This window comes from Fistularia commersonii, chromosome 30 (genome assembly GCF_037954325.1).
Source record: "Fistularia commersonii isolate RoL2024-O1a breed Wild chromosome 30, RoL_Fcom_v1.0, whole genome shotgun sequence".
Taxonomy (NCBI): Eukaryota; Metazoa; Chordata; class Actinopteri; order Syngnathiformes; family Fistulariidae; genus Fistularia; species Fistularia commersonii.
The window spans coordinates 3,369,173-3,490,000 of NC_141313.1; the positions used below are offsets into that span (position 1 = coordinate 3,369,173).

The 120,828-nt window shown below is 48.2% G+C and overlaps 10 protein-coding genes, 1 long non-coding RNA gene and 1 pseudogene across 22 annotated transcripts; 9 read left to right on the forward strand and 3 right to left on the reverse strand.

Annotated features, from left to right (window-relative positions):
* Window positions 1–4,221: 4,221 nt before the first annotated feature.
* Window positions 4,222–4,911, forward strand: LOC147216133 (protein rapunzel-like). The gene has a single exon (XM_086177584.1). It carries the CDS (start codon window positions 4,222–4,224, stop codon window positions 4,909–4,911), a length of 690 nt encoding a protein of 229 aa, XP_086033710.1.
* Window positions 4,912–6,808: 1,897 nt separating this feature from the next.
* On the forward strand, window positions 6,809–8,519 carry LOC147216134 (protein rapunzel pseudogene; annotated as a pseudogene). Its single transcript, XR_015109144.1, has 2 exons — window positions 6,809–6,944; window positions 7,581–8,519. The product of XR_015109144.1 is annotated as a protein rapunzel pseudogene (transcript).
* Window positions 8,520–9,093: 574 nt separating this feature from the next.
* Window positions 9,094–16,028, forward strand: krit1 (KRIT1 ankyrin repeat containing). The gene is made up of 17 exons (XM_086178462.1): window positions 9,094–9,319; window positions 10,311–10,490; window positions 10,641–10,797; window positions 10,891–10,983; window positions 11,050–11,179; window positions 11,257–11,500; window positions 11,578–11,687; window positions 11,767–11,910; window positions 11,994–12,150; window positions 12,242–12,349; window positions 13,640–13,796; window positions 14,351–14,502; window positions 14,605–14,771; window positions 14,882–14,969; window positions 15,042–15,248; window positions 15,539–15,655; window positions 15,751–16,028. Exons 2-17 carry the CDS (start codon window positions 10,389–10,391, stop codon window positions 15,838–15,840), a joined length of 2,223 nt encoding a protein of 740 aa, XP_086034588.1. The 5' UTR covers window positions 9,094–9,319; window positions 10,311–10,388; the 3' UTR covers window positions 15,841–16,028.
* A 583-nt stretch (window positions 16,029–16,611) lies between these two features.
* On the forward strand, window positions 16,612–21,022 carry cyp51a1 (cytochrome P450 family 51 subfamily A member 1). Its single transcript, XM_086177822.1, has 10 exons — window positions 16,612–16,925; window positions 17,003–17,101; window positions 17,798–17,974; window positions 18,042–18,168; window positions 18,351–18,525; window positions 18,705–18,824; window positions 18,904–19,099; window positions 19,178–19,273; window positions 19,626–19,794; window positions 20,175–21,022. The coding sequence occupies exons 1-10, from the start codon at window positions 16,785–16,787 to the stop codon at window positions 20,351–20,353; spliced, it is 1,479 nt and encodes a 492-aa protein (XP_086033948.1). The 5' UTR covers window positions 16,612–16,784; the 3' UTR covers window positions 20,354–21,022.
* A 122-nt stretch (window positions 21,023–21,144) lies between these two features.
* On the reverse strand, window positions 21,145–75,324 carry akap9 (A kinase (PRKA) anchor protein 9). Of its 5 annotated transcripts, XR_015109187.1 has the most exons (55): window positions 75,098–75,324; window positions 68,699–68,959; window positions 65,824–65,868; window positions 64,804–64,863; window positions 63,603–63,752; window positions 62,889–63,044; window positions 62,559–62,756; window positions 59,678–62,443; window positions 57,774–57,900; window positions 57,520–57,590; window positions 57,303–57,423; window positions 55,945–56,042; window positions 55,462–55,567; window positions 55,129–55,363; window positions 53,952–54,003; window positions 52,878–53,150; window positions 52,474–52,734; window positions 51,213–51,349; window positions 50,499–50,695; window positions 48,941–49,167; window positions 43,757–43,919; window positions 41,687–41,781; window positions 40,425–40,542; window positions 39,297–39,335; window positions 38,084–38,316; window positions 37,319–37,438; window positions 35,557–35,733; window positions 35,085–35,189; window positions 34,818–34,970; window positions 34,313–34,399; window positions 32,979–33,884; window positions 31,900–32,037; window positions 31,781–31,825; window positions 31,554–31,691; window positions 31,436–31,480; window positions 30,548–31,339; window positions 30,378–30,429; window positions 30,164–30,285; window positions 28,696–28,884; window positions 28,448–28,615; window positions 28,014–28,119; window positions 27,715–27,910; window positions 27,484–27,634; window positions 26,542–26,883; window positions 25,292–25,582; window positions 25,037–25,215; window positions 24,833–24,938; window positions 24,550–24,753; window positions 24,271–24,474; window positions 23,507–23,739; window positions 23,314–23,411; window positions 22,441–22,576; window positions 22,219–22,349; window positions 21,374–22,128; window positions 21,145–21,304 (listed from the first exon to the last, which is right to left on the reverse strand). XR_015109187.1 is itself a non-coding variant. In XM_086178463.1 (54 exons), the coding sequence occupies exons 1-54, from the start codon at window positions 75,143–75,145 to the stop codon at window positions 22,082–22,084; spliced, it is 11,898 nt and encodes a 3,965-aa protein (XP_086034589.1). In that variant the 5' UTR covers window positions 75,146–75,324; the 3' UTR covers window positions 21,145–22,081. The 5 variants fall into 5 exon arrangements, 4 of the variants coding, with proteins under 4 accessions (XP_086034589.1, XP_086034592.1, XP_086034591.1 ...); XM_086178463.1 differs by having other exon boundaries at window positions 21,145–22,128; XM_086178466.1 differs by lacking the exon at window positions 64,804–64,863 and having other exon boundaries at window positions 21,145–22,128.
* A 2,580-nt stretch (window positions 75,325–77,904) lies between these two features.
* mterf1 (mitochondrial transcription termination factor 1) lies at window positions 77,905–80,404 on the forward strand. Of its 2 annotated transcripts, none has more exons than XM_086177770.1 (2): window positions 77,905–77,965; window positions 79,000–80,404. In XM_086177770.1, exon 2 carries the CDS (start codon window positions 79,034–79,036, stop codon window positions 80,198–80,200), a length of 1,167 nt encoding a protein of 388 aa, XP_086033896.1. In that variant the 5' UTR covers window positions 77,905–77,965; window positions 79,000–79,033; the 3' UTR covers window positions 80,201–80,404. The 2 variants fall into 2 exon arrangements, with proteins under 2 accessions (XP_086033896.1, XP_086033897.1); XM_086177771.1 differs by having other exon boundaries at window positions 77,921–77,978.
* Window positions 80,405–81,271: 867 nt separating this feature from the next.
* On the forward strand, window positions 81,272–86,520 carry dus3l (dihydrouridine synthase 3-like (S. cerevisiae)). The gene is made up of 16 exons (XM_086177778.1): window positions 81,272–81,507; window positions 81,679–81,775; window positions 82,417–82,687; window positions 82,759–83,110; window positions 83,241–83,308; window positions 83,418–83,507; window positions 83,701–83,742; window positions 84,004–84,156; window positions 84,752–84,868; window positions 84,952–85,017; window positions 85,096–85,206; window positions 85,278–85,374; window positions 85,461–85,536; window positions 85,625–85,813; window positions 85,911–86,039; window positions 86,120–86,520. The coding sequence occupies exons 2-16, from the start codon at window positions 81,699–81,701 to the stop codon at window positions 86,190–86,192; spliced, it is 1,911 nt and encodes a 636-aa protein (XP_086033904.1). The 5' UTR covers window positions 81,272–81,507; window positions 81,679–81,698; the 3' UTR covers window positions 86,193–86,520.
* A 1,209-nt stretch (window positions 86,521–87,729) lies between these two features.
* On the forward strand, window positions 87,730–89,423 carry LOC147216140 (zona pellucida sperm-binding protein 4-like). Its single transcript, XM_086177585.1, has 8 exons — window positions 87,730–87,853; window positions 87,931–88,173; window positions 88,248–88,357; window positions 88,445–88,610; window positions 88,686–88,808; window positions 88,872–89,041; window positions 89,111–89,208; window positions 89,279–89,423. Exons 1-8 carry the CDS (start codon window positions 87,730–87,732, stop codon window positions 89,421–89,423), a joined length of 1,179 nt encoding a protein of 392 aa, XP_086033711.1.
* A 1,546-nt stretch (window positions 89,424–90,969) lies between these two features.
* Window positions 90,970–97,812, forward strand: cndp2 (carnosine dipeptidase 2). Of its 2 annotated transcripts, none has more exons than XM_086178250.1 (12): window positions 90,970–91,189; window positions 91,577–91,736; window positions 91,827–91,970; window positions 92,049–92,211; window positions 92,972–93,060; window positions 94,969–95,169; window positions 95,254–95,338; window positions 95,456–95,616; window positions 95,693–95,857; window positions 95,987–96,128; window positions 97,272–97,419; window positions 97,568–97,812. In XM_086178250.1, the coding sequence occupies exons 2-12, from the start codon at window positions 91,677–91,679 to the stop codon at window positions 97,629–97,631; spliced, it is 1,422 nt and encodes a 473-aa protein (XP_086034376.1). In that variant the 5' UTR covers window positions 90,970–91,189; window positions 91,577–91,676; the 3' UTR covers window positions 97,632–97,812. The 2 variants fall into 2 exon arrangements, with proteins under 2 accessions (XP_086034376.1, XP_086034375.1); XM_086178249.1 differs by having other exon boundaries at window positions 91,658–91,736.
* On the reverse strand, window positions 92,391–101,517 carry LOC147216142 (uncharacterized). Its single transcript, XR_015109163.1, has 4 exons — window positions 101,442–101,517; window positions 97,251–97,454; window positions 92,953–93,041; window positions 92,391–92,865 (listed from the first exon to the last, which is right to left on the reverse strand). It is a non-coding gene; the product is annotated as an uncharacterized LOC147216142 (long non-coding RNA).
* On the forward strand, window positions 98,045–106,905 carry recql4 (RecQ helicase-like 4). Of its 5 annotated transcripts, XM_086178247.1 has the most exons (27): window positions 98,045–99,029; window positions 99,131–99,164; window positions 99,272–99,372; window positions 99,876–100,022; window positions 100,102–100,232; window positions 100,342–101,308; window positions 101,385–101,464; window positions 101,552–101,651; window positions 101,729–101,894; window positions 102,038–102,133; window positions 102,225–102,389; window positions 102,519–102,611; window positions 102,682–102,818; window positions 102,890–102,973; window positions 103,048–103,236; window positions 103,355–103,537; window positions 103,663–103,861; window positions 103,953–104,146; window positions 104,229–104,312; window positions 104,395–104,532; window positions 104,605–104,815; window positions 104,895–105,024; window positions 105,124–105,290; window positions 105,361–105,538; window positions 105,656–105,809; window positions 105,882–105,990; window positions 106,667–106,905. In XM_086178247.1, exons 1-27 carry the CDS (start codon window positions 98,946–98,948, stop codon window positions 106,786–106,788), a joined length of 4,443 nt encoding a protein of 1,480 aa, XP_086034373.1. In that variant the 5' UTR covers window positions 98,045–98,945; the 3' UTR covers window positions 106,789–106,905. The 5 variants fall into 5 exon arrangements, with proteins under 5 accessions (XP_086034373.1, XP_086034370.1, XP_086034372.1 ...); XM_086178244.1 differs by having other exon boundaries at window positions 102,225–102,611; XM_086178246.1 differs by having other exon boundaries at window positions 105,656–105,990.
* Window positions 106,906–110,058: 3,153 nt separating this feature from the next.
* On the reverse strand, window positions 110,059–119,410 carry slc39a4 (solute carrier family 39 member 4). The gene is made up of 12 exons (XM_086178468.1): window positions 118,886–119,410; window positions 115,911–116,270; window positions 115,628–115,811; window positions 115,381–115,544; window positions 115,124–115,304; window positions 114,825–114,997; window positions 114,183–114,371; window positions 113,979–114,083; window positions 112,126–112,171; window positions 111,893–112,045; window positions 111,613–111,800; window positions 110,059–110,980 (listed from the first exon to the last, which is right to left on the reverse strand). The coding sequence occupies exons 1-12, from the start codon at window positions 119,183–119,185 to the stop codon at window positions 110,852–110,854; spliced, it is 2,172 nt and encodes a 723-aa protein (XP_086034594.1). The 5' UTR covers window positions 119,186–119,410; the 3' UTR covers window positions 110,059–110,851.
* Window positions 119,411–120,828: the final 1,418 nt, after the last annotated feature.

Consider the following 120,828-nt stretch of genomic DNA (forward strand, 5'->3'; position numbering starts at 1 on the left):
AACCATTAGTGTCCGTTTTTGCGGCCTCCGCCACGGGACCGGACTTTATTGTCCCGGTGTGATCCAAGAAAAACATCAGAGCTGTCAGGAACTGTTTAAGCAATGAGTGGTTTATCAGAGGTCAAGAAATACACTTACGAGAATTCCCGGGCCGAAATGAATGTCACCCCGAGGGGATCGTTCGCCCTCTCTTGACGTCCGCTGAGGCGCGTCCAGTCGGATGTGCAGATGAGGAGGTTTCAGCCCGGCTCTCAGGGAGTGGCAGTGATTTATACCACTATCTCGATGGTCAAGGTTACTTCCTAATATGGAGTTGTTTTTCATAATTTTTAGAAGAGGGCAGCTAGTTACCAGGCTGTGTCTTGGACCGGGCCTTCGGGATACGTCATCGCTAGTGCATTGGGGGTGTTAGTGGAAAAATACAAAGTTGGGTGTACTTTTGCCATCACGTGATGCGTTCCCGCGCGTGAATCTTGCGCAAATTTTAACATTAGCGACTCACACCTCCACCCTTAGCCTTACCGGCGCTGAGGTCCGGTGTCCTCGGTGTGTGGAGTGGCTCCTCAAGCAGGAGTTTAGGGATTTGTCCGAGAGACAGAATTCAGTGGAAAAAAAGTCACATCTGGACTTCACGCTGGGTTGTGACCCGGGTTCTCAGCTCCAGTTTGTTCTCCAGATACCAGATATTAGCTGGCAGGAATCTAGCTAGCCGGAGGCTTTTAGCCTAGCATGTAGCCCTGGCCGCCTTACCGCGCTTGCGTCGCCGGCTCCGAGGCGCTGTCCTCGGGTCGGGTGACTCACTCGGGCTCGGTGCTTCAGGGCCTTCCTGGGGGTGGAAGCTCGTTCGACTCGTATTTCCAACGGAGTGCAAGGTGACCCCGTTTGCAGCCGGGAAGCGTGAAATAGGTGAATTTAGCCTGGTGTTATATTTGAACGGAAATGCAGGGGAAATTAGTTCTGTCTGTTTCGCACAGGTATTTTATCATCCTTTGCTTGAACTGGCCGGAGGTAACAACATCATCCTTCGGCTCACACAAATCAACCATGTGTGGGTCACTGAGTCGCTGCCTGATGACTGGAAGCGGGGCATTATACTTCCCTTCTGGAAGCATAAGGGCGATCAGCTGACCTGCAGCAACCACAGAGGAATCACCCTCCTCTCCATCCCCGGAAAACTATTCACCCGCGTCCTACTAACCCGTGCTCTACCTGCAACCCGAAGCAGACGCCGCCAACAGCAAGCCGGCTTCATGACCAATCGGTCCACCACAGATCACATCTCTGCCCTCCGGCTCATAATTAAAAAGGCCCGGGAGTTCAGGAAGGATCGGCACCTCTACATCGCCTTCATCGACCTGAAAGCTGCCTTCGACACGGTGGACCACGGCTCTCTCTGGAACATCCTGACATCCCTCGGAGTCCCGGCCAAAATAATCACACTCTTTAGGCAGCTTACCAAGGAGCCGAAAGCTGTGTGCGCGTGAATGGCCGGGACTCTGAGTGGTTCCCCATCAACAGCGGGGTGAGGCAGGGCTGTGTCGCTCAAGAACTTTCAAAATTGTGTCATTGACCATTTGATGACAAAAGTCTCTGAGCGGATCCCTGGGGTCCCCATAGGCAGCTACACCCTCAGGGATCTCGAGTACGCAGACGACACCACGCTGTTCAGCAAGACCGCTGACCAGCTTTGTGAAGCCCTCCATGTTTTTGATGAGGAGTCCAGGAAACTCGGCCTGAAGATAAGCTGGCCAAAAACCGAGCTTATGCATATAGGAGAGGGACCTGATCCACCACCACTTCTACTCTTTGACGGCACCCCTGTCCACTTTGTCGCTACCTTCAAGTACCTCGGCTCAACCCTATCAAACACCGGAGATTTCAAAGTTGAGATTGACCGGCACCGTGCCCTTGCGGCGTCAGTCATGCAGTCCCTGTGGAGACCATTGTGGCGCCACCGGCACATATCCGGGGGGACAAAGCTCCAGGTCTACAATGGCTCAGTCATTTCTGTCCTACTCTATGGCTCCGAAACCTGGCCGCCGAACAACACGCTGGCAGCCTGTCACGGGATCGCAGGGGACTCGGGCAGGGAACCACACCTCAGAGCAGGGATCTGGATCGAAAGCGCTTTATTGAGTTGAAACGGCAGGTGGGGTGTCGTTGGTAAGCCCCTGGCCCCGAGACAGAGGTACACAGGGCTGGGTGTCACCGGGACGGGTTGCAGGCGGGACGGGCCTCAGGCAGGACGGGTTCAGAGGTTACTCCAGCCGACTGGGTCCGGTCGTAACGAGGGAGGGGACAAATGTTACGGATGGGGTCCGGTCGTGGCAGGGATGGGGTCCGGGCGTGGCAGGGCTCCGCAGTGGTATGAGAGCCACAATCCCCCGGCGCCAGGCAGTGTGTGCCGCTGCCCTTTATAGGGATCTTGATTAGCGGCATCTGCTGCAGCTGGCGCCGATTACAATTGGGATCAGGTGTGAAACCCTGACACAGCCAGGCTTGATGGATTTGACTCCAGGGCCCTGAGGACATTAGAGGGCATTAGCTGGACCCATCATGTCACCAACAAGACCCTAAGGGATCAAACCCAGCAGCCCCCTGCATCTGGCCTCGCAGCAATGCGGCGAGTTCGATGGTATGGCCACATCATCCGCTTGCCTGCCGAACATCCCACAAGCTCCATCTTGGCCTTTAATCCTCAGCTAGTCGGATGGAGAAGACCCAGAGGTGCCCCCCGCACCCGCTGGCTTGATGTTGTGGCCCAAGACCTCAGGGCCTGCGGTGTGAGCCTGGCACAGGCACGACAACTTGCCAACGACAGACCCCAATGGAGAAACCTGGTAGCCACGGTTGGCTCTACACATCTCGTGCAAGAGGACTAACTAACTTCCTTGAACTCACTTTTCCTGTGCTCTTGCTTCCTTCCCCCAGACTGACCTCTCTCAAGAGACCCTTCAGCGATGGCAGACGCGGCACAGATCAAGAAAACTGCCGTAAAGGTCTTGTGCTGTGTGGAAAAAGTGTCCTCTTTCGCCTCCTCCATCGATCCCATTTTTGGCGTCGCCTCTGGTCGGGGTGGCACGCAAGGGTTTGACTGAAGAGGGTCACACCCTGCACAAGGATTTCCAGGCTATCCGCACCCAACTGGAGAACATCTCCCAGAAGAGCCGTGAGTGCCTGAGGCAGAATATGGTAGCATATTTTGACTCATAATTAAAACCAGGAATAGGTCATCCAAACTGCATTTTCATCTTCTGTCCCACCACGGGGAGCAGATAGGGGTTCAGTGTCTTCCTCGACAACACGCCGGAAAGAGCCGGGGAGCGAATCAGGAATGTTGGGTTTTAAGGACGATCGCTTCAACCCCCTGCGCCGCGACGCCCCAGCTGGCCTCTTCTCCGTCCTTCAGCAGCTCGATGCGGTAGTGCCTGGGAGGGGACGCCCGGCCATCGGCATCCGTTTGGTGAACAAATCTGTTTTTGGTTTAAAAGCAACACACAAAGAGTTTGAATTACGTGTGGCGATAGCTTATACAAATATTGAAATACTCACACCGAAACAGTCATTTTGAACTGTAACATGGAGCTTAACAGGTACAGTATCTGAACTGCCCCAATTGTTCTGACATAAGCAGTTTACAAGGTCATAATCCCACCTACTGAGATTTTACAATGTCTTTCAAGCTTTGCCAGAGTCAGTGAGTTTATGAAGTCGGAAAGATATGAGATGGGATAGGATATTATTTTATTAACCCCCAATTGAGGAAATTGGAAAAAGATTAAAAGGGCCTTTTTCTTGATGCCCCTTGGCTGGGAGAATTGTTTACCATCTTATTTTGCTCAAAGGTATTTCCGTATGAAACACCCCAGAGGCAAACTCTATATAACCTAAAGGCTGTACAACCCGGTGGCGTACTAAGATCGGGAGGGACACGGTGCCTGTTTGAGAAAAGAGCAGATCTCCGCCCTTTGCTAAACGAAACCGGAGAGACAGAAACACGTGTACCTGGTGTTTCCATCAAAGTACAAGGTGACACGGCCCGCAGCCAGAAAAAGCGGGCGAGTTTAGCCTGGTTAAATTTTGTTAAATTTAAATGGAAATGCAGGAGAAATGAGCTCCATCTGCTTCGCACAGGTATTTTATCATCCTTTCCTTGAACTCACTTTTCCTGTGCTTTGTTTCCTCCCCCCAGACCGACCTCGCCAAAGAGACACTGCTGCCATGGCGGACACCACACAGATCAAGGAAACTGTAGAGCTGGCCTTACGCTACATGGAGAACGTGTTCTCCTTTGCCTCCTCCTTCAGTCCCATCTTTGACGTTGTCACCTCTGTGATCAGAGTGGCCCGCAAGGGCTTGACCGCTGAGGAGGGTCACGCCCTGGACAAGGAATTCCAGCGTATCAGCACCAAACTGGAGAACATCTCCCAGAAGAACCGTGAGTGCCTGAGGCAGATCCACATCCAAGAGGTGAACGAGACCTACGGCAAACACGAGGAGTACATCAAGCACCAGTACGGTGCCTTCAACAACATGATGATGCAGGTGAAGGAGGATCCGGACAACTCCAAGAACCACATGGAGACCTTTACGGATATCTACGAGAAGGACAAGGCAGAGGATAGCCTAAATGTGTACTACCGCGGTGTGATGGACACTGGCACAGTGTTCGGAAGATCGCTGCTCAAGGTGTACCTTGAAAACTGCAACTCCGACTTGGAGATCATGGAGCACCACTGCTCCAAAGTTGCTCACCTGTTCCACATGGGCCTCATCACCCTCATGGCGTACACGGCGGTCACCGGGGACGACGAGGATGGGGAGCGGGAGAAGTGGGGCAAGAAGATGAAAGACATCCAGACCAAGATGCAGGAGGTGCTCAGTCAGTGCAAAGGCAAAGACGCCCCTTGACCTGGTTGGAGTTGATGTCCTCCAAGCTTGCTGGCTACAACACAGGGAACAGCACTGCAATGTGACCACTGGGCTCAGACAAATCATGTTATTGCTGAATTATAAATGTATAAAGCATGACTTATGACATTTTCCTCTGTATGACACTTTAACAACACTATCCCACCGCAAGTTTGACAATAAAAAAAAAAATTGAATTGAAAAAATATATCGTAGTGTCCGAGTTGATGTCTTCTACAATTACGAGTGGCTGGTAAACAAACCTTTCTTTTATTAGCAGAGTTACGTCAAAAAACCGACAACGAAAGCTGCTCAAAATCCTGTTACCTTTGCTCCTCTCGAACACTCTTGTGTGTGCAAACCCAGTCCCCTCACGCTCTCGTTCAAAACACATTCACAGCTAATAGGAAATAACAGAACTCTCAACAGAACTGCAAGGTTTCTACATAATATGTAGGGCGACTGAACTGCAAAATCTGAAAAAAAAGGAAAAAGGCAGGGTTCACCTTGGACCGGTCGCCAGCCAATCACAGGGACACAAATACAAACATACAACCATTCATTCTTCCATTCACACATCAAGAGCTATTCACACGTGGTCTGCAAGGGTAGCAGAGGAACACACACATGCAAACAGATAAACCTCCTCTGGATTGAAAGTGAAGGCCAACACGGGGCCTCAGGGTCTGCGGTCGGTCAAGAGGTTGGACGGACGCTAGAACCGGCAGACGGTTTCCAGTCCGGTTTCAAATCCGCAGTTTCTATATCCAACACGGCTATGAGGAATACGAGCGGCAGCCGAAAGCACCAAGCCCTTTTTCTTGATGCCCCTCGGCTGGGAGAATCGATAACCATCTAAGTGAGCTCAAAGGTGTTTTTGTTAGAAACCCCCCCCAGAGGAAGACTGCTTGTGTTTAAAACCTGCCGGGGTACAAAGTTTGGGAGAGACTCTAACATTGACCGAACGCTCTCAAAGCAGGCCACGGTGCCTGTTTGATGCCACACTTATTTTCAAATAAAACTTTTTCAAACAATCAATGATGTCCCCTGTGAGCCTGAGTACAGGATAAGCAGTAGAAGGAGGATGGATGGAGGGCGGTGTCAACACAGTCCCTGTCCCTGGATCATTTGGAACCAGTCTGCAAAGAAAAATTATAGTTTTTTTCATTAGACCCTCAGGATCTTATTTTGAAAAACAAGTATTCCTGCATTTAATTCTGTCGCGCCATTTGACACATCAGCTACCACAAGCCAGCCTTGAAAAAAAACAGCCAGAAACAAGATTCGCTGGAGAGCTTTTTCGGGAGCAAAGATGGAGCTGGCTAAAGCATGGCAGACTGACGGCAAAAAAAGAAAGCTTCATTTAAGAGAGAAAATACCAACATTCTTGAGTTACAGGTTCATTGCAACAAGTGATAAACAAGCTCCGCTATGCATTATTCGTGGTGAACAGCGAGCTAATGAATGGTGAATTGACACTATGGTGCAAAATTATTGCAATTTCCAAATTAAAAGTGTAATCGTTGCATTCAGATTAAATACTGACAAAAGGTTTTTTTATTATTTGAACCTCTAACCAGTCTCCAGAAACATGCATAAAACTGGTCCCTGGTACAAAAAATGTTGAAGACTGCTGTGTTCATGCATAATATTCCTCTTGTTAATGTAATATTCCTCTGGTTTAATTTGAATAATTTGATTGTGAAAGAAGAGTGAGAGCAAATGTTGCCTTTCTCTCCTGAATAATCCCAAATATAAAAACCACTGTGCAAAAATACAATAAACTAACTAACAACGCAGTATTTGAACCTCCTTATCTGTCGAATACAAAACTGAACTGAGTTGGTAGAGAAAAGGGACTATGACTCACGAGTTTTTGAACGATTCGTTCCGGACTCGCACATCTGTGATCCGGTCCGTTGGTTGCACTTGTTCAAGCCGCCTGAAACGCACCGATGACGCCGTGGAGCTTCCTCAGCGGTGCCGTGGAGTTTGTCCGAGGCGGGATGTAAAAAGCGGCTGAAAACACGGCAGTGAGTTCCCATTTTATTAAACAGCGATGGTTTTTCAGCAGCAAAAGCCTGCAAACAGTGTTTGCTAACAGTTTGTACGTCTCCATACAACGATTAGCGACTCACACCTCCACCCTTAGCCTTACCGGCGCTGAGGTCCGGTGTCCTCGGTGTGTGGAGTGGCTCCTCAAGCAGGAGTTTAGGGATTTGTCCGAGAGACAGAATTCAGTGGAAAAAAAGTTACATCTGGACTTCACGCTTGGTTGTGACCCGGGTTCTCAGCTCCAGTTTGTTCTCCAGAGACCGGACATTAGCTGGCAGGAAGCTAGCTAGCCGGAGGCTTTTAGCCTAGCATGTAGCCCTGGCCGCCTTACCGCGCTTGCGTCGCCGGCTCCGAGGCGCTGTCCTCGGGTCGGGTGACTCACTCGGGCTCGGTGCTTCAGGGCCTTCCTTGGGTTGGAAGCTCGTTCGACTCGTATTTCCAACGGAGTGCAAGGTGACCCCGTTTGCACCCGAGAAGCGTGAAATAGGTGAATTTAGCCTGGTGTTATATTTGAACGGAAATGCGGGGGAAATTAGTTCTGTCTGTTTTGCACAGGTCTTTTATCATCCTTTCCTTGAACTCACTTTTCCTGTGCTCTTGTTTCCTTCCCCCAGACCGACCTCTCTCAAGAGACCCTTCAGCGATGGCAGACGCAGCACAGATCAAGAAAACTGCCGTAAAGGTCTTGTGCTGTGTGGAAAAAGTGTCCTCTTTCGCCTCCTCCATCGATCCCATCTTTGGCGTTGTCTCGTCTCTGGTCGGGGTGGCACGCAAGGGTTTGACTGAGGAGGGTCACGCCCTGGACAAGGATTTCCAGGCTATCCGCACCCAACTGGAGAACATCTCCCAGAAGAACCGTGAGTGCCTGAGGCAGATCCACATCCAAGAGGTGAACGAGACCTTTGGCAAATATGAGGAGTACATCAAGCATCAGTACAGTGCCTTCAACAACATGGTGGCGCAGGTGAAGAAGGACCCGGACAACTCCAAGAACCACATGGAGACCTTTGAGAAGATCTACGAGAAGGACGAGGCCGACCTGAGCCTAGATGTGTACTACCGTGGTGTGATGGGCTCCGGCGCGCTGTTCGGAAGACCGCTGCTCAAGGTGTACCTTGAAAACTGCAACTACGACTTTGAGATCATGGAGCACCGCTGCTCCGAAGTCGCTCACCTGTTCCACATGGGCCTCATCGCCCTCATGGCGTACACGGCGGTCACCGAGGACGATGAGGATGAGGTGCGGGAGAAGTGGGCCAGGAGGGTGCTGGAAATCCAGACCAAGATGCAGGAGGTGCTCAGTCAGTGCAAGGACAAAGACGCCCCTTGAGCTCGTCAGAGTTGATGTCCTCTAAGCTTGCTAGCTACAACACAGGGAACAGCACTGCAATGTGACCACTGGGCTCAGACAAATCATGTTATTGCTGAATTATAAATGTATAAATTATGTCTTGACACATTTTCCTTGGTTTGACGCTTTAACGATATTATCCTGTCAATGTTGTGTGTACAGACTTGAGTTTGATAATAAAATATATGTATATATAGGGTGAGTGAACTGCAGGTTTGTGAAATTTGTATCACACGTTTATGTTTTACGCATGCACGCGCACACACACACACACAGACACACATATATTTCTCCCTGAACACAAGCATTATCCTGCCCTCAAATCATTTATTTACTCACGTGTGTCATATAGATATACAACCATTTGCTCTCATTCACATGTCCTCAGCCATTCACACATAGCCTGCAAGGTTAGCAGAGGAGCACACACTGGAGACGCAATTTCTTTTCCCAGACTTGTAAACTCCCGTGTTTTACAGGGGGAAGTTACGAGTTGGCCTCAAAGATGCGTTTATCTTGATCTCCTGTAGGGGGCGCTGTTTCACAGGGACGTAAAAATCATAATAATACTAATTACAATGCATTTCATTTGAAGGCGCGTCCTTAAAAGTTTGTCGTTTAAATCCTCGGCTCGCCGAAAAGTGAGCGAAGAATGTTCTCAAATCACCAAAGGAAGTTTAAATCATTATTTAGAGGTTACGATCCATTTTCGTCCTCCAAGGGCGCACTGAGTCCCCCGCACCGCCAGAGTTCTCTAGTTTCCGACCGGGGCGCAAAGACGTGAACGCAGCGTGACTCCCCTGTTGTCTGGCTGAAATTACAAGGCCTTGCAACTACCTGGAACACACACACACACATATATATACATAAACACACACACACAGTATCTGCGCTGGAAGTTCTTCCGAAGACCGTCACGGTTCACCGGGCGGACAAACTTCGACGCCGGAGAGGAGCTGTTGTTGTGGGGCGTTTGCGGGAGAAAACCCCGCTTCGTTCTCGGTGAGTTTTGACTTTTCTTTCCGTGCGGGACGACGACAGGCAGCGTAGCATCCCGGCTAACGTCCCCCTCATCTCTCCCTTTGAGGAAGAAGAAGACTAATTTAGATCGTAAAGCACTCGATAGGGAGACTTTTAAGGGGCATTTTCTGTTTTAACCAACGCAAACAAGAGAAGAGCGTCCGGTTTCCGGGGCGTGACCCGCACCCGAACGCAACAAGTTGACTTCTGTTTTCAACACAGCGATTTTGCACCTCGCACCTACCCCGCAACACACCCGCAAAAAACAAAAACAACCGAACCTAGATCTATGCTGCAGATAGAAAACCCCACTGGTAATAACGCCGTTTATTACGCGCGTCCACGATCGTAATAAGGTTTGCGGAGAGTCGGCTATAATGATACCATGGTGTTGCTCATTTCCTTGTTCATCTGATGAATTTTGAATTGTTCATTGTAGAAGTGACCACGCTCTGACTGAGCTGAGAAGAAGCTGCTTTAAAAAAAAGACAACATTGCACATACATTAGGAACATGCAACGTCAGAAATCCTCTTTGGGAAGGAGTCCATCACTAGGGACAGCTCATGGGAGATGTTTTGGAGAGAAGGTCATAAAAACCAGACTGAGATGGTCCAGTCGTGTGCGGAGGATGGATCGTAAGTGGATTTGTAGAGGGATTCTGGAGGACAACCAGAGAGATGTACGGATGGAATGAAAGAGGACATGAAGTTAGTTGGCGTGAGAGAAGAGGATGTAGAGAGCGGGGTTCGACGGGGGAGGTCCAGAGTAGCCGAGAGGGAAAAGAAGGAGAAGACGCAAAGAAATTAATGAATAAATGCAGGGATCCAAACGGCGGAGTCACTTTTAGGTCATTTGATCAAAAGAAAAAAAACAAAACCAGAAGGAAATTTGGAACCGATGGTGGAACCGTTGGTTCTTATTCTTATGGAAATTCATCGGGGAACATCACCATCTCCCCCTCTGTGCTCCAGGCATGCCTCTCCACGGCATCTGGCCGACGTGCAGGAGGTTTCATCTGGACTAAAGGAAGTGGAGGTGGTGTCGGCGACATGGGCAGCGAGGACAGACTGGAGGACGCCTTCGTGGCCGTCCTCCGGCCGAAGAGTCAAGTGAGCCTGAGCTCCAAGGAGTACAGAGCTAAAGCCTACGAGGTGCAATCCAAATACATCCACTCTCTGTCTCAATATTTAAATAGTTCAAGAAAAGTACTGCAAAGCGCTGCATTGATTGTCCCGTCCTGCGGGTTCATCTGGATTACGAGCTCCTCGGATTAGCGTCCGTGTTTCCGTGTCTCTGTGAAGATCCTGCTGGCCGAGGTGCCTCCAGAGGGGAAGGAGAAGAAGAGGAAGAAAGTCCTCCTGGCCACCAAGATCCCGACGGGGGCGGACAGATCCAAGGCCGTGTTGGATTACGTCGACGAGGCCGTCAGACCCATATCGAATAACCAAGGCTTTGCGGGTGAGGACGCCGCGTTTCCCGGCCCGTCCGAATAGAAGCTAGTTTTCTTGCTTGCTAGAAATGTCGTGACATCAACTCCGTTTTGTGTTTCAGGGAAACGGGTGGTGCACATGAGGAGATTCCATCTGGACGGCGTCAATGAAGGAGGGGAGGCTTCTCTTTTCGTGGTCCCGGTCGGCGTTAAAGGTGAGGGATGGGAAGCCCCGCTAGAAACCGCGGTTGCGGCGAATATTAACGTTTGGCTCCACGCAGACAACAGCAAGTCGGTGCACGTCGCCGGCGGCCCGAACTTCTGCTGCTTCCAGGACATCATGCGTGTCTGCAGCGAGACCAGCACCCACTTCTGCCCCGTCACCTCCAGGATGCTCCTGGCGTTAGACAGGTGAGGATCCGGGGTGGAACCCCCTTCCCGGCTCGCGGCGTTCTCGCCTCACGGTCTCTTCCTTCTTGCCTCCGCAGGTGGCTTGCAGAGCAGCACGCCGTGCCCCACGCCATCCCCGCACTGTTCCGGCCGGCGCCCGTCGAACGGGTGAAGACCAACGTCAGCAACCCGGCGTACGGCGGCGAGGGGAAACTGAGCGACGAGGGCCTGCACATGGGCTACACCGCCCTGGAGATCAAGAGCAAGATGATGTCGCTGGAGAAAGCAGACATGTGCGTCCTGAACCCGCTCTACGGCTCCGACCTGCAGTACACCAACCGGGTACGAGCGCCGCGTCCGCCGAACGTCTATCGCGCTGGAGCCGAGAACAACTTGTTCCACGGGTTTCTGTTTCGCAGGTGGACAAAGTGATCATCAACCCGTACTTTGGGCTCGGGGCGCCCGACTACTCCAAGATCCAGATCCCCACCAGGGAGAAGTGGCAACCGAACTGCGCTACAGAGGACAAGTGAGACACGCACGTCACTGCGGTACGATAGCACCGCCGTCGCAAACTGACTTATAACGTCTCCTCTGGGTGGCTGCAGGGAGCGCCAGTGGGTGGACGACTTCCCGCTCCACCGCAGCGCCTTTGAGGGAGACACCGAACTGCTCTCCAAGCTTCTGGACAGCGGCTTCTCGGTCAAGCAGCTAGACAGCGACCACTGGGCTCCCATTCATTACGCCTGCTGGTGAGTCTCTGGTGAGCTGGTGAGGTAACCTGGAATCGGGACTAGCGGTGACGGGGCGCCACCTTTGTGTGTTTCCTCCCCAGGCACGGCAAGGTGGAGGCGACCAAGCTGCTGCTGGAAAAGGGCAAATGCAATCCCAACCTGCTGAACGGGCAGCTCAGCTCCCCGCTGCACTTCGCGGCCAGAGGCGGCCACGGAGAGATTGTGCAGCTGCTGCTGCAGCACCCCGAGATCGACCGGGTAGGACGGGATTCCAACGCGTGCGAGACGTGATCGTAACCGTAAACAACAAGGCGGGATTTTTTTTTCTTTTTTTTTTCACCCCCAACAGCACATAGAGGACCAGCAGAAGAGGTCGCCGCTGCAGGTGTGCGAGGAGAACAAGCAGAACGAGTGGGAGGAGACTGTGAAACTGCTGCAACAGGCGGCGAGCAAACCCGTGAGTGACCCGTCCAACGCCGGTCGGCTCCTCGTGGAACGCGGATGCATTGGTGTGCAGAGGTCCGGAGCTGCCCAAAATACTGACGTATAAGGCCTAATATACTGAGAAATTATATAAGAAAGGAAAACATTTTGAATGTAGAAAAACATGAACTCAACGCTTTATCCGATTTTAACGTACCGTAATTTCCGGACGATAAGCCGCGACTTTTTTCACGTAAACTACGATGCGGCTAATGTATGGACTTTTTTGGGTGGGGGACGCTAACGAGCTTCACGCCGCTAAAACGTTTATCCTCGTCACATCGGACCGATGAAATGACCAGTAAATTCTGAGTCCGTTCAACTCCGACACCGAAGAAGACGACTTTGACGGTTTTGGTGCGCAGGAGGAAGCCAGAGATAGCGGTCGGCTAGCCGGTACGGCTTATATTGAGGTGCGCTCAATAGTCTGGAAATTATGGTATATCAGTCAGCTTTATTCGGTTATTTTACCCAAATGATACAAAACAACTGCACTTTTTTACATCAAATTCTTCTTAAAGCTACGTTTGTCAGTCGTTCCTGTGACAAAGAAAACCTCGGATAGGTTGTTATTCGCTTCATTTATCTGAAAAGACTTTGCAGCTTGTAACTGACTGTAAAAAGTAATGTGTGAAACACACTGCATCAGAAATATTTCATCCGACATCGGCAAAAAAAAAGTCTATTCACTGACCTGGGTAGATAAAGGAGGTAATTTAGACACACAAAAATATGAAGACGAGTTATGCGAGAGGGGAGAAGTACCATTTACTCAAGATGGAAAAGGAAGAGCAGGTTAAAGGACTAAAAGGCAAACAACTGCCTCTGCAGCGCATTGAGCCTTCAAAAACTGATTTATCGCGACTGAAATTCTAAAATTACGATCTAATTTCCTTTTCTGATTGAATGCCCCTCATATTTCCATCTGCTCTATTGTGCTGAACTGTATGTTAGCAGATAGCAGAGTAGGTGAGCACACACACGATGCACACACTGCGGTTGCATTTACACACTTCTCGGTCTTGATGCCTCTTCTTGTCTTTTTCCCTGCATATGCTTTTCATTTCTTCTCTCCTGCCGGCTCACATCTCGCCGTCAAAGAATACTTAGAATTTGCACGTGCTAACCAGCTAACCAGCCGGGAGTGTGCCGAGTATTGCTACGCAGACCTCGGTGGTCGTCGGCAGAAGTGACGCATCACGTCTTTAAAAACGACCTCCTTCTCGGCGAGGTGACGCTGCTGTGTGTGATTCTCATCTCACAGTATGAGAAGGTGCGAATCTACCGCATGGACGGCTCATATCGTTCCGTGGAGCTGAAACACGGCAACAACACGACGGTGCAGCAGATCATGGAGGGGATGCGCCTCTCCCACGACACCCAGCAGTACTTCACCATCTGGATCTGCTCGGAGAACCTCCGTGAGTTCTCCGCCCCATTTCCTGCAGCTTTGGTGAAAACGCCGATAATACAAGGTTTCTGCTGGTCATTCCAAAAGCATTAAAAATCATTCAATAGATTTTGGAAAAATTAAGGCCTTAAATTGCATTAAAAAGCATTCAATTCAACATCTAGAGGAGTTAAAAATTCAGATACACTTCATGGAGAAAAACATTGTTATTCGTAATTTATTTTGATGAGGGTTTATCAACATTTAATAATTTTGATCAGAATAGTGTAATAATGGATGATGATTGTCAGGAGGAACCCTTTAGTTGGCGTCTGTTTACGCCCGCTGTTCTGATGGTGCACGGAGTTACAACACCGAATGTTGAGCATGGAGAAGCGGTATCGTGTCGGGGAAAACGGGAAAGTCTCATTTTCAACACAAGCTGCAATTAGACATGGGCATTCAATTTGTTTACAGTGGAATTAATTAGCATTATATTTGATTTGTAGATACCTGCAAAAAACCTGTGATTGCTTAGCGATGCACTAGCCGCCGCGCATGTGTGTGTGTGTGTGTGTGTCACAGACCTGCAGCTCAAGCCGTATCACAAGCCCCTGCAGCATCTCCGCATCTGGACCGAGATCGTGACGGACTTGACGGTGCTGGACCCTCAGAGAGAGACGCCTCAGCTCTTCCTGCGCAGGGACGTCCGCCTGCCGCTGGACGTGGAGAAAAAGGTGGCCGGCCTTTTCAGGGACACCGTCTGCACGAGTTATATCCGTGAAAATGGAGGGTTAAAATTAAAAGGACAGAGTCCCTTAGTGGCTGTTAATTTCCAGGTGGAGGATCCGCTGGCCATCCTCATCCTGTTCGACGAGGCTCGCCACTGCCTGCTGAAAGGCTTCTTCCCCGCCCTGGACAGCAAGCTGATCACCCTGGCCAGCCTCCTGCTGCAGATCATCTACGGCAACTACGAGAGCAAGAAGCACAAGCAAGGCTTCTTGAAGTAAATCAGAAGGACCCCTCGTTGGGTTTCCTCACCGGCCTCAGTCGTGTTGTTCACAGGAAGTTCACGTATTTTCTTGTGTTACCGTCTTGTTGTTGTTTTCCCACTAGTGAGGAGAACTTGAAGTCCATCGTGCCGATTTTAAAGGTGAAGAGCAAAGCGTACCACTGGACCAACAGGATTCTCCACGAGTACAAAGTGCGCTGAAATCTCACGGCCATCGCCGGTTCTGGTTATCGCTCCCCGGCTAACGCTGCCTCTGTCCGCCAGGCGCTGAGCACCAGCGAAGGGGTCAGCAAAGAGATGCACCACCTGCAGCGCCTCTTCCTGCAGAACTGCTGGGACATCCCCACCTACGGAGCCGCCTTCTTCACCGGCCAGGTCTACACCAAGGCCAGCGCCAGCAACCACAAAGTCATCCGCGTTTTCGTCGGCGTCAACACCAAGGGTCTGCACCTCATGAACATGGAGACCAAGGTATGAGATGTTGCGACGGGTCGGGTTAATTGTGTCCCGAAATGTGGAGTGGAATGTCAGGGGTCAGAGGTCACCGCTGTGGCTTCACAGCAACAAGGTTCCTGGTTTGATACTGGTTCTGTATCTGGGTTCTCCTGCCCTTTTTTGAGACGTAATTGTCCGTCGGCGTGGATCAGAGGGTGAATGGTTGGACGTATTAATGTGACGCCCTGTAATTGACAGTCTCATCATAAATATTTATGAACGACGGCGATTGTTTACGGTGTAACGGGAAACCGTCGCACCTCCAGGTCCTCCTCATCAGTCTGGAGTACGGCACCTTCATGTGGCAGCTGGGACACGCCGACCAGTACTTCCAGATACACAGCGGCGAAAACAAGATGAACTTCATCGTGCACACAAAACAGGTCACTGCGGCGTAACCTCACCGCGCATCCTCTGTTGTTTCTACCGCTTTGGGATGAGGAACCACGTGACGATTGCGTCTGATGTTTCCTCGCAGGCCGGCCTCATCGTCAAGCTGCTGATGAAGCTGAGCGGACAGATCACGCCCAACGATAAAGGCGTCGCAGACAAATACGCTTACGGCTGAAAGAGATCGCAAACACAAAAAGAAACTCGAAGATGAAACAGCGGCCAAAGAGCTTTGGCCCTGGAAGGGTCGACTCTGCATCTTCGTCGGATCGCTTCCCCTTCACCGCTTGGATGAGCCCTATATTGTCACGGCATGTAAATACGTTTATTTAATGTTTTGTTGTAATAAACCTGACGTATGAATCGGGGTTTGATTGACCTGTTGTTGTTTTTTTTAATGTTTGAACCGATTGTGTGTTTGTGTTGTTGCAAAACATATAGAATACCATACAGTTCATATATGTATCTATAATTTATATTGATTAGGCTTCCCTTGGATGGATGGATGGATGGATATTGATTGAAGTCACAGAGATACGAATATGGTAGTGCAAAATGAAGCAAAAGGCATATTTAATCGAAATTAAAAAAATATATATATAAATATATGTATAAAAAATATATTATCAATTATGAAATTATTTTAAATAAATGTGAGCAAAGAGGGTTTGATGGAAAAAGTCAATTTGCCTGAGAGGAAAAGCCGAAAGGAAAAGATTTTAAATACATAACAGTAAGCTAGCAGTTATTAATTAAACCCCTTTTTCGTGTTTTCTGGGCAAAAATTAAAGAAAACGTTTCTAAAAGTCAAATAAAGTCATCAACCTTCGATTTGTCGTTTCGCTCGGCGGGAGTGACGTCATATAGGCAGACATGGGTTCAGTCGGCGTCAGCCAATCAGAGCCGCAGCTGTTTGACTGACACCAGACCGGCAGCCAATGGGGGAACTCGCCGGGTCAGGCGGGGGCCGGACCGGCGCCGGCGGAGCCGGGAGATGCGGAGCGGCGGGGCCGAATATCAGCAGGTGGGACGGACGGGGATGCCCGCCGCCTTCACGACAACTCTTCGCGGGGTCCCACGTCTGCTTTTACCCGCAAAAAAACGCGCCGGGGAAACGACAAGATGTCCACCCACCTGTACCAGGTGAGCAGCAAACTGCTGGCCGAGAACCTGACCTCCGTGGCGCTGGCGGCCTCCGTCCTCACCCTCACCCTGGGCTACCTCTCCAAGGTGCTGCTGCGACACGCCGCCGACAAGGAGCTGGTAGGAGAAACGCGAAATATTTATCTCGTCCGGGTCCAAAAACCAGTAATAAACTTTTTTTTTCTCGCTCCTGGCAGAAATACCCCCCGTACATCCCCTCCAGCATCCCCTTCCTCGGGCACGCCATCCCCTTCGGGAAGAGTCCCATCGAGTTCCTGGAGAACGCCTATGAGAAAGTGGGTGAGACAGAAGTCCCCAGAAAAAACAAACAAACGAGAAAAAAATTAAGTAAATCGAATTATAATTTATACATGCATGAAAATTACCTAAGGTTTAAAGCGTTGCTGTGGGTTATTCCTGCTAAAAATGTCATAAGATTGTTTTTTTGTGCAGCATTTTTTTTTTTAGATTTAAAACTCACAAATGGACCACTTTTGAAAAAATGATATATTATTCTTAAAATTTGAAGAATCTGTTACTGTCATTTAATTGTTTCTATTTTAATTTTGTCTTATTTAGATTTTTTTTGCACACCTTCAGCCGGGAGTCTACACAACTTAGTTATGCTTGCATAAAAACAATTAAAAAAAAGTTGCGTTTTGAGAATACTTTAAAAAAAAAAAAAAGCAGTTGCAAGGTGCTTCCTCAAAGTCTGAAAATAGAGAGGAAACATCCCATAATGAGCAGGATACCACTGTGCTCCTGGGGTGTTCTGCGCACACACACATGCTACCACACAATACTGACTAGTTTAGTGACTATGCAGCTACTGACCATATTCATTTTGACATAATAAGCTGTGTACTTCCTGTTGATATGTTTAACATCTGCTGCTCTTTTGCACTTCTGGATAAATGCTGATCTGTATTTCGTTGCTTTGTGCTTGCACGTGTAGTGACAGTAACGCCCCTCTCCTGTGCCTGCCTCCACAGTACGGCCCCGTGTTCAGCTTCACCATGGTGGGGAAGACGTTCACCTACCTGCTGGGCAGCGAGGCGGCCACGCTGCTCTTCAACAGCAAGAACGAAGACCTGAACGCAGAGGACGTCTACTCCCGGCTCACCACTCCCGTGTTCGGCAAGGGGGTCGCCTACGACGTCCCCAACCCGGTGGGTTCGCGGCAACGTTCTCCTCTCGTTCCTCCTCGTCTTCTAACCCTGGAACCTTCTCATCCAGATCTTCCTGGAGCAGAAGAAGATGCTGAAGACGGGGCTGAACATCGCCCGCTTCAAGGAGCACATGAAGATCATCGAGGCGGAGACACTGGAGTATTTCCAGAGATGGGGAGACAGCGGCGAGAGAAGTACATACTCTCTTGTTCCAGGGTATTTGTAGGATTTTTGTCAACATTTAAAAGCATGAAGCTTGGTTTTGTTTGAATTGTCACTATTCATTAAAATGGCAGCAAAAGCCGCAAGACACAATCCTAAAGAAAGCATGGAAGGTGACATGTTTTTTTGATTTTTTTAACCCGATTGGCTCCAGACCTGTTCGAGGCGCTGTCAGAGCTGATCATCCTGACGGCCAGCAGCTGCCTGCACGGCCAGGAGATCCGCAGCATGCTGACGGAGCGCGTGGCCCAGCTCTACGCCGACCTGGACGGCGGCTTCAGCCACGCCGCCTGGCTCCTGCCCGGCTGGCTTCCTCTGCCCAGCTTCAGGTGGGGTCTCACCCGGCGCAGGAGCTGAGAAACATACATCGCTTCTTCCATCGCGTGTAGTTTTGTGCAGCGATGTTTATGTAAAGTACAAATCAGGAAAAAACCTACTCTTTGCACGTTGCGGCGGGAGATGATCTCCACTCATCTTCTTCGACGTGATTGGCTCCTTGTTCTTTTAGGAAGAGAGATAAAGCTCACAGAGAGATCAAGAACATCTTCTTCAAGGTGATCCAGAGGCGCAGGAGGTCTGAAGAGAAAGTGGACGACATCTTGCAGACGCTTATGGATGCCACATACAAGTAAGACGGGTGCCGAGCCGCCGCCTTTCCTGCCTCAGGAAGGGTCAGATTCAACACGAGTTCTCCCTTGGCTCCTCAGGGACGGTCGCCCCCTGAACGATGACGAGATCGCCGGCATGCTGATCGGCCTCCTCCTGGCGGGGCAGCACACCTCCTCTACTACCAGCGCGTGGATGGGCTTCTTCCTGGCCCGAGACAAGGCCCTGCAGGAGCGCTGTTACGCCGAGCAGAGGGCGGTGTGCGGCGAGGACCTGCCTCCGCTCAGCTTCGAACAGGTGAGCCGCCGCTCCGGCTGGAATAACGGTTACCGTGGTGAGGAAGTGATCGGATTTCGTCTCGTTTCTCGCCCTCAGCTGAAGGACCTCAGCTTGCTGGAGCGATGCTTGAAGGAGACCCTGCGTCTGCGCCCTCCAATCATGACCATGATGAGGATGGCTCGCTCTCCTCAGGTACGACCAGGCGAGCTGCAGCGAGGAATGAGAAAACCCAACGCCCGCTAGTTAGCTTAGCATGATGGTAGCTTTAATAATTTGAAAGCAGATTAAAACCATCAAGAAGCAGCCTCATAGCTGTACTCAATTAAAATACATACATACTTTTCCTAAAAACAGCTCGTGGCTTTACTCCAAAGACAGAAAACACCTGAAAATGTCCTCCAGTGAAAGCTTTTTGAAATTTCAATTTTCTTACTGAGTCCTGAAACACTTCAACATTCATTGCATTTTAATAACCTCTTATTGCAAGGACTGTTAAGGAATAATCTTGTTTTCATGTTAACATACTTTGTGTGTCCGTGCTCAGACTGCGGCAGGCTACACCATCCCCGTGGGCCACCAGGTGTGCGTCTCCCCAACTGTCAACCACCGTCTGCACGACACCTGGGCGGAGAGGATGGAGTTCGACCCCGACCGCTACCTGACCGACAACCCGGCAGGCGGGGAGAAGTTCGCCTACGTGCCTTTTGGAGCTGGTGAGGAGAAATTGAAGATGCCTCTGCTTTCTTTGTTCACTGAACAATGTTTAAAATATAAAAATAGATCCTCCAGGGATTTCCTGTCCTGACACTGAAATGCTAAAAGGTGAATCGTAGAGTGTAAATGAGCAGAAGTGAGAAACCAAGTGCGCACCCAAGTGGTTTGGGATCAGAACGGTGCATGTGCGCCATGCTGTTTTTTGCCAGGGTAACATGTTTTGTATGTTATAAAGAATTTATTTCTGGTCTTTAATACGCTGATGATTTTTCTTTTTTCTGTGTTTTTATCTCTAAAGATAAATCAGGAGTTACAACCCATTCAAACTGAAACCTAATAAGTAATAAGTGTTATGACTACTTCCTGTCGTCTCCTTCAGGCCGACACCGCTGCATCGGGGAGAACTTCGCCTACGTCCAGATCAAAACAATCTGGTCCACTTTACTGCGCATGTACGAATTTGACCTGGTGGACGGGTACTTCCCCACCATCAACTACACCACCATGATCCACACGCCTAACAACCCAGTCATCAGATACAAGAAGAGGAAGCTGTGAGGAGGAGCGGAGGGGCCGGCGGAGGGGAACATCCTGACCGGGACCTAATTTAGGCGGGAGCGCCTCGACCTTTTTCTGATGTCCAGCCGCTTTCGCGCGAGGAGGCTCTCTGCAGTTCGAGTTTCCAGAGATAAAGCCATTTCTCCGACTCCCGCCGAGCACAGCTCCCCAGGATGCGCCTCTCACAGAGACTGATTTGAGGATGGGAAATCCACGTCTGCCGAACGGACCCTCCGTCCAGACACCCTCCTTGTGAGAGGGGGTCTGAGTCGGGGTTCGTTGTCATGACAGCAGGTCGGAGAATTTTATAGAGGCGCGTGTTTCAGATTAGATATGGAAACAACAGTAATCCTTCCAAGACCTGAGTGCTTGTGGCCTTCCTGTAGAACGATTGTGCACTGATTGCAAACACGCATACATTTAAGGGACTGCATTGAGGTCAATGCTTGAGTTACAAACAGCTGAGATTCATTAGATACTGAACAGAATAACACAAATAATAATCATGAATAAAGACTGAAACACATTCAATGTCACTGCAATCTCTTGTCAAGTAAAACACAGGCGGGCTATTTGTGGTTCAGGCAGATATTTGCGGGGGTGAAAAATAAAGCTTATGTTAATAACTTTTGGAGTATTTTTAGAAATAAAAATGAGTGAAACCATGAAGTGTCTGCTGTTTTGTTTTTTTAATCACATTTTCTCACCAAGTGTGGGAGCCAGGGATCAAGAAATATGTTGGATGCGGGGGAAGCTGCACCATGTACTGATAGTCCAACTAGATTTCAGGACAAGAAATGTAGTTTTTGCCTGGACATGGCTTCCATCCGACAGAAAAGTCCCTTTATCTGACAGCATTTTATGTACCTTCTGCTTCAGAAGAGGGGCTGCAGCCAATCCCAGCTGGCCGTGGGGCGAGAAGCGGGGAGAGAAAAGTCAGCAGGAACCCTCCTGCCGGGAGGCGAGGGCTTAGAAATCAAATAAATTCCATCTAAAAACCACAGGTTGGTATTCACTCACTTGGAAAGGAATCCTGAATCTGCTCCGGGTCTTTTCACTGCTGGAAGATGACAGAGTTGTTAAGTCATGAGAATCCAGCAGCGTGGATTCCCCAGCTGCGAATGAGGGCACCTGGATGTTTTTCCTGCACAAACTCGCCAGCCAAACAGTCAAATCCCCTTCAAATATTGCAGTTCTCTTTATTTCAGTTTTTGACAAAATACCCAGAAAATTCAAAGCTCCTACGCTTTACAAAAATACGTTCTCTACAAATGTCGTCTGTAGTCGGTCTGGCCTAAACAAAACACAGTGTAGTGTAGGATCTCCGTTAGCAGCCTCCGGAACAAAGTAACCCAAACAAAACATTCTTGTACTTAACGCTCCACCCCACCCATACAGCAGGAACATAAATTAATCACCAGTTTAAATTAGCAGTCAGACAAATATACATGATTGTAGATCATCCACAACAAAGAGGCGTATTAAATTACAAGCGTTTTTTTTTTTGTTTGTTTTTTTTTTGTTTTTTTTTTCAAGTGCTGGCGAGGAAAAGCCCAGGAAACATGTCGTACGCTAGATTTAATTTAATTTAAAAAAAAAAAAAAAGAAAGATGTTTTGGTCCACGAGTGAAGATGCAGTTCACGCCAGAGTGGTGGAAAACAGCGGAGCGCTCAGCACGAGGAAAGGCAACTGAGTTTCTTCAAGCCAGGGCGACGTCTCGGCGTCTTTTATCGTCTCAAGCCAAAGTGCAATTGCGCGTATGAAGAAGAAGCACCTGTGGAGGAGAGAGAAACAGTCGCTGCTTCAACACTCCCCCAGTTTGATGGCGTGTGTGTGTGTGTGTGTGTCTGTGTCTACAGGTTACCTGATGTAACGCTGCCTAGCCTCCTCTGCAGGGCCTCCAGGCGGGAGATGTAGTCAGTGAGCGCCCGGTCGGGGTCGTAGCTCTGCAGGTGGGAGCAAGTGAGATGTCCCGGGTCTGCAGCCAGGTGGAACCTGCATAAACACACACACACTTTAATACCAGTAATACACTGAAATCTATCTGTGAATTCACCAATGAGGGTGTTCATGATCTCGGCCGTACTTGTGATGCGTGGAGGAGACGGCCGATCGTGGGGATTCGCGTCCGCTCCGTCCCTGGCTGCCGGAGACGCCCCCCGGTCCTCTGTACACGTCCACGCCCCCCGGGTGAAGGTAGTGCGAGTCCCTCCCGTCAGTACCTGAGGCGGGTGGAAATGTGGTCAAACATGGCTTTTTTTCAAAGTATCCACATTGGATAAGACTGAAATTCTGGATATATCGCCATATCCCGGCTCACCTTTCGGTATTGCGGATTTTTAATTCTTTCATATCAATTTAATTTTGTGTATTTTTCGCCATATCACACGTTTTTGCAGGATAAATGTATTTTGATATATCTATAGTTTACATTTTTTATGGTAAAATAAGTTTTTTAGTCTAAAAAAAAAAGTTTAAAAAAAATCAAAAACATTACAAGAAATAAAATACTGCACATGGTGTACAGTAGAAGCGTCGACGAAATATCGTAAGTAGAAAACAGATGTGTCCCACTTTTATTGTACTATTTTACCCACGCGAGACCATACACGGCACGCTATTGGCCGATGGATGGAAGGTGTTCTGTATGCTGGGTTCTGATTGGCTCAGCGGCTGTAGCAACATTCTCTGCATCCCCTGGGCAAAGCATGCATTCGGCATCTCTGCTCGTCCGCTTCACATCAACGTGCCATCTACTCGTAGCGCTACTCTTGAGCTTTTGTGTTTGTGTGAATGATATAGGAGGCGTTTACAAGAGTGGGGAAGGTTGTCATAAAGGTTTAAAATGTCTATAAATAATAAATGAATAACATTTTTGTTGATGATGGCAGGTTCTACCGTGATAAAAGACGGACTGCTGTATTATTTGGACCCAAGTGATGGATTGAAAGGTCCCCACCTGTGGCCGTCTGTCCGGCTCTGGTCTTGTTGGCGCCGCAGGAGGCCCCGGAGCCTGACCCGGTCGCTTTGTGCCAGCGCTTCACCAGGAAACGCATTCTGGGAAAACAGACACGAGTTATTCAGTTAAAGCTGTCGCATCTGCGGGGGGAGGGAAAAAAAAAAAAACATGGGAGAGCCATCCCGCCGCACACCTGGAGAGAGCGATGGAGACCCGGACGGCTGAGCGGAAGCGCATCAGCCCCCGCCGGCGCTGGTTGAGGGACTCCAGGGTGGAGGGCGACGGCCGGCCGCCCATCCGGGCCAGGAGCGACAGCGTGGCCTCCTCGCATTCCTGGAAGCCGCCCAGCAGTAACAGCAGGTACTTCTTCTGGTAGATCAGGGCTTTGCGGAAACCCTCGGCCCTCAGGTACTTCCCGTACATCCTCTGCGGGGCCAGGACAGGACAAAGATGGCCGTCAGTTAAAACGCACACGGGCGGCTCGATTCATGGAAACAGCCAAAAAAGATTGCTCTCAAAAAAACAAGGAACGAAAGAACATTTATTTGTTTATTTATACCCTTGCTGTTTTTTTTTCCACATTCTGTTGTCTATTCTTATTCTTGTTGTTGTTGATGTTGTTCTCTCTGATGTCTATTTATTTGTGGATGTCCTTTGTTATCTTTTAATTGTCTCTCTTTTTATATTTATATTTATATTTATTAACACTACAACTGTTACGCTGTTGTGACAAAAGAATTTGCCCTAGTTTATCTTGATTTTGTAATTTGTGCCTAGAAAAGTGAAACGAACTTTCTATTTATGACATCATGACTTCATCATTTAGTCATGTCTAATCATTTAAAAGGTGTTGCTATTTATTAGCATGTTTTGCTAAAGGTGTTCCTTCACGCTGAGCTCAGACACATTTTCACCGCTGATCCGGCGTCTCACAAACACGCGGTTTCGTAATCGGACCTTCAGTGCAGCGTTGTCGGCCTCGGGGCCCGTCATGTCTCGGAGGGCCTCGGTCCGGATCTCCCCCTTGAGCCGGGCCACCTGGGCCTGGGCCAGCTGGAAGGCCTTCTCCAGGCGGACCCTCTCCCGGGCCCAGGACTCCCGCTCCTGGGAGAGCAGCGTGTCGGACGGGTCCGATCTGGAGGGGAATCTCCGGCCGACGGGCTGCAGGAGAACGGGGACGAATGTTATTTTGTAATATCGTTTATTTCTAACACGGACAAGACTCTGTGCACTCACGCTGTCACCCGACGCCCTGCCGGCGTGTCGGTAGCGGCGCAGCTCCTCCTCCAGGTGGAGCGTCTGGTTCCTCAGGTCGTTCTTCTCCTCCGTCAGGCGGCTGACGAACCCGGTCAGCTCGGCGTTCTGCCTCAGCAGACGCTCCGTCAGAGGGGAAGAGGACGAGGAGGAGCTGCCGGGGACTCCGGCCGGCGGGGGGACGCTCTGGGGAAGATAGTATCGGGGAATTTTACATTCGGAGTCCGTGATCTTGAGACGAAAGGTCAAATGGGATCAAACCGACCTGGAGGACGGAGGGAAGCCCCGGCGACTGCTGCAGCATCGTGACCACCTCCTCCAGGCTGGACTGGATCTCGGACAGCTCCTCCCCGGTGACCTCTGCGGGCGCCCTGCGGAGGCGGGGCCCACGGGAGAGTTCAGAAAAGACGGGACGAGCGCGGAATGGAACGCGACGGCTGGGCTGAGACAGAAGTACGGCGTCAGTCACCCGCCGGCGGTCCTGCTGGCCACGCTGCGGATCTTGGAGGAAACCAGGTGCAGTTCGCTGAGGATCTTGTCCAGCGTGCGCCAGGGGCCGCGGTGCGCGTCGGCCGGCCGGCCCTCCCTCTGCTGGAGCGACCCGCCTTCGGTGCGGTCGGGGGACTCGCGGCGCCCGTCGTCGTCCTCCTGCCGGGACCGACAGCGGCGGCCGTCAGAGGGGGTGAAAGGTGAAAGGAAAAACACAAGCTAAGGCGACACCCACGGCGCGAGCGTCCGTCCGCGGAGGTCTCGTTCCTCCTCCGGGTGACTCCAGCTGAGCCAGCGCCTCCTCCAGCCTCTGCTTCTCCTCCTCCAGGCTCCTCCTCCTCTCCAGCTCTCTCTCCAGACGCCCTTCCGCTTCCGACACCTGGGCTCGGGCGTTCTCCAGCTGGGCCCGGGCCTCCAGCAGCGCCTCCTGGTCCCGCCTGGACCTCTGGCTGCACAGAGCCAGCTCCTCTTCCTTCTGCACCTCCTCCAGCTTGTGGGCTTCCACCCGGCCCAGGAGCTGCACCACCTGGCCAACGAGATATTCAACATGGGACGCCATTTTGGCTCTGAAGGCGCCCGGTTGTCACTTAATTTTCTCAGTTACATTTCCCAATAAAACTGAATTGTAACGCTATTCATCCCTTCCAGCTGTTTGATTTTGTTGTGTGTTAAGTGAACTTTATAAATCACAAATAACAATATATAAACAAAGAGACTGTAAAGAAATTAACTGGTTTTATGAAGTGAAGATCGGATGAAGATGGAGAGAGGAGGAGGAGGTTTCCATTTCTTGCTCTATCGCTTAACTCGACTCATGCCACCCAAATATCTAAAGACTTGGAAAAAACTATCATCTCACATGTAAAGACAAGATTTTAGAGTTTTTAGCCCCAGCACAGTCTCAGATTTCCTTCTTACTTTCAGTTTTGAGTGTGAAAATAGTTTATTGCCGGCCAGCATTAATGGCTACACACTTAATGCTACAATATATTGCTCGATGTAACGCGCACACTTTGCTACAATTTACAGCCGAACTGAATTTAGTGACGGAGTGAATGTCAGCGCTTTTTTTTTTTAAAATGACCGAACCGTCCGCGGCTGGCTTTGAGTGACTCTTCCGATGCCTCGTCCGATGACGTTCCCGACGTCGACAAATCCCCGTAAATCACAGAGGATGCTCTCGGTCGCCGCATCTCACCGATAACCTCTCCGTGTCGCTGACTATTTTTAAACGTCACTTCACGCTCGCTCCCAACTCGGATCTCGGCTTGTATCACAAAGCCCCCCCAAAAAAAACAAAACAAACATCCGAGCGACGACTCGTCTTGTCAGCTGCTGCACTCTTAAATCAAGGTTCCAGTATTTGTTCAAACACTTCTTTCGTGCAAAGCTTTTTCAGATTTTCACCAAAAGGGGCTTTGAATTCCAAACCAGGCAGATGTTTTCCTGGTGATCACAAAATTCAGTGAAGTAAGGCGGACGAACCTGTGCGTGTTTGTCGTCCAGATCTCTTTGAAGTCTTTCCAGAAGGTTCCCTTCTTCCGTGAGTCCGTCCGTATCCCCTGGCGCTCGCCGCCGGGCGCCGTCCGCCGCCGCCGCCGCCCCCGCTCGCAGCTCCCTCTCCCGCTCCAGGGCGGCCTCCACCTCCCGGGCTTTGGCCCGCTCCGTCTCCAGCTGGACCTGGAGCTCCTGGAGGTGGCGGTGGAGGCGCAGGTGCTCGTGCTCGGCCTGCTGGCACAGCTGGGACGAGGCCCGCCGCTCCTGCTCCACCGTCGCCGTCAGCTCCGCCACGCGGCCCCTCTGCTCCTCCAGGGTCAGCTCCAGGTCCTGCACCCAGACAGGACACAGCATTCGCGCTCAAACAGCAGGGAAAACACGAATGTGGATTGTAAAAGGAAAACAGAAGCTAACTGATACCAACTGCTATGGCACATATTTATTTTTTACATATATATTTACATATGCTATTATTAATATTATTTTCGTTGTTTATTTTTTATCAGTATTTTGTGTATGTCAGTACTGTGCCCTTGAGTTGAGTTGAGAAAGGCATCTTAAATAAATGTATGATAATAATAATAATTACAAAAAATTAAAAAAAGGAAGAAATTACATTTTATTTTACATATTATCTATTTCTTAGTTGTTTTGTATGACTGAATAATTCATAGGAAACGGAAAGAAATTACCAGAACAATTCATGTGATAAAAAAAGCGAAACACATACATTCAAATTTTTTACCACTTTGTTACTTTTATTTTCATTTCATTTCAGTGTGTATTTTGCATATATGTATATGTCTTTATGGGGTTCTTGGCTGGCAACTAAGGCACCTTATATGTACAATGTCAGAGTATCATTATTATTATTCAGTATATAAGTGTGCTCTGCTCATATATACAAATGCTCCAAAGTGTGGTTGGTACCTCCATCTCTTCCCGCTTGCTCTCCTCGTTCCTCCCGGTCCGACACCTCTCCTTCTCCGCCGCCCACTGCAGGTCGCGGCTCCTCTTCCTCTCCTCCAGCAGCTGGTCGCTCAGCGCGTCCGTCTCCGCGGCCTTCTGCGACACCTCGGCCCTGCGGCGGACGTTGAAACCGTCACGCCTCAGCGTTCGCTCCGAGCATCTCGCCGCGGTTCCTCCTGGTGGGACACGTACCTGAGAGCGTCCAGCTCCTTCAGGTGTTTGTGCTGGGCCTTCAACGTGGCCTCCAGCTCCAGTTTAGTTTGGGACAGCTCGGCCTTCAGCTCCTCCAGGAGCATCGCGCCGGTTTCCCCGGCCGCGTCGGCTTCGCCCGCCTCCCGCCGTTCCTTCGCGCTGCGTTCGGCCGCGGATGTCGCGGCGGGCCGGGCACCTGAGGAGCCAGATTCAACTTCAGTCACCGCGTCTCAAGCTGCTCCCCGAAAAACAATCACCAGCCGGATGGCAGACACTTGACACGAATCGGTTCTCCGCACCTTCGTGAAGCTGCTCCAGCTGAGCGCGCAGCTGGTGGATCTCCGACAGGAGGCTGGAACGGTCGGCGGCGCGGAGCGAACCCATGGCCTCGCTGTGCTGGGCATCCTGTGAGGGCAGGGGGTTAAGACATCATTTATCAGGCATTTTTTGGGGGGGGATGGAAGAAAACAAATCAGTGTTTGAGGATCAAAAAAACAAACAAACACAGAAATCCATTGAAAATGAGCATTATTATTAAACAGTACCGACAAAAATGAGTCACCCGGACCAGTTTATCACATATTTAACCAACTTTTGTCAGAATACTGCAGAAACGTACCCTGTATTACTTCATTGGCTGCACTCATTTGCACGCTCGGGGTCGAATCGGTTTTCGCATGGGTGTATTCAGTCTAAAAAACTTTAAATAAAGACTTCATGCTTTTCCGCTCACCTGTTCAGCCAGCCTGCGCTCCAGCTGATTGAGATGGATGACGGCGTCGCTCGTGTCCAGCAGGTCCAGCTGACTGTAGAGGGCGCTCTTCAGCACGCTGCGCTCCCTCACGAACACCTGCCGCACCGCCTCCAGGAGCTGCGCTCGCCAGTCGTCCACGCCTGGGGTCTACACCGTCATGAACACACACACACAGGAGTGAGTCAGCCACTGAAAGGGATCTTCCATAAAACACTCTTCTTCCCCACCTGCGCTCCACGGTGCGTCTGCATCTGGGCGATGAGGCTTTTGAGGGACTCCACCGTCCCCAGCAGGGTGTCCCTCTCCTTGGCCCAGCCCTGGACGCCCGGCTGGCCGCCGGTCTCGCCCTCGGGGAAGGGGAGTTCGGACAGGGAGAGAACCTGCATGCCCTCCTGGTGCACCTCGCGGAGCAGCGTCTGAAACCGCATCGGAGAGACGTTACAGGAAAGCACAGCGACACCAGGACGTGGGAGATGAAATCGTCCCGCGATCGAGCTCGTAACTCAATCTGCTCGTCTATCGAATGAAATTTCCCCATTAACATGAATTGAAACGCTATTAATCTGTTCCAGAGGACTGTTTTTGTGACGTGTGTCTAATAAGAATAACAGTATAAATGACAAATAATGTATTAGAAAATAATAATATAGAATAAAAGCGACTGAAAACAAATAAACTGGTGTATTCAGTTTTTCACCGTGTGGATGGGATGAGCAGGCTGGCGGCGGCGGACGACGACACACTTACAGTAATTTCTGAACTATAAGCCGCTACTTTTTTCACAGCTTCGAACACCGAGGCTTAAACAATAATGCCGGTAATTTATGGATTTTTGGGGGGCTAGTGAGCTTCATTCCGCCATAAAATTTAGCCTGAAATGACCGTGAAAATATGTGGCTGTTCAATGCAAGACGTAGATAGCGATCAGCTGGAAGAAGACAGAGCAGGGATAGAAAATGGATGGACGGATGGACTTTTCCTTGAGTTATTTATTATTTACCTTTATCATTAACCTTTTTCATCAGCTGTGTTACAGGCGCTGTTTGCAAAAAAGCATTTCCATATGGTATGTATTCAGTTAAAAGTGTAAATATCTCATGTTACACCGTGGACACCTGCAGCTCATAGACCAGTACAGCTGATATGATGAAAACATATTTCTATTTCGTCATTTTTAGCCAGGGCGGCTTGTTTTCAGGTGCGCTCAATAGTCAGGAAATTTGGGTAATGCTACACTTTGCTGCTAAATGTCACTTGCACACTTTGCAACACTTTATGGCTGAAATTCATTTAGCAATGGATGGTCAAATGACCAAACCACCTAATCTGTCACTGCGTCCACCGTCTGCCACACCAAATCTCCGTAAATGTCTCCTGCCTTCTCACAGATGATGCTCTCGGTAACGGTATCTCACAGACAACAACTTCTCCGTCTCTTCATGCACGAGTCCTCAACGCGCACGCCATGATTTTCAGTGGGCTCGCTAGAAGTGGACGGTGCGTCCGATTGTCTTCAAATGCCAATACACAGCCAGCGGCAGCCACGTTTGCGTAAAACGCTCATCCCGCTTGATCGTAACTCGGGTGTCGGCTCGTATCCCAAAGTTAAAAACCCACCGAGCCACGGCTCTTATCTCGGGAAACCATCCCTGCCAAGACCGAAATCCAGGATTCGTCACCCAGCGCCAGCTTTACCTTGATTCGATCCGGTAAGGGGTCGTCGGCCTCTCGCCTGGCGCCCTCCGGGGTGGTTCTGAACTCCTGCTGTAGGCTCGGGAGGTCGTATCCCGTCCGCTGACTGTAGTCCGAGCTGCTGTCTGCAAACGGGGTAATAAAACTTCTATAGTTCGAGCAATAAGACGGCTTGGGAAAAAAAACCTGTAGAAACGTAGAGGAATGAATAACGTACCGCTTGTGTAACCATCTTTGAACTGGGATCGATCAGGTCTTGGATGGGGGCCCTGGAACGGAGAAAAGCGGACTTAAAATCCTGCAGCGTCACATCAGCGGGGTCGTCACGTATGCTGACGGACGCTGAACTGATCTCTGAACTGATCTCCAGATCCTTCCGTCGCTCACCTCTGCCGACCGCAGCTTGTCGATCACAGCCTTGAGCGTCTTGCACTCGTCCATGAGGGCCTGGGTTTCCCTGCGCAGGGCGTCGCTCTCCGATATGTGCCTGGCCTCCATGTCCAGGATTTCGGCGGCGTGCAGCTCCTGCATCTGTGCGATCTTCTCCTGGAACTCCCCGATCACCTCCTCCACCTCCTCTTTGGTGGCGCCGGGCGGCGACCGGCGGCCTGGCGCCTGGACGGGGTCGGTCTGGATGGAAGAGTCGGTCACGGTCGGGCGTTGCGGCTCGGAGCCGCCGCCGATCCGGGCGGCGTGCGATCTAGCGGAGGATTGGCCGGAGGCAGAGGAGTTTCTCCTGGAGAGAGATTGTTTGTCTTTGTCGTTGCTGCCTTTACTACCCGGCTGCTTGCCTCCTTTCCTTTTGGGCTGGGCGTTGGCGGAGGACGAAGACGAGGACAGAGGTTGAGGAGACGGCGACGGAGACGAGGAGGCCGATCGTACATCCTGGAGCTCCTCTTTCAGCTTGGAGAGGGCCAGGTCACGGGCTTGCACTTCTTCACGCAGCTTCTCGTTGTTCTGCACGTAGCTCCTGAGTTCTTCTTTGGCGGTGTCTACGTTCTCTGTGACCTCCCGGAGTTCCTCTCTGAGTTCGCAAATTGTTGCTTCGCGGGCCTGGATGTCCTCTTGAAGCTCCTCACTGCGCCGCCGGAAACTGCGGAGCTCTTCTTTGGTGGAATCGGCGTGGCGTTGGGCTTCCTGCAGCTCTCTCGCCAGCTCCGTGTCGGATTCGGCTTTCACCTGGAGGGAGAGGGCGGTGAATCGCACCAGGCACTGTGTGGGAACCTCAAGCTCTCCAGAACATTTTGCTGCGATACATAAGCATTTCACACCCACCTGGAAAAGTTCTGCTTTGAGCTGTGCGATGGTCATTTCCCGCTCCTTGAATATAATAATAACGTGAGCTAAGATACAAATTATGCAAAAACCTCTCAGTGTTTTACCGCATCTCTACCTGCAGCAGCTCTTGCAGCTTCTCCAGACTCTCCTTGCTGCTGCTCAGCTGCTCTTTGGTGGCGGCCGCTTCGTTCTGAGCCTCCAGGAGCTCCAGCCGAAGCTCGGAGAGCTTCTTCTCGTCTCCGGCAGAAGATATCTAGGGGAGAAGAGATTGGCCGGGTGAGGAGCTCAAATCCGAGGGGAGACCGTTTGGAGAACACGGTGAAATAAAGGAAGATCTCCTACGCTGTGGAGTTGGTCCTGGAGTCTCTCGATCGTCTCCATTTTTTCCTGCGAAAAAAAACAAAAATCGTGCCGTTAGTTTTTACAAACACTCCGAGCAAACGGAGAAGGAATGTGGTCACCTTCAGGTCCTCCTGGAGCCCGCCGCATCTCACCACATAGTGGTCTAGCTGCTCTTTGGTGGCCGAGGCCTCCTCCCGGACCTCCTGGAGCTCCTGGAGGAGTTGGGACGTGGTCTGCTGGTCCACGCCTTTAGAGGCCTGTAAACAAAGTTCTCAAAGTTTGTTTGTTTTTTTTTTGCACTGAGCATGCGTGTACACGCAGCACAAAGCACGAGATATGAAGTGCAGTGAACAAATCCTCAAGAAATACCATAGAAAAATATTTTACAGGGATGATAAGAATAGAGATAAGTTAAAGAGTCGATAATGAGACAAACAAAAGTCACCCGAAAGCTAAGATGAGGAAATATGACGAAGTGCGTGTAGCGCTTGGCTTCACTGTAACTACGGAGACGGACGTGGAAAGGTCGCTGTGTTTACTGTGTCTAAAGAAAAAAAAAAGTGTCCTGAGTTAATGTAGTTAATGTTGTTGATCAATCTGAATTTATTATTATCATTATTTATTGATTTGATTTAATTGAATTTTTTAAATGGTTCAGTTGGTCAAAAAATGTTTATAGTTTAAATAAGGATTAAATTTTGTTTATTTCATTCAGGCAAATTGATGCCTTTATTAAGAATGTTAATTAAGTTATCCTTTGTGCAGGTTGATCTTTATTCCTTTATTTTTTCTTTTCTACAATGTTACGAAGGGTGCAATATATGCAGGGGTTTACATAAAAATTTTATAGACAAATTATACTATTTGTAGGTGCAGCGGAGAGTGGGGGGGGGGGGGGGGGGCGCACAAAATGTTTTCTTCTTCCTCGGGGGACGTGACAGAAAATAATTGAAAAGGACTGCACTAGTCTCAGTCTGGGGATTAACCTCATTAAAATATTGGTCAAATAATCAATTTGTGGTTGTATGGGCTTTAAAATATATGAAAGTTTTAGGGCCGAGAATACTTCCTGGAAATACTCAAGTCAACCGCGTTTTTTCCGCAGAAAATAAAACCATGAAAATTAACAGCTATGGTCTGATTGATGTCACCGGTTTGGTAATCCTGGGCGAACGGCATTCAACGTCCGAACTCGTACCTCCCGATCCGGCGATATCCTCTGCTGGATCTTAGCCTTCATCTCGCCCAGCAGATCCATGAGCGCCACCAGCCTCCTCTCATAGTCCAGCACCTCCTCCTGGGAGCCGTGGAGCAGCAGCCTGCTCTGCAGCTCCTGGTCCTCCTGGATGCCGCTGAGATCCGCCTCCAGCTCGAGAAGCCTCTCAGTCACGTGGCCGTTCCCTTTGGTTTGGCCGACTTGAGCCGTCTGGCCGTCTCGAGGTGAACCCGAGTCTCCTTGATTCTGCGGGTCGGGGCCTCCCCCGGACGTCTGCGACTGCTGCTGGAAGGCCTCCAGAGTGGCCTTGCTGACCAGCGCCGCCGCCACCTTCTCCCTTAGGTTGTCCTCCAAGCCGGACACCCTCCGCCGCAATTGATCAGCGTTGCTCTGCGTTTGCTCCACCAGGAGGCGACAGCGGCTTATCTCGCCGTCCTTCTCCCGCAGCAAGGCCTCCAGCTCCTGGATCCGGAGGTCCAGCTCCTCCACCCTGGAAGCCGCACTCTGCTCCAAGGCTTGAACCTGGGCCTGCATCACCACCAGGCCGGCCGTCTTCTGCCGGAGAGCCTCCTCCAGGTCCCCCTCTGGTTTCTCCCCTCCTGAGAAGGCCTCTGCGCCGTACGCGTCCAGCTCGGCGGCGACCGTGTCCATCCATTCCTCCCGACCGGGCCCGAGGTCCTCGCTCTCCCGCTCGGCCTTGGCGTCCTCGTCTTCCTCCGCCGCCTCCTTCTGCCCGATACTGACCAGTTCCTGCTGGAGTTTCTCGATGACCGCGTTCAGCTGGTCCGACTCCTCCTCGTTGTTCCTCTTCAGACGTTCCTGCTCACCCCGCAGGCACTCCACCTGGGACTCCAGGTCCTTTATCAGCTCCTCCCTTTCATCGATTTCCTGGAGGACGAGGGCGACACGTTACCGTTCGAATCGACGCTTCCTGACTCCAAAGCCGAGACCCCCCCCCCCCCCCACGATCCAAGGCCGGAGTGAACCTCTGAGTTCTGTGAGACCAATTGGACTGCGATTCAGATATTTGATGCGGAAACTCAGAGGTTTACAGAGCGACGTCCAATGAGCGGCATGATCACCTCACAAGGGGGGGGGGGGAATGAAAAAAAGATGGTGCTGTGTGGGCCTACTTACCAAGAGGAACCAAACAAACAAAAAACAAGATTAAAATAAATCACACGATGGAGCAAACCAACTGAAAATGAACCAGAGATCCGAGCACACACACACACACACACACACCAATACACAACCAAGGAGCTATGCGTATAGGAAATAGACTGTTCCTATTTGGTATACGCATATCGTGTTACCTTGTTATCAGAGGCTGTTTCCATGTGTTGGACCTTAGTGAGCTTTTCATTAAGAAGTGCTATTTCCCTGTCCTTCTCCTCCATCACCTTCAAGAGTCAGAGATTATAATGCGGTGGCTATTAATAAGCACGCCAAGGTCAGGGGTCGCCCTCGGGCGGATTTGTGAGAACTGACTAAGGACATGAAATACGTCGGCAGCAGGTTCTGAGGCGAAGAACCCTGAAGAAAACTTAATATGGACCAAAAATCTATGAAGTTACAATTTTCGGACTGAAGAACAAGATGAAATCCACTGCGGGGAGGGGGAGAGCGGTTTTCCTTAGTTGGGTTGAACCTTCAAAGATGGATTTTAAAATTAGCTGGGGTCGTCGAATGCGTTCAAAGTCGCGGGCGCCCAAATCAAAAATAGCAGCAGAAATTAAACTGAGGTTTGAAACATCCGAGCCGGAGCGGCCGCGGTTCTAAGCGGGGCCGACTGGCGGCTCCCGGCGGCGGCCGTCTTACCTGGAGCAAGCTCTCCCGAGTCTCCAGGTACTCTTGCTGACTGCTGATCTCCTTCCTCTGGATCTCCAGCTGCATGTGAAGCTGCTGCACCTCCTCGCTCTTGTTCTCCAGCTCCTCCCGGAACTGCTCCAGCTGCTCTTCCAGGTTGCAGATCTGACGGTTGAAATAGTTAAAAAGATATTTCTGTCAAAACCAAATGAAGCCCTTTAATTCACACCGACGCTCGAGCGGTTCTTCGTGAGCGGCGAAAGCGTCCCGACTCTCTACCTCCTTCTCCTTCCTCTCCAGAGCTTCTCGTTCCGTCTGCAGCTGAGTCTCCAGCGTGGAGTGCTTGGCGTCGGCGACGGAAGCATGCTGCTTCTTTTGTTCGACCTTTTAGAAGCACACAGGAGAGCGGGATGTTTCTCTTTTGATTAAGATCTGTCACATCGGCATGCAGCGCGGCCGCTCCGAAGCTGAGCGGCGGGAGACGGCGGGGAAAACGTGTCCCCGCGCTGGCGTCATTGTCCCCGCCAGCACCGGAGGAGGGGGAGGTGGGTATGGCCACCACCACAGCCGCTAGCCAAGTCATCGCTGCCGCCACCAGTGAAGGAGACCCGCCCGCACATTGTTCTTCCTCCCCTAGATGTCTCCACGCTTGCACACACCCCCTCTTTCAGGCCTCTACCGCTGTGATTTAAAACCCCCTCCCTCCTCCTCATCGTATCTGTGATGTCCAGCACCTCCCCCTCCATCTAACCTTCTCCAGGGACTCGGCGCTGGCCAGCAGGGCCTGCTCCAGCTCGCGGATGCGGCTCTCCAGCTTGTCAATCTCCTCGTCGCGCTCCCCCAGCTCGCGGCGCAGCTGCTCGGCGCTGAGCAGCAGCTCACTGCACCAATCCGCCTTCTCCTTCAGCTGGGAAGTCAGTTGCTCCACCTGGCAGCGGCGGAGAGAGAGAGAGAGAGAAAAAGGAGGAGGGATTATTAAAACACACTGTGTGAAAAGTACTTGCCACAGCGTAGCTGGTGCACGTCCAGCTAGCTGTGAGGTCAGCTGATCCACCTGAGAAAGGAGGAGGGGAGTCGGAGAGGAGATGCAGGGGACGGAAGATGGGAGGGAGAGAGAGAGAGAGAGAGAGAGAGAAGCTTCATTCAGGGAAACAAAGCACACTGACCAGAGAAGGGGGGCGGCTGGCAGGTAAATGATCCACCTGTGAGACGGGGGAGCGGAGGAGGGGTTGGCCAGCGGGTGGGAGGCGCCGACTGAAATTCTGTTTCGAATGCTTCCGTTTCAAAACAAAATAAACGTTTGCTTCTGATCAACAGAGAGAGGAGATGCAGCACAGGTGCATCTCTGTCCTGGACGGCCGTCATCAAATATTAAAAGACGGAGGACGCTCTCTTTGCGAACGCCACGTCCGTTCCATCACCCGTCGCTCCCCGATGGAATTCCCTCAATATTTTCCAGGTCGGGTTTTTTTAAATTCCGACTTTTATTCAACAAAAAAAAAAAAAAACCCAAGTGATGAATTGCGTGTTGATCACAGCTACCTGCGTGACTAACGGTTCTCAGTGAAGCGTGTAGAAAGCGCGTAAATCCCTAACCGGCGCTTTATTTTGATTTGATTTAAGCGTCATTTGTCGATGGTGAACTTGCCAGCCCCCGACTCCTTCTTCTGTCTCCGTCCACAGAGGTCACGGGGGGGGGTGGGAGTGGGAGGGCGGGATCACAAGAGTCTCGCTATCTGATGAAGAACAACTAATTGGGAAGCGGAAGGTAGAAAGGCAGAAGAGTCACTCATGGCTGGAGGGGGGGAGGTATCACTGGAAAGCACGAGGAGCTCTGCAAGGGGTCGGGAGAGGGGCAATTCTACGTGTAGCCAGAAGCAATACCTTCAAGGTCACTCCATCCACCTGCAATAGCCAGGGAGGGGAAAAGCAGCAGCATAGAGGACCGAGGTGGGGGGGCCGGAGAGGTCACCGAGGGGGAGGGGAGAGAAAGCACTTAGAGAAGATATTAGAAGAGAAAAGTGACGGGAGTCACTCGATGGAAATTTGTGCCGTGATGCCGCGAAAACACCGGGACGTCGGCTTGGCTTCGCGATGCTCATGGAGGCAACGATTTTGAGAGGAAACTTTACTCCACTAATTTGCCCAAACTTGCCCGGGATGTTCCTGCTGTGACACCTTTCTGTCGGTAGCTGGATTGATCATCTTCTCAAATGCAGCGCATTTTTCCTTGAAACTTTTTCTTTTTAAATACAATAATTACCCGCAAGTTTGATTACAACGTCACACCGAGATTAGTTTTAGTGTAACGTTGCAGTGGGATGACCCGATTCTTGGCTTTATCGCCCCTCTGACAATCAAAAGAGCAACTTCGGTTTCATTTTCACCGAAATGGGAGAAATCCCATCAGCCTCCTTTGTCAGGCGTTACTCCGAGCTCGGCTTTGCGGCCAAATCAACGCTTCCCCCCCCTGAGAAACAGCCATCTCCGTTTACAGCCGCGCCTCTGGTTACCTCTTGGCTTCGCTGCTCCGAGCCGGCCTGGACCTTCTGGGGATTTTTCAGCTGCTGTTCCAGCTTGTGGATCTCCTGCTGGAAGAAATCCCTCTCGTGCTCTCGGTCCACGGCTTGCTCCTGGACGACAGAGTAAGAGATGGATTCTTCAGAGGACGAAACGCAATTTTCATTTAGAAAGTAATTGTGAGATTAAATGCCCTAAAGGTTTATTAAAATGCCATTTATTTTCTTTCACGTTGTCATAATATTCCACAGGTCTGTGCTTTATTTATTATGTTGATGTATTCTTTCGGTAAAGAATTGCAAAAATTGCAAAAAAAAAAAAAATTGTTGAGTCGATTTTGATTAAGTCTTAGGTAACAAGGCTCTGACCATTGCTAAGAGAATTATTAGATTTCTTCCTTTTCAGGAAGACCTTGACATGATGATGAAATCATATTTCTTAATAAGAAAATAACAAAAGATGTTTCAGAAGACTGAAACGGCTGTTTGTTTGTGAAGCTGCGCTTGCAGCCGTTCCCGAACCCGCCACGCCGCTAAGCGGAAAAAAAAACCAAAAACGTTACTATTTGCGGGAATCGTTTCACGTGAAATTGAGTTTTGAAATAGTATTTTTAAAATCATCCTTTGCCAGTTGTACGACACACACCTTGATATCCTCCCTCCTATTAATAGGAACGGGAAAAAAAAAAAAAAAAAAAAAAGACTATAAATACACACGTCTGTCAAACAGACATCACGTGCACACGGTGCGTCTCTTACATCCAGGAACTTCCTGTTCTTCTCCAGCTGCTTCTCCAGCGCTTGGATCTGCTGGCGCAGGTCGCCGGTCTCCATGGTCTGGGCGTGCTCCAGCTCGATCGCCCTGCCGACGTGCTCCTCCAGCTCGGCCTCCAGCAGCTTCACCTGCTTCAGCAGGTCGGCGTTCTCCTTCTCCGCCTGCCGCTGGACCTCGACCTTCTCTTTCATGAGCTTCTCCGTCTCCTCCAGCAGGTCTAAAGCAACGGGCCGGAGGCAGCGGGGAAGATCTTGGGTTACTTCCTGGAAATCCGAGCTCGGGCGTTCTTATTAGTTATCTGGTGATTCAGTTTGATTGTGGTGAGGAACCGGATGTTGACAAAGAGCGACCGAAGAGTCTGAACTTTGTCGACCGCGTGATGATGTTGGATTCGAATGACGCAATTTGGTTCTTTGCTGAACTTCCCATTGATGGGATACGCATTTTTTTTTTGGTAAAAAACTGGATGAAGGCTAAAACCGGACCGATCGCAAATGTCAGACTCTTCAGTGATCTCTTTTAGCTTCCCAACTTCGAGCCCAACCGCCGATCTCCTTTCCCCCCCCCGTGCGCGACGCCTCCTTAATCGTTCATCGTGCCGCCACCAGGTGTCTGACCCGCCCCGACCGGTTCACCCAGGATCGGACCCCGCAGGATTAGTGCGACAGTGACGAGGTGTGAGAGTGCGGATGGCAGACCCAAGACAGGAACAGTCCGGACGCTGCGACGTCCATGTCGGATTAGCATTTCCAGGCAGGGTGAGGGCGAGGGGTGTGATTCCTGAATGACCAATCATCTCGATCTATCGAATAAACGCCGGAAATACAGCACGAGGGAGCAATCGATGCGTGGGACGCCTCGGCTGAGAGCGTGGATGATTGACGATTAGGAAAAGAGGACACATAAACGTCTGACATTCATTTCATCATGCTAGAAAAAGGGTGAGGGGCGGGAGGCGAAACGGAGTGAAAGACGCCAAGGGACAGGACAAAATCAATCCAAAGGAATGGGAAAAAAAAAAAAATAATCAAAATAAAAGCTGAAGCGTAGGTTAGTGACCGAGCCGAGTGGGTTGGTGAGCCCAGAGCAAGCAGAGACCAGAAGCTGTGCCGGTGAGTTGCCGTGTTAAGGGTTGGAGAGAGACGTACTGTCACTCGGCTAGACAACATAGATGAGCCATGCTCAGAGTGGACACACCTGCTTCAGGTGCTGCAACCATTGCAGCTTCAACTAGGCCTACGGGAGGATAAGAAAAGCACAGGAATTTAACATGCTCTTGGTTGTTTTCGTCACGAACAGGAAAACTCTTGGAATTAAAAGTCAAGAGGAGGGCGGAGACGGGATGGCGGAGCTTTTTACTCTGTTAGGAGAAGGTTAAAGGCGGTGTCATCGAAAGGATGCGGAAGCAAACTCTGTGAAAAGAAGAGGTGAGGTGAAAATACCCCCCCCCACCCCCTCCTCCCCTCCGCTAGATGTCTTAAACTACACATTTTCTCACAATAAACTCGTAAAAAGCATTTGTGGGGAAAACGTTCTGATAATAAAGGGATTCTAGTGCAACCGTTTCACCTACGCGCCTCCACTGGACGGCTTCTTGGGGGAAAAACACCTGTAAATAAGTGGCCCGTCGTTCAAATACAGGCATCAGTGGTTTAAACGAAGGCGACAACACTTATCTCAGATCAACCTACGGTTCTCAAACAAAAGAAAAAGCTAACATATACTTGAGGAACCTTGGTTTCCTTTCCTGTCTGTGTTTTCAAAACTTCCACCAAGACGTGCAGCGTTCCTGCAAGGTTTTAAAATGCCTGAGTTGCCGAATACAGTTGAGTGTCCATGTATCTATACGAGGAGGTGAAGCCGTCATAAAAAAGTTCTATCTCCGGGTTAATATTTCACACCCGGGCACACTATCCCCGTGTAAAACAGTTTAATGACACTTAAGGGTGTCTCCTGGACCACTTTTCATTAAAAAAAAAGCAAAAAAAAAACAAACAAAAAACCCCACCAATATCAATTTCTCCTGCAATAAAATTCAAAATTGTTCTGAGGAGGATTGTTTTTTTTTTTTTTTTTTTTTTTTTAAGAATAATTACATCCCAACAGCCTCATTTTGACCGCTGACAATTTGATTTGAAACAAAATTCTAAATTTACAAGGTGAAATTGCACTGGTTAAGATTTCGAGCGGCTTTTCTGCTGTTATGTGAAACACTGTGTTTTGTTCAACGTCAGAACACGGTAACACTTTCCACAGTAATAAGCTCGTCATTCAACCGGTTTTATCTTGACGGAAAATGTCAGCCGACAGCGGCAGAATACGTACGAAGCTCACGGGATCCGGCGTTTTCTCTCATGGCGTCCTGTTGTCGTGACAACAGCTCCCTCTCCTCCTGCATCTGATGCCTCTCCTGCTCCAGGTCGTGCAGGCGGTTGCTCGTAACCTGGGAAATATTTCGAAATAGCATTTTTCTGAAAGTGAAAGCTGCAAATGCAAAGTCAATTAATAATCTCTTTTTAAATGTTTCAGGGTTTATGATTGGTGGATATTGACCTCATATCTGACTCACTAGAGACCGGGTGAGCCACTACGCCTCAGTGCTTTTTAATGCTTCACGTACAGTGGTTTGTAACCTGGGTTCGACAAACGTCAAGACACACATCTGACTCGTAACTGGCGATGACCCGCTCGGCTTGGCTAACACTGGCCGCAGGTGGTCATGCAACATAGTTTGGGCAGTCTGTGCTGCAGAGATTTTGGCGCGCTCAGTAGTCAACTTTTGACTGTCGTGATGGCATGTCGTGTGATTTCTTTCTTGATATTTTAATCGCTTTGTGCTAATTACGTCGCGTAAAAAAGAAAATGGTCGGACGAATATGTACAATATGGAGTCATATGTGTAAGGGAGCATGATGGGATGATTTGAAATGCCAAGTTGAACAATTCTAGTCTGGCACCGGTTCATTTTGCACACCAGTAAAACATGTACCAATGTCTTGAATTTGAAAAAATCATAGTTCATTTTTCCAATAAAGAAGGGTTTTTGTTAATGTGTATCTGAAACCGGTGGGATTCAGTTCCTCCGACAAGTAACCACTGTTCTAGTAGCAATGTTTTACTCAACTGCATGTTCCATCAGGCGAAAACCGCTGAGCCAAACCCGACAACTCCTGTCAACCCCCCCCCCCCGAGCCTTAGCTCTTCGCCCTGCGCGTCGGTTCTAGTCAAACCAGCGCGTTGAATAGCTGGTCGAGTTAAACGCTCTGATTGGCTGGTCTTCCAGGGTGAGTCAGCTACAGACTAGAGATGGCACGTACTAGCTGTCCTTCACATTTTTGTAAAGACTCATCCCGTCGGTCTTTTGAAATTTGTTACGACACGCCGGGAGGCGTTTAAAGATTCTTACTATAACCAGGCTGCTGCCAGCTGTTGGGAGGGAATTCTTGTCGAAATTTTCTCGTCTTGGCAACTGAGGAAGCCTCTCAGATGAGGGGTGAAACGTCTTCGAGTGAAGAAATTCAAGTCCAGTTGCCAAGGCGAGAAGACACCGAGAACCTCCACGGACGCGTCTATTCCGTTGGTCTCACCTGCAGCTCCTGCTCCAGGTTCAGCTGAAGCTCTTCCTTCTGACGCAGCTGTTCCTCCAGCGTGGCCCGCTCGCCCGTGTAGCCATCGATCAGACCTGGAATCGGACGAAACCAGGGTGGGTCGGTTACACACACAAAAAAAAAAAAGATGAAACCTACAACGGCAAAATGGACGCGCTGAGTACACAATGAATGAGCGGCATCCTCGCCAGCGGGAGACAAACACACACACACGGAGGTCACCGTGAATAATAAATGGAAACACGGTGAACGTGGCCCAGTTTGCCCGACATGAAGTGCAGGGAAAAACAATGAGATGCTTCATAAGTGCCGTACGGCTCTGTCACAGGTCAGCAAGCATTACGGGTCCCGGACGGCATTCAGGGCCATACGTACAGTAAAAAGATCTCGGTGCGTGAAAATACGACATGCTAATCAACGTCACAAAGGGGACAGATTGTAGAAAGATGAGGTTGGTGGGGGACGATACAGCGGCGCAGAAAGAGACACACAAGGTGGACATGCCACCAGGATGTTGGCAGATAGTTCATTTTCAAACAGGCATCGGGTTAAATTTGCCTAGGGAGGGATCTCTCCAGGATGCACAGCTGTCACATGGACATGACTAGCAGAACAAACAGCGCCTATCAATCAAACACATTGATATTGTCATTTTCTCCACTTGTACAAGACATACAGACGGATCGAGCAGACGTTCTCACTCCATCACGCTGACATGGAATGAACAAAATAGTAATAAGAATAAAGTGCACATTAAACGTGAAAATGTAAATATTAGCTATACAGTATGACGCAGAAATAGCACGCAAATATAATCTACTGGTGCTGAAGTGAAAGAATGACAGAGATTTAACAATCAAACCTGAAATGTGTAAATATATGTCATTTGAATGTAGAGAATAGGAGTCGTGCAGTTTCGTGCAAAAAACAGTGAGTATCGCAGCGACAAACAGCGAAAGCGACAAACAAGTTGAATTATTAAGACGACCCGTCCTGACTGGAGGGAGAGGTCTGAAAGGCAGTTTCTGCAAAATACCAGGGTTTGGCTGACAGTCCCGTGTCGCTTCTGGACTTCTGAAGTGACAGCACAGGTGGAAAAATACAGCCAAATGTGCCAAGGACACGGTTTCTCTTTGGACTGGGTGTCACAACCATTCTTAGGCGTAATCCAGTCATGAAAATTGAAAATAATGAAAATTCCTTTGATTAAAGGTCAAAGTCAATGTAACACCCAAAAAAAAATCTTGTTTCTCAGGGCGATACAAGGTTTTTCCTCACATTTTCCAAAGTGTTTTCCCACAAATTGGGATTATTTGCTATTTGAGGCCTTTCAGTTGCTGCATGGCATCCCGGTTTGTTTGATTTTTACTTTTGCGCCCCTTAGAAAACAAAACTCGTCCTCCTCGTGCTTTTACGCGTCTGATCTCGCCGACTTCCTTTTCTAGACTGAGCCGGTCTCTTGGTTCCAACCAAAACAAATAAAGGTCTTTTAAACACGTGCACATTTTCATCACCGCAACGCGGAATCACAACTGGGGTTTAAAGATCTTATCAAACTTTAGCGACTTTAAGGAGACGAGGAAGAGTCAACTCACCGTTCGTCGAGGGAACCTCTCTCACACACACGCGTGGTGTGTGTGTGTGTGTGTGTGTGTGTGTGTGTGTGGACATGGATGCGGCAGCTGACCCTCCCGAGCGGCGCAGCTGTCTCTGACACAGACGGGGTCGTCAACTGAGCGCGCCCGAGAGCCGAAAAACCGCGGGTTGTCATTCAAGCGACTGCGGCGTCTTTCGGAGATACACACGCTTCAAACTGTAAACAGCTACATGACTGTCAGAAATCAGCTGACACACACACACACACACACATAAACACACAAAATGCAGTATACAAAGAACCGCTTGTGGAATTCTCCACACAGATAATCCCAATTCCTTTACTCGCCCTTTTCGAACAGCTGATGCTGTCACTCCCTGGAACTCGCGCAACCAGCAGTTGTCACACAAGTCTTCAAAACGTTTTAGCCGACTTGGGGGTCGAGAGCTCACCCTCGGCTCGGTGGAGCTCCAGGGCCAGTTGCTCGCGGGCCCGGGACTCCTCGGACAGCCGGTCCTGCAGCTCCTCCTGCTTCTGCAGCAGCTCGTTCATCTCCTGGTTGTGGCGGAAGGACTCCCGCATCAGCTCGGTCTGGGTCATCCTGGCATGTTCCAGCTGAGGAGAGGAGCAAACGCAGGGATTTTGAAGGAAGGACCGGAATCTGAAGCGTACATGATGTGTGTGATGATGTCATGGCGGTCCAGGCTGAGCTTCACACACAGGTTTTGCATCCGGCCGGAGTGAAAGGGAGAATCTAATGACAGGGTATCAGATTGCAGAAAAGTGTAGTATCTAGCAATTGGGGAGCTTGAGCCAAAGTCAGGATTAATCCTGAACATGTTGTGAATGCGGCCATTCTTTTCTAACCCGTCCTTCACTGGATTAGCGGGATTAACCCCAAAAGGCCGGCGCCGACGGTGAGAAAAGACACACCGATGACAGGTGAAGAAAAGGGCAAGAGCCGCCACGACGGCGGAGAGAAACCTGATGATCTCAAACAGAGTGATTGTTTAATTTCAGTGACTTTTAGAAAATGACAGAAACATCTCTTAGGTTGGTCCCAGAATCGAACCAGGGTCCTTTTCGCTGTGAGGCAGAAGCGCTAACCGCCTCTGAGGCCTCCAATGCGTGCAAACCACTTGAGGATCTTATCCATGATTATATCTAATCAATGATCTGCAAATACCAAGAACAATTCTCCGTTCAGAAAAACCATCTGCTTTCTGGTTGTCAGTCACTCAGCGAACCCACAGGAGCGCCGCAAACGAATTATCGTGTTAACATATTCAAATATCTTGCTTTAAAAGCAGCCGTGAGACACCAGATCACACACTAAATTCAGACCATCAGTCAATCACCATTAAAATGTGAGGATATTATGCTGTGACTTGCAAATGGAAACATTAAAACAACATTTATGTTTTAAATACAACTATTTATGGTTGGGTGACAGGCAGTGGACACGCTCAACTCAAGTATTTGAATTACATTTTTAAAAACTGACACGGCACCTTTGACCTAACAAGCGGGTTACATGATTTAAATTATTGATAATATAATTGAATCCTGAATTTCAGGGCATGCTGTGCTAATGTTTAGGAACGTTCCTGCTGATTACCTTTTTTTTTTTTTCTCAACAGGGAATTAAGTAAAATGAGCGAAGAAAAGCATAAACGTTGACGATAATAGAAAATGCCTTCATGTTATCACATTCGTGTCCATCTAGTCAGGTGATCCGAGGCGCAATCATCATAATCATAAAAGCAGAACCTGCACAGTCATTCCACACCGTATGGCAATCTTTTGGTGAAATATTAACCCTCCTCGCTCACACACACACTTTCTATCATTAAGACGGCTGGAAGCGAACACACAATATTTCCATGTGTTTTATCAGGTGCGGACTCACTGAGTACGGAGGTGTGGGCAGGGAGATTTTGGAGATGACCTTTAGCAGATGGCCGTGGGCCCTGTGATTGACATGTGAGATCTGGGTCTGCACCACCACCGCGTTTTTCTCGTTCAAGGTGCTGGAGAGGGGAAAGGGTCGGGGAAGGGGTACGCGGGATTCCACCTCGTACACGTCCTGGTCCTCCCCCTCCACCCACGTGGTGCTCTGCATTCTGGAATTCCAGTAAGAGCGGTGAGAATCCATTGCTGCTAGGATGGATGGATTCTGCCTGCCTGCTGAGTTTGAGCATCTGCTGTCAAATGGTCAAAAAAAAAAAAAAAAAAATTGCCATTTGCCATGACAGGGTGATCCCTGCCTGCTGCACCGTCGCAAACAAAAATAGAGTCCTCTGGGGACAGGAGAGCAGGGCGGCGCGTCGCCCACGGCAACAATCTCTATGCGCTCACGCCGAATGGAGAAATAAACATTCGGAGACGACCGTCGCGTCGTCCAGGTCATACGGATCCAGGGTTGAAGTAGAAGCAGAGCGAGTTCCAGGTCAAACAAAATTTAAAATCCAGGAAATGTTTCTTTTATTCTAATGGCAGGATTCAGCGAGGGGGTGGGGGAGTCGCACCGGCATCCGTCAGCTTCCAGGGCATTCCTGGCCGAGAGGGCAGGAGGTGCGTCAAAACAAAAGCGGGCATTCCTCCTCTGCGTGGCCTCCTCGAAGACACTCTTCCGCTGACCTTTTTTTTCCTCAGAATAACGCCGTATCATGCCGCTCCGTGTGCCTCACGTCCGCTTATCCGCTCCGGCGGTTTCTCTCCCCCTTGCCCTCTCTTTCTCTGGAGATTCATTAACAATACTATATCACCGTAGCAACAACAACAACCTGCGGGGGAGCCTCGCAGCGCCCCACGGTGATTGTTGAGTCCCAGCGCCGTCCGGCTGAGGGTGAAATGACGGCGATCCGATCAAAAGTTGCTCCCTCTTCTTCGCTTTTTTTATTTCCTTCCAGGGCTGCTGTCATTCCCTCTCCACGCATGCCCTCTTGCTCCTACCATCATTACTCACTGTCACTGGATCTCTCTCTCTCTCTCTCTCACTCTCTCTCTCTCACTCTCTCTCTCTCACTCTCTCTCCTGTCAAGCGAGGTTTATTTCCCAAAAGCAGGCCACCGGGAATCCCTTACGCTCGGTTCGCCTCCCATGCGTTTCGGAAAGGGAGGGAACGAAAAAAAAAAAGATAAAAGAAAGATTATTTTTCACCTCTCCGGGAGGAAGAATTCCTTTTTGCTTCCTACCTGACCGACAGGATGTGGCTAAGTAAAAGTGGGAGGGAGGAAGGAGTGGCTTGGAGTGTGAGGACCTGAGGACAGGTAGTTTTTGCACATTGCTCAAACACTCCCTGTGCGGCCGAGGCTGTAAAACAACCCGCGGACTCCACACGCCCTTCTCGCCGTAAGTTGTCAAACTGGATCCTTCCCAACATGGTAGCAGAAAAAGAAAAACAATTACGGCGCTCTGAAATGCAGCGTCCCGGTCACACAGGTTGTATAGGGTTGACATGTCAACGCCGCTTCCTCGCCACGCACCGACGGCTCCTGCGTCTCGCCGGTGACACTTACCTGCAGACAATGGGAGGCGGGTGCACAAACACCGTCCGCCCCGAACACATAATTCACAGCGGCTGGTGGGAGGAAGCTGTAAACATTCCTGACATCAATCACCGAGCAACGGCTCGGCGCCGCTAGCGTGCAGGCCATCGATCGTCGGCATCGAGCGAGCCATCACGGGTCACGTGTCCGCGTGTTTATTTGGCTGATAATGGGTGTACAGAAAGAGATTTACAGTCTTGCGGCTGTTGATGCCACGGAAGAAAACAATACTGATTGCCAGTCACGACGTAAGGATCATTTTGCATAAAAATCCAGCAGTGGTGGGCCGTCAGGGCCTGCAAGGCCTTCTCTGCTGGCCTAAAAAAATATCTGAATCACAGATGTTTATAATATTTTATCCATGAATACTTATTAAATAATTCAAAATAGTCTGCTCACTTCCTTTCATAGCTTTTCCCCTGGCTGTGCCGCTTCCAGACATGTATTTTCATATTATAGCATTTAACCAATCACATTTTAGCCATCATCTGTTGCCAGGCAGGGTCAAAGTCAAAGAACTCTGCCTTGTGGGGGGGGGGGGGGGCCTGCACAATCAGTTCTGCAAGCCCTCTACGCAAAAAAAAAGTGTTGATGACGTTGCTTCAACCAATCAGATTTTGAGTTGGCGACATCAAAGCCTTCATGCAGGCTTCAGCAACGTCAGCGTATGCACACCCTCTGATTGCATAGTCAGAGAGTGGACAAGTGTATTAGCGAGGAGAAGCTTACTAGCGAGCTGCGAACAGAAATATAGTTGTGTTTGTTCAATATCGGTTTTGTCAACCCCCAATGGCTGCAGGAGGGGAAGAAACGGACTTAGTTGCTAATATATTGTTAAAGCCATTTTCTAGATGGTGTTCTAGATGATTCGGACCACTACTGAAGGCCTAGGTGTAAAATGCACGGCCCGCCGCTGAAATCCAGGGATAACTTCTGTATCCCGAAAGCAGTTTTGGCGTCAAATAACGTAATAACTCAGTGAGGAGATACGGAGGGAGGACCGGGTTCAGATGCTGCATTAAGAAAACATGCAGTCACGTCAGACGCGGGAACGTCACCGACGACCCGGCTTGAAATCTCTCCGCAGCTATTTTTAGAGCGCCAAGATAAAACCCATCTTAGCGTGAATAACACGTGAATTTTCTGCCAAGGGGCGGCCGGTTACAGTAACGCGCTCAGTGGCCTAGTTAAAGTCACTCCGACTCGGCTGCAGACGCGGCTCACCGGGGAGGCGGGCCTCCGTCCGTGGCGGGCCGTGGTTGGCCGGCCGCGGGACAAAAGCCTCATGTAAATACAGCTGGTTTCTATAGGCAACGGCTGGGAATGAGGCAGCCCCTTTATCTGCGTGTGAATTCTAGACAGGGCAACTTTGTTGCCGGACAAATTCTGCCGTCTCATCTCCCATTATGCTGCCTTTTCACGGCAGCAGGGAGTGGAGAAGGGGAGGAGTTTTGGGGGGCATTTAAATGTTTTGACTGAAATCTAAATGTGGTTACTAGAGGCTTCTGTTTGCTGGTTACTAGCAGTATTCACGAAGGCCCCCCTCCCCCGAAGCCCATTCTTATTTCACTTGTTTAAGGGCGTGAGCAGCGAGTGTGTGCGGTGCGTCCCGTTCCCATAAAAATGAATGCTTGAGTCATAATGCGCCTTGACACGTGTGAATGGAATAAAATAACCACCTCCCGGGCGAATTATGACTTCAGAAAAAAACATATTTGTGGAAATGTAGTCAGTAGAGAGAGAAGCCCCATGTGGGGAAAAAAAAAACAAAAACGCTTTTAAGCGAAATGGAAATGATCATCGACACATTCAGATGGTGCTGGGTCCAGACAATAATAAGAGTTGTGTTTGTGTTGAGAACATCATGAGCACAACCAAGCTGACCTGTTTTTTCCTGGTACGTCATCTTTTTACAATCAGTGCAATTCTAGCCACAGTCAGGAATGCAGATTCTGTTGTAATGAACCAAAAGTGGCTCTAAATTGGCTCTTAATTTGAAGGACGGCTGAGAAAAAGCCTCCCGCACACACTGCGATATTTGTTACCGAAGAACCGTGCGAGGCAGCGGCTGCTTTTGTCACGTACCTGGTCGCCGGTGTCGGTGATCGCCATCAGCATCTTTTCCAGCGCCGTCTGGAGTCGGCTACCGATACCCATCAAACGCTCCTCGTTGTCCAGCTGCGCCCCGGCTCCCTGCAGCAGGCAGTCCATCAGCTGTTGGGACACCTCCAGGTCGGCCCCCGCCTCCGTGGACCAGCCGCTAAGGTCATCTGTGTCGGCCTCGCTGCCCAAGAAGCTTTGGGAGGAGTGGCCTGCAGTGGACGGATGGAACAGAAAACAAATCAATCAATAAAAATCCTGTGTTTGGTTTGTATTCAAACGGAAAAGGAAAGCCAACATACGGGAATGACGCGAGCCGTCACGTCGTGTTACCATGTTCATGTGACTTCGACGAAATGATAAGTTGAAATCTTCTTGTCCTGAACTGGACTTGAATTTCTTCACTTGAAGCAACACATCGAGTCAACATGTTTCAAGCGAAGAAATTCAAGTCCAGCGACCAAGACGAGAAGATTTCGACAAGGATTCCCTGTGACCTGGATGACTGAGAACCTCCACACACATGATAAAATTCTACTAACTACACAAACTGCATGTTTTTTTAAAAGTTTTCAGTGGGGGCTTCTCAGCTCCACTTGAAGCATCCGAATAAACTATTGCTTCCACCTTTTTTTACGTCATTGGTCATTTTGAAAATCGCGGAACTCAAAGTCCCAGCGGGTTTGATAAATCCAGTCATGTGCTCATCAATAAAGCAAGGAAAACCCTGAGACGTGAATGGGAGATGAATAACTAACGAATGAAATTCTGCAAAAACAGAAGCAGACTGATTCTCTCTGGATTCTCCGAATAAACGACGAATCACTTGTTTTGCTGCACAGTATTCAAGTATGTCACTTTCTTTTTTTCACCCAAGTATGAACTAGGATTCATAAGTATCATGTCACAGGACCAATCATGCTACTTATGTCCTTGGGTGGCTGGTGTTATAAGAGATGCTCTGCGGCACAGAGGACAAAAGGAGCTTTCGGAGGAAAACGTATGGCGAAAAATGGGTTTCACAGAGTTCGTGTCGGAGAAACCGAACGGAAAAGGATCAGAGTTTTTGTTCTTAACAGAACTTTTCCTTTCTTGCTATGACTCACAATGTCATAGCAGAAAGGATATATGAATTAAAAAAAAAAAAAAAAAAAAAGACTCAAATTTAACTTAAAACCAACATTTTGAAATGTGAGCAAAAAAACAGATTTCGGACAAATTGAAATCCTACACCTCTGTTAGAAAGAGGGGCGAAGAAGAAAACGGGTCTTTTTAACACATCCATGAGTAGAATGGCTGCAGCAGTGGGAGTTTCTCCTGTTGCAGCATCTTGCAAAAACCCGGATTTTGGAGTTGCAGTGGCTTCACTTAAATCACACGTGCACTTTCCGCTGCACGTACAACGTATGAAGCCACTTTGTCCAGTTCCTCCCAAAGCTTCTGAATAAAAGTCCCACGTGTCATCATTTGAATGCAGACTCAGGAGCATTACTTGTGAAACCAGAGCTAATCTGTTAGCACGGCTAACTCTGATGCCAGTTACCTGCCGAAGCGGGTGCGAGGGGCTGCCAGGACGCCGATTCTTGCGTGGAGTCTGTTCGGCGAGCCTGCTGCCCTGCGCCGGAGGCGTCGCGCAGGCTCTGCATGTGGAGGCCCATGGTTTCCTCCGCTGCTGCCGTTGTCTTAAGAACCTCCACCAGCGCTTGGCTCAGCTTCTCGTTGGCCCTTCGCAGAAGGTCCCTGAAATAGCATTTTTTTTAATTTGAAACCCAACACTTGTGTCATTTCAATAACCTGATGTTTAAAGGGAGAGTCCTCAATTTATTTTATCTTTTAAAATCATCCTGGCGCCCACCGTGTCTGATGTGTTTTTACGTTTATTTCTCTTATCAACAACTTTGTCATTTATTGTCTCTATTGCTTTCTGTCCGCTATGAAGGAAGCATACAAAGTAAGAATTGCGTTGTCTGAATCATCATATTCTTCTCTTTAAAAATCTTAAATCTATTTGTAAAAATCAGAAGCATTGCCATGATCTGGCGCGACAAAACACACACTCGCAAAACAAACAAGAATCAAAGTGTAAATGCGATATTTCAATTGTCGGGTATCTTAGATTTCGAGAGAAAATAGAGATCATTCCCAACAAAACAAATTTAAATTCAGAAGTTTTACTATTAAGACCAAAAAGCTGATTAATTCTAAACAAATCATAAATGATAGGAGGGAACAGTAGGAGATGAGTTGCCGTTGCTACCTTTCACTGTAGTTACTGAAGGAATCTTCATCGTCCTGCGATGACCACCTGTGTGCGGGAGTCTCTGTTCCGTCCAGCCGAGCAGAGTCTTCCTCATCCCCATCCGTAACCTCGCCGCCGCCTGTCCTCTTTACGGCCTGAACGGGCAGGAGGGAGAAGACGGACAGCAATCCCGTCATTGCAAAGTTTGCCGTGTGGTCAGCGGAGTCCCCCTCCCCTCCCCGTCTGACGATGAGGAGACGGGGATTTTGTGTCGAGGCGCCCGGAGACAGGCTGCCCTTCTTTTTTTAACTAGCGCGCGGAGACGCAAACGCAATCCAGACCCGAGAGAAACACTACTATCTTTGTGCTACTATGGTAACAGGTGCACCTGAGGCACAAAGAAGCGGGGGGCTGCAGCGCCACCTCCTGGGGGCCGGCAGAAATGGTGCTTTCCCCTTTCCCTAAAAAAAAAAACAACAGCGGTTTTGAGCGGGGACAAAGGCCGATCTCTGAACCCAAGGCTTCATAGTTTCTCTGGAAGACAGGAAACAAAGAGGGTATTCGACTCAGCAGGCCTATAAAATAAATCTTTTTTTAATATATTTTTTTGAAGGCGATAAATATCTGTTTTTAATCACCTGATATCTCTCATGGCAGTGTGGCCGAAATGCTGACACACACTTGAATAACTCAAAACAAGCTAATTTATTCTTCAAGTCAGTGTTTACGGACATTTTAACACCCCCCCCCCTACCCCCCCCCCCCCCCCCTCCGGAGAGCCAGTGTGTTTGCATCTGCGCCTCCGCACCCGCCGAGTGAATTCGACCCGAGAACGCCGAACGTGACAGACGGCGCGATCACACCGCAAGCAAAAAACAACAAACATTTTTTGTGAAATGGCGAGTGACAGTGAGCAACGCTGCGGTCCTCCAGGAAAACATCCCATTTCCATACAAGGAAAACCTGCTCTCTGAAATGAGTGTGTGTGACACAAATGTTTTCTCCATGTTTTGTATAATATTTAAGACTTAATAAACAAACACTCTTGCTCTGAAGTGCAAGGACTACAGGTAGAAGGTCCCAGAGCGTCACGACCAGCTACTAGCGTTGCAGCAGCAAGCCAAGACTCATTCAGAGTCGGTGACAGTGAGACGGGTCAGCTGCAAACAATTCCTCCCTTTGTGTTTGCTAAGATATGCATACGAGCCGGTACGGGGTTGATATCCATCCAAATCGACAATTGAGAATTGACCTGACGGCGGTGCAGCCCGACACCTACCAGTTCTGTCCTCAGCAGGTCCTCCTTCAGCGCTCGGATCTCCGCCTCCTTCTCCTCCAGCTCCCTCCCCAGTCGCTCCCTCTCCTCCGGCCAGGTGCGGCGGGTGGGCGAGGCTCTGGGGGTCGCCTCGCCGCTCCCCCTCTCCTCCGCGTCTTCCTCGTCCGACTGGGTCTGCATGGAGGCGCTGGCCCGGCGGGCCTGCTTGTCGATCCGCGCCAACTCGACCTTCTGCGCGAACTCCACGGACATCTGAACTATGGCCTGCGGGGAAATACCGGCACACAAATAAAAAGAAAACACGCTTGAGACTCAAACCCAACGGGATCCCGCGGCGCCAAACTTTTCAAACATCTTCCTGATCTTTTCCCCCTCGCGACTCAAACTCATCACGACAGATCCCCCACCTTTGCGACTTCCTCCTCCACTCTCGGCCAGAGTTGCTTCTCCTCGGAGGAGCTTCCGTCGAGATCCCGCTCCTCCTCGCGCCGCGTCCTCGTCCCCTGCTGCCGCTCCTGCTCTTCTCTCAGCCGCCTCAGTTCGGTGCTGTGCTGCTCCCGCAGAGCGGCGACTTCTTGGACATACTTGTGGTAAAGCGCTTCCCTCAGCGCCTGCAGCTGCGCTGTCAAGTCGGCAGACCTCACGGGCCGCCGCGGCCCCGCGTCCCCCTCCGATGACCCCTGTTGCAAGAGCACAGGTCGGACGGTTTGACAGGAACGCCGCTGGCAGGGAAAGTAAATGTACCGAGCCACATTAAAAAAAAAAAAAAAAAGATAGGCAGAGATCTTCTCCTGACAACAGGTCCTTTTTACTGTACAAAAAAAAATCCCCACCCGGCTTCTGACCACCGATAAATACACTATTGAGTTCTCCTCGCCCCTCGGGGTTAATAACACGATAAAGAGATGCCTTACACTACATTTCAGCTGTAATAACCCACACACTACTGCTCTGTCTTGTGATGAATCCCTGACTTGTGTGCCCCACGGTTCCTCACTGTTTCTACACTAAACCAGAACTGCTTCAGGTATATCACGCCCATTTATGATTAGTCTGAGGGACGTTCGCATCCCCGGCGCGTTCTCTGTCAGTCTCCCGACCCGAGAGGAGCTGAGCAACCGCCGGCGGAGAGCGGAGGCTGGAGCGAGCGGAGAGGACGACATAAGAAAGGATGGATGCTGACGTGGTAGGAGCGAGGGGCCGGCTCAAACGGCGTGATCCTCTTTCCGATGCGTGGCGGTCCAAGAGCGACACGCGATAGTGTGGGTGATTACGTAACTTTCGAACCATTAAATCATTCAATATAGGGCAGCTATGACTGCTGGTTGTGGAGCGGAGGAGGGGATTTAGGGCAAGTTTGTCCTCGAGGCAGGGCCGGCCCCCCTCTCCGGCCGCCGCTCTGTCACACCATCTCAACGCCGGCGCACGTTTTAGCTCTCTGACACAGATAATTCAGGCGAGGTCAAATGTGGCAACCGAACCTTTAACTCCTCTTGGTGTTCCTCTGAAGTGGACTCCGGGAAACCGGTCATGCTGTGGACGGTGGGGTGAAAAAGACAAAGTCGAAGTCAAATGTTAAAAGTCAAAATATTTCTGAACATTAATTACTCCCACATAAATAGTTGATTCGTGTTATACAGTGCAGTAAATATACGAGCTGTTCACATGTACTCGTAGTGCACTGCACTGCACGGCGAGCAGCATCATTTTCTTATGGAAAGCTTGAATGTTGAATGTTATGGAAAGTTTTTCGTGTTTTTTACACTAAAAATGCAGAAATTTGGCAATTCATTGAAAACTGGTGGGGCACTTACCAGTCCAGGCACTAGCTGGAGTGATAAAGCTCTATTTTAGCTAGTTAGCAATATAAATATTTCCTATTTCCTTGCTGGGGCTCATGCATTTAGACAGTTGGGACGTTTTTGTGTGTCGGCATGAAGAGATAAAAACACAGCATGCAACAAAGCTTGCACTAATTAAATGTTTCATGCAGATTAGAGCAATAATACCAGATTATTTATCCAATTCATTTTTCAAATCAAACAGTGGGGGGCAGCAGGACCTCAGGTTTCGCTGCTCCCTCGCCAATAGGAGCAGCGTCAAGAGTGTGGCGGCGCTTAAACAATTTCACAGGCTTTATCATACAAACCTTTGCTTTATTCTGAATCCAAAAACAGAATATGAAGATCATCATAGCTTTCTAAGCTCCTTTCGAAGCTTTATATTTTTAACACAGACCAGGAGTTCTGCAGAACACATAAGTTTGTTCACCAGGTCGCGTTATCCTTTTCGGACAGGCCGGCTGGCAAACACAGCTCATGAATAATTCCGAGTGAATATGTCATTAGTTGAAGCTTTAGATGTGCCGGGTCGGACGACATCCACGTGCTGCACAAGATGCGCGTGGCCGTTTTCTTTCAAAGGTACAGCGTGCAGCTCAGCTTAGGCTCTCTTGGCAGGGGGACAAATACCTCTTCAGTAAGGGGAGGCTGCACTGTGATGCATATTTAAACATCAACAAAGCGCCCGGCTCCTTCAAGGTACTTTCCATATTGTATTGTTTTCAGTGCGACGTTTCATCATTATCCGCATATAAATCTTATCGAATCATAACGACCCGTTGTGTGTTTTTTTGCCAATCTAAGTTTGTGTTTTCACCTGTGGTCACCCTGGGAGTCGGCCAGCTCCTGCAGGCGCTGCTGCAGCATGACGAGCTCGGTGGCGTATCGCTCGTCCGCCTCGGCGGCCTGCTGCCGGTAGTGGGCTCGGAGACGCTCCAGCTCCTGCCGGTGGCTCTCCTCCAGCCGCAGATGTTTCTCCTGCGCCTCGGCCCTCAGCCTCTGAAGCTCCCCGGAGAGGGAGGTGGACGGCGCTCCGGCCCGCTCCTCCAGATCTGACCCAGGAGGAGCGACACGGGACATACCATTCAGTCTGAAAAGTCCCTGCAGAATCAAACGACTCCCTCGGTGAAAGCCGAGTATCGTGCTTTACCTCTGCTTCCAGATTGGCTTAAGTGAGCCACCTGCAGACGTAGGTGAGAGATTTCCCTCTCGCTACTGCTCTTCAGTTCATCGTAAGTTGTCTGCAGCTCAATCATCTGAGGAATCGAGACCCGCCGTCCCGTTAGCCATCATTTCTGTTCAGGCGGGTGCTGCAGTCCACCGCTTGGATGCTATATTTAGTTCTGAGTTGAAGAGGCGTTTTGGTTTCCCGTTGTTATTTAGCACCACGGGAACCTCGCATGCGAAAAAAGGCTCGACATTTTCAGATTTCTTTACCTGCTCTCTAACGCTCACGCGCCCAAATATCAATAATCTTCATCAATCAACGATTAAGGGATCGGCATTTACCTCAAGTTTTTGTGCGGGTGGGCCAATTACAAATTGTAAGCCTTGTCTGGAACGTCTGTATGCAGGCAACTCCATACCTTTCATCAACATCTGCGTGTGTGTGTGTGTGTGCGCGTGTCTTGACCTTGTTCCCGTCGGCTCTCAGCAGAGACTGGAGATCAGACAGTCGCCCGTGTTCCCACTCGATTCTGCCCTGCATCGTCTGAAGATTTCTGTAGAGCTCTAAGGTCAAAGGGCACAGAAGTTCACAATCAGATTTTAAGGATGCAGATATTTTTTGTCAGAATATTCAGAAAAGATCGCCCATTGATCTCACAAGCGTATTATCTAGAACAAATACTGTATTTTTTGGACTATAAGTCGCACTTTTTTCATGGTTTGGCTGGATCTGTGACTTATACTCAGGTACAACTTATATATTAAAATACATAATTTCACATGTTCATTATTTTCACACTGACAGACGCAAAACTGCGCTGGTGGCTTGCGTGCTATTCCACTGAAAATTTAAACATCAACTGATTAAGACAACTCAGTCACACTGAACCCCGAAAATAAAATCATTTTCTGCAGATTACAAGCTGCAAGTATTGAAATATGCAGCCCAAAACGGGAATCGAGCAACAGGAAAAAAAAGTTTGGAGTGAGCAAGAAACTAGTGAGGGACTGGTGAAAACCGGAGGATACTGTAACTCCAACGAAGAAAACAAAAAAATAAGCTAATCGCAGACTAAAAGCTTGATGGCCACAGCCAGAGGAGCAAGTTTACAAACGGGTGCTTGAACAAACTCCTGCTGGTGCAGTTACGTCTCCACGGCAGTTGCCAAAGCGACGAATATAAGGAGGACCTTCTTGGTGTTATCGCTTCATGCAACGCAACCGCCTCTCTATCAGAGCACGTATAACAAAAACAGCCACGCAGAAGAGGAGTCGTCACGCCGTCTACCTCCGGAGTTGGCGGAGTTACACAGAAGTAGCACAGGATGAAGAATTCATTCAGTGATCTGGAGTGAGATCGAGAGTTTGGTAAACTTGTTTTGCTACATAATTAATGCTATCGTTATCTGAATAACAGGTAATATGTTACGTTAACATACCAGACACCGTTTCAGCCTGTTGTTCTCTCCTCTATTGTTATTACTATTGTAGCAACCCTGAGGTACCGTTTAGAGGAATGTTCAGAGTTTTATGATTTCCTACTGGCTGTGAATGTATTTTGGGAGGAGAGAAAGCGCGGAGATGGAGAAGATTAAGTGAAGCTTTCGTTGCTTAATTGTTCTAATCAAGATAAGGTGTGTAAACTGGTAAATTGTCAGTATTGGCCACGTCCGCTCGGACATTACACTATGACTTGTCTTTCAAGGTGAAATGCTTTTTTCTTTTCCTTATGCATTTTTTGGCTGGTGCGATTTCTATGCGACTCCGGAGCGACTTATAGTCCGGAAAATACAGCGCTTTAAGGTGGGTTTCATGCAACTCGACCTCTGGCCTCCTGTACAACGGAGGTGGTTTCACTCGTTTCCAGTTGCTCCGCTGACGGGATGGGCCGTCTCTCCTCGTCGACGCCTTCCAAAAACTCTGTGCCAAACATTCTTCTGAATGACTGAAAACAAGAGCAAAGGCAGCGATATCTGAGGCACGTCAGCAGAAATGACCCGTGAACCGTCACCTGACACACCTGTTGGCTTCGAAAACTCACCTGGACGATCTCGCTGCATTCCTCTGTCACGGCACGCAAGATCCCCCGGTGCCTGGAGATCTGCGGCTCGGCTGGAGACGATAAAAACAGTCACGTCGTATCACAAAATGACCTCAAAACTAATGAGAGGTTTTTCCCAACACCACCTCTCTGGATCATAAATCAAATGTGAGTGTTGTGTGGAAAGTGGGGGCACAGGTGCAAGTTTAAAAAAAAAACAAAAAAAAAAAACAGCCAGCTGCACATCGGCTCACCCTGGTTGCCGTGGCGCTGTAGAGAAGGAGCGCGGCCGGCCGTTTCCTCCTGCAGCAGTTCCAGCTGGGCGGCGTGGATCTGAGTCAGACTGACGCGCTGCGCCTCCAAGCGCAGCCTACACTCGCGCTGAGCACGGGGGGGGGGAAACAACACACAAAACGTCCCGGTAAAATGGCTGGGATGTTCCGCTATGGATGTCTAAATAAAATTAAATTATAGAAATGAAAAAGAAAAACTTCAGCAGAAAAAAAAATGGAATAATTATAACATGGACTTTAATCATAAGCCATCACTGTGACGAACAAAATGAGGATTAAATGACACAAACCCGCCCCGATCCCACTTTTCCAAACAGCCATCTGTGCTCAGGAGAGGCGCTATTACCACTTCACTAACCCACAACAAAAGGTGCGTCGTCTTGCATTATGCATCAGCACTTCTTGGCTAAGATTACATAATTATGACAGCGCCATCCACGCCGCCTTGATGTTTCTGAGAGCGGCCTCTTTAAGCTTTAAAAAGACACCGATGAGCCCCTTAACGGCGAACTTCGGACGGACCTTTCGAACCCGAAATCGACCCGACGCTCGCAGATGTGCGGCTGTGGCAAAACACGCGCACAGATGGAAATACTAATGACTGTTTCAAAACTACTCCTGCATTAGCAACGACAGGCCTTTTGAAACCGTCACGCACCGAAACCACTCGGGACTCGGGGAGGAAGAAGATGCACAGAAATCACAACGCGCCTTTTTCGTTCGTCTATAACGAAGTGTCGGACGGAAAACAGCGATGCCCCCGGGAGGGAACCGCGTACATTCATTCATCCATTATGCAGACCTCAAATCCAAGCCTACCCTGTTCCTGATTGGACCGAGAGGCGGTGCTCACCCTGGACCGGACGCCAGTCCGACACAGCCATACGTCCGTTCACACGTCTGCACGCGAAAACCAGGTGGAAACCCATTCAGACTTTAGGGGAACACAGAGACGCCACACGGAAAAAAAAACTCCTGTCGGAATCGAACCAGGCACCTTCTCGCGGTGAGGCGGAAGCACCAAACCACTGCCCGACATAGAAAACAAGACTCCCCCGTTCCCAAAAACATAGTAGTGCACGTTTTTCCTGTCTAGCCTTGATACAAGTACCTCGAGTTGAAGTTTTTGCGTGGTGTAAATGAGACAACCTTGTGTGACACACACACACACACACACACACACACACACAGGTGTCTGGGGTAAAATGGCTTCGCACCACGGACCCTCTCCCTGTGAAGAAAAGGATTTCTGCACATTTCTGCACATTTCTGCACATTTCTGCACGGCGGCAAAGATGAAGAGCGGGTGTTCCCAGTGTTCCTCAGCCTCAGTCCAAACTAACATCAAAAAATCGATATCCAGGGAAGAGGAGGGGTGTCGCAAAAAGAAGGGGGATTGTGAAATATCGAGTCTCGAGACTTCACTCCTGGACTTTCCAGGGAGAAACTCTACTTTACCTTAATCTCGGCGTAAACGCTGCGGCTCGCGATAGTGAATGCTCGGCACAAAGCACCGCGGCTCTCTTTCAACTCCTCCGTCTGACCGTGTTACTCGGCGTTACCTCACAAGCGCAGCCCGCGGTTGCAGGAAATTTTGCTATTATGCCTGCGAGAGAACAGTTTGGCGCTAAAGATCCCTCCCGCCGGGGGCCGTGGATGTAGTCAAGCCCGTGCATTTTTGATAAAGCTGCAGGAATCACAGCGACAGATATGATTGAATCATTTCTGAAAAGATGTTTTTTTTGTTTTTTAATACAAGCCCCTTTTCATCACTCATTCTTCACAGAGAAAAGGCAAAGGTGTATTTCCTTTTTTTTTTTCTTTCATTCCAAAGAGTGGTGCAGCAGATGCACGTGAGCGCCTACCTGTTTGATGGTGTCGTCTCCTCCTCCGTCTCCGTGGTAGCCGTCGGCGGAGTCCTCCTTATCGGTCGTCTCCTTTGAGTGTGACATAACCGGGCTCTCCATTCCAGACTGCATCTCCTGCTCTGCAACACTTGTGGCTCTCTCTTCCTCTGCCGTTGCTTCCTCTCCCTCCTCCCTCAGTTCGCTCTCTCTGCCATATGAAGCAGCGGCGCCCAGCTTGCGCTCCTGCTCGGACCGCTGGCGTCTCTTGCGCCTGCTGGACCCCGAGGCTGAGGATTTGTGCGTCGCGGGGCGTCCACCCGGCGGACCCTCCGGCGTGCCGCTCCGCGAAAGCGCCTGGAGCTCCAGGGTCCGCCGGACGTCGTCTCTCTCGGCTTTAGCCGCCTGCAAGAGGGACCGGAGAGACTCGATCTCCTGTTTCAGACACCGAATCTGATCCTCGGGAGGGCAGGCTCGCCCCTGAGCGTCCTCCTCCCCCGGTCCGCTCCTCCGGCTTTCATTTTGCCCGTCGAAGGTCGCGTCTTCCCGCCTCGCTCGGGCCAGCTCCCCCTCCAGTTGCGCCACGCCGCTCTGCGTAAACGCCAGACGCCGCGTAACTTCCGAGAGCCTGGCGGCGAGGCTCTCCTTCTCGCGCAGAGTAGCGTCGAGCTTCTCCGTCAGCTTGGCGTCGTCCTTCTCTGCTGCGGTCCTGCGGTCCGTATCCTCCGTGTTCCTGCTGTTTTCGCCCGGCGTGCCGATCCGCGACTTCAGGCCCACGATTTCCGCCTCAAGCTCAAGGGTCTCCTTCAGTTTCCTCTCCTCCAACTGAGCCTTCGCCTCCACCAGACAATCGTATTCCCCCTTCAGCTCCTGGTAGTTCACTTCGAAATTCCTCTCGGCGAAGGAGAACGTAGTCCTTTGCTTCTCCACTTCCTCTCGAAGCTCGACAAGTTGCCGCTGGATTTGTCCCTTCTCCGCCACCAGTGTCGCCATTTCCGATATTTTTTCGTCCAGCTCCTTCCTCAGAGAGTTCCTGCACTCTGCGAGCTTCTCCTTTTCCAATTCCTGTCCTTTCCATTTGTTCTCCCAACATTGTTCGCTCTCCTTCGCCTGGTTTTCCAGCACCTCTTTGCTTCTCAGTAACGCTTGGATTTCGTTCTCCAGTCTGGCGCGCTCCTCTCCGCCCCTCCTCAGTTCTTCGAGCTCCAGCTGGAGCTGCTGGAGCTGCTGGACCAGCTCCTCCGCTTTGGGCCCCTGCGAGGCCGAGGTCAGATCTTCTTTAAGGCCGAGGATCTGGTGCAAAAGCTCGTCTCGCTCCTTGGCGAAGGCCGAGTTGCGACCGTGCGAGGAACGGAGCTCGTCTTCGTAGGCGGCGCGCAGCTCGTCCAGCGCTTTCTCGTGTCTGATGGCGGCTTCGTTGAGGAGGTTCTCGGCGTTCAGGAAGCTCTCTCGCTGCAGCTCTTCTCGAAGAAGAGTCAGCTCTTCCTCGTGGCTGAACAGCAGCTGAGTTCTCAGTCGCTCCAGCTCCGCCTCCTGCGACTCCGCCATGCGGTCGAGAACGGCGTCCTTCTCCCTCTCCAGCATCTCCAGCTTGATCTTGTAATTGGTCATCTCCGAGTCGTGCTTCGCTGCGGCCTCCTGGGCGGCTTCCTGAGCGGCAGCCAGCTGGCGCCTCAGACCGTCCGCCACCTCCCGGAGGCGCTGTAGCTCATTCCGCTGGTTTTCCTGAGTGGTGATACCGTGAGACATCACGTTAGCTTTTTCTTCGGCGGCGCGGAGCACCACCCGGAGGTTCTCGACCTCGACCTGCAGGTCGGTCTTCTCCTGGTTGACTCGGTGGAGCTCGGTCGCGGTTTTGTCGTGCGTTGCCCGGGAGAGCTCCGACATCTCCTGAAGCTCACGGATTCTGGCGTTGAGAGATTCCACCTCGGAGCGGCTGACAGCAGAACCCCGCTCTCTCAGGAGCTCCAGCTCGGCACGATGCCGCTCCTCAATTTGCTCCGCTCTGTTTTTGTGCTGCAAATTAAGCTCGTGCTTCATCTGGACAATCTGCTGGCCATACATTTCGTCCAGCTCTGCCCTGAGAAGCTCCAGTTTCCTCGCGGTGTCTTCCTGCATTTTTTGGATGGCGTCGCTTTCCGACAAGTTGCCCTGGTGACAGCGCTTCTGGAGGTCCTCCACCGTGCCCATGAGCTGCATTATTTCACCGGATGACATTCGCTCCTTCTGTCTGGAGGTGGCCAGTTCACCTTTACAGCTCTCTAACTCTGTCCGCTCTTTCTCCAGCTCTAATTTACAACTTTCCATTTCGCTTTTACAGCTCTCCAGAGCGCCGGCGGCGCCCTGCAGCTCGCCCAGACATCTCTCGAGCTCCAATTGTTTCGCGGCCGCCTGCTGCTGGAGCTCCCGCAGGCGCTCCTCCGAGGCCTTCAGCTCATCCTCGAGCCGGGCGAGAGAGAGGTCGCGTTCGGAAATGACCCTCTCCCTGTCGGCTATGATGAGGTCTTTCTCGCTCGACCGCCGCGAAGTATCGTCGCTTGTAGTCCTCTCTGCGTGAGCGACCTGCTCTCGGAGCAGGGTAAGGGACCGCTCCCTTTCTGCGATTATTGCTGCTTGCTCAGAAATAAATACGTTTTTCTCTCTTAGCGTTTCTGCTAACGCCTCCTCTGTGGTCTTTAGTTCTCTCAGAGACTGTTCCAAACTTATAATAACCCTGTCTTGTTCGGCGATGTGCAGGTCCTTCGTGCTGATCCTCTGAAGAAAGGACTCCTCTGATCTTCTCCCTGACTACAAAGAAAGCTTTGTTTTAAAAAAACAAGGTAAAAACACAAGGCAGCGACGAAAGCATGAAACCTGACCGCTGCTAAAATTGCCGACGCAAAAAAAAAGAGCAGCTTCTCACCATCTCCATCTCGCGGAGTTTGTGCTGGAGCTGGCCGATGTTCTCCAGCTGCTTGTTGCTCCTCTCCTGGGTCCTCCCGGCCTCGGAGTTCATTTCGTCCATCTGCTGCTGGAAGTGCAGGAGCTGCTGCCTGGCCTGGAGGAGATCGGCCGCGGTGCTGCTGTGGCTGGTGTTTCTCAGCGTCTCCCCCGCCTGGAGCTGTAAGGGGAAAATAAGTTGTCGCGTTTGGAAAGCGACACGCGATCGGGGTTCATTTTACATATCGTTAAGAGGCGGGAAGCAGAAAATTATAATTGGGGGCAAAAAAAAACAAAACAAAGTGAGCCCCACCTGCTGGAACTGAATATGTAGCTTTTGGCTTTGCTCCGTCAGCTCCAGGAACTCTTTCATAATCTCGTCCTTCTCCTCACGAGCCTGCTGGAGATTGGCTGTGAGCTGAGTGATGATGCCGTCCCTCTGCTTCAAGGCCGCCTCGAAGTCCTGCAGCTGAAGAAGCGAAACGCCGGGTAAGTGATAAAGAGCTCGTGCAAGGATGACATGCTATTAGGGAGCGAGTGGGCCGGTTGCCTGGAAACAGAGCCACAGGACAAATACCTGCGGGACCGAACCCGGGCAAACGGAGAGGTAAGAAACATGCTAATTGCCGAACGGCGCTCAGGGTCTCCTGACGGAGGAAGCAAAACGATCCTCTTGATCATTCGGGACCCGATGACACGCCTGAACGATGCATCGGAGCGAAAGGCCGGCATCGCACCGGAATATTAAATAGGAGTCCAAAAGCAGGCGGTAGGTTATCTGGAAACCTCCGAATCCAATGCGTCCATGATGACGTGACAATAAATTAATGAACGAGTAAGTTTTCTTATTTCAATATGTCCGAAATGTACCTCTTCTCATATGTGCGGTCTTTTAAAGCGCTTTATAAATACACTACGATTGAGAAAATCGGGTGACTGCCACCTACAAGCTGATCAAGTCCGATCAAATGAGTACAGAGTGATACATTTGTATTTCTAAGGTAAATTTCGAATAACGGACACGTACCTGCTGGACTCCCTCCGTCCCGAACGCCGCTCTTATTTCCTCCAGCTCCCGATTCAGCTCCTCCACCACTTGGGTCTTGGCCGCCAACGCGTCCTCCATGTCTTGTATCTCGCCTCCCTTGGTCAGCTGGAGAGAAGGGTCTGCCTCCTCCTGAGAAGGAAAAAAAAAACAAATTTAGAACCGGCTCACGTGAGGCATCCATCCAGAGTAAACGAGGGTGCTGACAAGCAAAGAGGAAGGAGGATGTAAATGTTTCTAGCTGTTTTTGTGTGAGAGGCGAACGCTCGTTTTTTTCTATTTTAGTAGGAACGTTAGACGGAAAAACTGAAGGACAGACAAGGAGTTAGTTTGATTGGCGAGTTCACAAAAATCCCGATCGCTGAACCCAACAGAACGTCGTAGATGTGAGCTGACGCGCCGCGGTTCGCTTTCGTTTCGGGCTTCTCGTCTCGCGGGGCGTCCCTCCAAGCGAGGACACGCTTTTAGAAATGCCTTTAGTTTGGCGCCCGGAATTCAATTCTTCCCCCGAAACAGCTTTTTGTTTCTTCGTCTCTCTTGTTTATGCCATTGTCTTCCTCAGACAAGTGACATCCCAGATGTTTTTAACATGTCAGACGCTGTTATCTTTCCGTCTTCCGTGCACAATGAAAAACCCCTTTCTTACTTTACAATGTTGACAAAAGCCAAAAATTGAAAAGTCTTTGGTTTTCATCGGATCTTTTTTGGTTACACGTCTCTTCGGGATTAAAGTTTTTCTTTAATTTGCCCTGCGTTTACGCTGTTTCATCATTCCAAGTGAATCGCACCCGGATTAGGAGCTGTCGCTGCTTTGCACGGAAAAAAAAAAGGTGGAGTCGATGACATTTGGACTGCGAATGCTTGGATACGCCTGCTCGCTTTTCTGCTCGCACCCCCCCTCCGCTGAAGTACCCCAAAATTACCCCCCCAAATGTAATTCGCACCTCAAAAATGTCACAACGTCCTGTTCTACCCTCAACCAGCGAAGGTGAAAGCACAATTTTATATTTCGCACGTCATCGTCCAATCCAATTAGAGAAGGCTGTTACAAAGACTTGGGTTAGTTTAGAGACAGGACACTCAGATGTTAAGCAAACAGACAGCCGGAGTGCAGCGGGTTGTATTTCCGTTAGCGCGGCTCCAAAGCGGAGCCAAAAGGAGCCTGCTGATTGGATTACGGTACCCAGATAGCATCCTCTGCAGACATCATTAGGATCTCAGTCGTCTCATGGCACCCGTTTACCTGTTAATTCACAGCGCAGTCAGTGAAACGAAGACTTGACAAACTGGATATTCACTGGGTTGCCCTTTAATATGGAGCGTCTCATGCGGAGGGCGTGTGAATTATTTAATACGCGCCAGGCTTTAGATCCACGTAATGTGCCGTCAAATACGAGCCGGAGAAAATCGGAGAGGAGAATTTCATTTGTTCCGGACTCGAGTTGTGCCGTTATTGCTTTTATTTGCCTTTATTTGATTTGATGACTCACAGCACTGGCATAGCAACGGGCGCGTAGCAGCAAAGGGACAAGAAATCCAAAATGTTTGACTGTGAGTGAACCCAAGTTGGGGGGGGCTCTGAGGGATGTGCGGGGAAATGAAAAACATTCAATTGGTTTACATGCAAATCCCGTGTTTATTCACATAATCCCTGAAAAGCAGCCTGTCGTGTCCCTCATTAATCTGCGGCTAGGCTGCGCCGCGGACACCTCGCGCCGGTCGGCGTGAGTAAATGCTTTCCAATAAAATTTGGATTTAGAAAGCACCAGGCGAGCCATGTTTCCAGATAAAACTGGTTTGGCGCCTGAAAATAAATAAATGACACTAATCAATTGTTCTTGTGCCCTGCCTTTTGCATGATATGGTGAACTGTTGATTCGCTTATAATTTCACAGTTTTTGGATCAATAAAGTACATCTATCAATCTATCCTCTCTGACAATAACATGAAAAATGAGATTTTCTCATTGTGTTTTGTGTATGAGTGCTGTGATTGAAAAGTGATGCAAATCATTTCAAAAAATTTCAGAATTCAAACGTGATGGAAAATGTTTATAAGCGGAGGATCAGCAAAACCTCATATACTTCAGTTATGAGATGAAGGATGAAGGCGGGAGGCAAATTACATTTGGTGATACATTTCACGATGATAGATCAGAATCTCAGCGAGTGAAGACTCAAATTTGCGTGAGCGGTCGTCTTACCTCGGAGGAATAATCCTCGGCGGTCGTGGATACTTCACTCTCTGGCTGGGAGCGAAAGAAAAGAACAAACAGGTCTTGTCAGTCTCACAAGAACAAAACTTTTAAACCGCAACTGTTCATTCCTAAGTCAGCAATAAACCTCCAAAAAGGGGTAGGAACACACGAGCCGTAAGGACAGTCTCCCTTGTCGGAATCGAACCGGGGACCTTAAACTGCGACCGCAGGGGAGTGGATTTCTCTCAAAGCGCGAAAGACAACGGAAACCTAAGTTGGATGAACACAATTGTTATCCATTGGGTTAAAAAGTTGATTTGCAAAAATGACAGCTGGCTAGGAGAAGCTACCGCGATGTGTGCTCGGTTTGTGACTGGGAAACGCAAAGGGTTTCCTTGGCGTCCCAACAACAACAACCATCATCAACACTGTCGTAATCAGTCAAACAACGTCACTTCATAACCCTCTATTCTGCATATATGGGTCTCTGCTTACAGCTTATAGCTACTTTTTCACATCCCGGCAGAGTACTGATGGCCATTGTTGTCAACTGTCGAACAGGAAGTGCTACTGAGCTGAACAGCCCGGGGTCTTCCAGTCCCGATGGGACACGACTGGAAAAGCACTCAAACACTGCGGGAAATGTAATTACTCAGCAGGTGACGTCTGTCAATCATATGTTACGTAATTTCCGGACTATAAGCCGCTACCTTTTTCCACACGCTTTGAACACCGAGGCTTAAACAATGATGCGGCGAACTGATGGACTTTTGGGGGCTAGTGACCTTCATGGCGCAAAAACATTTCATCGGACCAATGAAATGACCGTGAAATTCTGAGGCCGTTCGATTCCAACACTGAAGAAGACGATTTTAATGGTTTTTAGTGTGCAGGAGGAAGGTGAAGATAGCGATCAGCTGGAGTAGGACAAAGCAGGGATAGAAAATGGATGGATGGATGGATGGATGGATGGATGGATGGATGGATGGATGGATGGACGGACTTTTCCTTGATTTATTCATTGTTAATCTTTTTCATCAGCCGTGTAACAAACACCGTTTGGGGGGGGAAGGCATTTCCACTACGTATTTGTGGATGTGACCGGAATGTAGTTTATTAAAAGTTTAAAAAAATGTTTCAGTGTAAATATCTAATGTTCCAACTTGGACACTTACACATATATTTATTTAGTTATTTTTAGTGGATGCGGCTTATATTCAGGTACACTTCATAGTCTGGAAATTATGGTAGATGTTAAACAATTTCCCCTGGCAGGAAAGTCAGAATATAAGTCTATTTCCACTAAAAACACAGGGTTGTTTTTCTTTTTTCCTAGAGAGAGACAATGCAGATGTGTTTCCACTGCAGTCTCATCCTGCCGAGGAACACTGTAAATCAAAACAGGAAAAAACAGTTTGGCCCCGGTCATGAACGCCGTTGTTTGTGTTGCACATAACGCGGCGAATGTCCCCATCTCCTCATTCCTCATTAGAGATACGGCACACGGCATCCCGCATCCAGCCTGAGGCGATAAACAAAAACAACACTATGTGTCCGGCAGCCTTTTGTAACGGGAGCGCTTGCGGGTCACCTCACATGTAAACACCTCGGCTACGAAACATCCATAACACTCGGCCGACCCTCGAGCTCGGCTTCAAGTGTGTCAGGGCCGCGGTAACTGGTCACACAGACCGACACAGCGCGGCCCGACTGAAAGGAAATTGTCTGTTGCCGTGGCAACGGGTGGTTTTGTGAGCACGTACCGCATCAGAAGTACAGTGGGTTCAGGGGGAAGAGCGGCGGAGCGGCGAGGCAAGACGGATGACGAAGAATGTCTGAGAACACTTATCGGTTTTATCAAGTGACAGAATATTCAATGGGACCCGAGCGTTGAATATTCAAGTCCGCCTCAAGATGTTTCCGCATCAGTGAAAAGACACGGGTTGATTTTAGAGCCCGGTTTTGACGAATTGCATCAGATATTACGACATCGGCGGAACGTCCTCTGGTTCCGTCTGCGTCTATCGGCTCCTCGGTGATTCTGGTGGTTTGTTACCGCAAGTGGGGGTTTGCCTGAAGATGCTGAGCGCTCCTGAGCAAAGGCTGCAAGAGTTCCCCCGTTACCATGGGATTTTGCAGCGTAAAGTTGGGATTTGTGACAAAGCTACAATGCAGCGTGAGGGCCTAAATTGACCTTTTTTTTTTAAAAAAAAGCCAGGCAGCTTGGGTCACCTGTTTGAGTGTGTGTGTGTGTGTGTGTGTGTGTGTGATTCAATATGAGCCCTTTGGACATTATTACTATTCTCCCATTTAAATTTCAAATAAGCTCCTTCTCTTTTTGTTTTGGTTACTGGTAGAGCAAAACGATATCGCATGAAAAGACGAGATGATTCTTCTTGACACGTTTTTTTTTTTTTTCGTTGACATTTCCGCTGTGATCGTATCCTCAAAGGAAACGCAGTATTCACGCAGGTGAATATTTATTTTTTCATCTATATGTCAATTTTTTCATGTCACAGAAGTCGTTTGTCGGGTAACGCGAAACCTTCGATTCTGCACCAAAGAGAAATTCCCTGGCACTAAACGCCCGGCCGCTATCAATTTCAAAGACCGTGACCAATAATTCGACTTGAGGGCGAGCTGAACGACAGGATTACAACCCCGAGTATCTCTGTAGTCACACTCTTCCCACAGTACCGCAATGCTACATAAACACTCCCATCCTCCGGTGCGACGCTCACCATAGCAAACACTGGGCTTTTCTAACCTGACAAAAATCCAGAGGTGAATAACTTTACTAAATTAGCACCTAAATACAAGATTCCTAGGATTTTCCACATGAGTTCTTTGTTGTGTTTGTTTAGCGTGGCGGAGGTTCTACCTCTATGGTGTAGCTCTGGTCGTGTTTGACAGTCTCTCCACTCTGCAGCGTCCTGGTAAAAGTAAACTCCGTGGTGGGTGGGTCTGGATCTCCCTCGCGCTGCCCATGTCTCCCCCCGTCCGAGAACGCCCCTCTGCCGTCTGAGCGATCCGCCTCGACCTCCGCGCCTCCCTGCGAATCCTCCTCCGGCTTCTTTTTCTTCTTTTTCTTCTGTTTCTTCTGGGAGTCGGCGTGGGCTTTCCTTTGACGGTATTCCGCCAGCTGAAGGAGGAAAACAAATAAATAAAGAAAGAAAGAAAGAAAGAAAGAAAAGACGGGAAACAATCAGATATTAAAAAAAGCACACAGGAAGAAATCCCTACACCCTACTTTCATTTCTAATGTCGTCTAGATTTTCAGGTCAAATCGGTGTTTATATAAATGTCTTCAACGTTGGTGGCCTCATTTCTATCGACAGCACAAACTCAACACGTCTACGAGGAAAAATCTATGGATGAATAAATGCCTTGGACCTACTCTGAGTCGACACAGTTTGGGGAAACTCAAACGGAACATTGTCTTCACCCAAAAAAAAGAGGTCCTGTGTGCCTGCGGAGAATCCTCCCTCCCTGTGTCCATATGACCCAACACATGCCTTTTGCTCTGCCAGGTGCTAATCCGAGCTAATAGGATTACCATGCAAACTATGTCAACCATCAGCCAATTAAAATGTTATTTTTTTGCTGTTTTGAAACCGTCCCCTTGTTCACCCGCAGCGCCGTTTGTTGGTTTGTCTGCTTAGGTACCATAAGAAGATACCGTGTTGAAGATGTTTTCATGAGACGCATCATCTTTACAGTACCACTGAGCGTAGCCCGTCTCTGGCTTTCTGTTCCCTTTCCAGAATCTCTGAGCTTTTTCACCCAAACAGGGAACAAGAGGCAATGCTCGCAATAACCCCAAAACGCCGATCTGATCTGATCGGACTGCCAGCCGCAGATCTGTCAGCAACGTCCCTGCCGGGGAAATGATTTATAACTCTCGTACTTAAGATAGCCAACAACACCGCTATCTCTGAGGTATCAGCCACCCGTTTCAGCAGCTAGGTGGCAGTGCAGATGTGCAGGGGAAGATGAAGCCTTGTGACTGACAGGTCACGCAACCACTTTTTCCCCGGGAGTGCGACCCAAGCCGAAGATGGGGGGGGGGGGGGGGTCTCCAGAAATACTGTTCCTTCATGCGTGAAAGGTGATGTTCATCTTATGCACCAGACGAGCTTGGTTGTATTGTCAATATTATTATGATTACAAGTCTGTCGAATCCATTCAAGCCGCATCTGTGCATTCATCTACATGCTCAGAGACCTAAGTCTCTAAAAGTGCAGCGTTCAAACACCACTTGAAAAATCACGTTAAGTGATTCATCTAATGTATTTAATTCTATTTTCAGCATCTCTCACCTGTATGTCACAAATGTCAAACTCAGTGATTTGAGGGGCCGTGAATTGACCACCTGTTGATGGTTTCACGCTGAGCTCTGAGAACTTTGCACTGGAGAGATCCACCTTTAATTGCCGGACCATTTCCCGTCGTGATCGAGCAGAAGCGGTTGACTTAAAAAAAAAAAGTCTTTCCTCCGACCTGCAGGGGAAATCTTAAATTCTGTGGCAGTGAGATCAGGAAGAATCGAAAAATAGATAAATTAAAAACCTTGAGCACGCAGGGGCTGACATGCAGAGCAGGTGAGTGGGCGTCCGGGCCAAATCCACCACCTACAGCTCACAGCTAGGAGCTCACAAGAGCTGCTAACCTGGGAGATTTGCACCTCTACACGCAAGCACACACACACACACACTGAGTCCAGCTCACTCTTCCAAATATACCCGGCTATCTGTATTTCAAGTGTTTTATCGCTTCACTTCCAGGGCACGCGGAGCGAGACGTGTACAGGATCAGACTTTCAATCTCCTGTTTACAACAAACGGACGAGCAAACCAAGCGATCTGGCCCCGTTTCAAAGTGATGGCGGGTTTGTGTTCGCGCACCCTTTACCTGCTAACAAAAGTCATGCTCGGTGTGGAAATGTGTGTGTGTGTGTGTGGGGGGGGAACACCGGCCGCTTTGATGAGCGGAGCTTCCGATCTGGCTGCCCTACTTGGCGAGGCAGGGGAGAGCATCGGCTCGGCATATGGTGTCTACAGACTGAGGAGCCGCATCTCCATCTGGGCCGGCAGAGACTATGTAGGTGTATTACCATACGCTGTCTGAAAGCACTGGCACGCTCTTGTTTGTTCTGCAACTCGCAGCGACGGACTGACAGCATCGGTGACTAGAGAGGGAAAAAAAAAAAAATCCCACTAACGCTTGTGATCAACACCGGCTGAAATCGGCCTCTTCGGAAGCTTCTGTCATTTTCACAGCCGTCTCTCGTGGATTCTTACAGGATTTTCTTGGCACCGCTTTTGGCTTTTTTTTTTTTTTTTTTGTAACCATTGATATCAAAAGTGTTCAGGCCTAACTTCCACCCCATGGAGATACACATGTGGATGCAATGATAACAATAATAATAATAATAATACATTTAAGAAAATAATAAATTCACTGTCATGTGCAATATCATTTCACTTTTCAATTTTGAAGCCATCTGGCGCATTTTCTTTCAGGATGAATTAAGTTTTATCTTATCTTAATCATGATAATAATAATAATTATTATAATAATAATGATAAATTATAGCACAAGTACTTCACAAGTAAACAACATTGGAGAAAGAGTATAATAATCCCTCTTTGTTCTCCTGTGTTTTGGGGTGTTGGGGACAAAAATAAATGAATGAATAAATAAATCACGTGAAAAAGACTGATCAATACGCATATTGGATTTTTCAATAAATAGTTTTTTGTCTGCGTTTCACCATATAACAATGACTTAATATCTGCAGAGGTACGTGATGCAAGGCCGATTCCTTTTTGGTGGTGCAGATCTAACCTTTGTGGAAAAACAAGCACCTTGAGCTGGACGTCAGAACCCTGCAGGATGGTCCTAAAGTTTTCATGTGCTGAAGAACTTCCTGTTCCAACTGGAAACGGCATGACAGTGGAAATGCTGGGAACTCGAAGGGGTCAATCAGGTCATATGTCCATGACGGCGCCAGTTGCAATGTCTTAGTCAGCACTGAGCTACTGAGCAAAGGCTTCGACACACACATACACACACACACACACACAGACACGCACAGACACACACAGACGCGATGATTTCACTGGAAACACAGAGACTGCACCTTAAAATATACTAACTAATACAAGAGGCAGAGACATTTGAGAGGCCACAACACGTAGTTGGGATTCTTACAAGTGAAATGAAGAGCGTGAGAATGAAGATGCTGATTTCCAGGCTTTAGCTGTGTGAAAATTAGCGGTGAAAGGCAACGTCAGTAGGAGGAAAAAAATCTGGAGTATGTGGAGAGCAGCAGAGCATTTCCACTGACCATCTTGACCAGATGGAAATGAGAAATTATCACACAACCTCTCCATGGTCGACGTGACTGTTGGAAATACACCAAGGTTAAAATTTGGGTTTTACTTTTCTTGTAATGTCCATGAGCCAGCCAGTCAGAAGACGGACAGCCACGGCCTCGAAGGAAGCCATGTAAAGAACCGTTTCGGTCGCTATAAATAAAAACCATGCAGCTGGAATTGATCTTAACATGCCCCATTTAAAGGGTGACACGTCAAATACAAACGCTGCTACGGCCTGAAAGAAAGCTCTTGATAGAGACGCGATGAGTGACGTTGGTTCCCTTCATCAGTCACAAATTTCTGGAATATTGTTTTTCTTCACCAATGCAATGCGATTATTTAAAAATGGGCGTCTATCGGACCAGCGCTGTCAGTCAGTCAGTCAGACGAAAGTGTGTTTTTAAGCGGCGCAGCACGACAACAAAAGGCTTGTTCACTGCTTTATATCATCGAAACGAGGGGCTAAGTGGCCGGTAAAATAAAACTGACACACTCTATAGGCAGATTTAAAGGCCGGGCACCGTGGTAACCGAAGTCTGTCCATCACATAGAGCTGTTCTGGGCTCCTTAATGATTAGTCACTGGTGGGATTAAGCTCTAAAATCTAAGCTAAGTAGATCGGCTTGTATGTTTGCTGTCCTCGAAAACCTCCATTGCTGCCTGACAGTGACATTGACCTCTATCCCGGTTGAGCGCGGAGGAAAGCTGCAAGCAAGGCTCTGTGGAAAGTTTGTGCAAGCTGTGAGAAAATCACTTTAGATCAAGGGATGATTTGGAAAACCCATCATACGGATTTCTCTCAGGCTGTGAAACGTCGCAAGGGGGTTGGTGATAATACAAATATTGCATCCTTCAACCAAGTTCTAGCACAATCAGGGAGCAAGTGATCATCAGTTACTGCCCAGAGCTTCTTCCATTCCTTTGCATGGACAACCACAGGATGTTGTACAGCTTTGTACGAAACCGATAAATATGTCATCCTCCATGGTTGGCACTCGCATCCCTGGATGTCGAACAGAAACTGCAGTTTCCCCGCCCCCTTCCCTGAGCCACACACACTCAACTCTTGAAATGCTGGATGAGCATAGGACACGAGCCTTTTGCTGAAGATTGCCACAATGTGCGAGCACCTACCGATGGCAACTGTTCAAAAAATAAATAAAATTATATATTAAAGAAAAACTCTTAGATTTCTTGGAGCTGATAAAATGTTACTGACCTGCTCGGTCTCATCTTCACTCTCAATCCAAGGCTATAAATAACATGATTTGGTGTGGTTTTCAGTTGATGTGGGGGTAAAAAAAACAAAAAACAACACACCCCCTTCCAGCGATTAAAATTACATGAGAATATGATCAGTGTCCTTGAAAATGATAGCGATAAATGGCCTCATCACTGAATATGACACTGAGGCATATCCGCTGTGCAGAGTGCTGCATGTGAAACACAATACGGCTAATGCACAACATCGATATGGTCCATTAGGAAAAGTGAAAGCAAGAATTACACGTTTTCACTCCGTGCTGTTATCCAGTCTGACTCAGGGGTTGTTTGGGGATGACAGAATTGTAACATTTGACTGACAGGCACGGCTTGTTCGGTGTAAACTGCAGATATTTAAAGGCTAATAAAGGGTTTATTATAAAACTGAAACGAGCGTTCACCAAAGCAACCCATCCACTCAAGTGCTATCATTTCTCCACTGCAGCAAAAAAAAGCAAGTACTTACTAGCGCTAATCTATATGGGTTGCATGAAATACTTTCGACTGTGGATTCTGACATGGCGCGATGGAAATGAAACAGCACCACGGCACTGACAAGTCTTTTACAAGCCAAGGTCTCTCCTACCGCACTCCAAAAGAGCTTTAGGTCCGGCACAAGAAGCTGACCGACCAAAATGTGGAGGCAACATGAACATGGATGTTTCCCCGGGGTGTTGGGATCGTGCACAGATCAACTCTTTGCTATCTCAAGTTTAGTGATTCTCTTTACCCTGAATCTCAGCAGCAGCAAACTATGTAGAGAGGTTTTGGAGATCACGGCTTCACAAAAGCTGAAGGTTAATCAGTTGAAATATCAGCAACCTTTAACCAAGGTTAACATGATTCATCCCAGGAGGCCAGAGAGACCTGGGTTCTATCATGCTGTTTATCATCCCAGGGTCAGGCTGAGACACACATTGTGCACAGTTGTGTTAAGGATTCTTTGAGAGACTGGCAAAGGTCAGAACCATTTATCGTGGGTTTGCACTCCATTTGGGATGCAGGAATGAGCATAGAGGGCACTGACAGAGCAGGCTTCCATTCATCACATCGAGGGGGAACAGTTTCACGCCAGCGGCAACTTTAACAAGTGAAGGAATCAATCCTCAACGGAGGAATTCAAAGAGGAAATTGTGGTGCAGGGCGAGTCCTTCTCCCCGGGATGATCCGTGGATCGGTGATTTTCTTTCCAAAAGTAAATGCAGCCCAGGTCTGGCATGCAGGTCGTGGCTTAAGCTACCGGGGTTGCGTCCTGTATATCCTGTTACACCTGCCCGCCTGGCTCACCTCTTTTGGCCTTTAAGCCTCTAATTACGTCGGGACGGCTTGGCGTCATGTCACATCGCCTGCACCCAAAGACACGTTTTGGTTTTTATTTTGTTGTTTTGAAATTTGGAGACATGCTGGTATCCAACAGGCAGCATGACAAAGGAGTATGTGGCTAGCAGCGGCTATGCTAGCCCCCGGCTGTCAGAGCAGGGGCGCATGTTGACAGCTGCGGGGGGACCGAAGGGGAGGGGGCCGGGCGACTAACAGCTGACAGACCCAACAATGAGAAAACCACATTAAATACTCATCTTAAACTCAAAATAAATGTGGAAGTGTGCTTTGCGGACATCCAAGAGTGACAGTCCTACCTTTGCTTTACCGGCCTCTAGCTTCTTTTGCCGCTCCTCGTCCTCCATCGTCTCTGTGGCTAAAACAAGAGGAAAACTGCTTCATGCGAAATTTTCAGCGAAAACCACCCGGCGGCTGTTGTTTTGGTGTTTGTTATTCAACTTCCAGCTCGCCGCCGGACTCTTCCACTAGCATTTTGTAATGGGCTGTCTCCTGGTTGCTAGTCAGCGGCCATGTTTTCCACGTAAACATGAGACCCGACTGTGATGACGTCGTCTAGGTTCCTTTACACTAGCCACGCCCCCCGCGCGCGCCTTTCACTGGTGTTGCCTTCAAGGACAGGAAGAAATGTGGGTGAAATCAGTGTCTCACGGTGGCGAGTTCACGGACCGGCGCTGGCTCGAACAACCAGCGAAATGCTAGAAAAGCATGAATGAACGAGGGTTGATATTAGTTTTGTCGATTAAAAACCCGGGTATTACCGATGATTATTTGTCAAATGTGTTGCTTTAATAAAAGAAAGAGCCAAAAGTGTTGAAAATGCTTCAGATGCATCTAGGTGATCTCCATTGGACAAGAATTGTTTACTTTATTATTTGGGTGCTTGCTAATCGAAACGCAGTTTATGGTAAAGAAAGAGTTGCAGGGTTTAAATCCATGAGGATAAGAATCAATATAATGGTAGTGATGAGCTAAATAGCTGAAAAAAAATCAGAAAACTGAGGAATTGTCATCTATCACTCCATTATATCGACAAGAGTATAAGCTTTTGCATTACTTTTTCACAAGGTTTTTATTTTTACACCGTAAATAATCCGTCCAAATTACATCTGACGAGTCAATATAAGAATCCCACAGCTTACAGATAGTCAGCGAGAAGCTCAACATCAAAAAGTAGAAATACACAAGTGTTGATCCAAGAAGACTTTGAAATATAAATAGAATAAATAATTTGTTGTTTTGAGAAAATCATAGGATATAGGTCAATATCATTCCTGACTTATAACCTGAGAAATAAAAACATTTTCAATGATCCAGATCTATTATTTTACTTTCTTCATTAGTTCTCGGATTGTCCAATGCGAACTTGATTTATTTAGAACCTCCTAAATCCACATAAATAGCAACTTGTTGGTCATCAATAAGGTCTCGGTGAAAAAGGGATGAATCAAACAAAACATCTTTGGCGGCTAAAGTGATATTTTGCTTCATGGATCAGTGTGACATCTCTAATTTAGATTTTATCGAAGGAAAAGAAAAGAAAAACCAAAGTTCACACCATATATTACAATTTTGCCTCTTGGCTGTCATTTTTAACGTACCAGCAGCAGCAGATGAGGATGACGACGACGACGCTCCTTGTCTTCGACTCACAGGTGCTGAACAGCTTATAGTCTGACAGATCTTGAATTCCACCCATCTTCTTTTTGACATTCTTCTCAATTTGACCCCACCTGTAAACACTGTCTGTCTTTGCCACGGTATCACCAGGAAGTGCAGGGCACTTGGAAGTATTGTCAGGTTCTAAATTATTGATTACACGATGGAGTACGATGTCAGGAGGGAGCAATTTTAGCCTGCCAGACCACAACAGATGGACACAATGTCTGTGTAACATTAAAAACACACAAGCACTTTTTTCATTGAATCACTGTGACAAAATATATTTCGTAATTTCAGACGGGAAAGACTAAAAATAGATGTGGGATCCTTGATGGAGACGGGGGTGGAAAGAAAAGCAAACGGATATGATTACGAAGATACATCCCCTGATTAGAAGTGATACGGTGTAAAATGATAGTACCACACACAGTTCTATTAAGGTATAGGAATTGTACGTAGGGGTCTCAGTAGAGCAGTGACAGCTATATAATCAGCAACTTGCTCAGTGGGACGAAATTGGGTTTTGGATAAGTGTGAGGAAGTGGAACTCAAAATGCTAATGGAAGTGAACTGTGCCCTGTTGATGAATCAGACGGAATAACATTTTGTTATTTTATCACTTAAGAAGCCAATTTCAACTAAAACGCCACACTCACCTCAGTCATACGGATATCTTCGGCATGTTACATTATTCATGCGAGGAGGGACTCTTCAGCGATGAGGGGGCACGGGTCAGTGGGTTTTTCAGATTCAAGCTGCCGGATACGCCACATGGCAAATGTTCTGCTTTATTTCCCAGATGCAGAAGAAAAACTGACTCGACATGAAAATTTAATCGTCTGTTCACAAGGCTACACCGTCTAATGTTCTTCTAATTGTATTTTCATAATCATATTAAGGCCGTTTGTTATTGCAAGTACCATACACACGGTGAGGTACAGGAATACTCTTTGCAAATTACCCAGTAAATTATTTGTTTGTTTTTTTCTGTAATTGCAAGGACCTGTATTCACTGTCTTTCATTTTTCTACTTTATGTCACTTTTATCCGCTGCCGTTTTATCTGTCTGTTGTTTTGTCTGTATTTGTTTTCATCCACTGTTCTGTATTGTCGTTTATAATTGAGTTTTAAGAAAGACGCTAATAAATAAAATGTATCCCTGACTAAAAACGCTATATTACTATTAGTAGAAATAATAACGACGTTATGATTAGTTTGTTTTTTATCACCATTATTATTATTATTTTTATTATTATTATTAATATTAATATTATTAATATTAAAAACAAACTAATCTTAACGTCATTATTATCAACACTAATAATAATGACGGGAAGATTAGTTTGTTTTTTTATCATTAATACTATTAATGATTATTATTATTCTAACTCATTGGTGTTTGAACGGCAGCGAGTGGCTGATAAACCGGAAGTAGAAGAAGACTAAGCGGAAGTATCCGTGTTAGAGGGGCTTGCTACGTTCAAGAGTGAAACTAAACTTGGTTGGTACGTGCTGTAGGTCTGTATATGTCTATTTAAAGTGTAACATTTTGAGAAACAATCCGGTAAAGATACGTACAGCTGCACATCTTCGTAGAAACACTGTCAGGAAGTTACATTCCGGTATTCGGGGTATTTTACTTGGAAGCACAAAACCGAAAGTAACGCCAAGCTTAGTCGTTGGAAAATCGTATGGACAGATTTTATAGCAACATTTCCGGGCTAGCGATTATTATGAAAATTATTGTGATTTCACTTTCAGCCCGCTTTACATTTTAATCATCAGAATTTCACCGAGTGAAGTATTTTCACACAGAACCCCTTTTTCTTCTGATGAAATTGATCTTGAGACCGTGAGACCGTTAGCTAATATTAACTCAACGTCACAAGGGTTTGCTTTCGATCCCCGCTAGCCGCTGCTTTTCCTTAAGTTTTCTTTCCGATAAATTGTCAGTATAAGAGATACGTCAGTAAACGTGTTTGATCATATTTGTATGCGGTCCCCTTATAAAAAAATGAAATAGAATGACTAAATGATCAAATCCTATAAGTTAGAAACGAATAATTCAAATGTCAACAAAGTCACTTTTTCAAGATTTGAGAAAATCATTTTTCGTTTGACAATATTCCCTTTTCTATCAAAATATGAGATTTTGAAGAAATGATGGACTGTACAGCACATCCATTTTGCATGCATTTCTTTCTTTAACATGAGAAAATATGCCGGATTTGATAAGTATTGAATATACCATGGAAAGATGTGCAATTGGGGGAATTTAAATAATATAACAATATTAAAGCTGTCATTGGATTATCAACAATCATTAGGCCTTCAATAAAACATTCATCGTGTTTATAATTAGCAAGTATGAATTGTAAATCACATCACTTATGAATCCAGTTAAGTTTCCTCGAATTTGTAGTACAAAAGGATTACAAATCCCAAAAATCGTGACATGAATTAGACTTGTTATTGCATCAGTACCTCTTTCTTAAGCTAGATATCTCTGACATTTTCATTTCCATTTGTTTTCTTACAGAATGATGTCACAGTGAAAGCCCTCTGCTTTAAAGATGGCCGCTGTCACGGGAGTCAAGGTGCTTCTCAGGCTCCAACCGTCAGTCACATTGAAGCAAACCTTAGGAATCATTGCCCCATATTTCACATGGTTCCTACTTCCCAGGAGGCTTTGCAGTGTTACTACAAGTATTGAACAGCCAACTGCAGCCTGCAGTCCTGAGAATGAATCTCTCCTTGAGAACCTGTGTCTTTTGGGCGTTGACGTGAAGATGGCACGCCAACGCCAGCCAGGGGTTCTCCGCAAAGCCTTCACCAATGAGCAGGGCCTCGCTCAGTTCCTGCAGAGCAAAGGCGCCAGCCGCAAAGTGATCGCCAGCATCATATCGCGTTACCCCCGCGCCATCACCCGCTCCATTGACCATTTGGAGCAGCGCTGGCAGCTGTGGAGGAATATCTTCCAGACAGATTCAGAGATTGTTACCATTCTGGATCGCTCCCCCGAGTCTTTCTTCCGCTCAAGCGATAACGGGAACTTAGAGAAAAACATTGCTTACCTGTCCTCACTGGGACTCAGCTCCAAAGATCTCCACCGGCTTCTGACCACAGCACCACGGACATTCTCCAATAGTTTGGAGCTCAACAGGCAGATGGTGGAATTTCTGGAAGACATCTGCGTCGAGCTTGGTGGGGAGAATCCAGAGCTGTTTGCCAAAGCAGTCATTTCAAGAAACCTCTACATTCTGATCCGAAGCACAAAGAGGGTGAATACAAACATTAACACCCTTAAAGGCTCTCTCAAACTGAACGACTCTGAACTGCTAACTCTCCTCCAAGGTCCAGGAGCTGAAATTATCGATCTCTCGAATGACTACCTGAAAAAGAACTTCAATAGCCTTCAGCAGAAAATGGTCGCCCTCGGCTGCCGGAAAGCCGAGATAAAAAAAATGATCATGAGCTACCCAATGATTCTGTACATCGGCCCCGATACGCTGAGCTCTAAGATAGACTGTCTCCTGAAAGGAGGCATTACTATGAAGCAGATCATGGACAAGCCCAAGGTCTTGGACTACAGCATACAAAACATCACCGGGCGCTTAGAGGAACTCCGGAAGGTCGGATATGACTTCCAGGCCAAAGGGATCAACATCCTGGACTCCAGCCGAAAGCGGTTCGATGCAAAGATTGGAAAGCTTATTTTGACCCAAGATGACCCAGTGTAGTAGCCATTTTAATTGTTACTGATTCTTTTGATTACATCTCTTCCAGTTCTGTACTGACTGAAATATCATTTCTGAGGCTTCTTTTGTTCACTTTTAGAGTATCCATGAAAGTCTCAAAGAACGATTAGGTGTACGATTAAGTTATGTTAAATTCATATGCCTGTCATTGTCCATGCTGGTATATAAAGTCAGTAAATGTTTTAAGAATGATCCTGAAATTCTTTCAAAGCCCATGCTGTTTGCAATATGGATCTGTGCAGCCATCACTCTCCTCCCACAACAACCCCTTCTTCATGACACTTAAAATAAAATATGGAACGGAGGCTGAAATCTGAAACACTAATATGATAAGATAAACCTTATTGACCCCCATAGGGGAAATTCTGTTGTCACAGCAGCTTAACAATTATGTCAAAAAAGGAAACAAATAGAAATAAAAAGGCAGAAGATGGGAGATAGCAAGACAAAAAAATAAAATAAAAAAGATCCACGAATAAGTAGACAGCAGATAAAAAGACAGGAGACAATAACATCTGGGATGATGATGGACAACATCAAGGAGCAGTGAGGGTGAAAAATACACAACTAGAACTAAACAACAATATAAATAACAAAAATAAATAGCAATGAACAAAATATGCAATGACATGCAATTTATAAGAGTTGTTGCATCATCTGCTGACTGTTAAATTATTAAACATGCATTCCTCAAGGAAAACCAGATTATCAGCATTTCCTTCATATGCTAATATTCTGCATCACTGTAATGAGGAATAACATTTTTCCATCACCCCTTTCTAATAAAAGTGACGTCTCATGGAGGTGACGCCTCAATTTGCATCCAACTTATTCAAAATTGAACCTGTACGTTTTCTCAAGATAGACATTATAGAACTGTCACGATAATTAAGCAGAATTAGGCTTTGTTTGTTTTGTAAACATCAAGACGACGCGATATAATCAACACAAAAACGAGTTTTACGTTTCAGGAACCTCTGGAGGCGGAACCAATGTTGCCTGCTTGTTTCCCCCGGACACTTACTAACTGTTGCACCGTCACTTCCTCACGCCGCGGATCGCAGTGCGTGTTTACTGTGTGTTGCTGCAGTGGAAAGTCCTTCACATTCATCCAGACTCAACCGTGGATATCGTTATTTTTTTAATATAAATATAACTTCAGCTGCTGCATATTGTTTGTTTTTTTAATTATTGACAACCTTCCGGTAGCTGTTAGCTTCTTAGCCGGTTTGTAGAATTGACAGCGCAACATGGAACAGTAACTGCCTATTCATCTTCAGGAGTAACAGGTGAGATACACCTCAAAATAATATAAGGCAACATTTAAAAATAAAATACTGCACCGGGATGTGCCACTAAATAACTCCAACGGTTATGCATCTTGGAAATAATTATAAGTGTCAAAGTTTCCTTCTTGATGTGTAGCTCGGCGTGTTGTTTTTTGTTGTTTTTTTGCACAGGTAGGATTATAGAATTCCAGATGGAAAAGGTTGAAGTAGAACCAGCTGCAAAGGCTGCAGACGGTGTAGTCAAGGGTGAGGCATCCCTGAGACCGGAGTAAGTCACTTCAAAACTCGTATTTAAATTCCCATGCACAAGAAAAGAAATCGAGGTCACTTGAAATCACAGGAAGAAAAAGGCGGATGGGATTTATCACATATTTATCAAGCGTAATACTAACTGTATTACCTTTTTGTGTATTTCAATGTTATGTTTTGTTTACCAATCTGCTTTTTACTTGTTCCTGGATCAATGCACATAATGGTTTTTGACATTATTAATAATCATTATAGTATTTATAGTATCTTAAACTTCTTAAAATTCAAAAAAAACATTGTAAATCAGAGGAGTAGCCCATAGCTTGGCGGAAATGACTAAAAAAATACAAATACACCTACACACACAAATAATTAGCAAAAAGCTTTTGGTTATTTGTAATGATTTTGTGTCGGATTGGATTAAACAAATTGGCTTTGCTGGTAAAACCTCAAACTGCACTGCATTTCTCTCATTGCCTGATAGTCACCTCAGGCATTTATTAATGGCATTTTTATTAATGTAATCAGAAGGGAGCCATATGGTGATTTTAACAGAGCACACTCACCTGGTTGAATGGGTTTTTCTGGGCCATTTAACAATAAACATGAATACACTATACACACAAACAATAATAATTGTTTTTCCATCTCGTCTCACAGATTTATAACAACCAAAGACAAATTTCATGCGTTCCTTGACTCCGAGTGGCAAGACTCAAAAGGCGAGAACGTGGGTGACAATGAAACCCTGGCAAAGCGGGAGGAGAGCTCCGTCGAAGAGCCGGAATGCAAAAAGGTCAAACTGGACGGCGAGGAGTTGAATAAAGGGGGAAGGCCGGATGGTAAAAGACTCCGTGGTCAGAATAAATCCCGGCCGCACAGGAAGCCTACCGACTACGATGAGAAACGACTCTGCCTTTCGGTTATACAGGTACGAGGTGAAGCACCGACCTCTGCAAACTCGCCGTCCTTGTCTCTTCACCGCTTCTCACGACTTTTCAGAAAAGTAAAGAGTGTCCCTTCGGAGACAAGTGCTGTTTCTACCACGACGTGGGCGAGTACATGGCCGGCAAGCCGGACGACATCGGGGCGCGCTGCTACCTCTTCGACACCTTCGGGAAATGCGGGTTCGGCCTCACGTGCCGCTTCGCCAAGGCACACACCACGCCCGACCTCAGAACGGTGGAGAACGGCGAGCTCATCAAGGCCAACGAGGACAGGACTCCGGTGAGGAACGTCCTGAGCAAAGACCTCCAGAATCGCCTGAGGAAGCACTCGGTCGCTTTCAAAAAGTCCGCCGAGTACCTGAAGACGCTTTCAAATAACAAAGACAAGAAAGAACAAGCGGGAAAAGGTAAGAAGGAGAAATTGGATTATTTTGTCATTCCGCCAGTTGGAAGCGATCGTTGGAAGAGATTTATGAGGCTTCTTCAATACAAAGCTGCAGCAGGTCAGTTTCTGACTCAAACGCTTTGCACCCCCAGCTGCCGTTGATGTGTGCCCAGATCCCCCGGCATCCACGGGATCCGAATCTACCCCTGCAGAAACACCGGTAAAAAAAAAAAAAAACGATCCGAGAAGAAAAACACACATCAGCCTACCTTAAATGTAACTGCAGGTCATCAATATAGTGAGAAACTCCTGGTGCTGCTTCGTTGCAGGGCGACCCGCGTCCCCCCGCGCCGGTCAAGACCGTCGGCCCTCTGACCGACGCCGACGTCATCAAGTTGCGATCCTGTGAAAAGAAGCAGGTGCCTTCTCAACTCCCTCCTCCTAGGCTTACACTTAATGGTTTTCATGCTAGCAGACAAAACAGAAATTCGGCAACCAAATTTTTTTTGTTCAAAGTATTCAGGTGGTAATGTGAGCGGTTTTATTTTTGTCTTTTCGTTGCATTGGGTTTACGACAATATCAAACGTGTTTGTTTTTTGTGTGTGTTTAAGGTGGACTTTCAAGACAAGCTGTACCTTGCTCCCCTAACAACTGTGAGTTCTACCACACTGCAACTTTTGCTGGGTTCTCAAGAAGCGACTCCTGATTTGGGGGGGGATTCGCTTATTTCCCGTCTTTGAAATATTAAAGAAAGAAGTTTGATGGTGTGATTGAAAACCCTGGACGCCAAAACATGCATTATAAAAACATGCAGATTTAAAATGAACCCCCCCCCCCCCCAAACGTTGCATGCTCCTCACAATGACGTTACATTTTAAATTCGAGATGTGCTATGTTCTCTCCCTTCCCACCAGTGTGGAAACCTGCCTTTCCGCCGCGTGTGCAAGCGCTTCGGCGCCGACATCACCTGTGGCGAGATGGCCATGTGCACCAACCTGCTGCAGGGGCAGATGTCAGAGTGGGCCCTCCTGAAGAGGCACGAGAGCGAAGACCTTTTCGGCGTCCAGGTGGGGGACTGACGAAACACAAGAGAGTTTAAAAGCTTTTGCTCAACATGGATAAAGTGTGTGTGTTTATTTTCAAATATTTTATTTATTTATACAAGTCCTGTCTCTTTTTTTTTTTTTCACAAAAATGAAAACATTCATGGTCTTACCTTTAACTGTAAGCAAAGTCTAAGCAAACTATCCTTCTCAGCAAAAAGCTCTGATACTTTGCTGTTAAAGTCCTCCTTATTTTATCTGATCTCACTTATCGGATTTATTTAGAAATATTTATTATCCTATTTTGCTCCTGCCAGCTCACATGCGCCCCCCCCTAAAGCGCGGCACGGTACCGTCCGCCTCACCTCTTGGCTTCTCTTTGGCCTTAACAGCCCCTCGACAAGAATAATTACCCACTAAAATGAAAGATATCTTCAGGCTGTAAAAGGTCACGGTGTACGTACTCATGTCATTAATCTTTGCTCTGATAAAAGTGAACCTCGGCCTGCCGCCCCGTATTTGATCAGGAAATTCAGCGTTATTTTTTTTTCTGAGAAAGCCTCACCTGACCGCACATCACAACCAGGCTGTAGATTTGAAGGCTGATGTGCTTCCCCAGGTAGAGGGCTGCTTCCCCGACACCATGACCAGGTGTGCGGAGCTCATCAACAACAATATCGACGTGGACTTTGTGGACATTAACTCGGGCTGCCCCATCGACCTTGTGTACAAGAAGGTACGTCTCATCTCAAGGAGAAACCTCCGCGTCCTTTGTGTGACCTGTCCCGTCACCGCGCCCCCGTTTTTTCTCGCCGCCAGGGCGGAGGCTGCGGCCTGATGACGCGCACGAGAAAGTTCGAGCAGATCGTCAAGGGGATGGAATACGTAAGTGTGCGTTCTTACTCACCGCGCCGCCCTCCCCGCTAGAATCGGAGGCTTAACTCCGTTCCATCCCGTCGAAAGGTCCTCGACGTGCCGCTAACGGTCAAGATCCGCACCGGCGTCCAGGAGAAGAGCAACGTGGCTCACAAACTCATCCCCGAGCTGAAGCAGTGGGGCGTCTCCATGATCACGGTAAGTCGCGGCGCAGCTGTCCCGGAAGCTAAGGAGCTTTATTTTGAAGCCGTGGCCTCGCTCTCTTGCAGCTGCATGGCCGGTCCAGGGAACAGCGCTACACCAAGCTGGCCGACTGGGACTACATCCGCACCTGCGCCTCGCTGGCCAACCCCCTGCCCCTGTTCGGTTAGCGCTCTCGGAAAGAACGCGTTGTCCTGAATGTTATCGAGACATATAACAGTCGGGGGGAAAATAAATTATCGTGGCTGCAGGTAACGGCGACATCCTCTCCTACGAAGACGCCATGAAGGCCAGACAGACCGGCGTCTCCGGGATCATGATAGCCAGGTCAGTCCGACCGGTTAGCGTAGCTGCGAGTCTTTCGCTCGCGGTCAAACCGGGTTCTCAGGTGCAAACGCCGCCGCTGCCTCCACAGGGGAGCCCTGATAAAGCCCTGGATCTTCACGGAGATCAAGGAGCAAAGGCACTGGGACATCTCGTCCGCCGAGCGCCTGGACGTCCTCCGGGATTTCACCAACTTTGGCCTGGAGCACTGGGGCTCGGACACCCGCGGCGTGGAGAAGACACGCACCTTCCTCCTGGAGTGGCTCTCCTTCATGTGCAGGTGTGTCACCGCACCGTTACTTTCTGCTTCTCGTAAAAAAACAAAAAAAAAAAGAAAAAACATCAGCAAAAGTCCTTTTTCTTGTCTCCTATCTCAGGTACATCCCCGTGGGCCTGCTGGAGCGGGTGCCGCAGAAGATTAACGAGAGGCCACCTTACTACCTGGGCAGGAACTACCTGGAGTCCCTGATGGCGAGTCAGAACGTCGGGGACTGGGTCAGGATCAGGTGAGCGGCGAACCCTCCGCTCCGAGAACTCGCTGAGCTTCAGATCACGGCAAACCTCTCTGTTCTTCTTCTCTCTCAAGCGAGATGCTGCTCGGACCCGTGCCCAAGAACTTCAACTTCTTGCCCAAACACAAGGCAAATTCTTACAAGTGATTCCCGCGCCTGGAAAACAAGAAGATCATGTTTTTTTTTTTTTAATCTTTTCGTTTAAAGAAACATCTACCGTCTTCTGGAAGGGCTCATTTGTTTCAGAGAATATTTATTTTCAAAAACGGCCTGATTATAAACTGAATTTCTTTCAACAGTTGTGCAGTAAACTTTTCCTGGAATAGGATCTCTTAGAAACGGTGGGCCCTGCCAGATTTGATTTGATTGTAAGCCACAGAGGGACTTTAAACGGTCTCCAAGTCGGGGTTCGGTTGCAGTGTCCATTAAAGACCTGTTTGTATGAATTCATGCAATAAAGTCCTGTCTCACTAAGTTACTTATGTTTATTTGTTTTGTCTTGACTTCTGTCCGTACACGTTTATTCATTCATCCAGTCATTATCTATACCGTTTATCCTGCACTCAGGGTCAGGGGTCACCAGTCGTTCACACATAGAAAAAAAAAAACAATTCACCCACTCATAAACATCATACAAAGACATGCAACCATTCACTCTGTCATTCACGTCACAGATAAAAAAAATTTAAAAAATTACACTTCATAGAGAGACAACCAGTTTTCTCATACAAACATCATATAGACCAGGGGTCCCCAAACTTTTTCCTGCAACGGCCAGATAACTTTTCCCTTCTCTGACGAGGCCGGGCCAGTTTGTTACAAAAAGTGTGACAATCGCGTCGATGTCCAAACGTAAACATATTGTTTTCCAGCAAGCCACACATACCCAAAAATTAACCCGTTCTGGGATCTTGACAGGAAAAAAAAGAAAATCAGAAAATAAATAACATTATAAATGAAATAAATAACACTATTTATGAAATAAATAATAATCAAATAAACCTTTTCAAGTTTTTCACAGATAAAAAGACCAAGGAACATTGACTTTCTTGTAGACACAACTGTTTGCAGCTCTCATATCAAATTGAAAGCAATGAAAACCAAACTGATACCAACACCTACCAAGTTAAATACACCTACCAAGTTAAATACCCGGCATTCTGAATCTATTTTTCTCTTTCCTAATTTTTTTCACCATTAGGGGGAGGGGTTTCAGATAAGCCACAGACTGCAGAAGGGTGGAATAGAAAGTTACGTTCTATGCATGTGCATGTTCCATGTTACGTGGCCAGAATTTAAAAAAAAAAAATCATAATGCATCTCTGTTGTTGTTCTGGCAAAAATGTGGAGATGGGCTGTATCTGCCCCCCGGCATGTAGTTTGGGGACCATTGATATAGACAAACAACCTCCATGTTTTGCAAGGAACCCCAGGGGAGACCTTGGAGGTTCCACACAGACAGGCAGAATCACAGCAGATACCTTCTGGCTGTGAAGCTGAGGCGCTAACCTCGCTCCAGTCAGCCGATGTGGAACACCAACCTGTGTTTTTCTCCCTGACGATCTCTCTCTGGCCCCCTTGTTGCCCAGTTAGCCGTTTCCAGGTGCGGCCAATCAGCGGCAACATGTGGAGGCGGCACATTTTACCCGCTCGGCTGCCTCGTCCAGGCTTCTGACCGGGATCCATGGCGTGGCTCGGGGTGGAGCTGCTGGTGCTCCTGCTTGTTTCCGTCTGGGGACGAGAGCGGGCCGGTAAAATGCAAATGTTTCATGAGGCGGGAGATTGGGGAGGAACACCCTCACGCTCAGGTAATCCAAAATGAGACATTCACCGAAACCTCAGGGCGCTTAAAAAAACGTCAACTCCGCTTGCCTGTCCAACGCAGACGGCAAAAACGCCAAGGATGATTTTCCTGAAGATGAAAAATATGAAATAGAAGGCGTCGCCACCGCCTACCTGGACTCTGGGGCGGCGGATTTCCCCGGCGCCTGGGTCAGCGTCCCCGACAAGAGGTGGCAGGTTGAGCCTGAGAAGCCTCCAGGTAGCAACGAGCTCGTTGTGCTTTGCACCGAATCTGGCTTCAGGATCTCCTTCCCTGCAGGACCGGTGGGCGACGTGATGATCCTGGGTGCGTTCTCCGCCGTGAACCCGGGCTCCTTGCAAATGTCGGATCTCACAGGGCTTTATTTTCCTGATCTCCAGGCTTGAAGGACCTGGTGTCTGTCCAGGACGCTCCAGAATCTTGCGGATACAAAGTGAATCTCCTCCGCAACACCTTGACCGTCCCATTCAGCGGTTGCCATGTGAGACGTGTGGGTGAGAAACTCCTATCATGAACATTTCAAAACAAACACCTCGAGCTTCTCTGCAGAGGATTGTTCCCCGTCCCGCGCCCGCAGGCCGACCGCTTCAGCCTGCAGCTGCTGTTCGTGGACGAACTCGGCAACAATCAGGTTTCCACGGTTTCTTGTGAACGGAGAGGGACGTTTAACGCCGACCCGTTTCACCGTGACGCCGGGGAACCCAAGCCGGCCCCAAAGTGCACCAACCCGACGAGCTCGCAGAGTAAGTGCGAGGGAAACGGGAAGCTTCCCGACAGAAGCCTGTAGAGAGAGTTTTCATCTCCTCGGTTTCTTTCAGACTGTGCCGTCCCCACCGAGGAGCAGGTCGGCTGCGGCCGTCCGGGAATACCCGCCGACGACTGCGAAAAGATGGGATGCTGTGTGGATCCTTCCACGTGGGCCTGCTACTACAAAATTGATGGTAATTTCCAAAACCAGGTCGGGTTCTATCTCACGTGTTTCTGATAATCGTCTCTCTCTGCAGAATGTACCGCGGATCAGCACTTTGTTTTCGCCATCCGCAATGACTCCGCATCCCAACCCCTGGATCCCCGGAGACTGGTTATCCCCGGGGGCGACTGCAAGCCAGTCATTGTCAACGAGAAGGTCGCCATCTTTAAGTTCAAGGTCACAGAATGCGGGGCTCGTGGTCGCGTGAGTTGCAATCTTGCACGTTTCCGTCATACAAATTCGTCCGAGAGGTTAACCCGCCCCCTCCGGCAGGACGCTGGCGATTCCAAGATCTACGTGGCTCAAGTGCAGACCCTTGTTGAAACCCTGAAACTAAAGTATGGTGTCATCACCAGAGATGAACCGCTGAAGTGGGTCTCCTATCTGCACCGTTCCAAACGCAGCCTTTTGTGCTCCTGACTTCCTGTGTGTGTTGTGCAGTTTCGTCATTGAGTGCAGCTACAGCAAACAAGGCATCCCTGAGCAGTCGCTGGCCAGCGTTGGCTGCATGGTGAAGACCAGCAGCGTGAGCACGCCCGCCGCAGCCAATGAAAACGGCTTGTACGGCGTTTATATGGTGGACTGAATGAACTCCAGGTCTGTGCTAATGCAATCAGATTTTTTTGTTGTTACAATGAGGAGCTGTTTTTTGAATGCCTGATCTGTCATCTGAACAGAAGTCAAGACACAAGACTTCCCCTCTGGCCAGAAAATCTGCGCACTTGAGGATCAACTGGATTCTCAAAGTGCAGCAGCTTTTCTAACAACCCACAGGAGTGATGCTTGTCAAACCGGCGGGGAGACGGGGCTTGACCCTGTCAACAAGTTTGCCAGCTCGATTTCTAAAGCATTTAGCCCCCCCCCCTCCCCTCCAGGCGCCACAACCAAAATCATGGCTTAAAAGTCAGCGCTACCAGCTGCAGACAGCATCGGCTCTACTGACGTGTACAAGGTTTTGACTGGAAATGCTATTAAACGTATCAGAGTGTGGAGTCTGCATGAGCTCGGCTTGTTTTTAAAAAATTTAGAGTGCAAATCGGACTGTAAATACGATGAAAATCCCAAACTCTGGCCCCTGCGTACTTCTACGATTTATGAAATGAAACTGCAGTCACATAGAAAATACTAAAATAAGGTGTTGAATGGGCTTTGCTTATGAGTGGTTCGTCTCGATGTGAGCACTTAGAAGCAGACAAGCGCTTGTCGTGCAACACATTTGATGTTTTAATCAACCTGGAGACGCTCCTGTCCAGGCTTGCCGAATGCAAGCAAAGAGACTGATGCAAAAGAGTGGTTCCTTCTTTACCTCACATTTCCTAAGGAGATCACAGAGGTGTTATCTGAAATTATCTTGCAATCTCAGCTGGGGTTACCGTTATTGAAAACAGATAAGTCAACGGGAAAGGGGATGTTTCCAACAAAGTAGCGCGCTAATCCATCTCTGAGAGATGATCATTAAAATACACAAACTCAGAACTGTATAAGATTTGTTCATTATGAAAACCATTTGCAAAGAATTTGACACCATTAAAGAAATGACACATGAATCTTTCAAACCATAGGCCACAGCGTGTCTAACAAAACTTTCTGTAAAGCCGGTTGGTATTTTTAATCCACTGTAAAGTAGCAACCAGAATAAACTGCCTTATAGCTGCAAGGCATAATTCAAATTTTGGATATGCCCTTAGGGAAACTGTCACAGACAGAGGCTTGGGCCTGCGGGCTGCTGGGCTTTTGTGCAAAATTCCACAACGATTTTAACCACCTGTATGATGATGACAACCTTCATAAACATCTCACCTCAGTCCATGACAGAAAGCGGTTGCCTCTGCCAGACAAATTCGTCTTTTTCTTCAGCAATCCAGTAGAGGTCGCCAATGCCAACTTCCGCTGATGTTCCCAGACAGTTGCTTTTCAACCCGGTCCCTCCGGCGCTGTGATTGGCTAAATGAACCGAAGTACTTCCTGTTTCTGGGTTGTGGATCGCAACGATTGGCCAGTTCTCCTCACCAATCACGGTGCGGCCTTATCCTTGGACCTCCTAGGAAAAAACAAAATCCACACAGCTTGTCACCGTCGCCGTCCTACGCTGGATTTAGTGTGTCGCGCGTGCGGTGGTCGTCACGTGTGCAGACCGGCGAGCCGGAAGTGAAGACACCGAGTGAGTTGATCCAGGGACGGGTGTTTACTGAGTGATCGTCGGGAAAGCGTCTTTCTCCTTGTGTGAACCCGTAAAACGTCCGGGTTCTGACGTTTCCATCCCTGTCTTTGAGTGTGTGAATCTTAAAATTGCACTTTTTAATTTTTACTCCTCACCTGGAAGAAAACATACCAAGACCTCTACTGCTGCAGGTAATTTTTTTTTCAATAAAATGTGACTGATTACTTACATCGTAAGATGTGACAGGAGGGGTTTGGGCCTTCAACTGTGTTTTCTTTAAATTTTATTTCTATTAGCAAATATATACACAACAAATCTGTTTAGCCGGGGGGAAACACAAAAATATACATCTAAACAAGAATCAAAAAGCCATATAAAGAGTATAACTAAAGTATTTGCTTTCTATGCATGCATACACATACACACAAATATTAAAACAAATTTTTCCTTAATAAAAATAACGTTCGTTCTCGCTGCCTTCCGGTTTTGAAGTCCATTTATAGTGGTGCTGCGGTCCTCAACTGTGTTATTTACCCCCTCTGTGATGGAGGAGGAGCAAACAAGCCTCTCCCCTGCAGGTACAGAGGAGTGTCCTCCCCTTAAAAGCTGCTCTCAGAGCTCTTGGCGTCACACACTCCTCTGCCCTTCACACCCTGCAGCCTTCCGTCTCAGGAAAAGATGTCGCACCTGCCAAATCTCTTCAAGCATGTGGATGACAACCAGGACATGTTCGTGGAGGTGAGCTTGCTTGGAATCTCTGCACACATACACATAAAAACACGTATACTGCTTTTGGACACCGTGCGCTGACCCCCGTACCTCTCCCAGCGCCTGGGACGTTGGGTGGAGGTCCAGAGCGTGTCCGCCTGGCCGGAGAAGCGACAGGAGATCAAGAGGATGATGGAGATGGCAGCGAAGGAGATTGAGGAGCTGGGGGGCACGGTGAAATTGGTTGACATCGGAATGCAGGAGGTTAGATTTAAAACTAAACCGGCTGGTTGTATTAATAACACGTTCATGAACTAATGCACCTCCATGTTTCTCAAACAGCTCCCGTCCGGAGAGAAGATCCCACTGCCGCCTCTCATCATGGGGCACCTGGGCTCGGACCCCAAGAAGAAGACGCTGTGTGTCTACGGTCACCTGGACGTGCAGCCGGCCGACATCAACGACGGCTGGGACACGGAGCCTTTCACCCTGGTAGAGAAAGATGGTGAGAGCTGCACCGTTGCGGCCCTCCTCTTGTTGGTGGCGTGGAATTCAGGAATTCATCTAGGGCTTTCACTTTCGTTCTACTCAAAAATGCTCAACAGTACGGTGGAGCCGCCCTCCACTTGCATTTCAAATTGAAAGTAAAACATGTTTGCAACCCATCCCTCCCCCTTCCTGTAACACAACCCCGACTGTATCTGTTGGTCTAACACAAAATTGTTAGGTGTGAGCTGAAGTGTTCTTTGAGCTCGTATTAGCTGCGTGCCGCACGATCGTGTCATTTTTCCAAAGTCCGGAGCCGTTACTCTTTGGTCTTCTTAATCACAAATCAGGCCTTATCTGCTAGCGCTGCTGCTGCTCCAACGGGTTCTGTCAGAAGCATAGTTCTCCTTTTTTTTTTTTTTTTTTTTTATTTAAAGGATTTGCAAGCTCAGGTGAAATGTGTCCGAATTGGCGAAGTGGCACGGCTTGTGTGCGCGCGTTGTCAGGCTCATTTGTCGACACTCATCGGTCAGCTGACCGGCTGCACCGCATCCACTTCTTCCTGTCGCTCCAATTGTTGCAGAGGTCATTGTTTTTTGTCTTTTTTTTTTTTTCTTTCCTCAACTTCGCAATTTCGGCACTTTCCAAACGAAACACTCCCAAGCAGCACCATCTGGGTGAAAAAGTGACAACAGATCAACAAGAACCCATGGCTAATAAAAAATTTTTTCTTTTTTTTTTCAAACATACAAGATCTTACTCGTGTTTTCTCCATGCAGGTAAACTTTATGGGCGAGGCTCCACCGATGACAAAGGCCCCGTTCTGGCCTGGCTCAACTGCATTGAGGCCTACCAGAAGATAAAACAGGTGAATTTCCCACGACTGTTTCGCGTTTCCTGCGCCGATACATCTCAAACCACACCAAGTGAGTCGGGAGACGATGCAGAGCTTGACGAGTAACGGCGTCAGCAGAAAGAGAGACCTCCCGCTCAGCCAGGACTCCAGGGTTTCAGCGTAAATCGTCAACATTTTAACATCGCCGTGATATGGCCTTTCCGCCGGCCAATCGGGCTTTAGATCCTCTGTGATATCACAAGCAGGAGGCCTCGTCCGGGCTCGTCTGACAGAGTAAAGGGGTTGAAATATTCTTGAAACGGGTCAGGTGAGTTTTAGCTTTGCGATTCGAGCCGAGATAGGAGTTACGAGCGAAAGGGATGAGTGTTTGGTGGCCGCCATCCGTGAAGTGGCATTTAGTGCCAGTCGGAGAGACGCCAGGTAGACCAGCGACATTCCTGGAGCGAGTTGTGCGTGTTATCATGTCCAAGACAAGCTGGAGAGAGAGCTAGCATGATGGAGAGCATCATCTGTGAGTAGGCGGGGGTCATTTATGGAGATTTGGTGCAGCAGACGGCGGTAACGTCAACGGTTGAGACGTCAGAAGAGTCGTTCAAAGCCGGTTTGATTCACTCCACGACTAAAGGAAGTTTAAGCATAAATTGTAGCAAAGTGGAAGTTATATTTAACAGCACATTGTAGCATTAAGTGTTTTCAGCCAGTCAGATGAGTTAGGAGATAAAGCAGCAAATGAAAAACTCCCCCAACCTCTCATCATCGTTTGATCATCATGGTAAATAACAGAATATAACCATTTTTTTTTCCATTCTCTTCTAGTATGTATTATTATTTTTTTCACACATCATTTGTGATTCATAAAGTACATTTTCCGAATTTAATAACCCATGATAAAACCAGGTGTTTGGAACAGGTGAATCGTGTTTCAATTCATTTTAACAGGGAAATTTAATGGAAATGAATTCAACTTGTAAGTAAAGGTGTTACTGTTACTCTGATCCCTCTGATGCGGCTCCCTGTGACTTTTGAAAGTAACTCATGGGTATTTAATTAAAATGTATTTTACTGTAGTTTGTTCATTATTAAAATGTAATTTTAAATTTGAAGATTATGGCAGTCTTGTAACATCTAAATAAAATTGTAAAATATTTTTGTTGCTCTTAATAAGCGACTGCACACAGCAGTCAAAGGATAACAGCACACAGAGAGAGGACGGTATTTTTGGTTTGCTACCGGTGGATAATTTAACCGTTAGTAAATGCAAGAAGGACTCAAATAGACATTGAGTATTTTGCTTAAAAGTAACCTTAAACCCAACGTCTTTTTTTCAGAGTTCAAAATGTTTTGTTGCAAGCAGAGATGTTATTTTGTTCATTGATTTCCAAAAAAATGCAACACATATTTTGTTAATACATAGCAGAGAAAAGAAAAAAACCCTTACATGCTGTGTTCACTCATTTTAAATTTCAAAAGGGTTGTGTGGCTCCTGTTGTTTTCTTCACCGTGGGGTCCGAATGGCTCTTTGAATGGCAAAAGTAGCCGACCCCTGGTTTAGGATCAGATTGTGCATATGAACTGCAACCACAGCGCAGTGATTTTCAGATCTAACTCGCTGAAAAATGCTGATTTGCTAATTGCTTTTTGATGACTCGAGGGTGGCTGGTCAAAGGTCGAAGGTAAGAATCTTATCCCTGCAGTTGCGTAATGATTAAATGCAGCCGCTGCGCTTGAACCTCTAGTGTGTCCTGAAATGGCACAATCCCCGGCAGTGTCCTCCGTCCCCGTCTCTTTTGTCACCTCAGTGTCGCACTTCACATTTTCATCTGCGCTATCCTGGCGCCCGCCTTATTCGTCCGGTTGACTGCGCTGTCTCCATGTCGCCTGCGCGGATTCGTAAACATCATCTCCGTGTCCGTTTCCCAGGACCTTCCCGTCAACATCAAGTTCTGCTTAGAGGGGATGGAGGAGTCCGGGTCCGAGGGCCTGGAGGACCACATCAAACAATCCAAAGAAACTTTCTTCAAGGACGTGGACTACGTCTGCATCTCTGACAACTACTGGCTGGGAAAGACCAAACCCTGCATCACCTACGGCCTGAGGGGGATCTGCTACTTCTTCATCGAGGTGGACGGCCAGCTTGTTGACCCCAGCATTTGGTGGCGGAGCACATCTTTGGCACTGGGACGCTAATTTGTTTGTGATTTCTAGGTGACTGGCAGCACCAAGGACCTCCACTCCGGTGTATTTGGCGGCTCCGTTCACGAGGCAATGACCGACCTCGTCGCACTTATGGGCGAGTAACTCCGCCTTAGGGATTGGTGTCAGCCCGGCGACGCTCATCTGAGAATTCTCTGAACGGTTTAGGAGAAATTAAAAAGTGTTATTTCTGTTCCTCTGTCCTCCACAACAGGCTGCTTGGTTGACAAGAAAGGGAAAATCCTGATTCCGGGCATCTGTGACAGCGTGTTGCCCGTGACCCAGAGCGAGTCCATGCTTTATGACAATATTGACTTTGATTTGAAAGAGTACCGCAAAGATGCCGGTGTCAAGGAGCTTCTGCACAAAAGCAAGGCAAGGATATTTTCTGTTGGTGTCTGAAAAGAGCTGCTGCCCATTGTGAAGCTCCCTGGTTTCCCCCCTCCTGCAGGATGAAGTCCTAATGCACCGCTGGAGGTTCCCGTCTTTGTCCCTTCACGGCATCGAGGGCGCTTTCTCCGAGGCAGGGGCCAAGACAGTCATCCCTGCCAAAGTCACCGGCAAATTCTCCATCCGTCTCGTCCCAGACATGGACCCCGCGCACGTGGAGCAAAAGGTATATGTGACCCCCCCCCAGGAAAACCCTGGAAGGGCCCCCAACCCAAATCACCGTCACCTTTTGGGTCAGGGGTACAAAGGGACCGCATTTTTTTTTTTTACATTCAAAACAAATATTTTTTCATAGGTACTCAAATACCTGGAGGACAAGTTCAAGGAACTGGAGAGCCCCAACACTCTGAAAGTGTACATGGGCCACGGGGCCAAAGCCTGGGTGTCCGACTTCAACCATCCGCACTACATGGCCGGTCGAAAGGCCGTGAAGACAGGTAAAAGTTGACCGATTCAAAATAATCTCTTGGCAGAAGAGCTGATTCACTTAAACCCAACAGAAAATTCGGAGATGACGGGGATTCTGTTTTTTTTTTTTTTTTTAAATATTTTTCCGGAATGCTTTATTCATCTAGTTCAGGGGTCGGCAACCCGCGGCTCCGGAGCCACATGCGGCTCTTTTATCTTAACACTGCGGCTCCGAGTGGCTTGGTAAAATAAATTATAGATATTTAATTGAAGTGTATTTCATTTGTTAATTCCTTTTTTTTAACTTTTAGTTCTAAGTTGGAAGATTTTTGTGATCTTGAAATATTAAATAGAATTATATTTAATATTTTTCGCCGGTCAAAATAACGTCACACTCACGGAAGCCGGTATACCCGCCAGCTGGTAAAGTCCCGATTTGCAGATACTATGGGCAGCAGAAGTCCCATAAATCAGGTAAAATAAATATTTATGAAGATATTTTGCAAATATTTTTTTATTGTTTACTGACACAGTGACTTTTTCCCAATTTATTTTTAAAATTCAGGTCAAGGCTCCGCTACACGCTCTGAAAGCCCAAAGCTCAAAATGGGTTCATTACATAAATAAAATTTAATTTTCTCCGTTATACTTTGTGAATTTCAGAAGCAACACACTACACACTTGTCTATACAAAGTGTAAAGGTAATTAAAAGCAATATATACAGTAGTACCTTTATTGTAGACGTCAAAAAGTAATTGCAGCTCCCAGTGTTTTCTTTTCCGAGGAAACCGGGGTCCAAATGGCTCTTTGAGTGTTAAGGGTTGCCGACCCCTGATCCAGCTCCATGTTGAGAGCTCTACGCCACCCTCTAGTGCCGATTTAAACATTTGCGCTTTGATAATTTTTTTTGGGCCCTTGATTCTTTTGAGCAATATTTTTAGATATCTCCGCAGAACTAATAATTAATCGTTGTCTCAGTCCAGAGCACTGTTTTAAATTACTTAGCGGTTTGCTGACCCAAGATGTGCATCCTGAGTCACATGCAAAGAACATCTCGCAATAGCGCATTGTTATCTCCTGGATACACACATATATATATATATATATATATATATATATGTATACTGCATATAATTTATCGTATTCATACCGTCGCCTTGCTGGGCCGCAGTCTTCGGAGTGGAGCCCGACCTGACGCGCGAGGGCGGCAGTATCCCCGTCACGCTGACCTTCCAGGAGGCCACCGGTCGTAGCGTCATGCTGCTTCCCATGGGGTCGTCTGACGACGGAGCTCACTCCCAGAATGAGAAACTCAACAGGTTCGTGTCCCGAGACGTCCCCCCGGTGCCTCCGCCTGCGTCATGAAGACGGGATAATGTCCCATGTGGTCACAGGATGTTAAAAAGCGTGATGCGGAAATGGATATGAAATATTCATTCTTACTTTTTTTTTTTTGTTTTGTTTCAGGTACAACTACATCGAGGGAATCAAGACACTGGGCGCATACTTACACGAGTTGTCCCAGCTGTAGAGAGGAGAAAGTTACGGCGAATGTTGAAAGACATCCGTCCTTACTCGCAGAGCCATATTGTAATGGTGTGTTTTTAATGCGCCGCGTCCTCCGAAAGAAAGATATGTTTTTCATTGTCGACATCTCGCTCATGTCTCATTGGATTTTGCTTTGGCTGCAATAAACTGATTTACCACTTTGATGGAGAGAGATGTGTAAATTATTTTGCGAATACCTTGATTTAACAGGTTTTAATCAAATACTAACCTCTATGCATAAGTGGTGCAGGCTATGATACCAGTGTTGTGTGATACTGACGTGTCAGAAATGCATTACGTATTCATATAAACAGCAGTATAAGAGTATACATTGATTTTTACAACTTAAGTAATCGTGAAATCTTGCTTTAGATATTAATAATTTATAATAATCCATATTTCAGGAGTTGTCTGAACATATTTGTAGAGTCAAAAATATATGCGTGTGGGCCAGACAAATAGGATCAACTTTTTCTCTTTTTCTTTGTAATAGTTTCTATTGAAGCCTTTTTGCCTGCAGACTGGGCCTTCTGTTTTTGCTTGACAAGGGTGGGAATGGCTGAGTGATAATCTTTATAGAGGAAATTTAAAACTGCAATCCACGAGAAACATGCACAATACGCATAGATGTCATAATTTCGAATATCTTTTGGATTTTAGCACTTGCCAAGCCCGATATTAAAAGGGTGGTTCTTACACTGCTAGAGGGACCTCAAGGGTGCCAGATTTGCTAAAAGCCGGCAATACGTTTTATCCTTTTACTCCACTCCCCGAAATCACAAGTACTCGCCTTTCCATAAAACTGCCACAGGGAATCTTTTCGTTTCTAACACTAACATATTTTCTGCGTTTTTCATTATTTCAAGTCATATGAAAGAAGGAATCTATGGTTTGTAAAATTGGCCAAAAATGCGGAAAAATTACAAAATCTGGCAACACAAGCTGCCGCTGTCCGACGCGGGAAAGTTGGAAAAAACCCGGAAGCGCTTCGCCGCAGCCGGACCGCTGCCTGCCTTGCGATGTTTACGAATATCAATAACAACAGAAGAACTTGAATGATTACCAGAACAGTGAAAACTATACTTTTGTCGAGCACGCTCGTTAAATAGGATGCTTTGGTGGTAATGAATGGGATGCTTTGGCCGGAGGAATAAGTATTTATAGGAGTATTTTGGCAACGCTAGCTTGAGATGCCTTGTAGCATCCACGTCAATATTCACATCCACAACGCGCAATTCGTGACAGAAACTCCCTCGGAAAAAGCAGAGACAGGCGATCCGCCGGGGGTGTCGCCGTCATGGACCGCTACAACATGGTCAAACTTTTGCTCAAAAACTGGGAGCAGGGATTCGTCCAACAGCACCAGCGGAAACCCAGTAAGGTCAGTAGTTTGAACGTAAGCAAGCGATGAACTCCCTGTAGACGAGATGCGTGTTTTGAGTTTTCACGCCAGGAACCGCATCTGTGTTGTCTCTCTTGCAGGAAGACATCGATCAAGCCCCAGAGGAGACCAGGAGTAAGTACACAACTGCCCACTGTGTCCAAGGAGGCTGCATCGAAGCCCAGGCACAGAGGTGTTCATGCGTGTGTGTGTGTGTGTGTGTGTGTGTGTGTCCTCTGCAGAGCTCTACAAAGAGTACCGCTGTCTGAAGCAGGCCAAAGAGAACAGCGATGCCGGCGGGCAGCCAAGACCTGCATGTGAGGAGGACTCTGTGCAGACGAAGGTGTGCAAACACACACACGCAAACATACACACATCTGTCAACATACACCAATTTCCCCTTTCGTCCTGTCGTCCATGTTTCCCTAAGATCCTGCTCTCAGGGCCGTAGGGATGCTGAAGCCTATCCTAGCCGTCTTTGGCCAAAACATAGAAACCTGCAACGATTCACATATCAGGGCATTTTTTTTCCCAATAATCTCCTGCATGCTTTTGAATTGTTGAAGGAACCTGGAAGAAACCCATGGAAACTCCACACAGAAAGCACAATTCAAGCGGTTTAATATGTGCCTGATATATCTGAACTTGGATGTAGTCTTCAGGTTTTTGACAGTTTTACTGATACAACAGTTTGAAAAGTTTGTTTGTTTTATAAAGTGTTTGTTCTCAATCAATAACTATTATTCCTGCAGAAAACCTGAAATAAGTTATATTCCTGCGCTTTGAATGTGGACGATCGATAGTAGCATTTGGGAACAGGCGGTTAAACCCAGGCTCCCTGTTTAGGACTCGGAGTGTTGGGGTGCTCATCTGAACCGCAGCACGTTCCCAGCAGCTTCTCCGAGAATGAGCGGCGCGGAGAGAGACAGCCTGAAGGCCTCTGCCCAGTACTACGGACTCAAACTCAAAAGCAACCTGGCCACACTCAGTAAGGTAAGTTTTTTTCACCCTCTTTTCTGGAAATCGAAACCTAAACTGGACCCCACAAGACGTGTCTTCGCTGCTGTTCTAGGACCGGCCGGTCTCTTTGAGGAAATCTCTCGGCCCGGGTCGTCTGCCTCTGAACTCCTTGAAAGACGGCGCCGCGGCTTCTGCCGGGAGAGCCGAGACCCCCAAGCCTGAATCCAGCCTCTTCTCGCCGAGGTAATGACACGGCTGGAGCGCAACGGACGCAAAAGCAGCCCGACACCGGCTACTAGATTCCCGTTGTTTTTTTTTTTTAGCCCTAATCAGTGTGCATGATTGCTTACAGACGTGCAAAGCCCGCCCTGGGAACGCCGCTCGCGCCAGTGGAGCCCGAAGAGCCGTTTGAACTATTCAAACCTGTCACAGAATCCGGCAACGAGCCTGCGGATGGACCCGCTAACCACGGCGATGCTAATCAGAGTTGCCCTGGTAAAGAAGACGAGTGGGTATCTGCTGTAACTCCAGCCGGCGGCGGATCATCCGCTCAGCTGGCGTTACCCGCAGGAACCCTAGAGAACAACTTGGAGCAGGACGCTGAAACCGCAACGGCCCTTCGCGTCGGCTCGGGGTCTGGAGGCGCCGGCAGTTTCCTCAGCTCCAGAGGAAGCCCTCTCAGAGGTCACTGCACCGGGCGGCTGGGCAAGCCCTCGCCTGCCAGCAGGCTGAGCCTGGTGGACACGAAGTGGCTGGAGAGGTGTCAGGTGTTCGGAGAGATGGCGGCCCAAGAGAGGCCCGGAGCAGGAAACCAGGAGATAGACCTGACCAGGAGAGAGGGCGGGCGAGAAATGGGAGGTAAAGGAGAGCGGGAAAAACAGAGCGACGAAGGCGCGCACACTCCGGAGGAGGGAGGAGGAGGAGCGGTGCTAGAGCGACAGAGGAATGACGATGTTGACAGGATTTCTCAGGACGAGGAAAAAACTCCAAAAACTGCTCGTAGAGGAAAAAGAAAAGAGAGCCACCTCCGGGAGTTGGGGGAGAGAGACGAGACTGAAGGAGATCCGAGGAGCCCCAAACCCGGAGATCCGAAGAAGAGCGGGAGGAAGAGGCGGAGGGAGGGAGAAGAAGCAGGTGACGGGATGGCGGATGAGGAGGGAGACAGGAAAAGACGCAGAGGTGTCAAAAAGAAAGAGGAGAACTCCGGTACCTGCGGCAGCTCACCAGCAGGAGGAGCCAGGAAGAAAGGTAGAGCCAGGAAAAAGGCGGAAGATGGCGACGGAGCCGAGGAGGAGAAAAAAAACAAGCTGACAAAGAAGGTTGGAAATCAGCCACGGTACTTCCTCCACCGCGTATCTTACTGCTTTTTGACCAGAAGGTGGCCTCCCTGTCTAGGAAACTCAGGAGAACCTGTTGGGAGAAACAGAGGACTTTGGATGTAGGAGAACGTACAACGCGCCTCCTCCGAGAGCCAGGTGAGAGCGGGGCAGACGTCCCTTGGGCATCATCGCACGCCGGCGTTTTTTCGCCTCCGAAATGTCTGGACGTTTTCCGGTTTGCAGGAGCGCGGGCGGCGCGGCGGGAAACTTCGTGAAGATAAACCTGAAGAAGAAGTCCCACGTCAAAGGATACGCATTGAGAGGGGCGGCTCTACGAAAACAAGTGAGCGCGTATCCATTGCGGTCCTGAGGAAAACCACGTCTGTGTGCGTGACGCCGGCCCTTCTCTGCGCGTCTCAGCTCTACATGCAGAAGTTCCAGCTGAAGGGCGAGCGTTTCGGCGGAGGCGGCGGCTACTTCGGCAGAGGGAGGAGGGGCGGCTTCAGAGGAGGGCACAGTCGCCAAGGCGACACCTGCTACAAGTGTGGGGGAACCGGACACTGGGCCATGGAATGCAAGGGCCCAGGTAACTCTCACACACACACACAAATACTTTTTCCTCGTAAAACCTGCAAAAATGGAGATCTGGAAATGTATCAATCGAAAAGAACTGGAATCCTGGCAAGTAAATTATCTTGTAATTCTGGCCCGTAACCTCTGACCCCTCAGCCCCTCCCCCTCCCGTTCCTGCGGACGAGCCGGTCGAAGAGGAGCCATTCGAACTGCCCACCTTGGAGGAGGTTGCCAGGGCGACGGGAACACTGGGTACGCCGGCGTTTCGCTCTTCGGCGTGCGCAAATCCGTAAACTTGTTTCCGTTCGGCATGTGAGTGCTAGGTTGTGTTTGTGCGTTCCAGTTTCCTCTGCCGGTACCGGAGAGGAGCGGCAGTCCCGGGGTGAGGAGGCGGACGGTAACCATGGAGACGCCCTGCTGAATGTGATACGTCCCGACTACGAGCGCCCTGCGCCGCCGCCGCCCACGGAGCCCCTGTATCCCGTCAGAGACGACGGAACAGTCCAGGGTAAAGAGACACAACAGGTGCCGGCTCACCGCTTTCTTTTTGCATTTCTATATCCCTTACAACTGCGTGGCCGCCTTGTGTGTGTGTGTGTGTGTGTGTGTGTGTGTGTGTGTGTGTGTGTGTGTTTAGCCACGCCTGGTGAGGTACTATCAGCTCTGCAGGACCTCGGCTACCAATCCTTCCGACCGGGACAGGAGGAGGCCATCATGAGGATCCTGTCAGGTCAATCTACACACTCACACACTCATACCTTCACCACAGCAGTGCCGCTGATCGGCGTCGCCCTCTGCAGGCCTGTCCACGCTGGTGGTGCTGTCCACCGGGATGGGGAAGTCGCTGTGCTACCAGCTCCCGGCCTACCTGTACGCCCAGAGAGCCAAATGCATCACTTTGGTGGTCTCGCCCCTCGTCTCGCTCATGGACGACCAGGTACGCCGTCCGTGCCGACAGGCCGGGACACCATCTGCAAACAGAAGTTTAAGATTTGTGTGTGCGTGTAGCTATCGGGGATACCCGCCAGGCTGAAGGCTGCGTGCATCCACTCCAACATGACCATGAAGCAGAGGGAAGCCGCGATAGAAAAGGTCATTTTAAAATAGCTAACGATGCCAGAGTGATGTCACATAACATTGCATATAACCTGAAAATATAACCCCAGGTGAAGTCTGGCGAGGTGTGCGTGCTGCTCCTCTCCCCGGAGGCTCTGGTTGGCGGCGGCGGATCGGGTTCGGGGTGTTTGCCCTCAGCTCAAGAGCTCCCCCCCGTGGCCTTCGCCTGCATAGACGAAGCCCACTGCGTCTCGGAGTGGTCGCACAACTTCAGACCCTGCTACCTGAGACTCTGTAAGGTCAGGAGTCTAGTTGTGCGCAGCTCTGCTCGCAGTGCCGATAAATCTCCGGTCGAAATGGCGCGCGGCTCGTCCGAACCCCGGCGGGACTCAGAGCGGGATTGATCCGTGTCTGCAGGTGCTCAGGGAGCGTCTGGGCGTGCGGTGCCTTCTGGGACTCACCGCCACCGCCACGCTGTCCACCGCCCTGGACATCGCCCACCACCTGGACATCAGCGACGCCGACGGCATCGCCGTCCGGTCGGCGGCCGTGCCGAGCAACCTGCACCTGTCCGTGTCCACGGACCGAGAGAAGGATCAGGTGCCGCGCTCATTCCGCGGAGTTGATAACTTGTATTGTGTGTGTTATTGCGAAGGAAAGGGTGGCGTAAGTCGCTGCGGCGTTTCCACGGCGATATTCCCGACCCTCTCGTTTGTCGCTCGCAGGCTCTGGTGTCCCTGCTGAAAGGCGAGCGCTTCGGCTGCCTGGACTCCGTCATCGTCTACTGCACCCGGAGGGAGGAGACGACCCGCGTGGCGGCGCTGCTGCGGACCTGCCTGCAGGGGGTGATGGTGAAAGAAAACCGCCAGATAAGCGGCGGCCAAATCCAGAGCAACCCCGTCGGACAGAAGAAGAAAGAGCTGGGTCAGTGGGCTCGTTTTTGGCGAGTCGAAATGGTAACGGTGGAAAAGCGGAGCTCCGAAGTCGATCGTGATGGTCTGTCTCCGCATCCCAGCGAGGAAGAAGATCCGTAAACCGCTCAAGTGGCAGGCCGAGTCCTACCACGCCGGTCTGTCCGGGTCGGAGCGCCGGCGGGTCCAGAACAACTTCATGTGCGGCGAGCTGAGGATCGTGGTGGCCACCGTGGCCTTCGGCATGGGCCTGGACAAGTCGGACGTGCGCGGAATCATCCACTACAACATGCCGAAGGTGAGGAACTGCTTCCGCTTTGAGCTGCGAGGTTCTGTTGTCTCAAATGTCGAAAGGAAGATGCCGATTTGTGTCTCCTCAGAGTTTCGAGAGCTACGTTCAGGAGATTGGGAGAGCCGGGCGCGACGGGGAGCCGGCTCACTGTCACCTCTTCCTTAACCCTGAGGTGGGACTCCGACCCGGGGTTTTGCTATGTGCGCGTTGATCACCCGGCGCTCACAACGGACGCCCGTCGTGTGTCCCTGCAGGGCGAGGACCTCCACGAGCTGCGACGCCACATCTACGCCGACACCGTGGACTACTACACGGTGAAGAGGCTGGTCCAGAGGGTCTTCCCTCCGTGCAAATGCAAAGTCCTTCGGCAGAAACAAGAGGAGATCAAGAAGGTTCGGCTCCGGCCTCGCGGCCGCCGCCTCGGGACCGACCCGAGTCAGAGCATCTGCTCCCGTGCTTTGCAGGAGGTGGAAGACGCCGAGCTGCTGGAGATGATGGACCTGTGCGACCGGGAAGGCGGATTCAGTGTCCCCGCTGAGGAGGAGCGGGTGGTCCGAGGCGAGGCGGCGGGATCCCCGAAGACGGCGGAGTGGCCAAAGGAGAGAGCGTGTCACACCCACGAGAGAGCCGTCCCCATCCAGGAGACGGTAGAGGCTCTGGACATCACCGAGGAGGGTGTGTGCGAACACAAAGTGAAGCGATGGCGACCTGATGGTGTTTTTTAGCGTCTTTACTTATATTCTGTGCATCGCAGGCGTGGAGACGCTGCTCTGCTACCTGGAGCTCCACCCGCAGCGCTTCGTCGAACTTCTCCACCCGATCCTGTCCACGTGTAAGGTCAGCTGCTACGACGGGCCCAAGCAGCTCCGGAAGATCACCAGAATGTAAGGAGGCGCTCACTCGGACGCACGGGTCCTACTTGAACGCACCGGCGCCGCGCTCGACAATCGCGATTTAAAGGAAATCGGTTTCGCCGCTCGCAGCTGCCCCCCGGTGGCCGTCGTGCTGGCGAGGAGACGCATGGCGGGCGAGCGAGTGGAGGCGTGCAGTCAGCTGGAGTTTGACGTGGTGGAGGTGGCGGACACTATGGGATGGCAGCTTCCTCTAGTGAAAAGGGGACTCAGGCAGCTGCAGTGGAGCACCGATCAAGGTGTGTGTGTTTAAATACCCAAACGCCCGATAAGGCTTAAGAATAACCATTTTTTTCTTTTTTTTTTCAGCTGGCGGGAGAAGCGGCGTCCATGTTGAATTCTCCGCCCCATCCTTCTATTTCCGCTCCTACGGCGACCTCAGCGACGAAGAAATGGACCTGGTGTGTCGGTTCCTCCACGGTCGAGTGCAGGAGCAGGAGAGATCGCAGCTTTACCAGCTGACCGCGTGTTTCCAAGCTTTCAAAAGGTATGAGAACCCAGAGATCCATTTTAGGCCTTCATTCTCGCCGTTTTCATGCAATAAATGTTAAGACGGAAAATCTGCTCGCATTTCAGTAGTTTCGTAATACTGTGCGTTTTTCAGCGTCGCCTTCAAAAGCGCATCTTCCTGCGTGGACGACCTGGACGAGGCTCGGAGCCTCCACCTCAAAGACCTCCTCGCCGAGTATTTCGAGAAGCGGCGGGACAGGAGCCAGGCTGCAGAGCCTGCAGGGGCCGGGGAGCTGGAGGAGTGCAAGGTAAAACGGACCCGAATCTCAGTTAGGAACCATCTGAACGTTCGGGTTTACTTGTTGTGTTTTCCGTCTAAGCTCCTGGACTGGGAGCCCCAGGTCAGAGCCGACATACGCAGTTTCCTCGCCTGCCGAAGCGACGAGAAGTTCTCGGGGAGAGCCGTGGCCAGAATCCTCCACGGTATCGGTGAGGGGAAATCTTAACAAGCTCAACCCGGTCACGGTTTCACTAAAAAGCAGCCGCTCGTGCACGGGTACGGCTGGTTGTCGAAGACTCCCGGAGGAAACAAAAACATCATAAACTAAACTCAAACAAAGGGCGGGATCATAGTTCGATAAGGGTTTATGGAATAAAAGGAAACCCCAAATCAAAGTGTTTCGCAGGGTGGAGCAGTGTTCCGATGGCTCTCAACTCACTGATAGACAAGTACCAGTGTACGCTGACTCACGCTCTGACTTTATGGCGAGTATATCTTCCAGGTCAGGTTATCTCGGCTTTGACCCAGTCGTCTCTCCCGTAAATAAAAAAAAAAAAAAAAAAAGGTTCTCCTCTGTTTCAAAAGTCCTCTCTGTTCTTTCTTAAGTTATGCAATCAATTACAGGGGCTAATTATGTTTGCATACGTCTTTTTTTAATTTTTTTTTTTTTTATAGTGCATTGACACATCAATATTTACCCGACTAAAAATAAACCCATCCAATTGAGTCCAATTTTGATCACCTCCATGAAATGCTCCAAATGTGATGGAAACCCAGCTTCTGTTTACGGTTCCTGAACCGTCGGTCGGGTTTTTTTTTACAAAAGGCCGTGCCAGCGAGACGTCAAACCGTCGCCCGTCTCTCCCTCTCCCTCTCCCCCCTCAGGCAGCCCCTGCTATCCGGCTCAGACGTACGGGAAAGACCGCCGCTTCTGGAGGAAATACATCCGCTTCGACTTCAACCAGCTGATCGCGCTCGCCACCCAGGAGATCATCCGCTTCAAGTGACGGCTCAGACGCGCACGTCGATCCAGATGACGCACAACACCCTGTACATTTTTTGTATTTTGTGTTTTTTTAACCTTGTGTCCCCTACTTTCTAAATAAATGTATATTTTTTTTACCGTGGAGTTGAATGTATATCTGATTCATGTTGCTAAGACAAAGGCCCTGCCTCTGACACACCCAGGCTCAAAGTCCCGACCCCTCCGACCTCTCCGGCCCCCCCTGAGGAACGAGGAAGTGGAAAAAACATGGGTGGATTTCCACTGGGACATTCTCAGTGTTTGCTCGGCAAACCCGTTCTGAAAATTCCATAACGACTCCGGGGAAATCGTTTCTTTTTATGAATGATTCACCACGTTCAGGCTGATTTTTGTCCAACTGAATATTATTGACCATCAAGTGTGTGTGTGTGTGTGTGTGGGTGTGGGAGGGGGAGTTTTGGTGCAAGGTCAAATGTTTGGGTTCTAAGCAACACCATGTGGACCAGTGGTTCTGACTGTCCACCTTCTTGGCTTCAGGTGTTTTATGTATAACGTCTTAAGGAAGAGCAGATAACGTGGAATAGACTCCCCGACTCCCACTCCCACTCCCACCCCCCTTCCACCCCACAGCTGCTTGGTTGATTGTATAAATATTGTCCTGTACTTACAGGTTGAGGAAGAGGGGGAGGTCATGCACCTCCCCCGCGCTCCCCCGCAGTGTTTCCTGTTCTTTCAGATGCTCTGTACTGGACTTGCAGGATCTCCAAGCCAGAGACGTCCACGGCAGTCCCGCGTGGATTCGCGCCACTTGGACCCGTGTCGCCCGCTCACTGCTCATCCAGGGTCTGAAAAAATGAAAAAAAAAAATATTTGCAAATTTTTCAATATTCCCTTATTTTTCGAGTTTCATTTTTTCTGTTTTTATGTACAATGTATTCCAGATTCAAGGTTCAAAGTGTTTATTGTCACATGCATATTGTAGGAACATTATTGTACATTATTGTAAATATGAACAGTGTTGGCTGCGCAATAAGACATTTGAGTGCAGCTTGGTGTGCAACTCACAAAGTGATGAAAGTGATAAGATAAGATAGTACTTTATTGACCCCCATAGGGGAAATTCGATTGTCACAGCAGAGCAAAGTGATGTATTTATGTTTATATGTTCATAAGCCTAGGTATATCTTATCTTATATATGAATTCGGCCAAAAAGAAAAAAAAAAATTGAAAAAATCAAATGTATATTCTAACATTTTAACTGTTTTTACTGTAATTTGTTTTATTTTTTTAAGGATATACATTCAAAATTCTCCTCATGATATCATGTACTCATGATACATGATTATGCATATTTAAAAAAGTATGTGTTAGACTGAATTAAAAAAAAAAAATTGCATCATTTTTTAATGTTCTTTGTATTATTTTTAGATTTTTTTAAAGATTCCATTCATTTTTTAAGTTTACAATTGTACATATGTGTGTAGGTTTAGATTTATGTATATATACCGAATGTGTGTTTATGGATGTATATATGTTTAGTATTTAAAAACAAAAAAACAGGGTTTGGAATTCAGGTTTTTCCCCTTTTTTATAAAAATTATTGTTCATTTTCTTTTTTATACTTAAATTTAGGGATATTTTGCAAATGTACAAGTGTATGCATGTGTGCAGGTTTAGATGTATGTATACATACAGAATGTATGTGTTTATGGATGTATATATGTATATGTAATTAAAAAAAACAGGGTTCGGAATTCTAGTTTTCCCCCTTTTTTATGAATAAGTGTTTAATTTTTTTATACTTAAATTTAGGAAAATTTGGCATTAAAATATGTATGTATATATGAATGCACACCCGCATGCTTGTGGATATTTGAAAAATATGGAGGATGTTTGAATGAAAGAAAAAATATGTAATATTTTTTAATGTTCTTTTAATTTTTTATATTTTTATATTTTTTGACGTTTACAAGTGTATGTTTGTATGTACACTAACATGTTCATGTATATGTGCAAAACAAAAAGGGAATTCTAAAATGGGGTTTGGAATTCTGCATGCAGTTATGTATGTATGTATTTACAAATACAATTATATATAAAAATGTAACACAAAGAAAAACACATTTTTACAGTTTTTTTTACATTTAATGTTAAACGTATGTACGTTAATGTACTTACACATACATGTTTAAAAATGTGAAGATATGTATGTATTTATGTAAATATGTGACGACCTAGGCGGCCTATTCATTTAATAGAGGAAAGATTGGAAACGATGAAAAATAAATTTAAATAACTTTTTCAAAATATGTTTTTTAATCTTTGGAAGATCATATTTTTTGAACATTTTATACACAAATATATATGTATGCATCCATTTATGTACAGCTACATATATATGAATAAAAACAGTCTTTTCCATTTTTCAACATTTTGACATTTCTGTATGTATGTGCACTCACATGTATTGCCTAATTAAGAATATAAACAAATATTGATTTAAATGTTTCATGTTTTTCATTTTTGTCATATATGTTTACATGCTGTTCTCCCTCTTAATCATGAAGGTTTGACAATCATGTCATGTCATCTGAGTCATGTGACACGAATGCCATTACGCCAGATTAAAAATGAAAAGGCACGGCTCCGTGTGCGTGTTTCTGTAAATGATCTCTGAGCTTTGAGTCACTGCTGACGATGAGCAATTTAATGCTTAAAAGCCCGAAAACAAACACAGTCACCTGAAGACGGGCACGTTGGCCACCTCACCCGCGCTTATTTCCTTGTTTCTCATGTACAAACAGAAAATCTACACATAGGTGAAAGGACCTTGTTGTAAAAAAATAAAAATTCATGGGGTCATTAGGGGCGCGCTGCAGCTAATTCCAGCTGTCACTGGGTCAGGAGGCGGGGCTTAACTTAACTTGATCTGCCAATCAAATCACAATCACCTGTCAATCACATGCAGAGATATGGGCGCTGTCATTCCCATTTCAGACAGTTGAGTCCTCAATTAATCTGTTGTGATTGGCGGGGGGGAGAAGGAGGACCTAGAAAGAACCACGCAGACACACACACACACACACACTCCCTCGATAGAGTTTATATTATAAGCGTTATAACGCTGCCTTTTCTGCGCTGTTTTAGACAGATCACATTTTCTCCTGCTTTTATGGCCTCTTCCTGGTGTACGTGGAACGAAGGTGACGTCTTCCTCTTTATCAAGCTGTAAACCAGTTTCGTCCCAGTCGGCCAAAATCAAATTATGTAATGGACCACGTTAGATAGAGACCCTGGTCTTGAAAGTTTGCGTGAGTTTAACATCAGTTTGACAATAAAAAGTTGGGTGTTGATTCAGTTAAAAATCTGAAAAGAAATATCTCAAATGGGTTTTTACAAGTATTTAATTTCAGACAACAGAAAGAAGGAAATATATGTTATAATGAAACATTAAGAGTTTAAACTGCTTGGACAGATTACATCTCTTCAATATTCAAAAGCTGCAACAAAATAAACTAAACTCGATACATAGCGGTAGAATACAAATTTGTCCCAGCGCCAACAGAAGGGGAAATCACTGTATTAGGCCAAGATTCAAAATTTTCTGAATAAATACTCAGGAAATTGTTGGGGGGGGGGGGGGGGGGGGGATTTTAAATTTAAATTTTAAAAATTACAAAAATGGCACAAACAGAGAAAGTAACTGTGTTAGTAGTGGGGTTATCGCGATATAAGCAGAAAACTAGCTGAATTTCTGGTTCAATTGAAATAAATTGAAAAGGGTGACTCCAATTTTTATCCGTAATTTTTCTTTTTAAAAAAACAAAAAGGTTATATGTACAGTGATATTCCAGTTTTCCTCCAGAGTCTTGTATCTGCATTTAAAAATCTTAACCACCAACTTGGTCGCAGGTGAAGATCTATCGCATCCAGGGCCAGAAAGGGGGGGTGTTAGGGTGCATTGAGACCCTCGGCTGGAAAAAGGCTCCCTTTGGATCTGAGCCTCCGGGAGGAGTGCGTTACCTCGGTAGCCGTCGGATAACAAATGAACTGAACCGACGGCAATCGAAGCCGATCGGTCGCTTCAGAAGCTGATATTCTCCTCGTAGAGCGACAGCACCAGCAGGATGGCCCAGCCGGTCAGCAGGCCGATGTTCTGCAGCAAGAACATCAGCCACGGCCTCTTGGAGTTGGTGTGGACCATGGTGGGCAGCTGGCGAGAAAGACACAGGGAGGGTTTGTCCCGTTTTTTTTCCAAATGAGAAGCATTTATTTGTCTGCGGTGGGCAAAATCAATAAAATACAAAAAAAATAAAAAATAAAATAAAAAAATAAAAAATAAAAAATAAACAAATAGATAAATAAATAATAATTAAAAAAAAAAAATATATGTATAAATAAATTACTGAACAGGACAGTGCAAATTGTAAGTAAGCTCGCTCTGTATTTATTTAATAAATATATCATGAGCGTCATTGCACTTGGCGGTGGGGCTGGTAAGGGTTTATGGGTTTCTGAGAACTGAGGAGTTGGACGCTTTGGGGACAAAAGTTGCTCTCCTGGGTTTTGCAGGCGGGGCAACGGAGTCTGCGACCAGACGCGGTCTGAACCACTCGAAAGACGGGTGTAAGATGAGGGACCGGTCTGCGAGGATCTTTCAAATCTGAAATCACCCGTGCTCGTAAAAGAGCAATCTCGGCCGTTTGGTTTTGTCTCTGCCACCGACTATAAATAGAGCAGGGCGCGTTTCGTTTCGAGCGCGTCGGTGAAGAAGGTTGCAAATTCACCTCGGAAAAAAAAAAAAAAGTTGTGCAGAAAATCTCTTGAAAAAAAACTGGTCCTCACCATGTCAGCGAGTCCCACGTAGAGAAAGAGACCCGCGGTGATGGCGGCGATCCACTGCGTGGTGGCGAGGTCGGTGGCGACGGACAGGGCGATGTACAGGCCCACGAACGAGGTCATGGCGCTGCCGATATTCAGCAGCAACGCCCGGCGGATAGAGACGCCGCTGTGGAGCAGAATGGCAAAGTCGCCTGGATGGAAGAGGGAGGAGGAAAGGGAGAAGGTCACAAAGTGTATTGTTTGTGTGTATGTGCGTGTGTGTGTGTGTGTGTGTGTTCCTCACCCAGCTCGTGCGGCAACTCGTGGCAGAGGACCGCCAAGGACGTGGCCAGACCAGACCTCCACGACAATGAGAAGGCGGCGCCCATGGCGAGGCCGTCTGCGAAGTTGTGGATGCCGTCGCCGATGGTGATCATGTAGGGCAGCAGGCGCTGCTCTGCGCGGCGACAGAGGGAAAGTTGGATGAGCGGCGGATCAGAAACTTGGGGGAAAAAAAAAGAAAAGGGCTTTTCTCACCTTTGGTCAGCTCCTTTGGAGGGTTTTCTTCTTCATCGCCACCAAACTGAAAAACATTTCGATTTGTTCAGCGTGAAGACCGCCGTTTCTGAGAAGCGCTAGGCTAACCCAGAGTCCCGCCGCCACAGGCTAACTCTGCTAAGGGATGGAATTCTCTCAGTTCTATCCCGTGTGCACTCATCGGTAAGTGATCTCCTGCAGCTTCTAACCCTTCTTATTTCTTTTGCGAATATTAGCTCTCAGCTATCATCAAGCTACAAGCTATAATTGTACTTTAGCTCTCAGCTATCATTAAGCTATAAGCTGTCATTGTACTTTAGCTCTCAGCTATCATCAAGCTATAAGCTATCATTGTACCTTAGCACTCAGCTACCATCAAGCTAAAAGCTATCATTGTACCTTAGCTCTTGGCTATCATCAAGCGAAAAGCTACTATTGCACTTTAGTTCTCAGCTATCATTAAGCTATAAACTATCATTGTACTTTAGCTCTCAGCCATCATTAAGCTATAAGCTGTCATTGTACCTTAGCTTTCAGCTATCATCAAGCGAAAACCTACCATTGCACTTTAGCTCTCAGCTATCATCAAGCGAAAACCTACCATTGCACTTTAGCTCTCAGCTATCATCAAGCTATAAGCTTTAATTGTTCTTTAGCTCTCAGCTATCATCAAGCGAAAACCTACCATTGCACTTTAGCTCTCAGCTATCATCAAGCTATAAGCTTTAATTGTTCTTTAGCTCTCAGCTATCATCAAGCGAAAACCTACCATTGCACTTTAGCTCTCAGCTATCATCAAGCTATAAGCTATAATTGTTCTTTAGCTCTCAGCTATCATCAAGCTATAAGCTATAATTGTTCTTTAGCTCTCAGGTATCATAAAGACATAAGCTATCATTGTTCTTTAGCTCTCAGCTATCATCAAGGTATAAGCTATCATAGTACCTTAGCTCCCAGCTATCATGAAGGTATAAGCTATCATAGTACTTTAGCTCTCAGCTATCATCAAGCTAAAAGCTATCATTGTACCTTAGCTCTTGGCTATCATCAAGTGAAAAGCTACCATTGCACTTTAGCTCTCAGCTATCATTAAGCTATAAACTATCATTGTACTTTAGCTCTCAGCCATCATTAAGCTATAAGCTGTCATTGTACCTTAGCACTCAGCTATCATCAAGCTATAAGCTATCATTGTACCTTAGCTCTTAGCTATCATCAATCGAAAACCTACCATCGCACTTTAGCTCTCAGCTATCATCAAGCGAAAAGCTACCATTGCACTTTAGCTCTCAGCTATCATCAAGCGAAAAGCTACCATTGCACTTTAGCTCTCAGCTATCATCAAGCGAAAAGCTACCATTGCACTTTAGCTCTCAGGTCTCATCAAGCTATAAGCTATCATTGTTCTTTAGCTCTCAGCTAGCATCAAGGTATAAGCTATCATTGTACTCTAGCTCTCTGCTATCATCGAGCGAACAGCTACCATTATACCATCTCAACTATTACCCTGAAAGCGTTCTATATCTTTTCGTCTCATTCCCTCTCTTGCTACCCAAATCGGTGGAGGCAGAAGGCCGCGCACATTGTGCTGAGGTTTCTGCACTGGAAAAAAGCCGGCGTTTCCTCGCCTGTGTTGAAGCTAATTTTTATCCGTAATTTCAGACCCGCTCCGCATGAAAAGCGTCATCAGACTCAAATCAGGCTCGACTCGAGTTGATTTGTTTTGAAGGATCTGCGGAAACCCTGAAAAAACACCCGCGTCTGGATCCAGGACCCGCTGATTTCCTCTCTTTGCGATTGTTATCGACTCCCCCCCTGGCGCCCCTGAGAGGCACCGCCAGGATGTTTCTCACCAGGTTGGCTTTTGAAGCCGACGGCGACTTGGCTTTTTGTCTTCTCTCCTGCTGATACATCTCCAGCACCTTCCCGTGGTCACAGTGGTGAGGCTCCAACTCTTCCTGAGGAGAAAGAATGAAATCGGAGGGGGGTCCGCGTCCAGAATTATGAACGAAATGTGAACCCAACAGCCTTGGTTGCTGGGCGGCTCCTTCCCGTACCCCGTGCAGCTCGTGGCAGTGGCCCTTGTCCCTGCGGGTGATGAGGGAAAAGAGGGCCTCCATCAGGTAGAAGTAGTAGATCCCGGCCAACACCACCATCATCTTATAAATGTAGTCCGCCGTGTCGACGTGGTGGCTGTGACCGGACTCCGAGTCGCTGCCGTGCGAGTGCACGTGCAGACCCAGGAACTGGACGCACAGAGGAAGGTGAGATTTTAACCAGCAAGAGTCCACAAACAAATAAGACATGATAATTGAGATCCAAAATGGCCGCCAATGCGTTTTGATTCCTGTTCCTTGTTTTTGTGTGACTGCTACTCTTTAACTAATCTATGCTAAGATAAGCTAATCTTCACTTGTTGGCGACAATGTATGCGATTGAGTTCCAGGGACTTCTGAGCGCTTTTATTTTTATTTTTTTTCATTCTGTTGTTTATTCTTACCCTTGCTGTTGTTCACTCTGCTGTCTTTTTATTTATTTGTAGATGCCTTTTGCTATCTTTTAATTGTCTATTTTACTCATATTTTTTGATAGTGTCATTGTTGTGTTGCTGTGACAAAATAATTTCCCATTTAGGGATCAATAAAGTATATCTTATCTTATCTTGAAAACAAAAAAAAAAAAGGTTGGCAGCCACCCACCATGGGCAGCAGGTGCAGCAGGGCGTCCCCGGTGAGCGAGCCCACGGCGAGGCTGATGCAGAACTGGATGCACAGTTGGAAGACGCTGGTGCACGAGGTAAAGAAAAGCAGCACGACGCCAAACATGGACATCAGCGTGATCACCACGTTGGCGATCGTGGCGTAGATGTATCCTGCAGAAAGGTGAGGGGAGGGTTTGGATGTTTAAGAGTCCAGGAGACGGGAGGAGGAAGAGGAACCGCGTCCCGAGCTTGAAATAGCGACGGTCGACCCGCGGCGATGTTTCGCTCGCAACTTACTCTCAGCCGTGCTGAGCCCGTCGGGCTGCGGCGGCGCCATGAGGGCGCAGGTCCCGCCCAGGATCTGCTGGACCAGCGCGGGGCTGATCCGGGCCAGGCCCGCCGGGCCCAGGGCCGCTTGGGAAGAGCCGTTCCCGGCCAGGCCGAAGATCCGCACAAGCTCGTTCGCGGAAAAGCAGTGCTGCCGGGAGGAAACGGATCAGAGGATCACGGAAAGGTTTTCTGAGTTTCTCACAGATGCGCGGTCCAGAACGCACCTTATCCCAGGTGACGTTTCCCTCGGCGCCGTCGGGATGCCCGTGGAAACTCCTCTTCCTCCGCCTCTGTCCACTGTGGTCGTGATCCTCGTGCTCGTCGTGGTGGTGATGGTCCTCGCCCGCCCCGGGTCCCAGATTCAGGCTCCGCATGAGAGCTCCCAGGTCTGGAGCACAAAGACGCAAAAACCTAATGGTACCGTTTGGTCTATTTGTGCGTGTTCTCGTTCCCCACGCGTGCGCCGCTTACCTTCTTCGGTGAAATTCTCCGACCTGAGTCGGGACATGATGTCGCGGACAAAGAAGCTCTCATCGGGCAGGGACTGGCCGGCGAAGCAGCGACCCTGCAAGGCGTGGCGCAGCACGCCGACCAGGACGTGACCCCACTGCGCTACGGAGACCTCGCTCATGATGTCGGTCGGCGTCACGCAACCCTGGATACCGCGGAGGAGGAAAAACAGGAGCGGATATTAAGCCGATGACCTTGTAGATGAGCGTGTTATTGTGAGTTTCACCGCACTCTCTTGTTAGACCTGGTGTTCTGTCGGCCGGTAGTGTCGGTCGAGTCGACGGAGCAGCGTCTCCAGCTGGATCAGCTCCACTGGCTCGTGTTCTAGGAGCTCCTCGTGCTCGCTCTTGCCATCCTGGTGTTCATGTTCGTGCCCATGTGAGCCGCCGCCGATGATCTCCTGCAGGAAGTGTTGGGTTTCCTCCAGCCACCTCCCCTGCCTTACGGCGGCGCAAGCCTGTTCCGGAGAAGTCAGGTAGAAGACACAGCCGGCGGCGACGGTGGTCAACCCGGGAGTGTCCCCGCCTCCGTGTCCCAGGGCCTCGTCGATGGCGTTGGCGGAGTGGTTGCCAACCAGCTGGTGGACGGCATCTGTCAGGTTGCACTGCACACACACACACACACACACACACGGTGGCAAGCCGTGTTGAGCAAAGGTGTGATCAAACTGCAATAAATCACAAAAATCCTGTTCGACTCAGGGGTTTCTGATCGGCGCCCTCTGACCTTTGACCTTAGAACCAGCCCCAGTAACAACACTTACATAACCCGGGTTGATCGACGCCTATAAAAACATGATTTATATCAAAACTGCTGGCCGTCGCTGCATCATGTTTGGACAGGATTCTCTGAAAACACTGTTTTTTCTTTGAATTCTGATTATTAAAAGGTGTGGCGGCGTCCCTGTTGAAGAGATGTTGTGTGTGTGTGTGTGTGTGTGTGTGTGTGTGTGTGGGGGTTCCTTCTCCCGTGGGCGATTTCGAGCCGTTTTCACCCAAAACGACCTTTGTCTCAAACAGTGAAATCACATTGTATCAATTTGAAGAGTGTACCATGTGTCATTTTTTTTTTTTTTTTTTTTTTTTTAAACAAAGATTTCAGAATCCGAGCAAGGTCGAATACGATGTGAAAGTCGGTCACTCCTTTCGCAGGACATCCGCTGCGTCGTCTCTGCTATCAGCGTCAGAGCGCCGCTCCTTTATCTCCTCGCTCGTGTCAGTCGATGCTATCGCGCCGTCCATTCACGCAGACCTCGGCTGACGTTCAAGGACCAACTCCCCCTCATTGATAATGTCCAACTCAGCTCATCATAAAAACAATAGCTTCATTAGATACATATGATTTGATGTATTTTACACTTTGCTTTTGGATGTATTTGTAGCGTAAATCGATTTATACCAAATTAAAACCTCTTCTTGTAACGTTTTACGTCCTGGTCATCTCCCGTCCCTGCTCTGCTCACACCGGCCGGCTACTTTCATCGGGAAAACGTGAGATGACAAAAGTAAATGTCCGATTGTTTCCGAGAGGAAACGTGCCGGGGGGTGGGGGTGGGGTGGGGGTGGGGGGGGGCCCAGCTTTCAAAGGAAAGCCACGGGGGGGAGGAGATATAAAATCGGAGAAAGAAGAAGATTTTAAAAAGTCATAATTGATAAATTAAGTCAATTTAAAAGAGAAAATGCAGGACAATGTGAGCAATATTTGTTTATATCAGTGAGTTATTTTTAAAAGGAGTCAGCAGGTGTTTAGCGCAGAGCGCTAATGCGGTATTTAGCAAAATCAACAGCTGCCGGGGGTCCGAGCGAACCCAGGTGGCTCTCGCACAACCTGACCGGGTTTGGCCTCGGTCGACTTCAGCGGCTCACAGCTGGCTAACTGGGGCAGCTGGAGCCCAGGTGGCTTTCGGCGACGATGCCGGGGCTGCAGTTTCACATTCCGACAACGATGCCCGACCGCGGCGCTGTTTCCTCGCCTGCTGCTCAATCGCTGGGGGAGTTAGCAGGTGTTGCGGCTAACAGAATGCTAACTTGACTGGCGGAGGTGCGTGCATGTCTGTGTGTGTGTGTGTGTGTGTGTGTGCGGTGGGTGTGCGGTGGATAGCTTTTCTCAGTCACTTATTTTTGGAATACTGCCATGTTTTATTAACTTAAATGACAATAAACAAGTTCTTGCTACTGATAGATATAATCATAAAAAATATAGATCACAAGTCAAGAAATGTGACGATTTAATTTTCAAGTTAAAATGCTATCAAAATTGCGTTTACTTTCTCATCTATTTCGGATTAACCATCGAGCCATTCATTTTTTTAACATTTTGCATCTGTGAATGCCACACTTTGTGTGTTTAGTGTCGCCTCATTTAGTAAAAATGAGAAATATACACCACTGGATGGCAAGAGGGCAAAAAAAACAGGGAGAGAATAAGCAGAAAGAAAGACGTTGAGTCTCGTGGAGGCGGCGGTTTGTGGACGGTCGGGTCAGGTTCTGGTTTTCAATATGCACAGGTTTCGCAGATATAATGTAGGAGAGTCTGGGATATAAAAAAATACAAGTAAAGGCCGCATTATTCGCCCTTCTTTGCTTTTAAATGCCTCCGGACGAGGCGGGCACTCGACTCCACTCCGTTTAACTTCTCCTGAAGGGACTTGACATGAACCATTTAACATCAGTGATTTTATAAAAGCAATAAAAAAAAAAGAAAGAAGTTGGAAAACAAGCGGTTATCGCAAATCAGCGCCCGAAGGCGAGTGTGCGGAGAGGAATAAGATAACGAATCCCTGGACATACATTAACTAGATCTTATGATTTAACAGGCGTAGTAAAAAAAATATATATTTAAAGAAAAATAAAAAGCGGGATGTTTTCCAGTCTCCCTCCTTGGAGACGTGCAGAGCTGAATCCCCTGGATGTGTGTGTGTGTGAAGAGGACCCCCCCACCCCAACATGTGTGTGTGTGTCATTTTGGGGGTCCCCTGCTGCAGGGACCCCTCTCTTCAGTCTGAAAGTCTGAGCTGAAGCGGTTGACGGTTCAGGTGAAATTGCAGTTGTGAAGAAAGTGGAAGGTTGTTAGAAATGGGGAAAACTGGAGGGGATTTAGCGTGGGGTGAAAGTGTGTGGGTCCCACGGGTGGGAACCCCTATCCCAAACCTCCTGAGCGAGCGACCGTGGATCCCGCGGCATCCCGGCCACCGTCCCCGATATGGATCATAAAACTCACCTTTCCACACGACACCTCGCCGCACTGCACACGGTTCTCCAGACTATTAAAGCCGACGCCCGGCGGCTCCCCGCTCAGACGCCGCTCTCCGCCGGGAGGAGCCGCTGCGGAACCGAGCGAACCCCGGAGGAGCAGGAGGGAGAGCAGCAGCAGCAGCGGCGGCGGCCGCGGCGGCGGCGGGGCGGCGGCGGCGGCGGAGGAGGAGAAGGGAGACATCCGAAGACTTTCTCCGTGCAGGGGAACTACTTTGCAAGAGGGATCGGAGGGAGAGGAGGTCTCGGCGGGTTTCCGCGGTGGCATTGAGCACTTCGGAGCTCGGCTCTGCCCTTATCACACCTCACACGGCGGGACGGCGCTCTGGATCGTGATTGGCTGAGACGTCACCTGCAGGCTGCGAGCGGGTCAACACCGGGTCAGGGGCCGCGACCAGGTCAGGGGCCGGTACTTATACAGTACACTGCAATAAACTCCTTCCCCTCCCCCACTTTTTTTTTTACTTTTTTTTTTTCTTTCTGCATATTTATTTATTTGTTCTTCGAGGCGTTGCTTCTAGATTTTTTTATACTGCTGGTCTTTTTTTTCTGTCTTATATCTTTAGCCCAGAGAAGCTGCTATTGTTGTCCTTTTGTGTTGTTTCCTGCTTTTTAACGTTGTTTTAATTCCGTTGAACCCCAGAACTGCTGTTTTTTCATTTCATTGCAGTCTGTGAAATGACAATAAAAGTCTTGAATTCTTGAGGTACCACGTCAGGGGCCGGTACTTATAAAGTACAGTGCAATAAACGCTTTTCTTTCCCACTTTTCACTTTTTTCTTTCTGCGCATTCATCTATTCCTTTAGTTGTTTTTTTCTATATTTTTATATTGTTGGCCTTTTTTTTCTGTCTTATATCTTTAGCCCAGAGATGCTGCTATTGTTGTCCTTTTGTGTTGTTTCCTGCTTTTTAACGTTTTAATTCTGCTGAACCTGATAGCTGCTATTTCTTAATTTCATTGCAGTCTGTGAAATGACAATAAAAGTCTTGAATTCTTGAGGTTCCACGTCAGGGGACAGGAACCAGGTCAGGGGCCGGTACTTAAACAGTACAGTGCAATAAACTCTTTTTTTTTCCTGACTTTTCACTTTTTTCTTTCTGCACCTTTATCTATTCTTCTGGTTGTTTTTTCTATATTCTTATATTGTTGGTCATTTTTTTTCCTTCTGTCTTATATCGCTAACCCAGAGATGCTGCTACTGTTGTCTCGTTGTGTTGTTTCCTGCTTTTTAAGGGTGTTTTAATTCCGTTGAACCCGAGAGCTGCTATTTTTTTTTCATTTCATTGCAGTCTGTGAAATGACAATAAAAGTCTTGAATTCTTGAGGTACCAGGTCAGGTACTTACTGTACTTATTTTATTACACTGTACTTATACAGTACAGTGTAATAAACTCTTTTTTTTCCACTTTTCACTTTTTTCTTTCTGCACATTTATCTATTCTTCTAGTTGTTTTTTCTATACTTTTATATTGTTGGTCTTTTTTTTCTGTCCTATATTGCTAACCCAGAGATGCGGCTATTGTTGTCTGATCGTGTTGTGTCCTGCTTTTTAAGGTTGTTTTATTTCCACTGAACCTGAGACACGCTTTCTGGTAATGTCGCTTGACTCTGTGTAATGACAAAAGTCTTGAATTCTTGAGGAACCAGGTCAGGGGCCGGTACTTATACACTACAGTGCAATAAACTCTTTTTTTTCTCCACTTTTTTCTTTCTGCACATTTATCTATTCTTTTAGTTGTTATTTCTATATTTTTATATTGTTGGGTTTTTTTTTTTGTCTTATAGCTTCAGCCCAGGGATGCTGCTATTGTTGTCTCGTTGTGTTGTTTCCTGCTTTTTAAGGTTGTTTCAATTCCACTGAACCTGAGAGCTGCTATTTTTTAATTTCATTGCAGTCTCTGAGATGACA

Coding starts and splice junctions, on each gene's coding strand:
- LOC147216140 (XM_086177585.1), top strand. CDS start 87,730: ATGGCGTGGCTCGGGGTGGAGCTGCTGGTGCTCCTGCTTGTTTCCGTC. Junction 88,358..88,444: donor GCGGTTGCCATGTGAGACGT/GTGGGTGAGAAA, acceptor CCGCGCCCGCAG/GCCGACCGCTTCAGCCTGCA. Junction 88,611..88,685: donor CAACCCGACGAGCTCGCAGA/GTAAGTGCGAGG, acceptor GGTTTCTTTCAG/ACTGTGCCGTCCCCACCGAG.
- LOC147216133 (XM_086177584.1), top strand. CDS start 4,222: ATGGCGGACACCACACAGATCAAGGAAACTGTAGAGCTGGCCTTACGC.
- mterf1 (XM_086177770.1), top strand. CDS start 79,034: ATGGCCGCTGTCACGGGAGTCAAGGTGCTTCTCAGGCTCCAACCGTCA.
- akap9 (XM_086178463.1), bottom strand. CDS start 75,145: ATGGAGGACGAGGAGCGGCAAAAGAAGCTAGAGGCCGGTAAAGCAAAG. Junction 37,439..38,083: donor AGAACAGGAAGTTCCTGGAT/GTAAGAGACGCA, acceptor TCTGTCGTCCAG/GAGCAAGCCGTGGACCGAGA. Junction 31,692..31,780: donor TCCAGGACCAACTCCACAGC/GTAGGAGATCTT, acceptor CTTCTCCCCTAG/ATATCTTCTGCCGGAGACGA.
- cndp2 (XM_086178250.1), top strand. CDS start 91,677: ATGTCGCACCTGCCAAATCTCTTCAAGCATGTGGATGACAACCAGGAC. Junction 91,737..91,826: donor ACCAGGACATGTTCGTGGAG/GTGAGCTTGCTT, acceptor TACCTCTCCCAG/CGCCTGGGACGTTGGGTGGA. Junction 91,971..92,048: donor TTGACATCGGAATGCAGGAG/GTTAGATTTAAA, acceptor TTTCTCAAACAG/CTCCCGTCCGGAGAGAAGAT.
- recql4 (XM_086178243.1), top strand. CDS start 98,946: ATGGACCGCTACAACATGGTCAAACTTTTGCTCAAAAACTGGGAGCAG. Junction 100,233..100,341: donor TCCAGCCTCTTCTCGCCGAG/GTAATGACACGG, acceptor GATTGCTTACAG/ACGTGCAAAGCCCGCCCTGG. Junction 105,291..105,360: donor GCAGTGGAGCACCGATCAAG/GTGTGTGTGTTT, acceptor TTTTTTTTTCAG/CTGGCGGGAGAAGCGGCGTC.
- krit1 (XM_086178462.1), top strand. CDS start 10,389: ATGGGCAGCGAGGACAGACTGGAGGACGCCTTCGTGGCCGTCCTCCGG. Junction 11,911..11,993: donor CCCATTCATTACGCCTGCTG/GTGAGTCTCTGG, acceptor TTTCCTCCCCAG/GCACGGCAAGGTGGAGGCGA. Junction 15,656..15,750: donor TCATCGTGCACACAAAACAG/GTCACTGCGGCG, acceptor GTTTCCTCGCAG/GCCGGCCTCATCGTCAAGCT.
- slc39a4 (XM_086178468.1), bottom strand. CDS start 119,185: ATGCCACCGCGGAAACCCGCCGAGACCTCCTCTCCCTCCGATCCCTCT. Junction 114,998..115,123: donor CGGGCTCAGCACGGCTGAGA/GTAAGTTGCGAG, acceptor ACCTTTCTGCAG/GATACATCTACGCCACGATC. Junction 112,172..113,978: donor CGGCTTCAAAAGCCAACCTG/GTGAGAAACATC, acceptor AATGTTTTTCAG/TTTGGTGGCGATGAAGAAGA.
- cyp51a1 (XM_086177822.1), top strand. CDS start 16,785: ATGTCCACCCACCTGTACCAGGTGAGCAGCAAACTGCTGGCCGAGAAC. Junction 17,102..17,797: donor TGGAGAACGCCTATGAGAAA/GTGGGTGAGACA, acceptor CTGCCTCCACAG/TACGGCCCCGTGTTCAGCTT. Junction 19,795..20,174: donor CTACGTGCCTTTTGGAGCTG/GTGAGGAGAAAT, acceptor CGTCTCCTTCAG/GCCGACACCGCTGCATCGGG.
- dus3l (XM_086177778.1), top strand. CDS start 81,699: ATGGAAAAGGTTGAAGTAGAACCAGCTGCAAAGGCTGCAGACGGTGTA. Junction 83,309..83,417: donor CTACCCCTGCAGAAACACCG/GTAAAAAAAAAA, acceptor GCTTCGTTGCAG/GGCGACCCGCGTCCCCCCGC. Junction 84,157..84,751: donor AAGACCTTTTCGGCGTCCAG/GTGGGGGACTGA, acceptor GTGCTTCCCCAG/GTAGAGGGCTGCTTCCCCGA.